The sequence below is a fragment of the Muscardinus avellanarius genome, assembly GCF_963383645.1.
Source record: "Muscardinus avellanarius genome assembly, chromosome: 15".
NCBI lineage: Eukaryota > Metazoa > Chordata > Mammalia > Rodentia > Gliridae > Muscardinus > Muscardinus avellanarius.
The window spans coordinates 68,838,893-68,983,071 of NC_137801.1; the positions used below are offsets into that span (position 1 = coordinate 68,838,893).

The 144,179-nt window shown below is 45.7% G+C and overlaps 2 protein-coding genes across 5 annotated transcripts; one reads left to right on the forward strand and one right to left on the reverse strand.

The window, feature by feature from the left end:
• Window positions 1-8,719: 8,719 nt before the first annotated feature.
• Window positions 8,720-21,023, forward strand: MTHFD2 (methylenetetrahydrofolate dehydrogenase (NADP+ dependent) 2, methenyltetrahydrofolate cyclohydrolase; the record flags this gene model as incomplete). Its single annotated transcript, XM_080711504.1, has 8 exons — window positions 8,720-8,820; window positions 13,610-13,794; window positions 15,116-15,238; window positions 16,087-16,239; window positions 17,299-17,406; window positions 18,622-18,714; window positions 19,279-19,404; window positions 20,860-21,023. The coding sequence occupies 8 exons, from the start codon at window positions 8,720-8,722 to the stop codon at window positions 21,021-21,023; spliced, it is 1,053 nt and encodes a 350-aa protein (XP_080567630.1).
• Window positions 21,024-25,281: 4,258 nt separating this feature from the next.
• SLC4A5 (solute carrier family 4 member 5) lies at window positions 25,282-116,461 on the reverse strand (the record flags this gene model as incomplete). Of its 4 annotated transcripts, none has more annotated exons than XM_080711013.1 (25): window positions 25,282-25,447; window positions 28,371-28,438; window positions 30,713-30,868; window positions 33,934-34,107; window positions 34,553-34,621; window positions 41,274-41,346; window positions 43,139-43,317; window positions 44,034-44,195; window positions 45,638-45,751; window positions 50,564-50,764; window positions 51,728-51,786; window positions 56,764-57,035; window positions 57,753-57,886; window positions 59,354-59,528; window positions 61,755-61,943; window positions 62,731-62,885; window positions 63,771-63,858; window positions 64,993-65,150; window positions 68,538-68,593; window positions 71,392-71,487; window positions 72,603-72,758; window positions 73,570-73,730; window positions 92,079-92,208; window positions 106,644-106,823; window positions 116,389-116,461. In XM_080711013.1, 25 exons carry the CDS (start codon window positions 116,459-116,461, stop codon window positions 25,282-25,284), a joined length of 3,444 nt encoding a protein of 1,147 aa, XP_080567139.1. The 4 variants fall into 4 exon arrangements, with proteins under 4 accessions (XP_080567139.1, XP_080567141.1, XP_080567140.1 ...); XM_080711015.1 differs by lacking the exon at window positions 25,282-25,447 and adding an exon at window positions 29,217-29,301 and having other exon boundaries at window positions 28,404-28,438; XM_080711014.1 differs by lacking the exon at window positions 25,282-25,447 and adding an exon at window positions 29,217-29,301 and having other exon boundaries at window positions 28,404-28,438; window positions 106,644-106,835.
• Between the last annotated feature and the right edge of the window lie 27,718 nt (window positions 116,462-144,179).

A 144,179-nucleotide genomic window follows, 5' to 3' on the forward strand; every position in this document is an offset into this window, starting at 1 on the left:
TTGGTCCTGGGTGTTGAACCCAGGAGTGTTCTACTTCTATGCTCCAACCCTGGCCCTATTTTCTTTTCTTTTATGAAATAGGATCTCACTAGTTTACTGAGGGCTTCACTGTTGCTGAGGCCGGTCTCAAACCTGCCATCCTGCTGTCCCAGCCTCCCAAGAACTGGAATTACAGGTGTAAGCCACCACAACTGGCTTAATTTTTATTTTATTAATTCTTATAGTTTGTATATAATGTGTGTGTGTGTGTGTGTGTGTGTGTGTGTGTGTGTGTGATATTGGGGATTGAACCCACGGTCATTCTACCTCTGAACTATACCCCTAGCCCTATTTTATTTTATTTATTTATTTTTGCAGTACTGGGATGGAACCCAGGAGTATTCTACCTCCAAGCTACACCCCCAGCTCTATTTTGTTTTTTGTTTTTTGTCTTAATTTGAAACAAGTTCTCACTAAATTGCTAAGGATCTTGCTAATAGCAGAGGTTGGCCTCAAACCTGCGATCTACCTGTCTCAGCCTCCCAAGTACTGGGATTACAGCATATACCACCACACCCCTCTGTGTGTAACTTAAAATGTGATTTGCCAAACATGGTGGCGTATACCTGTAACTCCAGTATTTGGGAAATCAAGAAAGGAGGATCACAAGTTCGAGGCCAGTGTGTGATAACTTAGCAAGACCCTGTTTCAAAAAATAAAATAAGCAGGGTGTGGTGACGCACGCTTGTAATCCCAGCATTCGGGAGGCTGAGAAAGGAGGATCCTGGTTCTCTGACAACCTCAGCTACTTAGTAAGGCTCTTTGCAACACAGTGAGACCCTGTTTCAAGATAAAGAATAAAAAAAAATAGGGCTGGGGTTGTAGCTTGGAGGTAGATTGCTTCTGGGCTCCATCCCACTACCGCAAAAAAATTTAATAATAATAATAAATAAAAATAAAATAAAATAGGGCTAGGGGTATAGTTCAGAGGTAGAATGCCCCTGGGTTCAATCCCCATTACCAAAAAAGAAAAAGAAAGAAAGAAAGAAAGAAAACTTTTCAGTATGGTTAGATTTATGGAGAGAGAGAGTTAAGGATTAGGGGAAATCTTGGGTCAATATTTGACCAGGACATCAGTATAGTCTACTTAGGGATCAAAGATAAGATTTCCCGGTGAGAGAAGGCAGTGTGGAAAAGTTACTAATTGCTGGGGGCCATTTGTCCCACCAGACAGGAGCTATACAAAGTCTGGGGAAGTTTTACCCTGTCCTTGGCTCCGCTGGACAGAGGGATCACTGCACACCATCTGTTTACAGCAGATGCTGAAAGCAGAAGTCAAACAGCAAATTATAAGGCCAGCAGTCCCGCCTCTTCTGAACCTCTTACCCAGCCCCCGCCCACCATCACCCAATTCCCCTTTCAAGCTTCCTTGGGGAGGATTTGCAACCTTGCATTTTCGTTCTGTGTACACACTGCCCCATTATTTGCAAAACTCTAGCTGTTTGTTTGTTTGTTTGTGTGTTTGTTAAAAGTATAAACCTTTTCTCTTCCTCGGTCACAGTTTGTACAATTGAATGTTATGGCATTCGGCAGCAATAGTGTTTATTCCTTATTCTTTTTTCCCCCTTTCTTCATGGTGAAAAGAAAAGCAATTGGACCATTTCAATGTCACTTCGGAACAACTTTAAAATGCCCCTTCATAAAGTGACCACGCTATTTTGAGAAGGTTGAGGCTGATAAGTCCGGTAATGACGCTACAATTTGTAGTGTGAACGCAGTAACTTTAAGGTCCACACATTCAGTTGGCTTTGAAAACTAAAGCTATTTTTTAAACTTTATGAAAACATCAATCTGAGGAGTATTTTAGGTCCCTAATCCTGCTTTTAAATTTGTACTCCACAGCCGGGCGTGGTGGCGCACGCTTGTAATCCCCGCACTTGGGAGGCAGAGACAGGAGGATCGCGCAGGTTGGAAGCCAGCCACGCGCACTGGCTTAGGAGACCCTGTTTCCAAATAAAAATGTAAAAATAGGTCTGGGAGTGTAGCCCGGAGGTAGAAGGGCTTCCAGGAACCCCAGTACCACCAAAAAAAAAAAATTTGTACTCCACAAAAAGTAAAATACGTATATAAAAATTTAAACCACAGTCCTGAGAAGATTCCAGCTTTAACCCAGCAGCCTCACGCATGCAGGGCCTCCAACCCCTTTGGTCAGAGGGCGGCTCCTGCCGCTCCCAGCCAGTTGGTGTTCTCACAAGGACTCATGTTTTACCCTTTGTCACAGGTGAGTTAAAAAAGACAGTACAGTTGCTCAGCTTTCCCTGCCCGTTATCTTGGGACTCAGGTTGCAGACTATGAAAGAGAAATTCAATTTATCAGACACAAAAATCTCACTCAAGCAAAGAAGCCATATGGAAATTTCTTTTTTATTATTTTTTATTATTTTGGTGGTACTGGGGTTCCTGGAAGCCCTTCTACCTCCAGGCTACACTCCCAGACCTATTTTTATATTTTTATTTAGAAACAGGGTCTCCTAAGCCAGCGCGCGATGCTGGCTTCGAACCTGCGCGATCCTCCTGTCTCTGCCTCCCAAGCACAGGGATTACAAGCGTGCGCCACCACGCCCGGCTGCCATATGGAAATTTCTACTCTGAAAATGTCTTCAGTCCAAGGCTGGACCTCGACGCTCGCCATATACATCGGTGAACAAAACACACGGCCTCTGTCGTCCTGGAACTTACACTCAGAGAAAATAGATAAGTATACCTGTAAATAATGCATATGTACAAATTTTGGTAACTGCTAGGAGGAACAGCAAAGAATGCATTAAGAGGATTAAAAGAATGTGTCAGGAAGTTGGGCATGGTGGCACAAGCCTGAAGTCTCAGTCTTTGAGAGGCCGAGATGGGAGGATGGCAGGTTTGAGACCAGCTTCGGCAACTTAGCAAGGCCTTGTTTCCAAATAAAAATGGAAAAAGGCTGGGGATAGTGCCCCTGGGTTCAATCCCCAGTACCACAATAAATAAATAAATGAATAAATAAAATGTGATAGGAAAGACCAAAGAGAGAGTGGGTGATTTAGATGTCAGTTAAACTAAGTCCCCAGAAGAAAGATGACTTAGCCACATGAGAGAGAGAGACAGAGAGACAGAGTAAGTTCTGCTCAAAGTCAGTAGGGTGTGCAAAGGCGTTGAAGCAAGCAGAAACCTGCAGTTATCAAGGAACTGAAAGAAGCCAGCGATGAGAACGTGACAAGAGGGGGGAAGTGAAGAGAAATGAAATCAGCCACCAAGAATCTTGACCTATTTAGAGCAAGGTGGCCAGCCAGGGAAAGGTTTTCAGAAGCACAGTGCCATCTCCTTTTTAGAAAGCGGAGGCAGAGCCAGGCCCAGTGGCTTACCCTTGGAATCCCAGTACTTGGGAGGCTGAGACGGGAGGATCGCAAGTTCAAAGCCAGCCTTGACAGGCAACTTAAAGAGGCTCTCCGTAACCTATTGAGACCCTGTTTCCAAATAAGAAATAAAATCGGACTGGGGTGTAGGTTGGAGATAGAATGCCTCTGGGTTCAATCCCCAGTACAAAAAAAAAAAAAAAAAAAAAAAAAGCTGAAGCAGTTAAGAGATTATTTTATTGCATTTGTTTATACAGAGACGGAGTTGACCAGGACTAGGTTGATGGGGAGAGAGGGAGATGCAATCAAGATATACTTTGCAAAGCAGGGCGTGGTGGCGCACGCTTGTAATCCCCGCACTTGGGAGGCTGAGACAGGAGGATCGCACAGGTTCGATGCCAGCCTCAGCTACTTAGTGAGGCTCTCAGCAACTTAGTGAGACCCTGTTTCCAAATAAAGTATAAAATAGGTCTGGAAGTATACCCCGAAGGTAGAAAGCTCCTGGGTTCCACCCCCAGTACCACCAAAAAGAAAGAAAAAAAAGATATACTGTAGAGAAAATTACACCCATCTTAGTGCTAGATGAGGAGGCCTAGAGGTCAGGCTGTTAGGCAGGCAGTCTGGGGGTGCAGCCCTGAGGCATGAGTAGCAGTGGTTCTGGGGAACAGAGGGAGGAATGTAATCAAACACCATGTAGAAGGACAGGATGAGCACTGTGGGAGGCAGAGCAAACAAAGCAGGCAGCAAGACTGATTAGAGCTGGTTATGAAAGGGCGGGAGCCCCTCAGCCCAGAGAATCTGGCCTAAAAATTGGGTCTACAGTCTTTTTTTTTTGGGGGGGGGAGGTCTGGGGATGGAACCCAGGGGCATTCGACCTCCGAGCTACACCCCCTGCCCTATTTTTTTTTATTATTCTTTATTTTGAAACTGGGTCTCACTGAGTTGCAGAGGGGCTCACTAAGTAGCTGAGGCTGTCTGCAAACCGCGATCCTCAGGTCTCAGCCTCCCAAATGCTGGGATTACAAGCGTGCGCCACCACGCCCAGCTGGGTCTACAGTCTTTTTATACAGATAATATTTCAGTATAATACTGTGGAAGTGTAGAAGCAAACCCTTTTGCCAAATATGTTAAAATCTATGATAATGTCCACACATAGTTTCACTCTCGAGAGTTCACATTTTGGGAAAAGAGAATTTCTAAAGTCTTGAGAGGGTAAGGCTTTTCGAAAGCAGGGCATGGTCATCTCCTTCATCACAGTTAGGGTTGCGGGCCCAGGGGAGCAGAGGATGATTCCTACTCACGGCTCGCTGGGCAGGTTCTGGGGACCATCGTGCCTAGTCACAGCCTGTAAACCACGCTCCGTCCTTTAGACCTTTGTCCCTTCCATCTTGCCGCAGCTGGAAGTCAGGGAGCAGAGGTTCTCAGCACCACATTCTTCTTCTTAATCTTTTTTTCCCCCCAACATAGGTCTGCCTTACCTCAAGCCCCGCAAAGACAGAAATGTCACTGTTTGCCTGCCTGTCTCCCTGCCTTCCTTCTTTCCTTCCTTCCTTTCTTTTTGTACTTTCTTTTGTACTTCCTTTTTGTAGTTTCTTTCTGATTGAGCCCAGGGGCATTCCACCTCTGAGCTACACCCCCAGCCCTATTATTTATTTATTTATTTATTTATTTATTTATTTATTATTTATTTGAGGTTCTGGGAATGGAACCCAGGGGCATTCTACTTCCGAGCTATACCCCAGCCCTATTTTTTTTTTTTTTTATTCTTTATTTTGAAACAGGGTCTCGCTGAGTTGCAGAGAGCCTCACTAAGTAGCTGAGGCTGTCCATAAACCGCAGTCCTCCTGTCTCAGCCTCCCAAATGCTGGGATTACAAGCGTGCACCACCATGCTTAGCTTTTTAATTTTTTTTTTTATTGGTACATTGTAGTCATATGTCTTAATGGAGTACAAGATGGTAGAGGCATACATGCACACATCACTCACTTAGCCCTTCCCCATTCCTCCCCATCCCCTCCCCCTCCCTCTTCTCATGTCTGGCTTAGTGATGGACCTTGATATGTTTGTGAATATGCATCATACACATTAGGGAATTTCTCTCTTCCCCCTCCCATCATCCCCAGCTAGGCCTCCTTATTTGCTCCTCTGTGGTTTCTCCTTCATCCAGAGTTCTTCCTATGACCTTTTCCTCCCTAGCTTCCGCTTATTAGGGAGAGCATTTGATTTCTTGCTTTTTGTAACTGACTAATTTCAGTTCTCCAGTTCCATCTATTTCCCTACAAATGACGCAATTTTGTGTTTTTTTTTTTTTAAACAGGGTCTCACTACGTTGCTGAGGTTGTCCTTGATCCTCTGATCCTCCTGTCTCAGCCTCCCAAGTACAAGAACTATAGGCATGTGCTACCATGCCCATGGCAGCTGAAATGTCACTGTTTTAAATTTTTTTGGAATAATATCAGACATAGAGAAAGGTGGCAGAAAAAGCTCAAAAAATACTTGTGTACTTTCAGATTCCCCAACTGCTACCATCTTATATTTACCATTTGCTTGATCAGTTTCTCCTCATGTATTTATGGTGTTGTGAACTGAATTTAGTCCCCACCAAAATTCAGCATTGAACCCCAACTTTAGAGTATAAATGTCATGTGGAAATGAGGCCTTAAAACAATCTTTAAAATGAAGCCATCAGGGTGGGCTCTCATATAGTCTGACTAAGATCCTTATATATAAGAAGAGGAAATTAAAGCTGAGCATGATGGTGCGCACCTGTAATCTTAGTACTTGGGAGGCTAAGACAGGAGGATCATAGGGTCAAGGACAGCCTCAGCAACGTATCAAGGCTCTCAGCAACCTAGAGAACCTATTTTAAAACAAAAAAATACTAAAAAGGGCTGGAGGTGTAGGAGAATGCCCCTGGATTCAATCTGTAGCATATTAAAATAAATAAATAAATAAACACACACCCATACGCAGGGGGGGAGGGAGAAGGAGGGGGAGGGGGGAAATGCATGCGCGCAGAGAAAAAGCCTCCACCTCGAGCAGCCACCGCTGACTACAAGCCAAGCACAGAAGCCTCAGGAGCAACCAAGCCTGCGGCACTTTGGTATTATACTTCTATTCTAGACCAGAACTGTGAGAAAATGAATTTCTGTTGTTTAAGCCATCCCGTGTGTGTTATTTTGTTTTGGTATCCTTAACTAATACTTATGTATCTTTTTTTTTCTTCTGAACCATTTGAAATTGTGTTTCAGACATGATGTCCCTTTATCTCTAAAAGCAAGTAGTGTATGTTCTCTTACACCCACAGTATGATTAACTAAATCAGGAAATGGATGCAATTCTCACAGCTAATTACAAGCTTTTATTAATATTTTTTCAATTGTCCTATAATGTTATTTATAGCAAAAGAAAAAAAGACAAAAAATTGGGGAGGGGGCATAGTACAATCCAGAATCATGCTTTGTATTTAGTCTTCAAAATTAAACTGCAGGCTTGTTGGCACATGTGGGTAATCCCAGTATTTGAGAGGCTGAGACAGGAGGATAGCAGGTTCAAGGACAGTCTCTGTAATATAGCAAGACTCAGCAACCTAGTGACATACTGTTTAAAAAAGCAATAAAATAAAATGGACTGGGGATGTAGCTCAGAAGTACAATACCCCTGGGTTCAATCCCCAGTACCACTAAACACACACACACACACACACACACACACACAGTGCAAAAAACAACTAAACTTAGATCAAATCTTCATTCTCTTTCATGGTCTTGGGATTTTCAAAGAGTACAAGCAGTTTATCTTTTTTAAAAATTAACTAATTAATTAATTTTTAAAATTGGTGCATTGTAGTCATACAGACTTGTGTAGACATACATGCACACATCACCCAATTAGCCCTTACTCGATCCCCACCCCAATTCCTCCCCACCCCTCCTTCCCATGCTTGGCTCAGTGATTGACTTTGATATGTTTATTTAAGTACATCATGTGCTTTAGAGAGTTTCCCTCTTCTCTTCTCCCAGCCCCTCAGTTAGCAGTTTATCTTGTACAGTGTCTTTCAATTTGAGCTTGTCTGATATTCCCCCGTGATTAGATTAAGATGGGGGCTTGAACTCAGGAGTGTTCTACCTCCAAGTTACAACCAAGCCCCATTTTATTTTGTTTTTTAAAACAGGATCTTACTAAGTTGCTGAGGCTAGCTTTGAACCTGCAATCCTCTCTCAGCCTTCCAATTATTGAGATTTCAGATATGTACCACCATGTCTGTTTCTCCTCATTGATAGTCTACATCTTTTTATTTTATTTTATTTTATTTTTTTATTTTATTTTTGTAGTGCTGAGGATTGAACCCAGGAGCATTCTACCTCCGAGCTACATTTCCAGCCCTGTTTTTTTTTTTTTTTACTTCCTCTCTCTCTCTCTCTCTCTCTCTCTCTCTCTCTCTCTCTCTCTCTCTCTCTCTCTCTCTCTCTCTCTTTTGTTTTTTGTTGGTACTGAGGACCCAGAGGCATTCTACTTCTAGGCTACATCACCCCCCTCCAGCCTGATTTTATTTCTTATTTGGAAACAGGGTCTCATTCAGTTGAGGAGAACTTAACTAAGTAGCTGAGGCTTTTTTTTTTTTTTTTTTTTTTTGGACTGGGGAGTGAATCTAGGGGCATTCTACCAGCCCTGTGTTTTATTCTTTATTTTGAAACAGGGTCTCACTAAGTTTCAGAGGGCTTCCCCAAGTAGCTGAGGCTGGCCGTGAACCTGTGTTCCTCCTGTCTCAGCCTCCCAAGTACTGGGATTACAAGCGTGCACCACCACGCCCAACTTCTTAAAATTGTGAAACAGGGTCTCTCTCTGTTGAGGACTCTCACTACTTGCTGAAGCTGTCCTCCAACCTGAGATCCTCCTGTCTCAGTTTCCCAAGAAAGAGGATTACAGACGCCTGCCACCTGCCGGTCTTTTTATGCTCACTATAGGGTGCCTAACAGTGCCTGGCACGCAGTAGGTGCCAAATTTTCAATGAATGAATTAACTGGAGCTCCTGTGGACCCCTGCTGGGGTGACCTCAGCTGCGTCCGGCAAGGGCTTGACTTCCTCAACCAATCAGGACGTGCTACCAAGGAGTAAAGGCCTTCTAGAGCCTCGCAGCTGCCTCTTCTTGCTCCAATCATAGGCAAGGCTTTACTGAACTTCGCTTGCGTTTAATGAAGACAACCGATTGGTTCTCTCATCTCCAGCAGGCCCAACAGACAGCCGGCGGAGTGGGGCAGGGACCAATGGGCGTCGTCGGGAGGCGGGGCCTGCCGCCGGCGCTGGTATAACCGCGCGGTCGGCGCGCGCGTTTCTCTCCCAGCGCGGGCGATGGCGGTAACTTCACTCGCTTCCACGTTGGCCACCCGGCTGCTCCGGCCGACGCGCGGCTGCCACCTCCGCCATCGTCCTTTCCACCTCGCCGCAGTTCGGTAAGTGAGTCGGGGAACGAGTCAGCGGGGCAAAGCGGGCGCGAGGAGGACGGCGGCCGCCCGGGCTCCGGAAGGGTGCCAGGGACGCCCTTCCCGAGCATCTTTCCGGTGGTGGCGGCTGCCTAGAGGGATGTGGCAGGGCAGCGTGGCTCTGGGCGCCCCGATTTACGTGGAAACCTACGAAGGTTAAGGGTCAGAACCTACTGCCCCGATTGTCTCGGGGAAGGGGGAGGACCCTTCGGCCAGCCCCAGGAAGGGTTCTGAAAAAGCAGCCTTCGCCGAGCGGTCCCTTCGCGGGACCCTAGCGGCGGGCAGGGTTGGTGCAGTCTGATGAAATCCTGGAGCCCGCTTGCTAGAGGGGTACCCGCACTTCCCTCCTCCTCCGGGAGGTGGGTGTGGCTCGCCCGCGCAGCTACGCCCCTTCCCTGCGATGAATGAATGTGTTGTGGTCCTCAGGACTTTGACCGCAGCCCACCCCACGCTGGCCAGTGCCAACACCGGTAACTCGAGGTGATAAATAACCGGGGTGAGGGGGCAGGAGAGAGGAATGGGGGAGCTACTGTTTCGTGGATAGAGTTTCAGTTTTTCAAGATGAGTTATGGAGATGGATAGCGGTGATGGTTAAGGTATTTAATACCATATGGGCTGTATGCTTAAAAGTAGTCAAGGTGGTAAACTCCATATTATGTGATTTTTTTTTCCCACAATAAAAATTGGCGAAAGGAATACTAGGGAAGACCCTGTTTGCATTTCCCTTAGAGAGGCAGTTGGTTTTTTTTTTTTTTTTTTTTTTTAACTTTCTGGATCTCAGACTCCCAATCCTAATTCTAGGTCGAAGAGTCATTGGGTTTGGCTGTCATTTCTCTTCCTATTTTTCTGCATCCTCTTTCCCGGCATTCTTTAGCGCATTTGCATTGTTAAGATTCCTGTACCTTTAAAAGCAACCCCCACCCCTGCAGACATGCACAGTGTTCCAGACACTACAAGGCTATGCAAAGGTAAAAGAGACAAGAACTATTCTTAGTGGGACTCATGCTCCTGTCAAGGGGCAGGACAGATGTGTAATTTCCACTCAGTGTAAAAATACTTTTAAAGACATTTCCAAGGTACTTCAAGTTGCGGCACAGATGCGGAGTACAGAATGCGTATCCCCGAGGCTTTGAAGGAGCATATAAAAGACTTACTGGTCCGACCCTGATCTGCTTGTCCAGCCTCATCTTTATTACTGTGTCCCCCCTTCCCTCCTTCCTGAGTGTTGGCCACCTGTGCCCGTGGGCTAGAACTTTTTCGGCTTTTCTAATTGAAAAGATATTTAATAACGACTCTTCAGTTCATCACCTAAGATCTAGACCAAGCCAGGTGCCTGTAATCCCAGAGATACTAGGATTTCAAGTTCAAGACCAACACGTGCAATTTAGTGAGACCCTGTTTCAAAATAAAAGTAATATATATATTTTTAAAGTGCTGGAGATGTAGTAGCTCAGTGCTCCTGGGTTCAATCCCTGGCACCATAAAAAACAAAGATCTAGACCAGTTTGCTTACACTCTAATAACAAATAGTCTCCTTTAACTTGCCTTTCCAAATGTACAGGTAAGTTCCACGTCTTTGAAGACAATATGTATTTATACCACACATTTGGTATTTAAAATGCTTATACTTTGAAGCCGGGCGTGGTGGCACATGCTTGTAATCCCCGCGCTTGGGAGGCTGAGACAGGAGGCTCGCACAGGTTCGAAGCCAGCCTCAGCTACTTAGTGAGGCTCTCAGCAACTTAGTGAGACCCTGTTTCCAAATAAAATATCAAAAATAGGTCTGGGAGTGTATCCTGGCTGTAGAAAGCCCCTGGGTTCCACCCCTAGTACCACCAAAAAAAAAAAAAAAGAAAGAAAGAAAGAAAGAAAGAAAGAAAGAAAGAAAGAAAGAAAATGCTATACTTTGCTGTTCAAGGGTTTCCTAAATATAAACTTCATGGCTAGAGAGAGTAGTGTTATCTTAGGAGATGGTGAGGTGGAGGGGTACATGGGCTTTGGAGGCAGATTTCCGCATTTGAATCTTGTTTCTACTTTTCTGTTTTATAATAGCCCCAGAGTAACTGTGAGCCAAGTCTGTAAAAGTCTTAGCAGAAGACCTACTGTTTAGTAGATATTAGTTCCATTTCCCCTTTGTGTCTTTCATCACTCACTACTGGTTATGTTAGTAGATTACAGAACTCTTCCCAAAGTAACTCCGTTGCGAATTGGAAGATGGCGCTGGTACTAATTTTTAATGGAAAAAGAGTAAACTATTAGTTAAGAGGGAAAGTGTAGATGCTCCGGACTTGGATTTCAGTTTCAAATTTTATTGGAACAGACCACTTGGCTTTTTTTTTTTTTTTTTAACCCATTGACTCACTATTTTTTTGTTTTGTTTTGCTTTTGCAGTACTGGGGATGGAACCCAGTACCTTTAATTTATTTTTATTTTTGAAACAGGTTCTCACTGAGCCTGGAAGGGCCTCACTAAGTAGCCGAGGCTGTTTGAGAACCGCCATCCTCTGGTCTCAGCCTTCTGAATGCTGGGATTACAAGAGTGCTCCACCACACCTGGCTTTGACTAACTTTTTTTTTTTTTTTTTTGCGGGTCTGGGGATGGAACCTAGGGGCATTTGACCTCCGAGCTACACCCCTTACCCAATTTTTTTTATTCTTTTTTTTCTCTGTACCCTATTTTTTATTTTTTATTTTGAAATAGGGTCTCACTATGTTGTAGAAAGCCTCACTAAGTAGCTGAGGCTGTCTGCGAACAACGATCCTCCAGTCTCAGCCTCCCAATGTTGGGATTACAAGCGTGCGCCATCATGCCCGGCTTTGACTCACTATTTTAATGAAAAAAATTCCTAAGTATATCTGTGAAAGCATTGAATTTTTAAATAAGTGTTAGCTAACCAGGCATGGAGTACACCTGTAATCCCAGCACTTGGAAGGCCCAGTACTTAGAATGCCCCTGGGTTCAATCCCTAACCCTCCCACCCCCCAAAAATTGCTAGCTGGTAGAATTCTTAGATTCCTGTGGGACTGAGCTGAGTCTCCTCATTTCCCTGTTTATTTGGGGGTAGCAATGACTTTTTCTGCCTCTGGGCAGGAGAGATAATAGGAGGTTAGTTAATATGTTTCATACTTTGCAGGGTTGTGGGAAGCAGAGGAGGCCTAAAATACAGTCACATCATGAAAGATGCAGTTATATCATTGTGCCTGTGGCTTTGTTTTTAGTTTGCCTTACTCTTTGACTTCTTCCTTTTTTTTTTTTTTTTTTTTTTTTTTTTTAAAGCAACTTGGCATAACACCCAGAACCTGCCTTTGGAAGCAAAGATTGGGACTTGGAACACTGGCTTCTTCCAGAACCCGGTGTCCTTAACTCTAGTATATCATTTTTAGTCCAACTGGGCTGGTACCATTTTCTCTAAGTTTACTGCTTTCAAAAGAAACTTTTCTATGAAGTGCAAGCTAAGTCCTTCTTATTGGAGATAAAATTTCTTATGAGTATGTATAAATATATCCATTATGTGTTAAGGATATATATGTATATATAACCAAGGGGATAGAGTTAGATTGAACATATATGTATGTCTTATATATGTAGATATGTATGATATATGTATATATTGAATGAGGTACATACATGTATTTCATTCAATTCAAATGACTGTTCCAAGCTTTCTCTCTCTCTCTCTCTTTTCTTTTTTTTTATAGTACTAGGAATTGAACCCAGGGGCATTCTACTTCTGAGCTACACCTCCAGCCCTATTTTTTAAATTTTGAAACCAGAGCCGGGCGTGGTGGCGCACGCTTGTAATCCCCGCGCTTGGGAGGCTGAGACAGGAGGATCGCACAGGTTCAAAGCCAGCCTCAGCTACTTAGTGAGGCTCTCAGCAACCTAGTGAGACCCTGTTTCCAAATAAAATATAAAAAAGGTCTGGGAGTATAGCCCGGAGGTAGAAAGCCTGTGGGTTCCACCCCCAGTACCACTAAAAAAAAAAAAAAAAAAAATTGAAACCAGGTCTCACTAAGTTGCAGAGGGCCTCACTAGTTTGCTGAGGCTGGCCACAAACCTGGGATCCTCCTGTCCCAGCCCCCCGCGGACTGGGATTTCAGGCGTGCTCTACCTTGCCCGGCTTAAGCTCTTTTCTTGTGGTCTTTGTAGTTTTTCAGGGTTGAGAATGTATTTCTGGCTGAAGGTGGGTATTCAGATACTAGTACAGATCAGGAATGTTGTGTCAGCACTTAGGGAAAACTGTTCAAGGTTATAGTATAAATGCACACTGAAACAATGAAAACTTTGGGCAATGATCAGGAGGCACCATAGACTCTGGTATGAGACCCTACCTGGCCAAGTACTAACTGTCAGTCACTTAAATTCCCAGAGCTTCAAATTAACCATTTTAGTCAACTTTTATCTGCTCAAATATGTAGCTGGACATAAATTTGCCACTTTAGATCTGTCCAGATTTCATTTGTCCCTCAGATTAGGCACCATATTCATTTCATTTATTATTTTTTTTATATTGGAATTGAACCCAGAGGCACTCTACTAACTCACTAAGTTGCTGAGGTTGACCTTGAACCCCAAATCCTCCTATCTTAGCTTCCCAATACTGGGATCATAGGCATGCACCACCAGGCCCAGCTGATACTATGTATTTTAATCTAAGCATTATGTTTTTGGCGTTTAAATGGCAACTTTTTGTAGTTTCTGAGCTTTGCTTTTGGCAGAAATCCAAGCCATTTGGTTGTGCGACTCTTGCCTTCTGCAGAAATGAAGCCGTGGTCATTTCTGGAAGGAAGCTGGCCAAGCAGATCAAGCAGGAAGTGCGGCAGGAGGTGGAAGAGTGGGTGGCCTTGGGCAACAAGCGGCCCCACCTGAGCGTGGTTCTGGTTGGCGAGAATCCTGCAAGTCACTCCTACGTCCTCAACAAAACCAAGGCGGCTGCGGAAGTGGGTATGTATCGCCGTAGGACCCCGCCGCTGTTCACCTGAGGGTTAGCTGAGGCAAACTCTATGGTAGTTTAGGATTCCTTTTTCTGATTAGAAAACCCAAATGGAGGATACTAACAGAATTGTATCCAAAACTTTGTCATAAAGGAATTCGGTCCTGTCTACTAGGGAGGCTTATAGACCAGGACAGGAGGAACCTGATTGGCGTTCTTGGTGTCTTCTGGAATATAAGCTAAATTCTGCTGGGAGGCTTAACATTCCACGGGTGACCTTGACATATTTTACATTTTCTGTCTCTGATTTGGGTGTTTGCAGTTTAAAGCAGAAGGATATTAGGGGAAAGGTTGAGCAATAGGCTATCAGGGACCTTAGTGACGTGGTGGAACAGTCAAATTTGAAGGAAATGATTCAGAAATTCTGGAAAATGGCTTTGGGTTTCTTCACTGGCGCCAAAGCTAATCATGTGGCTAGAAGTGGTTTGGATCTGAGTGATGGGGGTTTGTAGAGCTCAGGTACCACAGATTGCTGTGTGATTGCTGACAAGAGGCAAGTGGGCGTGGATGCGCCTCTGCCCACCATCAGTGGTCTGAGCGCCAGTGACCTTCCCTTTTGGTGTGGCTGGTGGAGTTACTGGTCCTTGAGCCCTTCTTATACTCTGTTCTTAATCACTGAGGACTGAGGCTTTCTGCTTTTTTAACCGAAAACCTTTAAATCTCCTAAAAGGTTGCAAGCCATGACTTTTTAAAAGTCATTGGGAGATAGCATGGTGCAGCAGAAAAGAACGTGGATGTTACAGTGAGAAATATTGTTTCTATCTGTCAGAGCCTCAGGATTCTTGTCTGTAAAAACGTTAATCAGGATTGCAGAGGGTAATGTATGAAAAGTGTCAAGTCTTCTCAAGAATATATATACTTACACTTCATATATATGAAGTTAGTTTCTTAGGTTCCTTGTGAACCACTTCAGTTTTTCAACTACCAGGGTGGGTGCAGTGACTAAAAAACAAACTCAGCAAAACCCTTGTTAGTTGGGCATGTTGGCGCATACCTGTAATCCCAGGATTTGGAAGGTTGAGACAGGAGGATTGCAGGTTTGAGGACAGCCCCTGCAATTTAGCGGGTATTCAGAAACTTAGCAAGATCCTGTTTCAAAATAAAATAAATAAATAACGGGCTGGGGGAATCAAATCAGCTTGGAGGTAGAATGCCCCTGGGTTCAATTCCCAGTTCCCCCAAACAAAACTTGTGGCAGCAGGGCATGGCTGGTAACACAGCGGTGCTAAGTGCTCCAACATGATTTCTATCTTCCTCATTTTCTGATAATAGGAATCAACAGTGAGACGATTGTGAAACCAGCTTCCATTTCAGAGGAAGAGCTATTGAATTTAATCAATAAACTAAATAACGATGAGCAAGTAGATGGCCTCCTTGTTCAGCTGCCTCTCCCAGGTGAGTTTTGTCTCCACCCGTCAGAATGATTCCTGAGCCACAGACAGACTTGGTAACTTGATACACCCAGCCCTTCATGTGGATGTGACTGAAAGGTGAGATAAACTCACATGAGTGAATATTTCATTAGAAATGAGACAGACCTACTCAAAATGCTGATTGCCACTTGTCTTGATATTGAGATCTTAGTACAAAAGACAGTGGAGGGACGCAGTAGAAAAAAGGACGTAGTTGAACATGGTGGGGCATGCCTGTTAATCCCAGTACTTGGCAGGCTGAGATGTGAGGATCGCAGGTTCGAGACCAGCCTCAGCATCTTAATGAGACTCTCAGCAGCCCAGCAAGACCCTGTTTTATTTTTTATTTTATTTTATTTTATTTTATTTTTTTGGTGGTACTGGGGTTCCTGGAAGCCCTTCTACTTCTGGGCTACACTCCCAGACCTATTTTTACATTTTTATTTGGAAACAGGGTCTCCTAAGCCAGCGCGCGCGGCTGGCTTCGAACCTGCGCGATCCTCCTGTCTCTGCCTCCCAAGCGCGGGGATTACAAGCGTGCGCCACCACGCCCGGCCAAGACCCTGTTTTAAAATAATGAAAAAAAGGGGTGGGGGTGGGAGTGTAGATCAGAGGCAGAGCACCCTGGGTTCAATCCCCTGTATCACAGAAAAAAGAAAATGAAAAGGATGTTGGCTTTGATACTGGCATTTGGCTTTCTGCTCGGATGACCTGTGTCGTGGGAGCTAGTCAGAAGGCGAGTGGATTTGCACGTCAAACCGTGCAAAGCTGGAATCAAGCAGCCCTAACTGCATGATCGTGATGTGAGGCCACTGCTCTAATTTCTTTCAGAGCACATTGATGAGAGGAAGATCTGCAACGCCGTTTCTCCAGACAAGGATGTTGACGGCTTTCACGTCATTAATGTGGGGCGAATGTGCCTGGATCAGTACTCCATGTTACCAGCCACCCCATGGGGGGTGTGGGAAATAATTAAGCGAACTGGTGGGTATATCCTAGAATTATATGTGAATCAGCATGACAAAAAGAGTACGGATGAACTGCTGTCATCCCAAAACCTGAAATCCAAAATATTCTGGGGTATAAACATTTTTTGAGCATTTTCAGTTTTTGGATTAGAAATGCTCAACTGGTGGAGACCATACAAATGTTCTAAAATCTGAAAAACAAATCTGAATACTTCTGGCCCAAGTATTTTAGAATAAGGGTACTCTGCTGGGCGTGGTGGCGCACGTTTGTAATCCCCGCGCTTGGGAGGCGGAGACAGGAGGATCGCGCAGGCTCAAAGCCAGCCGCGCTGGCTTAAGAGACCCTGTTTCCAAATAAAAGTATAAAATAGGTCTGGGAGTGTAGCCCGGAGGTAGAAGGGTTTCCAGGAACCCCAGTACCACCAAAAAAAAAAAACAAAAAAAAAACAGGGTCTTGCAAATGGCAAAAGTTCCTAAAGTACCGAAGAGTGGGACCCCGGTGTCTACCCACTACTTCTGCTTCACAGAGCTACTTCTCTTCACATTTGTCCAGGACAGTTTTTAGTCTTTCATTCAGAAGCCTCAGAAAGGAGACTGAAGATTTCCTAATGGTGATCATGCACATTCATAAGATATTGGGTAGTTTACAGGGAGCTCTCTCCTGTTTTCTTTTAGCCTCTTCTATGTATAGCAAGTGATGGCTCAGATTCACTGATGAAGTAAAAAGCCTAGTGACTTAGTGTCTTCCCTCACTATCAAAACTGCATTCATGCTGGGCGTGGTGGTACAGGCCTGTAATCCCAGCCCCTGGGAGGCTGAGACAGGAGGACTGCAGGCCCTCTGCAACTTTATGAGAACTTGTTTCAAGATATTAAAAAAAAAAAAAAGAAATCGGGGATGAAGGTTTAGCTCAGATGTATATCATTCCTAGGTATATCATTCCTGGGTTCAATCCCTAGTACCACCAAGGAAAGAAAAACAAATTGGATTCATGCCCTAGGTCATTTGGCTTCCCCTGGTACACATTCATAGACGGACCGGCACTACTTTCAATGCAAAAACTATTTTTACATAGGTATTCCAACCCTGGGGAAGAACGTGGTTGTGGCTGGAAGGTCGAAAAATGTTGGCATGCCCATTGCGATGTTGCTACACACAGACGGGGCGCACGAACGGCCTGGAGGTAAGGAAATTGCTTTTGGAGCAGCCTTATCCTCTCCCTTGTGACCTTCAGAGGCCATCAGGTGGATGTGAGAAAGTACTAACTTTGTTGTGCTTTCTATTTGTCGAAATTCTGTTTACAGTTACTCAGAGAGTAGCCTTTGTACAGAAGCTGTACTCAGTGTCTTAAAAGAGTTTCAATTCATTTATTCTGCATTTAACCTCAGAAACTTGAGTTTTGAGTAAAGCAAGGTGTAGCCAGTTAGGAGTGTTCAGTTATGGCTTTGCTAGTTGTAGCTAAGACAGTTCTTATTCATAGTGTCCTGTGTTATGTGGTAGAAAAAAAGCTTGGACCATAGCAAAGGGCTGAACTGATATAACTACAGTGTGTCATGTCAAGTTTTGTTTATCCATCTAAGTAAAAGCCTCATAAATCGCTTATCACATGTTACTATTGTAAGAATGATCTGATGTTATTATGTCAGAAATAATAGCAAAACTTCTATTTTCAGATATCTTTTGTCATACTTTAAAAAAAAAGCCTTGAGTAATTGTAGTGATACTTTGCTTAGAAAAGTTCAAATTCTTCAGAGGCTGTGAATAAGGAAGAAAGTTAATTATATATGACTCTGAAAGGCAGGGCTAGGACGGATGTGTAAAAGTTACAATGAGTATTCATTTTAAGGAGTGACAATTAGCGGTACAGGAAATAGGACAAAAACGTTAAGTCAGTTTTCTTTTTTGTACTGGGTACTGACCCCAGGGACAATCTACATTTTTTTTTCTCCCCAGTACTGAGGATGAAACCCAGGGGCATTCCACCTCTGAGCTACACCCCCAGCCCTATTTTTTATTCTTTGAAACTGGTCTCACTGAGTTGCAAAGGGCCTCACTAAGTAGCTGAGGCTGTCCTTGAACCAAGATCCTCCAGTCTCAGCCTCCCGAATGCTGGGATTACAAGCGTGCGGCACCACGCCTGGCTGACATTCTACCTTTGATCTAAACCCCAGTCCCTTTTTCATTTTTATTTTTAAACAGAATCTGAGTTACTAAGATTGACTTCAAACCTTCAGTCCCCCTGTCTCAGCCTCCCTAGGATTGGGCTTACAGGTGTGCACCACCATGCCCTGCTAAGTCAGTTCTTTTTCAGAGATGCTGAGTTTTTGCAATGACTAGTTGAGACTTAACCCAATCCCAGCTTTGCTTTGGAAATCAAGACATCTACTTTTGCTCTTAGGTGATGCCACTGTTACGATATCTCACCGCTATACTCCCAAAGAGCAGCTGAAGAAGCACACAATTCTTGCAGATATTGTAGTATCTGCTGCAGGTAAGAACTGGAGGCAGGGGCGGAAGGACTTCTCTTGAGAAGAGTGAGGCTGTTCTCTTACCTTAGACGCACCTGCCCACCTGCCATTCATCGTTCCCTAGTAATGAGCCTGAGCTGCCCACATGTGCAGCCCTGTGGCTGGAGGCCTGGTTTCTGGTATTCTACTAAAATACTCTCCTTACTCTATGAAATGGCAGTGGTTCCTGGTTATTATCTTTACCTGGTTTTTATAAAGCGTGTGAAATAGTTCTTTCAGGTCTCTGGAAATTGAAAGACAAGAGTCTGACGGGTGAATTTTTTTTTTTTTTTTTTTTTTTTTTTTTTTTTTGCAGTACTAGGGTTCCTGGAAGCCCTTCTATCTCCGGGCTACACTCCCAGACCTATTTTATATTTTTCATTTGGAAACAGGGTCTCTTAAGCCAACGAGGCTGGCTTCGAACCTGCGCGATCCTCCTGTCTCCACCTCCCAAGCGCGGGGATTACAAGCGTGCGCCACCACGCCCGGCTGGGTGAATCTTTTTTTGTAGAAAGCGCTAAGTTGGTCATTCCTGTCTCTGTTGCCAGGCATTCCAAATCTGATCACCGCAGATATGATCAAGGAAGGAGCAGCAGTCATTGATGTGGGAATAAACAGAATTCAGGATCCTGTAACTGCTAAACCCAAGTTGGTTGGAGATGTGGATTTTGAAGGTGAATGATGTAATTTAAAAAAAATATACAATTAATAAATACTACCTTTTGTGGACATTTAGACATTCTTTAGTTTTTATTTAACCTTTAAACTTGTATTACTCGGGTGATACTATTTAATGCTTTTTATAAGAATCAAAAGAAATCTTTATTTTTTTTTTAATTTTATTTTTCTTTTTGTGGGATTGAACTCAGGGGCATTTTGCCTTCAAGCTACACTCCCAGCCCTATTTCTTATTCTTTATATTTCAAACAGGGTCTTAAGTTATGGAGGGCCTCACTAAGTAACTAGCCTGGCTGCAAACCTGCAATCCTGTCTCAACCTTCCAAATACTGGGATTACAAGCATGGGCCACCATACTCAGCTGAGAGAAATCTTTTTTTAAATGAAAGCCATTCCAGAATTATTTTAGGTATTTGTGTCATAAACCTATGGAGGGAAGGTATAAATAAACTTTCCAGAATTTTTCTCCTAGATTAATATCACAATTAAAACACTTTTATGACTTTTAACAAGTCTGAAAATATAATAAAGTGTTTTTTCTAAACCATTGAGTTTCCCTAAAAAGTGCTACTATTTTATCATTTTCATTGAGGGCAGAGATCACAGACTGGGGATATTAAAATGGTCCAGGAGAAAGCCATTTTCCTATATTTGTGGAATAATACTAGTCAAATTTTTCTTTGAGCTCTTAAGCTTTTTATCTGAATTTTATGCTGATAATCTTATGTGTTGCTTTGTTTTTCTGTTAAAGCAGTCAGACCTAGGTCTAGGTATTTTCCTATTTAAGATTGGGTTAAAAAAACAAAATCTAAGCCAGGCGTGGTGGCGCATACTTGTGATCCCAGCGCCTGGGAGGCTGAGACAGGAGGATCGCACAGGTTTGAAGCCAGCCTCAGCTACTTAGTGAGGCTCTCAGCAACTTAGACCCTGTTTCCAAATACAGTATAAAATAGGTCTGGGGGTATAGCCCAGAGGTAGAAAGCCCCTGGATTTCACCCCCAAGTAACACACACACACACACACACACACACACACAATCTAACTTCACTTTCCAGAAAGGTACTTTGCTTAGTGCTTTGGGCAAGTTATACTTACTTTTTTTTTTTATGTTGTAGGCAGATTAAGTGTTGCCTTAATACTTATTAGAATTACATCCCCTACGACCAACCTATTGAGGTGTTTCTTTTTATTTACTATGGAGGGAAAGTATGGCTGGTAAACTATAGGTGATTAGATGTGCGAATATATATGGAACAGCTGCATATTACGTGCATATTATTTCACTAGTGTGTTCAAAAACATTTACTCAAGTAATGTGGATGTGATTCTTTTAATGAGCATTATTATTGCTTGCTTGCTTTTTTTTTTTTTTTGCATGCTGCTTTTATGATATATTAAAGCCTTTACATGTATTTGACGTAACTGAAGCAGCCCGTCTGGTTTCTCTGTAGGAGTCAAGAAGAAAGCCGGGTACATCACTCCGGTCCCTGGGGGTGTTGGTCCCATGACGGTGGCGATGCTGATGAAGAATTCCATCATTGCTGCAAAGAAAGTGCTGAGGCTCGAAGACAGGGAAGTACCAAAGCCTAAGGAGCTTGGTGTGGCCACCAACTGACTGTGCGTCTGTCACGCCAGAACGCAGTGACAAAGCAGCCCAAGAGAAAGGCAGCGTCCTTAATTTATTCTACTGAAATGGTTTAAAATGATGCTCTGTATTTATTGAAAGCTTAAGTGGGTGGGGGTGCGCACACAGGGCTCCGTGCGGTACCTCACCAGGGAAGGAGCACTCCAGTGTCACGCCGGGGCCTGTGATCTCGCAGAGAGGAGCCATTAACCTCTAGTAATCAGCCTGGGAGACGCTGTCACATTGAGAATGGATACTTTGTCAGGCCACTTCTGTTAAAAAAAATTTTGTGTTTTCTAAGACCGCATTTCCCAAGTGCTATTCCAATGAGTTGATACTCGCTGTAGGTTCCAAGCCTTTCGAGTTCAACTGGTCAAACCAAAGGAAAACTGTTGCTAGACAGAACTAGGGGAAGCGGAAGAAATGGTGGTTATTGATGGGGGGGGTTACCTTAATTTCTGTACATATTGATCAGAAACCAAACTTATCTGAAGAAAACTGAATTGGTTGGGGAAAAAGGAAGACTCCATGTCAGTAGCGATGTTTTCTGGCTCAGCTGTTAGGGAGATGTTCAGGTTGGGTCATCTGCTCTTGCCCTCATTTTACACTTCAGTGAGTTCTCTCCGTTTTAGTTTTCTCTGATTGAAAGGCTTATTTTTTAAGTTATTCGTGCGTGTCGCCATATTTGGCTTTTGCTATATCCTTAAACCTCATTGTTCAACTTTTGTATTGATAACGGTCTGGTATCTGTATGGTTTCTTTGGTATATCTTGAAATCTGTTTTTTTTTTTTTTTAAATACAAAATTTGGGCTTGATAATCATTAGGGCAGCTTGTATAAGTAAGCAACTTACTTTCCCACCAAAGAATTAGCAGCAGCTGCCTGCTTCTCTATTGGCTTTTCTGAAAGTTTTTTTTTTTTTTTAAGAGCTTGAGTTAATAATTGAATTTCTGATTAAAGGGATTTTTGTTTTGTTTTTTAAATAAAACACATCTGTCTGGTGTGGAATGAGTTTCTGAAATACTGTGTGTGTCTTATTTTTAACCTAGCCAGAGTTAATTTTTCTCACTGGATATAATCGAGTTATTTCTATATTTGGTAGTACCCAACCTATGGCCTTAAAAAAAAAAAAATTGGGTTAAAGAGCCATGGAGAAACCAGCCTAGTCCTTTTCTATCTCAAAGAGATAGTTCCAAGCCAGGAGCTTAATTTGTAATATTCATTGACATGAGCATTTTCTAAACTATGCGTTCAATTTACACATTGCTACAAAAGATTTTCTCCTTTCCAAGTTCCCAATGCATACATACAGAGAATACATATCTCTCTGTCCCTTCCCCCAAGGTATATGTGTGTGTATGTGTATGAGTATTTAAAGTATTAATTTGATTTGACAGGTTGGAAGGTGCTTGTGATACTTTTTTTTTTTTTTTGCGGGTCTGGGGGTGGAAACCAGGGGCATTTGACCTCCAAGCTACACCCCCTGCCTTATTTTTTATTCTTTATTTTGAAACTGGGTCTTACTGAGTTTTAGAGGGCCTCCTCTTGGGTCAGACTCCAAATGCTGGGATTACAAGTGTGCGCCACCACACCTGGCTTTGTGATACACATTTGAGGCTGGGATAGGTCCCTGTGCATTCTTATCCAGAACTGTGTATTTGGGCTTTTAGGCGAGAAGTAGCCCCTGCTCTAGGCAGCCTGAGGCAGGAAGAGAAAAAAGCATCTGGAGGTTGACCTGCTCCTTTCTTGTTCCCCTGCCAGCTGGCTTTATTCTTTTGATAGTTTGCTAGAGATGTTTTTTGTTTGTTTGTTTTTGTTTGTTTTTTTTTATTTTTATTTTTGTGGTACTGGGGTTCCTGGAAGCCCTTCTACCTCCGGGCTACACTCCCAGACCAATTTTATATTTTTTATTTATTTGGAAACAGGGTCTCTTAAGCCAGCAAGGCCGGCTATGAACCTGTGCGATCCTCCTGTCTCCGCCTCCCAAGCGTGGGGATTACAAGCGAGTGCCACCATGCCCGGCGATAGAGATGTTTTTATAAGTGAGGTATCACTTATCTATGCCATGCCTGTGTACCTACCTGAATTTTTACACATGGAATAAGAGGAGCAGACAGGGTTAAATTTTATTCAATTTTAGTTACATTAAAAGCAGGTAAAAAAGGACTTACTGCATGAAGAGGTAACAATATGTCAACCTATTAGAGGCTATTGAAATTAAAATGTTCATATATATACAAAATATAAGGGATGCATAAGGACGCAATGGAAAAAAAAAACCACCCAACATTGTAGTTTTCCATTTTGTTTGATGAGCCAAGTACATTGACTCCTGAATCCATACCATTTCTATAATTTAACTTGGACAAAAGCAAACCTTCCAAATCAGCCAGCCTTTATTTTATTTTATTTTTTATTTTTTGGTGGTACTGGGGTTCCTGGAAGCCCTTCTACCTCCGGGCTACACTCCCAGACCTATTTTTTTTTTAAATTTGGAAACAGGGTCTCTTAAGCCAGCGAGGCTGGCTCCGAACCAGCGCGATCCTCCTGTCTCCGCCTCCCAAGTGTGGGGATTACAAGCGTGTGCCACCACGCCCGGCTTCGGCCAGCCTTTAAAACTGAACTGTTAAGGGTAGATTGTTAGCTCTCCCAGGATTGGTACAGATGATGAAGAATTTATACTTTAAACTCAGGTGGGTCTGAATTAACAAATGGCTAAATAATTCTTTCAAAAAGTGGCAGAGGTTTAGAGATTTACCTCTTGGCAGTATCCCTTGGAAGGGAGCTCTGAGATTAAATTTAATGAACACCTACTGAGAACTTTTTATGAACTATACTAGGTTCAGGATTAGAAAGAGACGCAATTACCTGTTTTGGTACTCAAGGTGTTAAGGACCTAGTGTCATTTGTCTAAAAAGGAAGAAAAAAATACTTGTGTTATCTTGAGAGAATGTAACTAACCTAGGTGATGAATTGGTGTTCAGATCCATAGTTGTTTTGGAGAAAGATGCATTGTATTAGGTGTTCATACATATTTGGTGCTTACTCATTAAATGTGTTTTGGAAATAAAATGTCTAATCTTTAGTGGTAAAAGGGTTTGCTTCATTAATAACGTGTTAATCTACCCACTGCTTCTAATCATTCCTTTCAAGTGCTAGTCTGAGTAATGTTGCAAAGTATAATCTCTCAAAATGTTAGCTGCCTAACATTCAATGTTCGTGTGAATAGAGAAGTGTGACTTTGGGAATCAAGCCTTTCAGGAAGGACCTGCCCAAATTCAGAAAGAAATTTGATTTCAAGCGTGAAAAACGAGATACAAATTTAAAGGATCATTTTGCTGATCTACCGCATGGTCTGAGATTTCACTTTAATGTGAACTTTTGTTTATAAAACTTTTGTTTATATAACTCTGTTTTTTCAATCTGGGGAAGCCCCAGTCACGTATACTTCTAGAGCAAGGCCCATAATGCAGAGGGTTCAAACTCAGAAAGTTTAGCGAGCTGGAGAGAAAAGACAGGACCTTTTCAATGTTTTTCAAAATGCAAATTTATAAATCATTCCAACCTTGATCTATTGATGTAAAAAAAAAAAAAGAATATTTTTTATTTGTATTTTTGTATGTATGTGGTACTGGGGATGGAACCCAGGTGCATTCTACCTTTGAGCTATACCCCCAACCCTATTTTTTATTCTTTATTTTGAAACAGGATTTCACTGAGTTGCAAAGGACCTCACTAAGTAGCTGAGGCTAGCCTCGAACCCATATCCTTCTGTCTCAGCCTCCCAAATACTGGAATTATAACCTTGCACCACCACACCCAGCTGTGGATGTAAAAAATATTTTAATGGTTCTCTCAAACCACTTAAATCTCAGTCTAACCTTTAAAATATTTAATTGATAATTGTTTAGATAAAATTGACGGTCCATTTATCTCAGTAATGGTTTGGGGAGACAAGCATTTATTTTTAATTTCAAAAGAAATGTCATTTCTACGCAGAACTGCATTTTAAAATAAAGCATAATGTTTAGGTTTAGATGTTTTAATAACTACAAAGGGAAGGGGAGAGCTTTGCCTCTAAGTAGAACTTTTCTCTGAAAGATCTCCAGTTTTCTATCAGGCAGAAGGACTCCCTCCAGTTGGTAAATAAGGAAACAGGCACAGAGAAGTTAGGTTTGACCCAGACTCGACCCAGACAAGACTAACCCAGGCCCCCACCCTTCCTCAGTCTGGGAGACGCTGCGGCACCCTAGAGGGTGGTCTCACCATCCGCCTCTCTCCCATATTCGTCCAAGTCGCTGAAGTCGTAGTCAGACTCCATCTCTATCTTCACCTGTGGCACCATGAAGACTGGGCTCCTCGCGGAGCCAAAAGCAGGTGAAGCTGGACAGGAGATTTTGAAGTGAAAGGTGATGCTGAACGAGAACGAGCAGGAAAGGCGAATGATTATGTAGTTTTCGGTGCTTTAAACACCACTCCGCAGAGCAGGGCTCTGACGCCAATAGTTCTCTTTGCTTTATGAACTCAGCACATGGCTGGAACAAAGTGTCCTACCTGCTGGGCTTTCACAGCCACTGAACTGGTCTCACCCTGTTTCAGCGTATCTAAAGGGCTGCCAGAGTAAATTTTCTCAATCTCAAATTTGACGGGTTTCCCATCGTTCAAAGATAGAACACTAGCTCCTTAGCAGAGTAAGAGAGGGCTTTCTGTGCTTCAACTCCTGCCTACTAGTCTGCCCATGTGTGTGTGTGTGTGTGTGTGTGTGTGTGTGTGTGTGTGTGTGTGTTGGGGGGGTGGTACTGAGGGTTAAACCTGGGGTATTCTACCTCTGAGGTAATTCCCCCCCACCAGCTCCTTATTTTTTGTTTTGAAACAGAGTCTCACTAGGTTGCGGAGAATCTCGCGACTTAGCCGACACTGTTCGCGAACTCGTGATGGCCTCTCTCAGTCCCCCAAGTCTTGGGATTACAGGTGCGCACCAACACACCTGGCCGGCTCTGTGTGTTTTCAAATGGTGCTTCAAGCCTGTTGCCACTGCCGGAAATGCCTTTCTGCCCCGCCTTCCTCTCCATCTGGCAGGGTCCTATCGATCTGCCCGAGGCTCCCCAGGTAAAGCTCATACCTTCCTTGGGTCACCGGCTTCCATGTGTGCCCCTTATTTTTGTACATGGTGCTCCGTGTCTATGCTCACCAGCCCCTCTGCATCCAGGAAATCAAGCATCATGCCTGGTAGATCTGTGATGCTAATCTTTCTTAAACTAGATCACATTGCTAAGCATTTTTCTTCAGTGTAGCTAAATCCTCCTACCTAGTGGTCTTTTCTTCTATCCATTTTCATAGATTTGGTAAGACACCAGTGTAGCTGGGACGTGCTATCTCTGGTTACCAAATGGTCTGCATGTCTGACATTGTTCCATGGCTTTGTGTAAGTTAACAGGGCTTTGGAAACACTATCCTGGTCCAAATTCTCACACTACTGACTCAAATTGGGGCAGTTAGAGAGCTGACTTAATATAGACCATTTTTATTTATTTATTTTTGCGGGTCTGGGGATGGAACCCAGGGGCATTTGACCTCTGAGCTACACCCCCTGCCCTATTTTTTTTTCTCTCTATTTTGAAACAGGGTCTCACTAAGTTGCGGAGGGCCTCACTAAGTAGCTGAGGCTGTCCGTGAACTGTGATCCTCAGGTCTCAGCCTCCCAAATGCTGGGATTGTGAGCGTGCGCCACCACGCCCGGCTAATATAGACCATTTTAAAAATAAAAGTAAATCAGGATAAACTGCTTTTCAACTAACAGGTATATGTAAAGCTCACTGGCAATAAGGGCATAGGAGCCCTGATTGGGGATGTGGGCTGTGTAATTTGTAATGTAATTATATTAATGTCATGTAATCTGACACAACACTTCTGGGCTGCGGTGCCCTTAGGTTTGCAGCTTGGGAGGTTGGAACTGATACGCATCCTCTACCTGGCCTTGTGATAATAGCTTCATCTCATATTTCAGGAGACCCGATATATGTCTCCTGGAAAACCCTTGAGGGAGCTCCATCTGAGACTGGATTTACCTACTTCTAGATGTGGGGGAGCCTGTGCACCTAATTAATGTTGGGTCCACTACTGAGTGACTCCTTGGGAGAGGTGGGCCTCTTCCTACCAACTTCCCAGAAACAACCGAGGCAAAGACTTTCTTGCCTCTGAATGTCTTTTCATGTTTGAGCCCCCTGTGCAATAAGTAATCCCCCTTTTTCCATTGGTAATTTCTTATCAAGAACACCAAGGAACCATTGCTGGCATAGGGGGTCCTGGCACTGGGGCCCTGAATCCTTTCTTGACTCTTCCTCTTTTTCACTTATTTGATTTTTCTTTTGGACTAGGGATTAGACTCAAAGACATTCTACCTCCAAACTACACCCCCATCTTGTTTTATTTTTATTTTTCAGGGTCTCGCTAAATTGCTGAGGGTCACTAAGCCTCCGAGGCCAGTCTTGAACCTGCAATCCTACTGTCTCAGCCTCCTAAGTGCTGAGATCGCCAGGTGTGTACTACCACACCTGGCTTAATAATTTTTTTTATTTTTTATTTTTTGTGTGTGGTACTGGGGATGGAACCCAGAGGCTTTCTACCTCCAGGCTGCATTCCCAGACCTATTTTATATTTTATTTGGAAACGGTCTCACTAAGTTGCTGAGAGCCTCACTAAGTAGCTCAGGCTGGCTTCGAACCTGTGCAATCCTCCTGTCTCAGCCTCCCAAGTGCGGGGATTACAAGCGTGTGCCACCATGCTGTTTATAATTTATTTTAATCAGCTCTCCTTAATAATCTTTGATCTTCGTGTGTGTGTGTGTGTGTATTGCACTAGGGATTGAACCCAGAGGCATTTTACCTCTGAGCTAAATCCCCAGCCAATTTTATTTCTTATTTGGAATCAGGGTTTCACTAAGTTGCTGAGGTCCTTGCTGAGTTGTTAAGGCTGGCCTTGAACCTGTGATCCTCCTATCTCAGCCTCACAAGTACTGGGATTATAGGCATGCACCACCATGCCAGGCTGTTTTTTAAGTATTTACTCTCACTATTCTAAATTTTCTAAAGTTGCATATCTTTGTATATGTATTATAACCATGTTGATGTCAGTTAGAAGAGTCATTTGTTACTGGACCACCAGTGATCAGGTTGGTCAGCCTTTGGCTTTGAGTGGTGAGCCAGCAAAGGCGTTCTGCTGATATATTGACTCGCCTGGGAAATCTAGAAATGAGATATTGGCTAGACTGGGAAATCTGGAAAGGGTGGTTCCTTGACTTTCTGGCTATTCCCAAGGAATCTACCTAATAGCTCTTACCCTCGATCAAGTTCTGAGCCACCGAAGGAAGAATCAGAGTGAGTAACTCCAACTGGAAGATCTTTTTCCTGGAAGAAAAAGTGAAATGGCAGATATGAAGCAGATCTGAGTACTACACTGGAGAATGCCCTGCTTCTCCAGTACGTCCACACCATTACTTCTCTTCTCTATTCTCTACCCCTGTGGCCAACTCTAGACAGGAGGAATACTGGGGCCTCACAGAGACGAGTGGCTTCGGATTCAATCCTTTGCACAGAGAGTTCTCAGCCAGGTTAAGAGGGAGGAAGGCACGGGGAAGCCTGGGGATGGAGGATGGATGTACACAAAGGGGCGTGATGGGGGAGTGAGGAACTCAAGGATCTTGAGGTACTACGATGGACGGTGGTGCTAGGGTGTCCTCGGGGGCCCCCAAAGGTGCTGTCGAGGTCTCCTGGTGATGCACCCCTACACTCTGTGTTGGAAGACAGTGGCAACCCCTAGCACAGAGCACTAGGGTCAGGACTCAGATTGGGATCTTTTAGAAGACTCCTGGGTCAGGCTGTGTGGTCTTGATAACAGGGCTGTCTGCCAGTTGGAGGGATTGGAAGCAGTGACCGAGTCCCACGGGTCTTCATCGGCAATGCCGACCCCTCCCTGCCTGCCTCCCTTGCAGCACCTGGAGGATGCTTGTGATCCACACAGAATCACAGCCCAACCCCAGGACCTTCAGGCCTGACGTCAGTTCATCTAGATGTTGAGAAGGGGAAAATTCAGCTCTGATTTGAGCTTAGATGGAAGTTCCTTAGGGGAAATAGATGGAGGGCTAATAGAGAGTAAAAAGGGAGCGACACCATGTGTTTTACTTACTTGCAATGCAGTGGATACCGTTTTGGGGATCTGATGGGACACTGTCCATGGGAATCTTTATAACTGAGGGAGGGAGGAACTGGGGCTGGAGAAAAACAGTGGGAAACGCTGATAAACACCAACACAACCACTTTGTCTTTCTTGCCAAGATGGAAATGCATACATCCACACTGTGCAAGCCATCACGCTCTTCAGATCCAGTTAAGGGTGTTGCAGGCACTCGGGGGCCACTGTTCTAGACAGCCAGTGGAGAGGAAGGAACACATCCAGGAATGTCTCTCCTCACAAGGGACCAGTCATTGGGAATGAACCTCATTCAATAGCTGTGTTACTATAAAGACGTGTAAAATGAATGTGTGTAAATTGAACCCCATTTCTCCATTGCGTGTATCATATAATCCAGAGATGTTTTTCCTCCCTTTTTACCCTTGGAATAGTTCCTGCAACATGGGGGCCACTCATACTTATTGGATGAACTAATGAAAATCAGTATGCATCTTAAAAAGACTTGGACCCTGTTTCTTTTCAGAGTCTGTTTGCAAATTGTAACAATCATGTGAATGAATTATGGGACTCTCTCCTTCCTGGCAGAGGACAGTAATTAAGGACCAGGGGAAGTTTGGGCCAATCAGTACCCACAGAGGATGGTTTAATGATCACCCATCAGTCAGCAAGGATTTGCTTGTGAACAGCTTTCAGTTACAAAAGGTGAGAACTTAGGATAAGGGAAATGAAGGGTTCCAAGTTTGAGTAAAAGTGGGAGATTGGGAGCCAGGTATGGAGTTAGAAAATCAAATGAACAGTTCAAACTATTGGAAACCAAGAGTCAAAAGTCAGGAATGATTTTCTGACTTCCCTCTTGGACATTTAGCTGTACAACCATGTTGGATAAGTCACTTCCCTTATGGAGGCAAGGTCATCATTTGTAATGAACCCTTGAACCAGTTAACCTTTCTGCCTAATGTTTTGATACCTACTATACCTTCTGGGCTGACTCCCTGTCTGTTCACTGAGTGTTTGGGGATGGGATGCCAAGAAAGCGTGGGGAACCAGGTGGGGAACCAGGTGGTCCCAGGCAATTGCAAAATGTAACCATTCCCCTTTCAGCAAGAACACATGCCTCTTCCTCTACTTTTATTCCCAATACCATAGGGGGGGAGTCCCAAGAAAGTTGGTCTCCAGCCCCTCCTGCCTGTCTTAACATACAGTCTATGTAAAAGTCCCCATCAGGCCCCGCCCCTAGGCCTGGTGGCCACTCCTTATAACTGCCTTCCATGTTGGGGCCATTTCCTGTCCCATTTCCTCAGGGACCTGTGCCGCTGTTGACTGTGGCTCTGAGAACCCACAGGGCTGGGAAGTGAACACGGCCAGGCAGCTGTTCCTGTGCAGGGAGCTCTGGCCCATTCTGAGGACAGTCACAGGCGCAGATGAGCTGTCCGCCCAGGCTGCAGGCCACTTGAGAAGCCACCCCTCTGCCCAGGCCTCACATGGCCCACCTCCTCATCACCGTCCTCCTGGGCCCCTTTCCTTCTCTTCTTCTTCTTGTCTGTCTCCTTCTTCTCCTTCTCCGGGAGGATGTTGTCAATCCAGGCCAGGTCGTGCTGGGAGAAGACGAAGTCCAGAAGTCTTCGAACGATGATGAGGCCCAGGATCTGTGGTAGGAAGACAGAAACTGCAGTCTTGTGGAAGCTTAGAGAAAACCATGGGTGAAAGGGCTTTTTCTCCCTCAGTCGGGTGAGTTCGGGCACCTCTTGTGATTGTGTCTTTGGGGCCATTCTGAAGTCCCCACAAACCATTGTCCACTTGCCCCACACCCCTGGTTTCTCTCCTTTACCCTTTTCTCAGGTGAGTGACCATGCCTACAGGTAACTGAGAGGGACAGAGCCAGGGCAGAGACCATGGCTGGGGAACCACGGTTGTTCTTTACACCAGTGGCTGCACACTTGAGTGTGCTTCAGGACCACCCGGAGGGCTCCTTAATACCCATTGCTGGGAGCTGCACTAGAGTTTTAGATTCAGCGGGTCGGGGCAGTCTGAGCATCTGTATCCTACCAGTTTCCCAGGTGATGTTACTGCTGCTGGCCTCGGGATCACACACGAGATCTCCCCAACTCTGTCCCTCTGCCCCCATTTCTTTCTTTTTTTTTAAAACAAATTTTTTATTGAACATAAATGGTATATATTTAAACTATATTTGGTGCCCTCTCCCCCCGCCCCCATTTTCCCTTCCCCCCTCCCACCGATGGTTGTCCAGGGTAACCATGTCATATTCATAATTTTACACATATTCAGATGTAGACCCTCATTAAGATCAGCCTTCCTCCTCTCCTATCTTTCCATTCAAACTTTGCTGGTATTTCCCCTCCATTATCTGGAGTCCCACTGGTATCCTCTGTGTTCCCTAGTTTGGGCATATTAGAGGAAACATATGTACCTTCTCCTTCTGTCTCTGCCCCCATTTCTGAGAGCTATCTCTCTGTAAATGAAGGCTGAATAAAGGAGAGTGGGATATCTGGTATTTTTAAAGGAAAGTTTGTTTATGTTCAGGATGAACAAATTATTGAAAAGAGCTGGGAGTTAGCCAGGCATGGTGGTGCATGCCTGTCATCCCAGGACCTTGGAGGCTGAGATAGGAGGTTGACAAGTTATAAGACATCTTCAGCAGCATAGTGAGACTCTCAGCCTCCCAAGTGGGGACGGGTGGGGGGGTTTACAACATGCGCCACCACACTCGGCTCTCACTAAATTTTGAAGGGCCTAAGAAGCTGAGGCTGACCACGAACCTGAGATCCTCCTGTCTCAGCCTCCCAGGTACTGGGATTACAAATGTGCGCCACCACGCCCCGCTCCATACATTTCTTAAAACTATAGAACTGGGTGAATTTTACTGTATTTACAAAAAACAAAAAACAACAACAAAAAAAAACCATCAGGAAGGATGCAGCTCTGTTGCCCTGGTTTTGTCTCTCACTGCAGGTCTCCGAGCCTCATCTTTCTCCACTGGGAAGTGGGGTTACTATTAGTACTTCAGGGGTTAAATGGAACAGCGCTCAGTACATGCTGATCATTACTAGCATTGTCCTCCCCTCCTCGTCCTGAAATGCTGATGGGGAGGATCTAGTTCTCCTTCCAAGAGTGGTTCTCAAACCTGGCTGCATATTTACGTTCACCTGTAGACTTTGGTAAGAAAAAAAAAAAAAAAAAAAAAATATATATATATATATATATATATATATATATATATGAACAAAGACTGGGTTTCCCCCCAAGAAATTCTGGCTTAGCTGGTTTTCATTGATTCTGATGAGCAACCAAGGTGAAGAATCACTGACGAGAGCCCTCCGAGGAGTGCACACCTCAAGTTCCACCTGTGTGCCCCTGTTTTGGCCCCAACCCAGGCCTGCAGATGGCCTGGTGCCGAGCCCCCCTGCTCCAGTGCCCCCCCAGGGGCTGGGCCACTTCTTTCCGGTGGGGACCAGATGCAACATGTTTTTGGCTTTTTTTTCCCTTTTCACCTTTTATTCTGGAATAATTTCAAGCTCCCATAAAACTTGCAAGAATAAAGAACTCTTCTATACTTTCCCCAGAGGCTTAAACTTTATATTGTCATCAAATTTGGGGGGGGGGGCAGTTTGTCTGTCTGTTTGTTATGTTACTGGGGATGGACCCAGCCCCATTTTATTTTATTTTATTTTATTTATTTTATTTTATTTATTTTATTTTATGGTACTGGGGATGGAACCCAGGGGTATTCTACCTCCAAGCTACACCCCCAGCCCTATTATTTAGTCTTTTATTTTTGAAACAGTGTCTCACTGAGCTTGGGAAGGGCCTCACTAAGTAGCTGAGGCTGTCCGTGAATAATCCTCCAGTCTCCGCCTCCCAAACTCTGGGATTACAAGCATGCGCCACCACGCCCAGCTTCCCATTTTATTTTTTATTTTGAAACACTAAATTGCAGAGGGCCTTGCTAAGTGGCTGAGGCTGGTGGCGAACCTGCGATCGGTCCTCGTGTCTCAGCCTCCCAAGTACCAGGGTTACAGCCATTTGCCACTACGCCCAGTTGTCAGTCATTGGCTTTTGAAGTTCCTGGTCTCGGATCCTGGCCCCCATCACTATTTGTCCTTTGAAATTCATTAATTTGGCACACTGAAAATATTTGTACTTTGTACACATCTACTTCTTCTTTTTCTTTTTTGTTTTGGTGGTACTGAGGTTCCTGGAAGCCCTTCTACCTCCAAGCTACACGCCCAGAACTATTTTTATATTTTTATTTGGAAACAGGGTCTCTTAAGCCAGCAAGGCTGGCTTTGAACCTGCGTGATCCTCCTGTCTCCGCTTCCCAAGCGCGGGAATTCCGAGCGTGCGCCCCCACGCCCGGCTTGTATGCATCTACTTCTAAGGTGGACTTGAAGTCTGGCAGCAGAACTGGGTCTCCTGATGGGATTCATCTGGCTCCTCCAACCCCACCTTGACTGGCCCTAAGGTTGGGTAGTTTTTGCCTTGACCAGTGAGTTGTCATTGCACAGTCTGCCGGCCACAATGCCATCCTTTCCTCCTTCCTCCTGTCCACCCCTCCCTGCACACCCTCTGGCCTGGCCTCACAACTCGAAGCTTCTTCTGCACCTGCTCCTGCAACCCAGAAGGAGCCAAGCCACGGTGGGCAGAAGGCGGAGGGCGGTGGAGTGAGGTGCTCGCTGCGCCCAGCCCACCTTACCATGACAGGGAAGATGATAGCGGCCACCGTGGACTTGAGGATCCAGAGCACGGCCAGGCAGAGGATCTGCACCAGGGTGAAGAGGTGGATCCGGCGCAGGGGCACGTGGCGCAGAAAGGCATGGTCCGGCTGGTGCTTGGCCGGCATCAGGAACAGTTTGCAGCGATCCCAGAACTGGCAAAGACAGGTGGGGTCAGCCAGGCAGCTGGGCCATGGGGGTCCATGGGGAAGGGTTGACTTGGTAGGGTCTCAGGGATGCAACCTCTGGTCAGGCATTAATTAAGACACTCTGGAGGTGTCTAGGGGGATATATAATGGTGAGAAGGGGTCCTGAGCCCTAGCTGAAGGGGAATACCCTGTAGGGAAGGGAGAGGACAGCCACAGTGAGATGGACATTGGAGTTAGCTTGAGCTGCGCTTTGAACCCTGAGCCTCATTTTTTTCTACCTGTAAAATGAGGATCAGAAGACTTAATTACGTAGATTCTATGACCCTTGTAAAGTTCCTGGTAGCTATTTTGCCTGGCACTAGTATTGCTATTATTCTTTCATTGACTTGGGAAGGCAAGTGTTTGGAGTCTTGGGGCACGAACATATCACCTCGGGAGGGGAGAGCCATACCTGGATGCCATTCAGAGAGGCCACGCCCATGTAGAGGAAGACTCCGTACAGCACAGGCATGGGGATATACTGAAAGGAGAACAGAGTTTTGGATGGGGCCTCTGACTGAGGTGGGTCCTTGGCCACCCCATCCTGGACAAAGATGTCTGCCAACCACAGGCATCTGGGAGCTGGATATTTGAAGGAACTGAGGGTCTAAGAGATGATCTGGGGCCAGAGTTGAGGTGGGGTGGAAGATGAGGGTCAGAAGCACCGCTGTGCCCTTCTCCAGCTCGGGTAACCTCCCAGCCCTGTGGAAGCCATGTGGTCTGGCTACAACACTGCCCTCTGCTCCTTCCTGTCAGCCCCTTCCTGCTTCCAGTCTCAGCTGAGACCCTAAACCTAACCCTAACCCCCAAAGCTGTGCAAGGGTGCTGAACAAAAGCATACCTCATATACAACAGTGTAAAAAATAAGCAAAGCAGAAGTATATAAAACCTTCACTCTGTACTGTCTACTAAAGTTCCCCCCAGCCCTAATCTTGTTTTCCCTTGAGGATGGGATGTCCGAAGGCCGTGAGTTCCTCTTTAGGTAGGCTAGCCCAAACCGGGCAGATCTAAGATGGTTGCTGGCCCTGGCACAGTCATTCTCCAGTCTATAACTTCATGATAATCTAGTCTGCATGCTGAAGTCACTCACTGGCTGCCATGACGAGAAGCACCAAACCAAAAAAGAAAGGCAAAAGCCAGGCATGGTGGCGCACACTTGTAATCCCAGTACCCGGGAGGCTGAGACAGGAGGATCCGGGGTCGCGGCCAGCCTCAGCTACTTAGTGAGGCCTTCCGCAACTTAGTGAGACCCTGTTTCAGAATAAAGAATAAAGAATTGGGCTGGGGGTATGGCTCGGAGCTAGAATGCCCATGAGTTCAATGTCCAGTACCAACAACAACAGTAGAAGCCAAAAACTCTTAGCTATAATCTCTAGCAACAGAAATTTAAGTTCACTTAGAATTTCCCTTTTTGCCCTCACGAATGCAAAAAACACACCAAACAGAACTAGATTTTGTCTTAGATGTTTTAGAGTTGCCAGTGACTGATCACAAAGACACTTCATCCTCAAGCCAAGGACGTTGTCTCCAGCTCTGCCATTTGCAGTTTCCCCAGCAAATCCCCAAGGCCTATGACGTCACACTCCTACCAGTGACAGGGCTGTATCGAGAATGCTAGATTGCTCAGCACAGATCTTCTTTGAACCTCCAGGAAAGGGCCTTTTTCAAATATTAATGAAACTAAAAAGCAGCAAAAAGGTACCTCTAGGGTCAGCTTTACACCAGCAGTAACAGATGTCAAGGGTCACGGCACGACACAAGGACATCACAGCCTGTCTACATAATTTGAGACTGAGACCATGATAAGAGCATGGAGTTCTCTAGAAAGGGGGCCTTGGGCACCATCAGCAGTTCCTCTGAGGCAGGATGCAGAAATCTGCAGTCTCAAAGAGCTTTCTTGGATAGGTGTGAAAAAACCGACCTCACAGCCTTGGGGTGGACTGGGGATCCTGCAGGGCTGAGGGTGTGAGTCATTTATGCCCCTCCTTACATACATGCCCACTCCATCCTCAGTGCCTTCGTTTGACAAGATAAGCACATATTTCCAAATTGGTCAAGATTGATCACTAATCCTACAATAATAAACATTACTGTCAGCCAGGCATGGTGGCATACTCCTATTATCCCCAGACTTGAGACAGGAGGATCAGAGGTTCAAGGACAGGCTCCGTAAGCAGTGAGAGTCTCATCAACTTAGGGAGATCCTTTTTCAAGAATAAAAATAAAATGGGGTTGGGGGTGTAGCTCAGAGGCAGAATGCTCCTGGATTTAATCCCCTGTACCACAAAAAAAAGAAAAAAAAAAAAAGGAAATTACTGCCTAACACCAGTATACTGTTACTTACAGAGGGAGAGACTGGGGAAAGAGGAAGGAGGTGAACTGGAGAGGAGGAGAGGGAGAGGGTCCTAGATTAATTCTAGGACTTCACCTTTTAATTAATTTATCTTTTACTTGAAATGGCTAAATCAAATTTCTTTTCCTTAATATAAAACCAATCTGGTATTTAGCACTGGTGCCAGCTAGCAATTATTCTTCAATCACTTAACTGTTTCAAAAGTCTAGCTTTACAAAAAGGCATACAATCAAACCAGAAATCTTAAGTCTTATGATCAATAAAAATCTAGATAGGTCTGCCCTACTACAAAATTTATCAAATAGGTTAACTGTTGGTTAAATAAAGTGTATTGCAGACTCCCCCCGCTCCTTATTGTGCAAGAATACCGGTGGGAAGATTTTTCAAATCCCTTCGTGATTGGATGCAAAGACAATATCAGCATTTGGCACCACGTGGACCCTTGAAAACTTGACCTTGACAGAGCAATAATTAACATTTCCTTGTTTCTGGCACCTTACTCTCTTTACACAGCTTATTTTATAAGATGCATATGTAAATTACTATAGAATTATTAACTCTATATAAGTCCATTTATAAATATGGTCCACAGTTTGAAAGAGTTACATTTTGGTCAAGAATTTCAGAAGGGAATATCCATTATTGCACAAAATGTGGAACTATTACATATCACTTGAAAATAAGCAATGTGACCAGATATCATTTAAAAATGATGGGCAAGCCAGGCGTGGTGGCGCACGCTTATAATCCCAGCATTCGGGAGGCTGAGACTAGAGGATCGTGCTTCGCAGACAGCCTCAGCTACTTAGAGAGGTCCTTCGCAACTCAGTGAGACCCTATTTAAAAAAAAAATAGACTAAAAATATAGGGCTGAGGGTGTAGCTCAGAGATACAATGGCCCTGGGTTTCATCCCTCGTACCACACGCGCACACACACACACACACACACAAAACTGGCAAAGGTTATGGTGATGTTAAATCTTATGTGTAGAATTCTTTTCCTCTCTAGCTCTCTTTCTATCCCTCCATCCCTCTCTCCCTCTCTCCCCAGTGCTGGGAATAAAGCCCAGGGCCTCAAGCATGTAAGGCAATTGCTCTGCCTCTGAATGATACCCCCAGCTCTATTTTAATCATGTAAATTATACTACTGAGGGCATGCTACCTATATTAAAAAGATAGACAATATTAGTGTAAAAACAAAAATTGATTAAAATCACACACCAAAAGTTTGAGTGTAAAAGCCTAGAAAATACATATACGGAGTATGATAAATGTGTTCATAAAAGAAACCATCATATTGTAAGCGGAACAAAAGGAGGGAAACTAGTGGACTTTTCTAACTGCTTTGTGTTCTATTCAAATAAGAATAAAAAGCTGGGGTGAAATAGCTGAATCGCTGAACACACTCAACAGCCAGGGCATGGCCTGGGACTGCCAGAGGTCAGAGTTGGCTGAGAGGCAGGAACTGTTAGCTACATAGTGTTTCCAGGAACTTCTGAGTGTCTGTTAGAGTTTTTTTTTACACAAACACTTGTCAGACAATAGTATCAGGACTAACACATGTGATGGTTCTTCGTGATTTTTTTTTTTTTTTTTGGTGGTACTGGGGTTCCTGGAAGCCCTTCTACCTCCAGGCTACACTCCCAGACCTATTTTTTTTTATATATTTTTATTTGGAAACGGTCTCTTAAGCCAGTGCGGCTGGCTTCGAACCTGCGTGATCCTCTTGTCTCAGCCTCCCAAGCGTGGGGATTCCAAGCGTGTGCCACCACGCCCAGCTGTTTTTGTTTTGTTTTGTTTTGTTTTGTTTTTTGTGGTACTGAGGATGAAACCCAGGGTCTTTTCTAACTCTGGGTTATACTTCCAGACCTATTTTATACTTTATTTGGAAACGGTCTCACTACGTGGCTGAGAGCCTCACTCTGTAGCTGAGACTGGCTTAGAACCTATGTGATCCTCCTGTCTCAGCCTCCCAAACGCTGGGATTAAAGCGTGCGCCACCACCACGCCTGGCTGGCTTCTTTGGAGCTCTTTACAAAAAAGCAAATATTGTCTGGCCATTTAAAATATACTTTTAGCCGGGTGTGGTGGCACACGCCTGTAATCCCAGTACTTGGGAGGTTGAGACAGGAGGACCATGGGTTCAAGGACAGCCTCAGCAAGTAGTGATACTCAGCAACCTAGCAAGATCCTGTTTTGAAATAAAAATAAAATTGGGCTGGGGCTGTGTCTCAGAGGTAGAACACCCAGTACCTAAATAAATAAATAAATAAATAAATAAATAAATAAATAAATAAGTAAATATACTTTTAAAGCTAGGAGTGGTGGTGGTACATGCCTGTAATTCCTGTCCTTGAGAGGCTGAGACAGGCAGTTCATAGGTTTGAAGCCAGCCTCAGCAATTTAGCAAGGTTTTCAGAAACTTAGCCAGACCCTGTTTCCAAATAAAAAATAAAAATGGATGGGGGTGTAGCTTGGTGGTGGAATGCCCCTGGATTCAATTCCTAGTAACACACACACACGCGCGCGCACACACACACACACACATGACATTTATTGTGTACACTTTTTTTGTGGTACTGGGGATTTAAGCCTGGGGTATTCTACTTCCAAGCTACACTCCCAGTCCTATTTTTCATTCTTTTTTTTTTTTTTTTAATCAGGGTCTCACTAAGTTGCAGAGGGCCTCACTAAGTACCTGAGGCTGGCCGCGAGCCTGAGATCCTCCTGTCTCAGTCTCCTATGTACTGGGATTACAAGTGTGCACCACCATGCCCGGCTTATACATACATACATACGTACATACGTACATACATACATACATACATACATACATACATTTATTTATTATTTATTTATTTAGCGGTACTAGGGATGGAACCATGGAACCAAGGGGGCATTCTACCTCTGAGCTACACTCCCAGCCCTATTTTTTATTTGTTATTTTGAAACAGGGTATCACTGAGTTGCAAAGGGCCTCAGAAGTAGTACCTGAGGCTGTCCACGAACCGCAATCCTCCTGTGTCAGCCTCCCAAATGCTGGGATTATAAGCGTGCGCCACCACGCCCGGCCCAGTTTACACTTTTTTTTTTGTAGTACTGGGGTTGGAACCCAGGGGCATCCTACCTCCAAGCTACACCCTTAGCCCTATTTTTAATTTTTATTTTGAAACAGAGTCTCACTGAGTTGCAAAGGGCCTCACTAAGTAGTAGGTGAGGCTGTCCGCGAACCCTGATCCTCCTGTCTCAACCTCCCAAATGCTGGGATTACAAGTGTGTGCCATCACACCCAGCCCGGCTTACACTTTTAAATAAACAAAATGCCTGACCACCTGCATATAATTTATTTCCTACATGGTGGGAACATTCCTTTAAAATTACCCAACCTAAACCTCAGGTATGCCCAGCACTTACTCTTGAGCCAGAAATACTTTTCATAGTAAATAAAGCGATAACCATCATAGTTATTTAGTCTTTCTATTTTTTTTTTTATAAAGTCAATCCTAAATAAGCTGTTTGGGATAGCTGAAGAAGAAAAATATCTGGGCATGGTGGCACACATTTGTAATCCCAATACTTGGGAGGCTGAGACAAGAGGATGGCAGGTCCATGGCCAGCCTCAGCAACTTAGTGAGGCCTTCTGCAACTTAGCGAGATCCTGTTTCAAAAAAAAAAAAAAAAAAAGGGGGAGCTGGGCATGGTGGCACACACTTGTAATCCCAGCATTTGGGAGGCTGAGACAGGAGGATCACTGTTTGCAGACAACCTCAGCTACTTAGTGAGGCTGTTTGCAACTCAGTGAGATCCTGTTTCAAAGTAAAGAATAAAAAATAGGGCTGGGGGTGTAGCTCGGAGGTAGAATGCCCATGGATTCCATCCCAGTAACACACACACACACACACACAAAAAAAAAAAAAAAAAAAAAAAAGACTGGAGGTGTAGATCAGAGGTAGAATGTCCTTGGGTTCAATTCCAAGTACCACCAAAAAAGGGGGATAGTCACAAAGGTCAGGGTGATTATAGGTAACTTTCATTCAGAAAGGCTAGAAGGCGGTGGTTCTGGGGGACACCTATCTCAGATGCACCCCTTTAGTTAGTTCCTGCTAGCTGGCCTGGTGGGACATGAGCAAGAGGAGATTGAAACTGGGAAAAGTCACTCAAGGCAGAGGAGCAGAGGACAGTCCTGAAGACAGCTGACAGCTGAGAGGCCCCTCTGCGGCTTCAACTTTAGAAAATGGCCCAGCAAGAAGGCCTGAGTGTTAGGCGGGTGTGGTGGCACATGCCTGTAATCCCAGTACTCGGGAGGCTGAGATAGGAGGATCATGGGTTCATGGCCAACCTCAGCAACTTAGTGAGGCCCTCCGTAACTTAGTGAGACACTGTTTCAAAATAAAAGATAAAATAGGGTTGGAGTGTAGCTTAGAGGTAAGATGTCTCTGAGTTCAATCCTCACACAAGGCCCAAGTGAGCCCCATACCCACACAGACATGCCCAGCTCGGCAAGCTCCTGACCAATGCAGGGTAGACCTTGGCAGGACACTCCAGAAAGACACAAAGGGCCCAGGTGAGTTGAGAGAGCAGAGAATCAGGGATGGTAGCGACAATCCCAAATCACAGAAAACAGCGACAATATTGAAACATCACTTTAGTCTAATAAGATCCTGCCTTTAGGGGCCCTGAGCCAGCAACACCTAGGCTGTGCGGGGACCCCTCCTGTCCCTGGGCCTCGCCTCTGTGCTTTCTCAGACAGTGGGGCCCTGGGTGGTGTGCAGAGGCTCACCTTCAGAATGGGAGCCAGGAAGACGGAGATTCCCGTCAGGATGAAGACGATGAAGCCGGTCACCCTCTGTTCCCTGGCGGAGAAGGGCACAGGTGAGGGGTGACCCAGGAGATACTCCGTGACCCCTCCCAGCCCCCTGCCCCTCTGTAGGCCCTGAAGCTTGTGTCCAAGACCAGAGCCTCAAACAGCTTTCGCATTGAGCTCCATCTTGTAGCCTGAGGCCCAGCTGACCTGCACAGGGAAGATGGAGCCCCTGCCCAAGGCCCGGGCGCTCTGTTGGGGTTGTTGGGGAGGCTGCTCGGTGGCATGCTCAATAGCTGCGGTGCTTGAGCCAGATGGACTGGGGCTGAATCTGGGCTTTGCCACCTGTGTGGCATCAGGCAAGGCCCTGAACACCTTGAGCTGAGTTGAATGGAGATCATAATGGCACACACATCAGGAAGCTGTGTGATATAGTGTTAATTGCCTCTTCTTTTGGTGATAAGACCCCACTTTTGTGGACCATGACTGATGAAAATCTGGGGAAGGGGGCCTGGCTGTTAGCAAAGCAGGCGTCAGGGCTGGGGCAGAGAGGTTGGAGCCCTGGGCTCTGGGGTGGATTGCTTAGGCCCAGAGAGGCCTCCCGTAGGTGGGCCGGGTGGCCCAAGGCAGTTGGGAGAGTGCCAGAATCTGGTGTGGGCCTGGGGCCTGCCGGGAAGATGACATGTTTTCCTGTCTGGAGCAGCTTGGGGTCCTGGCTCGAGGCATACGAGGAGGGAGAAGGGAAAGACAGAAGTGACGGCCAGGGGATGGTGGTGGTCCCTGGTGGGCTTTCTGGAGGAATGGAGGTTGAGTAGGAGCCAAACCCACAGAGGGGTCTTGGGAACAGCAGGAATAGGGATCTGGAGGAAGAGACAAAGGGAAGGATGAGAAGAGGTCCTACTACGGCCTCTGTAGCGTGTGTGTGTGTGTGTGTGTGTGTGTGTGTGTGTGTGTGTGTGAGCGTGTGTGCATGGGCACACACGTGCATTACTTGAAGACTATTAAGAAAAAAGTACCACTTAGAAGTAAATTTCCATCTCCTTTCTCTCTTCCCTCGTAGGTAGGAAGGAAACATAAAGGAAGGACAAGAAAAGTATAACTTGACTCTGAGAAAGCCTCGTGCTAAACTTCCTCTCCTCGTCACATTCCAGCCAGTTCTCCTGCCCCGGCCCAATACTCCCAAATGTCTGGGAAATCTACAGATCTTCAAGTTACTGGAAATTCACTCGCTTGTGACGATTTCCTGTTTATTATCCCTCCAATAAAATACTTAAGCAAGCAAGGAAGAAAAGACATAGGCTGAGAAATCTATAATTTAGGAGACTTTCCAGTTTATCTGTTGATCAGATGAGGGAGGCCACGATCCCCCTAAGGACCGGTGGATGACCAGACCCCATCAACAGGCGAGTGCTCACCACACTGACGTGGTTCTTGTGTGCCTGCCCACGCCCGCCCGCCCTTCGCCAAGCTGCCTTTAAAAGAGCCATGAAAGCTCAGCATGGCATCAGTCCTGAGACGCCCGCATGCTCCCTTGAATATGTGCTCCTTTCTCTCCTAAAACAAACTCTGGCTATGCCTCTGACCGGCTCATGCTGAAACGCCTTCCTGTCACAAACACAAGGGCCCTGCGGGTCCTGAGCTGAGTTCCCCCTCTCTCCCTGGGAACCCCTCAGACCCGAATCAGAATCATCTCTTTTTACCTCAGGAAAATCACTCCTGTCCCTGTGGTCCCTGGATGATTAGAGTGGGGACCTTCCCACCCCAATTTCCTGATGGTAAGAAAAGCTGTTTTTCTCCCTCCCAAGCTGGCCGCTCCTGGTCACGTGATGTAGGCCCCCTCCTACCTGACTCCCAGGAACTGGGGCTGCTCCCCAGGGGCGCTGGTCTCTGTCTCCATCCTCAGGCTGTCGATGTGGGCAATGGAGATGACAGTGGCAGCCACATACCAGGGGAGTCCCGTGAAGGAGCACAGGGCCATGAGGATGCCCACCCAGAACAGGTCCAGATGGTAGCCGGCGGCTTTCTGCAGGAGTGGGAGAAGCTTCTGGGGCCCCATTCCTCTTCAAAGCAGCCATTTCGTGGAATACGGTTCCAGGGCTCCCCGTGCCTTCCAGAGGAGCTGTCACCCTGAGGTGCTCCCTGAGAGAGCTCTAGAGATGCTCAGATCTTGCCACCCTGCCAGGGGCTTTCAATGGCCACCTTGTGTGAGAGGGTGAGCCAGGTAAGGGGCACAGGTGATGTAGGAAAGAGGTGTTCAGGCCTGGAAAGGCCCTGGGTCTGGTTTCCTGGGAACAAAGGCTCCTACCAAGTGGCCATAATATCTCTGTAGTTCTTGAGTGAGGGGCCTCAGATGGGGCAGGCCTAGGTTGGTCCAGACTGGGGGAGAGGTTAGCCCATATCTTCTCAGACCCAGAGGCAGAGAGGTTTCAAAGACCAGGGGGGCTAAGGAAGTCCCTTCATCTCATGACTTCAAGTCTACTCTCTTATCAGTATCTGTTTGGCCCCCTAAACGCCCTGCCAGGAGGTACAGAGCTGGAGAGTCACTTCGGGAGAGAAAAGGGGCTTGTACACAGGAACTGGCCTGGGCTTGGTCCGGGTCCTCAGACCAGCTTATCCTGGCCTTTCTGGAAGCCACATGTTCCCACCCCACCAACTGGAAACTTGTCTTCTGCTCAGAGTATTGAAAGAACTATTTCTTTCTTTTATTCCTTCTAACTTTGCTTCTAGCAACAGCCTTACCCTCAGCCTGTTCTCCTTCCGGTTGACAATGACAGCTGTGATCTGCTGGTCCATGAAGATCAGGATGGTCACCAGTAGGGCGGGCAGGATGCTCGCCAGGTACACCCACCATGGGTTCTTCCCAAAGGGGGCCACAAACCAGCCTCGGTCAGGCCGCGTGGGCTGAGCGGAGCAAAGGAAGAGGGAGGGCCCTTTCCTCTCTCCCCTGTCCCATGCCTTTGCCTGCTGGCCCGCTCCCACCACCCAGGTATTTTTTTCCCCAATTGGGGCACTTCTCAACTGCAATATTTTCCCTTAGACCTAAGGCACCTGCAACTTAGAGTAAAGAGATCACAGAAGCAAGGGAGAGATGGGAAGGAACGAGGACACAGACAGGGTCAGCAGAATTAAGGCTGTAACTGCCCTGGGATCAGCAGGGAAACAGGGTCGTGAAGCTCCAGGGGAAAGCAAGAGGGAGTACGCAGTTACTACTTGCAAAAGAACACAAAGCAGAAATGGGCCTAGAGCCTGATGCTCTTGTCTCTTCTGAGTCACCTGTCTGGGAAGCATTATAGAACTGTCTGTAAAACAGCAAACACCAGGGGCTGGGGATGTGGCAGTGCTTGCCTAGCACGCACAAGGCCCTGGCTTTAATCTCCAGCATCCCCCAAACAAGAGCACAAAACATCAGGTCAGACCTGCATGTTGAGAATAAGGGGTTATCTGTGCAAAAGCTGATATTTATCTTTTTGTTATAATTTAAGAGAAAGAGATACTTTTGAGGCCAACATGTTTCAAAACCCTGAAACGATACCTCGAAGGTCAAGGTCTCAAGGGCAGAGAGAGTAAGACCTGGACTCCCTTCCCTGGGTAGATGGTGCATTTGTGGGGAAACAGAGCCTAAACTCAGAAACAAGCAAGTAGCACCGACTCTGGACTAATAGGTCATGTCTGAAGCAGTGGGTCTCTGCCTTGAACATGTGCAGAATGCCCCGGAGGGCCTAATGCAGATTGGTAGGTTCCAACCCTGGCATTTCAGATTCCCTAGGTCTGAGGTGGGAATGAGAATTTACATGGCTTTCTTACAACTATGTATTCATTTATTTATTTGTTTATGTAAGCCAGGGGCTCGCTATGTTGCCCTGGTTAGTCTTGAACTTCTGAGCTTAAGCAATCCTCCCAACCTCCCAAGGGCTGGGACTATGGGTGAGTGCCGTTAGAATCTGAGTTTCTAACACGTTCCCAGGTAACAATGTGGTACCGGACCACACTCTGAGAATGAGAATCCTCATTCTAAGAGATCATTTTCAACAGATCCCAGCTGGCCCGGCTCGTCAACTGCCATAGGTCCAGGAATTGAAAATCTTTGGATAGAAATCAAAAGGCTTCAGCTGAATTGGAGGGTGATTCCAGCATCTCCCCTGCTCCTGGGCTGCATAGCAGGATTTCATTCTGAATATGTTCGCACCCACCTCTCAAAGGACCGCCCTGGGAGGCTGTGCAGGAAGAGGCAGAGCACACACAAAGAAACCACAGGGTGTTGGTGGGGAGAAGAACGTGTGATGGTGGTAAAGGAGGAAGGGTCTGCAGCCTGTGGATGCCAGGAGCAGGGAAAAGGGGCAAACCTTGATGACATTGGGCACGTGCAGCTTGGGGGTTTCCAGCCCAAAACAGGCGTCAATTCCACAGAACAGCAGGATGGAGAAAATAATGGAAAAGTCAGCCACCAGGGCCCGGACCTGCAGAAAGAAGAGGATCCAGTGAGTCAAGGATCTGCCCTGCTCCCATCCGCCCCGTCCTCAGACAGCAAAGAGGAAACAGGGAAGGCTGGCTCTGAAGCCAGCAGGCCTACACTAAAACCTGAGTTTGGCCCCTTGCTGGTTGGGCGACTTTGAGGAAGCCTCAGTCCTTCTTCTGTGAGATGGAGATGATGGTACCGACCTCAGAGCCGAAAGTGGGCTCTGGTGCCTTTACAGCGCGTGGGATGTGGGGGTCAGAGTGGGAGCTGGTATGATCCCTGTGGGAGCCCTTGCTGAGACCAGTTCTGGTGTGACAGGCTGAACCAGGACACCCAGCAGGTGTCCTGAGGGCAAGGGTTAAACTTGGAAGAAAACGTGACAGGGCTTTGCTCTGCAACTGGCTGGGAGGGAGCCACCTCCCCATCCCACAAAGGACCCGCTACTCGCAAACCTCTGTCCACTAAGAGGCTCCAGCCTCTTGCTCCTGCTTCCAGGAGGCCTGTCGTAGGCCTGGCTCTGGACCTGACCCTGAATCAATATCCTTTCTCCCCTCCAAAGCCACACTGAGACATCTCAGGGCAGAGAGAGGGTCCCCCAGTGTCTACCTGGCACTTTTTTTTTTTAGGTACTGAGGATGGGAGCCAGGGGCATTCGAACTCCGAGCTATACCTCCAGCCCAATTTTTTATTCTTTTTTAAAATTTTTTGGTGGTACTGGGGTTCCTGGAAACCCTTCTACTTTCGGGCTACACTCCCAGACCTATTTTATACTTTTTTATTTGGAAACAGGGTCTCTTAAGCCACCGCGGCTGGCTTCGAAACTGTGCGATCCTCCTGTCTCCACCTCCCAATCATGGGGATTACAAGTGTGTGCCACCACACCCGGCGTCAATTTTTTATTCTTTATTTTGAAACAAGATCTAACTGAGTTGCAGAGGGCCTCGCTAAGTAGCTGAGGCTGGCCACGAACCGTGATCCTCCTGTCTCAGCCTTCTGAATGCTGGGATTACAAGTGTGCGCCACCATGCCCGTCTACCTGCCACCTTTTTTTTTTAAATTTAATTTAATTTAATTTTATTTTTTTAATTGGTGCACTGTATTCATACATCATAGTGGGATACATACTTTTGTAGACATACATGTACACATTGCCCAGTTAGCCCCCACCCGATCCCCACCCCATTCTCTCCCTATCCCTCCCTCCCATGCTTGGCTTAGTGATTGACATCTAGTATACCTGCCACCTTTTAAACATCTTTACAGACAGAGGGCAGAGACAGGCGACACGTGGACTTTGTTCCATGCACCCCTTGATTAAAAGCAGTTTCTACTTCAACTTTCTTCATTTCAGTCCCACCTTCCAGATATACCATTTATATCTGCTTGATTTGGCTGTTCTGGAGGTTTATTCCAGGTCAATTAGTAGGCTTACAGTTTTTAGATTTGGACTGGGGATTGAGCCCAGGGGCATTCTGCCCCTGAACTATAACCCCAGCACTTTTTTTTTTTTCTATTTTGAAACAGGGTCTCACTAAGTTGCCAAGGGCGGCCTCAAACCTGCAATCCTCCTGTCTTAGCCTCCCAAGTACTGGGATTATAGACATGTGCCACCATGCCTGGCTTTATTTTCATTTTTTTCTTTTGGAATCGATGCTTGTGCACATGTGAGAATTTCTCTGGGGTGTATACCTGGGAGTGGAAGCTCCTGAAGACCCCTCCACCTTCAGCTATATCAGAAGGTGCCCATTGCTCTCTTTGGAACGGACCAGCTAAGGCTTCTGTCCACCGCTTTTGACCCCTGCACCTGGTATCCCAGGCCTGCATGTGTTTCCCAACCTCATGAGTGGAAAGCAGTGTGGCTTATTCTTCTCTGCAACACCAAATGCCAGCAGGCAATGGAGTACTTTTTAAAGTACTTTAAGAGGAAAAAAAAAAAGTTGGTGGCACAAGAATTTCATACTATGTGAATGATTTTTTATCCTGCAGGTGACAGACATTCTCAGAGGCAGCCACCACTGTAGTGTATGACGAGACTTAGGAGCCAGGCATCCTGCCGCACACTTGTGATCCCAGGACTTGGGAGGCTGAGACCGGAGGATCGCAGGTTCATGGACAGCATCGGCAACTTAGTGAGGCCCTCTGCAACTTGGTGAGACCCTGTTTCAAAAAATAAAGAAACAGCCGGGCGTGGTGGCGCACGCTTGTAATCCCAGCATTCGGGAGGCTGAGACCGGAGGATCGCGGTTTGCGGACAGCCTCAGCTACTTAGTGAGGCCCTCTGCAACTCAGTGAGACCTGGTTTCAAAATAAGGAATAAAAAAATAGGGCAGGGGGTGTGGCTCGGAGGTAGAATGCCCCTGGGTTCAATTCCCAGTACCACAAAAAACAACAAAAAATAAACAAAATGATAAAAAAATAGGGCTTGGGATGGAGCCTGAAGGTAGAATGTCCCTGGGTTCAACCCCCAGTACCACACGCACAAAAAAGAAAAATTAAAATAGCAGTTAGCATTTATAATGGCATAAAAATCAGGTGCCCAGAAATAAATGTAAAGAAAATATTTAAGACCTCAAAGCCTATAAACATTAAGAGGAGAAAGAAAACCAAATTAAATGAAGTATACTAGAAATCTGAGTGTAGTGAGTGGTGCACGCTTGTAATCCCAGCACTTAGGAGGCTGAGACAGGAGCATCACAGGTTTTTGACCAGCCTCAGCCACTTAGTTAGGTCCTCTGCAACTTAGTTATACCCTGTTTCAAAATAAATGATAAAAAAAAAAATAGGGCTGGGGGTATAGCTCAGAGGTAGCATGCCCCTGGGTTCAATCCCCAGTACCGTAAAAATAAAAAAGTATACTACATTCAAGGTGAAAAATGAAAAATGAAAAATTCTTCCCAAACTGACATACTGAATCAAGATAATCATATAAAAAATTCTAACAAGTTTTTTTTTTATTTTGGTGAAATTTAAGGTGATTCTAAAATTCACACAGAAATGCAAAAGCCTAAATAATGCTATCAAAAAAGGACAAGCTGGGTATGGTGGCATATGCCTGTAATCCTAGAACTGGAGAGGCTGAGACAGGATTGCAGGTTCTAGACCAGCTTCAGACTCTCAGCAATCTAGAGAGATCCTGTTTCAAAACAAAATATAAAAAAGGGCAGGGGTGTAGCTCAGAGGTGTGATGCCACTGGGTTCAATCCCCACTACCACAAAAAGGGGAAAATTTGATGTGTAAGATATAAAAACCTTATCACAAGTTATCAAAATGAAGACCGTGACACTGGTATATAAATAAACCAGTGAAACAGAATAAACAACCCAGAAATGGACCTTCTCATATAAGAATATTTGTTATATGGCAAAGGAAGCTTTGCAAATCGGTGAAGACACTTTTTTAAAAAAAAAATCCTGGAACAATTGGCTATTTATATAAAAATACAAAGGAACATTATCTCATGGTATACATCACAATCAGTTCTGATGAATTGTAGATCTAGCATGAAAAGAAAAACAAAGAAGCTTTTGGAAGTTAACACAGGAAGCTATCCCTGCCTAATATTTTACTTGAGGAAAACTACTGTATTTGATTACAGTACAACTTAGAATTCCTGTGAATCAAAAGATTCCACTAAGGAAGTAAAAAGGCCTTTCACAGAGTGGGAAAAGATACTGCAACCTTATGATCACAAAAGTTTTTTTTTTTTTTCTACTCAGAATATATAAAGAACTCTTGCAGCTGGGCGTGGTGGCACACGCTTGTAATCCCTGTGCTTGGGAGGCGGAGACAGGAGGATGGGGTAGGTTCATAGTCAGCCTCTCTGGCTTAAGAGACCCTGTTTCCAAATAAATAAAAAATATAAAATAGGTCTGAGAGTGTATCCCGGAGGTAGAAGGCCTTCCAGGAACCCCAGTACCACCAAAAAATAAATAAATAAATAAATAAATAAATAAATAAATAACTCTTGCAAATAAGAAAAAGCAACCCAATATAAATGTGCGATGTATGTGTGTGTGTGTGTGTGTGTGTGTGTGTGTGTGTGTGTTTGGGGATGGAACCCAGGGGCATTCTACCTCTGAGCTCCAACCCTACCCTTCTTTTTTTTTTTTAATTATTATTCTTTATTTTGAAACAGGGTCTCGCTGAGTTGCAAAGCACCTCACTAAGTAGCTGAGGCTGTCTGCGAACCACCATCCTCCTATCACAAGCCTCCCAAATGCTGGGATTACACGCGGGTGCCACCATGCCCGGCTGTGTAAGAGATTTAGGAAAACACAAAAAGAAAGTCTCGAATGGCTATACAGCAAAAAACCAGGAAAAGTGTTCAACTTCATTAGTCATTAGGGCACTGGAAGCTTTAAAAAACACAGCAAGTAGCCGGGCGTGGTGGCGCACGCTTGTAATCCCCGCGCTTGGGAGGTGGAGACAGGAGGATCGCGCAGGTTCGAGGCCAGCCGCGCTGGCGTAAGAGACCCTGTTTCAAAAATATAAAATAGGTCTGGGAGTGTAGCCCGGAGGTAGAAGGGCTTCCAGGAACCCCAGTACCACCAAAAAAAAAAAAAAAAAAAAAAACCAAAAAAAAAAAACACAGCAAGTTACTAGTACACAGAAAGGCTAAAGTTAAAGTTGAAAATGCCAAGTGTTGTCCTGGGGCTGGAGCCCAAGGGAAGCCAGTCCTCCCTGACTCCAAAATCTATGCTCTTAATGTGAAAAGCCCCCATGGGCCAGAGTCCATGTGGTGGCCCTGCTTTAAGGGCCTTCCTTTAGCCCAGGTCTGACTGTAGGTCCCTCCCAACTGCAGGGCAAACTTACCTTGGTAGGGAAATAGCGGCTGAATTTGAACTTCTTCAGAGTAAAGGTCATGGAGTAAGTCCCAAAGAAAAGGATGAAGGACATGAGTGCCAGGTCTGGGATGAACTGGCAGGAGCTCCCAAGCAGGCGCCCGCCATAGCTCAAGCACTCCTTCTTGCTCAGCAGGGACCAGTCCAGCGCTGTGAGGTTAAGGGGGTTGTACTTGGAGAGCAAGCACGGGAGAGAAAAGGTCAGGACTCTCCTGGAAGATTGGCCACATCCTTCCCCCTGTGGTCCCAGGCAGCTGCACACCCGCCCACCCACTGAGGGGCCACAGTGGTCTCAGCAGTGGTGCTCCTGAGGACAGGTTGTGTCAAGGAATAAGCCAGCAGCTCCCTGGGGAGTCAGGAGCTGATGCGTGCTTTCTAGGATGCCAGGCTTTGCTAGCAAGGAGGAACAGGCTGGGGTGGGGAGGAGGCACTCCTTGGTAGGCTTCGGCCCTGCCCCAGTCCGTCAACTACAGAACTACTGACATCTTCCTCTAGTTGAGTGTATGTGTGTGTGTGTGTGTGTGTGTGTGTGTGTGTGTGTGCCCACGTGCACTCGTGTGTGCTGCGGGGAGGGTAATGGGGATTGAACCCAGACACATTCTACCTCAGAGGTACAGTAGACCTATTTTTTTTTTTTGTGTGTGTGTGTGTGTGTGTGTGTGTGTGTGTGTGTGTGTGTGTGGTATTATTAGGGATTGAACTCAGGGGCATTCTACCTCCAAGCTACACCCCAGCCCCATTTTTTATTCTTTACCTTTGAAACAGGGTCTCACTAAATTGCAGAGGGCCTCACTAAGTAGCTGAGGCTGGCCACAAACCTGTGATCTTCCCGTCTCAGCCTCCCAAGTGCTGGGATTACAGGTGTGCGCCACCAGGCCCGGCTATGTGCACATCATATTAATGTATATCCACTTAATAACATGGGACATGTTTTAAAATCGGATGTTTACAGTATATACTTAAAAGTATTCATCTGCAAAGCTCTGCGGGTACCCCGGGGTCGATCTCTGAGTTACCATGAGTTGGTTACCATCTCTGTGTCTGGGTTACCATGAGTTGGTCTCAGTTTCCCAATTCTCTTCTCACCCCATCTCCGAAACAAAAGCACTTGACGGACCTAAGGGAAGGGACTCACCAGAGAAGCGTTGATGTTGGGTGCTGGCGAGGCTGAGGCATTGAACACGGTTGTATTCACTGTAGGTAAGCACAGGACACGGGGACGGGTCAGAGGCTTCTGAGTGGGCAGCCTGCAGCCCCCGCTGGCCCTCGCCCTTCTCCTCTCCCTCCAGTTCCTTCCACTGCGAGGACATCATACCTGGCCCTTCCTCACCTGCCTGTCTCGTGCCTCCCATGAGGGATGGTGGTGGGAGGGAGCCGCAGGCCACCACTCAGACAACAGCTGGGCCAGTGTAGGACAACTCCTGCCCCACAATGAACAGCTGTCTTTTTTTTTTTTTTTTTTTTTTTTTTTGTGTGTGTGTGTGTGTGTGGTGGTACTGGGCTTCCTGGAAACCCTTCTACCTTTGGGCTACACTCCCAGACCTATTTTTACATTTTTATTTGGAAACAGGGTCTCTTAAGCCTTCCTGTTTCTGTCTCCCAAGTGTGGGGATCACAAGCGTGCACCACCATGCCTGGCTGAACAGCTGGTTTTAAAAACTAAAATAATAAATCTGGTGCTAAGACATGTTAGCGAATATTGTGCCTTGTGAACCCCTACTGGACACTAGGCCTGTTTCTGTGCTGTTAAAGACATTTTTATTTTTTATTATATTTATTTATTTATTTATTTGTTTATTTGGGTATTGGGGATTGAACCCAGAGGCATTCTACCACCAAGCTATACCTCCAGCCTAATTTTATTTCTTATTTGGAAACAGGATCTCACTACACTGCTGAGAGCCTCACTAAGTTGCTGAGGCTGGCTTTGAACCTGTGATCCTCCTGACTCAGCTTCCCAAGTACTGAGATTATGAGCATGCGCCACCACACCTGGTTTAAGGACATTTTTAAAGAACTAACTCCATGCCATGCACTATGCAAAATTCATACATATTCATCTCCTAAATCCCCAAATCTCCATAAACTGTCCCCATTTTGCAGATGAGGCAACTGAGGCCCAGAGAGACTAAGCAGGTTTGGGGAGAGCGAGGAACACCAGCCATGTCCTAACTTGCATAGAAACCCAGAAAGAAGTGTTTCATCTGAGGCTGCCTCCAACCTCCAGCAGGCTGCTCCAGGGTTGGATATGGCCTAAGTTGCTCGTTACCTGGGCAGGTGGGCTGAGTGGCTAAGAAACTCAGTCTTGACTCAGAGAAGAATATTCCTAGAAATTCTACAGACCTAGAAGTATGTTAAGATTGTTCTGAAGAAAGCTACACTTCTACCAGGCGTGGTGGTATGCACTTGTAATCCCAGTACTTGGGAGACTGAGACAGGAGGATCACAAGTTCCCAGCCAGCCTCAGCAGCTTAGTGAGGCCTTCCGCAATTTAGTGAGACCCTGTTTCAAAATAATGAACTAAAAAAAATAGGGCTGGAGTTGTAGCTCAGAGGTAGAATGCCCCTGGGTTCAATCCTCAATACTGGGGAAAAAAAAAAAAAAAAAAGCTACACTAACTAGAAATCAGAGATATCTGTTACTTTTCCTCTCATCACTGACCAAGAGAACAGGACGTACAGTTTTCATCAGAGAGAGAAGCTGGGCAAGACTGACTTGGGGCTGCCATTCAAATGCTACAGAATGGCTGGGCGTGGTGGCGCACGCTTGGAATTCCCCGCGCTTGGGAGGCTGGGACAGGAGAATCGCGCAGGTTCGAAGCCAGCCTCGGCTACTTAGTGAGGCTCTCAGCAACTTAGTGATACCCTGTTTCCAAATAAAATATAAAATAGGTCTGGGAGTGCAGCCTGGAGGTAGAAAAGCCTCTGGGTTCCACCCCCAGTACCAAAAAAATAAAAAGCTACAGAATGTTAGTGCTTATGCCCGAGGACTTCAGACACTTCCCCACTACCCTCACTACCCAGTGTTTTCAGGCCAGGCATCCTCTTGATGTCTTCTGCTTAGGTTATCTGTCTGTCTGTCTGTCTATCATCTATCTATACTGAGGACTGAGCCCAGGGGCATTCCGTCTCTGAGCTATACACCCAGCCCTATTTTATTTTCCATTTTGAAATAGGACCTTGCTAAGCTGCTCAGGATGGCCTTGAACCTGCAATCCTGTCTCTGTCTCCCTAAGTACTGGGGTTACAGACATGTGCCACTGTGCCTGGCTTCTTTTCTTTTCTGTCGAGAACTTTGTAGAGTTTGTGTGAAAACCACCTGAGATAAAGATGGAAGAGATACAACATGGAACATTCCAGAAAGGGTCCCAAAACACTCTAAAATTCTAGCGTGCGAAAAGTGGTACTCACTTGGGATTGGAAGCAGCCAAATCAGTGTTTGCAGCATCCGTAAACAGAATACAAATCAGTTACAATGGAAATGAAATGCAATATGAAGAGAGTGCCCCTGGACAAGCGTTTATAAAGAGCAACAAAGAATGCTGGCCTGTCACAGTTAGACTGGCTTTTGCAGTAAAACTAGGGGTATGGAACAATTAGCAGGAAGGTGGCCCGTGAGCTGGAAAAAACCCAGAGTTGGTTCTCAACTCCCTAGTCTCCTCCATGCCTAGAACTTTCCTTTCCATATCCTCCTAAACAAAATGGACTCTCTGCAAAGAAACTAAGGATATAATCTTCTTGGTATTAGTAGCTGGTAATGGTGTTAGTAGCTAATAATGGCTCACTACTACTAAATAATAGTCCGATAAAGCCGAAGTTCTCAAACTCGAGAGTGTGTCCAGAGCGCCTGGAAGGCCCATTAACCCCCAGAGGCTCGGGCCTTACCCCAGAGTTTCTGATTCAGCAGGTCCTGGGTGGGGCCTAAAATCTGCAATTCTGACAAGTTCTCAGATGGTGATGGTGATGGTGATGCTGTCTGGGGACTGCACTTTGAGAACCAGGACAATAGTATGGCCCAAAAGAATGAGGTGATACCAAACACCTGGGCCAGGCCAGAGGGGACGCTATCTGTAAACAAAGAGGCTTCATGATGCCCCTTGAGTCCCGTCTCATGTGCTCCCACATCCCGTTCCTAGGCTACTCCCAGGTTTGATTTCTCCTGTGGACAGATGACTCTCAGAATAGACAAAGCTTCTTATATGAATGTGGACTGTTTCTAAAAAGAGCTCAAGGACATGTGATTCTAAAAGTCATGTTTCTGAGAAATGTGTGCTTAATGGAATGAATCCAGCCTCATTCATGCCAGGAAAGCTATCTACCACTGAGATACATCCATAGATCCATAGCCATTTTTTTTTTTTCCTGGTACTGGGGATGGAACTCAGGGGCATTCTACCTACAAGCTATGCCCCCAGCCCTATTTTTTTAGTCTTTTTATTTTAAAAACAAGGTCTCACTGAGTTGCGAAGGGCCTCGCTACGAGGCCGAGGCTGTCCATGAACTGCAATCCTATGGTCTCCACCTCCCGAATGCTGGGATTACAAGCGTTCACTACCATGCCTGGCTGCACAGCCATTTTATAATTTTTTTTTTTAGACAGGACTTCACTAAGTTGCCTAGGTTGGCCTTGGACTTGCCATCCTTTGCCTCAGCCTTCCAAGCAGCTGGGATTATAGGCATGCACCACTGTGCCTGGATCATAATAATATATTAAGGAACTGAACAATCTAATATTTACTTATTTCCTCTAACCCAATCTGGGCATAGATATAAAACCCCCCAAAGAGTTCCATAAAATAGTCAGGGCCAACATTCCTCTTTTATAGCTAGGGAAACTGAAGTCTGGCATGCCCTTGGGCGGCCTCTGGGCCTCAGCTTTCTCTCTCTGAGTTCAGCCTGGTGGTGCTTGGAGAAGGGCGGGTGCATCTTCTGCCCCAGCTCTGCAGCACAGGGGCACTCTGGGTACATCCCACTGAAGACTTATGACCTTGAAGTGGGACAGGAGGTTAGACTCTATGTGGAACCTTGACCTTTTGGTTGATTTAGACTCTCAAACCAGTGTGAGGATCCTACTTTTTTTTTTTTTCTTCTTTTGGTGTGGTGCTGGGGATTGAACCCAGGGCATTCTACCTCCAAGCTATGCCCAGCCCGATTTTTTAGTCTTTATTTTGAAACAGGGTCTCATTACGTTGCGAAGGGCCTAAGTAGCTGACGCTGGATGCAAACCCATATCCTCCTTTCTCAGCCTCCCGAGTATTGGGATTACAAGTGTGCACCACCATGCCTGGTTTCCATCTATTTTAAGGTAAAGAAGGCAGGGACATTCTACCTCAGTACTATACACCAGTTCTTTTCATATTTTTAAAAAAATTTGAAACAGGGTCTCCCTAAATTGTTGAAGTTGGCCTCAAACCTGCAATCCTGCTATCTCAGCTTCCCAAGTACTGGATTTACAGGGGTACACCACTGCACCCAGCTGGAGATCCTTTTTACAACACTCTTGGCACATGGGCCTGCAGAGTCTAAGTAACTGGCTACCGACCAAGATGACCGATATCTCCCATGATGCCAGCTCAACCACTGTTAAATTCGTCCCTAAACTCAGCCAGCGTCTGGCTCCCTGGATCTTCTGCTTACCATTCACCTGGATTGAGGAGGGCTCTCACACCTGACATATCCTCGTGAGGCTAAATGCCCCCAGGCTCTCCAGCTGCTCCTTAGACGCCCATCACTTTGGCCTGGTCTCACCTTATAAGGTATGTGACCACCCTGGAGCAATGTGTTGGGGAGAGGTGTCATGTACTGATGGGACTGAGAGGGATTCTAGGCACCATCTGGTCTACCTCTGGCTTGAACAGGATCCCAATAGGTGTGGCCTCCACATCACCCCCATCTCCTATGGAGGCAAATCACGCCTTAATTCTTCCTAAGGTATCTCCACACCCTCTTGATTATAACCCTGGGTGCTGATACTGTGACTCTTGTTAGGGTTGCTGTCTCCTTGGTTTCTTTCAAAAAACTGAGTTTGATGCCCCATTTTCCCCCTTGGGACGCCAGGCTGAACAGCCCTTCTCAGAGGCTCACTCTGTGTTCGATGGGGAGCTGTGGTGATAGGGGAGAGTGGGAGGGCGGGCGAGTGGGGGCCCAGAGCACACGTGGGGTTACCGGTCACCTGTGTCGGGGGCGACGCACTCGCACTTGTAGGTGGTGATGTAGTCGGGCTTGAAGTCCATGTTGATGGGGTAGTTCCTGAAGGCACCGATCATCTTCTTAATGGCATCGTAGATGAAGATGAAGCTGATGAGGGTGGAGAAGCCCTCCTCCGTGAAGCGGGTGATATACTTGATGATAAAGCTGGCGTCTGTGGCCACCAGGATAAGGCACTGGATGGCTGAGTGAAGGCCAATCCAGAGGCGGAACTCCATGTAGTCCAGCCCATTGCCTCTGGAAGGCAGAGGGAAAGCGAGGGGCCTCCAGCCCCGGGCTCCTGCCTGTGCTCAGTTCCCCAAACCCTCCCAGACCAGCTCATCCTCCCCTCCTCTGGCACAGATGCTCTTCTAAGAAGAACAAGAAAACCGGGCCCAGGGATAGTTCCTAGGTGGGGTTGCCTGATCTTTGAGAATTCTAGGAAAAGATCTCATGTGGTGTTGGGAAGGTGCTAAGACACCATAGTGCTCACATAGCTGGTAAGAGCACTCAGATTGAGGAGAACACAAGCAATTTCAGGTGAACAGGGCTCAGGTGAACAGGGCTGGAGTGAGCTTTAGAAAGAGTGGAATCTAAACCCTTGTGTTGTAGATAAGGCGCTGAGCCTGGAGTGATAGGAGGTGCTCGGGTCTGTGTGCAACCTTCTGATCTCCAGCCCAAGACTTTTCTTTCATACACAATACACCGACTCTTGAGTCTTGACTGCTTGTGAGCAGAGTGGTAAGAATTTTTTCCTCCTCTCTTGCCTGGGTTGCTCCCTATGGGCTGTGCTAATATGCACTGAGATGACTTAAAGGCAGGTGGCTGGCGGGAGTCAGGAGGAGCCATCTGACAGCCCTCCCATAGTGACGGCTTTGGCACCTCCTTACCCCTGCTGGGCGCAGTCCTCTGCTGGCCTGGGCTAAGCACCCCGAGAACAAGTGCAGGCACGGGGCACCACCAGGGGGCACCTACTTGCTGAAGTCGAAGAGGAGCTTCTCAAAGATGAGGATGGGCCCGGTGCTGCTGAGGATGATCAGAGGCTGTCCCGAGAAGAGGCAGAACAAGGAGCCGGCCATGGCAGTGCCCAGGAAGCTCTCCATCACTCCCTGAGGACACAAGAAGTGGAAGACGCTAATAGCCATCCTCCTCCCAATTGTGATGACTGAAACTATCTCTGGACAATGCCCAATGTCTCCTCGGGTCAAAATTACCCCTGGTTGAGAGCCAATGCCAAGGAGTATGGTAAGCTGGGATGGACCCTGGGTGCCACAGGAGAGAAGGGGAGTCAGAAAGGCCCCCTAGATGTAGATATGGAGGCTGAGACTGAAGGATGAATAGAGATTGTCCAGGAGAACAGGGTTAAGTGGAGGAAAGAGAAAGAGTGTCCCCAACAAGGCAGCAGTGTGTGTATACAAAAGCTGAAAGGGAGCGTGTGTTTGAAGAACTTGAAGATGATCAGGACTGATAGAAGATGGCTGTAGTGTGGGTGAGTGAGCCAGGAGAGCCGAGAACGAGCATGCTGGAGCATGAGGCTTGAGAGGGAAGCATGAGCATGCCCTGACGCCACGAGGGCCACGAGGGGAAGCTGGGGTTTAGGAGTTAAGGATGAGGCCTAGTTCTGGTGCGGTCAGCTAGGTGAACCAGAGTGTCACCTGTTATGCTGGGAGAGGACCATGAATAGCAAGCAGGTCAGGAGAGGAGATAAGGGATGTGGTGTCACCTGTGTGAGTTGGGGGAATCTCAAGGGGCAGGCATACAGACGTGCCCAAGACACGGGACTGGACCTCCAGGAAGAGGTATGAGCTGGCAATAGGTGTTCATCACAACCTGTCCACGAAAACGGGTATTTTCAATGATTCTACCCCCGGTGGCATCCACTGGAGAGGACCCTTGCCCAGGAAACAGGTGGGCATCTCTGTGAAGCTATTTTTCCCAGGGAGCTCTGCATTGTTGTCATGGTCACAACTTACGAGTCTTCTATAAATATTCTTAATTCCAAACTAAGAAATCAGAGTTGGTTAAAACAAAAATGTAGGGGAGCCAGGGTCTGTGGCACAGGCCTGAATTCCTAATGCTTAGGGGAGCTGATCTCAGGTTCAAGGCCAATCTGAAGCAACTAGGCAAGAAAGTCAGCAAAATAAAAAGGGCTGGGGGTATAGCTCAGAGGTAGAATGGTCCTGGGTTTAATCTCTTGTATTCCTTCAAAAAAATGTAGGGAGAAGGCCACAATTAGAAACTCAACTAAATGTGATAATTAAGTTCAGTCAAGTATCAGTGAGAAAAGTTACAAGCAAGGTAGATGATTCTCCCTTAAAAGCCTATTTATATTATCTTTAAAATTGGTCATTAGTTTGTATTATTATGTTATGTCTTGTCAATATATTTTAAATTACCAATATATTTCACATTACTTATTATATTTAAATATTATTATTATTTTGCAAAAAGTGATGCCCCAAATCTGGGTGGTGGGTGAAAACCTGCTGTTGGGCTCATGGGATGAATTTCCTTATCGCCACCAGGTGGCAGCAGATTCTACTGACCTTACAATCCTGGCCCCAGCTCACACACACCTGATAGTTGTCGGTGGCGTCACCCAGGAGCCCACCGAAGGTGATTGCGTTGGTGATACAGCCGAGGTAGATGAATAGGATGGTAGAAATGGACTGGATGTGGAAGCCATCGTAGAAGTCACTTGGGAACCAGGGCAGCTTTCTCTTCACATCCAGATACAGTCCTCCAAAGAACCTGCTTGAGACAGGCCCGGGGCTGTTTTCTCACCAAAGACATGAGTCAGGGGGCAGGGATGTTTTTAGGGTCTTACGGAATCTGGGGTAATGAAGGGAACTTGACCAGGGTGGATGAGGACAAGGATCTTTCTGCCAGAACATTTAGAACCAGTGATGAATTCTTGCAGGACCAAAAGTTTTGTAGTCAGCACCATCCATACTGGGAAGAGTAGACATAGCCTGTCTGGGAGAGGGAAGGTCTGAATATTTGACAGTGAATGAGCATCCTAGAGTCCACAGATGATGTTCCTCCTCACAGCCCTGACCACCCACAGGGCTCCTGTGCTTGGTAAACATGGGTATGTCCAACTATAGGAGACAGGTTACAACAGAGATTCATTAAAGGCAGGCACAAACGCTTATAATTGGTCTCTTTGATTTCTGCAACAGCAGAGCTGGAAATTTTAGGTTTGGGAACAGTGTTTACTGTGAATCCCTGTTTCTCAACCTCAGTACTACTGATATTTTGGAGGGGATAATCCTTTGCTGGGGAGCTGTCTTATGCCTAGTGGGGTATTTAGCAGCCTCCCTGACCCCCATACTCTAGGCGTCAGTGGCATTTCCCCTCCAGTTGTGACAAATGAAAGTGTCTGGGCATTGCCGAATCTCCTGAGCCAGGCCGTAGAAAGCGAGGTGGGGATTAAGGGAAGGAAAAGTTGTTTTCAGCTGAGAACCATTGATATAAAACCAAGTGCATATAAAACATGACTTCATTCTCAAAGTCATCATTTGTACATAGCTGTACAGAATCATGTCCTTCCTGAAGTCTAGATCAACCTGAGTGATTCCAAGAGCCAGGAGAATTGTCTTGTTCTCTTGAAAGAAAGAAAGAAAGAAAGGAAGAAAGAAAGAAAGAAAGAAAGAGGCTGGGTGTGATGCACATGTCTGTAATTCTAGTACTTGGTATGAGACAGAAGAATCTCAGGCTCAAGGCCTGTCTCAGCAATTTAACAAAGCACCGCAACTTAGCAAGATTCTCAGCAACTTATCGAGGCCTTGTTTCAAAATAAAATAAAAAATGAAATAAGGGTGGGGATGTAGCGTGGAGGTAGAAGGGCTCTTGGTTTAATTCCCAGAACAAAAAGTTTTTTTTTTTTAAAAAAAAACTGTCCATTACTATGATTACTTAGAAATAAGGTCTTTGCAGAGGTAATACATTTACAATGAAATTATTAATGTGGGCTCACCTCCAATATGACAGGTGTCCTTATAAAAAGAGGACAATGTAGCCAGGTGTGGTGGCACATAGCTGTAATCTTAGTACTTGGGAGGCTGAGATAGGAGGATGATAGGTTCAAAGCCAGCCTCAGTACTTAGCAAGACACTGTTTCAAAATAAAAAGGGCTGGGGGTATAGCTCAGAGGTCGATTGTCCCTGGGTCCAATCCCAAGTACCAGAAAAAAATAATAATAATAGAATGCTATCTAAAGACAGAGCCCCTGAGCTAGGCATGGTGGCACACATTTGTAAACCCAGTATTTAGGAGGCCGAAACAAGAGGATCACAAGTTCAAAGCCAGCCTCAACAACTTAGTGAGGCTCTCAGCAATCTAGTGAGACCCTGTTTTCAAATGAGAAAAGAAAATATAGGGCTGGGGCGTAGCTTGAAGGTAGAATGCCTCTGGGTTCAATCTTCAGTACCAAAAATTAAAAAAAATAAAAAATAAAATAAAATAATGACAGAGCCTTACAGGGAAAAGCCCACATACTGACATGGAAGCTGGAGTGCTGCAGCCGCAAGTCGAGGAATGCAAGGATAGTTGGCTCCCATAAGGAATTAGGAAGAGGGAAGGAAGAAAACTCAGAGGGAGCAGGGCTCTGTTCACATCTTGATTTGGAACTTCTGGCCTCCAGATTGGTGTGAGAATACCTTCCTGCTGTTTTGCACCTCCTGGTTCATGGTATTTTGTTTGATAGCCTTAGGAAATGAATACAGGTACCAAAGGGTGTCCAATGAAAAGTTTGGGTTCCCTTCCCCAATCCTGTGCAGGCCTCCCATTCTCCTCCCCTGAGGAAAACCTTTCCCGATCCAAGATGGGCTTGGAGGGCACAAGGAGGGAAAGACTACGGTGGTCTACTCGATGGCCCAGAGTGGACACTACACACCATGGTGGGGAAGGACTCTAAAGAGTGCAAAAGAGAGAAGTGGAAAGGACAGCAGGGTGGGTCAGTTCTTGGGTGGGCACCTTCCTGTCCAGATAAGCTCCTCCCCGATTTCGTGCATGGCTGGCATCTCAGCTTCATCCCCGCTGCCTGCTGGGCCAGCCCCGCTGCCACCAGCCCCGCCGCCTCCACCTCCTCCTCCAGCTGAGGTGCCGCCTCCTCCCACGGAGCCATTCATTTGGCCCAGCTCGGCCAGGGAGAACACGGATTTCCTGGAAGAGAAAGGGGATGGGAAGACAGTGGGGCTGCTGATGTTGGGGGCCCCCCCAGACTGTCCCCCTCCCCGGACTGTCCCCCTCCCCAGACTGTCCCTGGAGCACTGCTCTTCTCCTCAGTAAAAATAACTTAAAAGACAGAGAAGCCAGGCGTGGTGGCGCACGCTTGTAATCCCAGCGCTTGGGAGGCTGAGACAGGAGGATCGCGCAGGTTCAAAGCCAGCCTCAGCTACTTAGTGAGGCTCTCAGCAACTTAGTGAGACCCTGTTTCCAAATAAAGTCTAAAAAAGGTCTGGGAGGTAGAAAAGCCCCTGGGTTCTACCCTCAGTAACACACACACACACATACACACACACGACAGTGAAAAGTAATCTAACAATACACTTGCTTTTACAGACATTTACTTTTAGCCATATTTGCTTCTGTTTTTTTTTTTTTTTTTTGTGTGTGTGTGTGTGTGTGTGTGTGGTACTGGGGATGGAACCCAGGGGCATTGTACCTCTGAAGTACAAACCCAGCCCTATTTTTTAGTCCTTTCAATTTTGTAACAGGGTTTCACTGAGATGCTAGAGCCTCTCTAAGTAGCTGAAGCTGTCCACGCGAACTGTGATCCTCCGGTCTCAGCCTCTCCAATGCTGGTATCACAAGCGTGTGCCACCATGCCCGGCTTGCTTCTGATTTTGTTTTTTTACAAAGAAAAATACAATGATACTAAATTGTTCCCCTAACCTCCTATCCTCCTCCCCACCACTCCACTCTCTCTCTCTCTCTCACACACACACACCTCTTGTCAGCAGAGGGCACCTTCTTGGGGGGCTCAATTCGGATATTCGGGTCCCATTCTCCCGGAGGAAGGACAATGACCTCATCCAGAAACTCATCAATGCCTGCGATCAGGTCTTCCCGATTGCGGGCTTTATAGGCCACGTCACTGAAGAGCTGGAGAGGAAGGAGAGAAGGGTCAGCTCTCCTGTGACATCCCTTCCTTATCCGGCTCTGGGAACACATCGCAGCAGGCTGCACAAGACTCGCTTTCAGCCTCTGCTCCCACCGCCAGCTCCTCCAGTGTGGTGTGAGAACATAGCACACTGGGAAACCAGGCCTTATTGGGCAGCAGCTCCAGGGGAAGACAGGCCATCGTGGACCCGAGACAGCTCTCCAAAGTTCTCCTGCCAGGCTTTGATGGAGTTACCTGACCTTACTGGTTTCAGTTTTCTACAGAGCAATCTTATTAGACTGTAAGGCCCAGTCTAAGAAACTCAGATACCTCCAATCCATTCATTACTCCCCAGCTCTTCACCCTTAGAGGCAGTGTGCACGCTGTCTCTGCAGCACGCTTTCTGACTTACAGATTGGATCAGGTCATGCTTGTGTTTAAAGCCCTCGAGATGACAGAGTGTGCACTCTAGGCTCTGCTCACAGACTTTCTGTCATCTCCGGCTCACTTCTCTGGCTTCACTTCCCGTCCTCAAAGCGCTCACACTGAGTCTACCTTGGACCACCTCCACCCAGCCTTTGCCTCCTAGGCTCGTGCTGGGCTCACCTACTCCCTGCTCATCCTTAGCTTAAGGCGTCCTCACCTGGGAGGCTCTCCTCAATTCCTGAGGCAGTGGGTGCATGGGTAGCTTTATTATTATAGATCTGTCCCTCCCACTTGATCGGCGCTCCTTAAGGACAGTAGCCACCTTCACTACCCTGCACAGGCCCTCACACACACTAGGTGCTCGAATGTGCCTGTTGGATAACTCAGCGAGCGAGCGAAGGTGCAGTGCTTGGTGCAGGCGCCATGACACGCAGGAGCACGGGCTTCCCGTTACCACTTACGTCATCTACCATGAGGGTCGCGATGGCGCGGCCAATTTCATTGTAGGATTTTGCTCTCCCAGAAGGTCCCAGCAGTATGAACAGAAATCTGCCAAGAAGATGAAGGAGAATGGTGAGAAAGAAAAATAGAAGCAGGTAGAGTGAGGAACTCTTTGGCCTCCAACAGTATCCACTGTGAACTTTTTAGCTCCCTCCCTGTGAATCTGACATTTGTGGTAGAAGCTTTTCAGCTCCCACTGGAGCATCTCCACCTTTGCTGCCCACGCCCGCCCAGCAGCTTCTCTCCCTGATATTGTCTCCTTTTCTTTTATGATTATTTTACTTTTACTTTTATTTATTTTAATATGCATTTATTGGTGCATTTGTTTGTTTGTTTGTTTGTTTTGCGGGTCTGGGGATAGAACCCAGGGGCATTCGAACTCCGAGCTACACCCCCTGCCCTCTTTTTTATTCTTTATTTTGAGACAGGGTCTCACTGAGTTGCAGAGGGCCTCACTAAGTAGCTGAGGCTATCTGTGAACCATGATTCTCTAGTCTCAGCCTCCCAAATGCTGGAATTACAATGGGGTGCATTTATTTTTATTTTATTTATTTATTTTTTGTGATACTTGGGGGTTGAATTCAGGGGCATTCCACCTCTGAACTACACCCCCAGCCCTTTTTATTGTGAAAGAGGGTTGGGTCTCAATAGATTGCTAAGAGTCTCTCTAAATTACTGAGACTGGTTTCAAATCAGTGATCCTCCTGTCTCAGCCTCCCAAGTACTGAGATTATAGAAATACCTTGCCAATGCCTGGTTTATGCCTGATTATTATTATTATTATTATTATTGTTATTGTTATTTTGGTGGTACTGGGGGTGGAACCCAGGGCCTTTTCTACCTCTGGGCTATACTCCCAGACCTATTTTATACTTTATTTGGAAACAGGGTCTCACTAAGTTATGAGAGCCTCACTAAGTAGCTGGGGCTGGCTTTGAACCTGTGAGATCCTCCTGTCTCAGCCTCCCAAGCTCTGGGATTACAAGTGTGCAGCACCATGCCCAGCTATGCCTGATGTTTTTTTTGTTTTGTTTTGTTTTGTTTTGGTGTGCCTGATTATTTTAAATAAACTCTAAAACTTTTTTCCAGCAAATCTCTAGCCTTAGGGGTGTCCCTAACAGTTCTATTGCTAACCGCATGGACTTTGAGAACAGGCACAGCGGCGGTGTCAGTGGCTCTCACCTGGTGGGGACAGGCACCTCGGTCACCCCGCCTAGCATGGCCGACTGGATAAGACGCACAAACGCGATAAATGGCTGGTCCAGAAAGTCCACCTCACCCACGAGCACATTGGAGGCTTCCGAGTCCTTGGGGATCTTCTTCATGAACTTATTTTTCCGCTGTTTGGAGAGGAGGAAATGAGATACCCGAGAATATTCCACATGTTCTTCCTTCCTTCCTCCCATTCAGACAGCACTAGAGGCCTAACTTTAAAAATTTCTCCCAGCACTTCCCAAGACACTGAAAGAAATAACCAAATGCTCTCCCTGAGTCCACAGATGAAGAGATGATGTCGCCTAACCCCGGAGACCAAATAGGCCCTTGTCGATGGGAAAGAACTGGCTGTGACTAGATCCCTGAAGCCATCCTCGATGGGGGAACTGCTCCACTGTGTGGGCTGAGGGGTCGGCCCCAGGTCTCACCCATAGCCTCCTGTACTGAGCCGACAGGGACTGCAATGCTGCCCCTTGGTGGCAGAAGGAAGGACAGGCCTGCTCTGATGGTTAGGGTGGATGGGCTTTGTTTTCTCTTTATCACGCTTCCTGGCTCATAGAAACCCCAGGATCAGTCTCCAAGCCTGAAGAAGACTCTGTGCCCCCAGCGCACCCCGAGGGGACCTCCTGAAAAACCCATAACTTCTAAGGCTTTCTAGCTGACAATATCAAGGTGGTCCTTGCAGTTCTGCTGACTACTGTCTGTCTAGGGCAGGAAGACCACACAGAGTAACAGGGTCAAGCGATGTGACAAGCCCTCTGCCCAAACTCATTCCCACCCTCTGTGTTTATGACTTCATTTTCTGTGTCCTCTTTTATGATGAAAAGACCCCAGGTATGGACACAAGCTCTTCTTAGTCCTTAACATCTTAGAATAAATTGCTTTTTCAGATTGCTTTCCATTTGGGCAGTGAGGGGATGGACAAGGGACAGAGATGACCTTAAAGGAGAAAGGAGGCCGGGCGTGGTGGCACACGCTTGTAATCCCCGTGCTTGGGAGGCAGAGACAGGAGGATCGCGCAGGTTAGAAGCCAGCCGCGCGCATTGGCTTAGGAGACCCTGTTTCCAAACAAAAATGTAAAAATAGGTCTGGGAGTGTAGCCCGGAGGTAGAAGGGCTTCCAGGAATCCCAGTACCACCACCAAAAAAAAAAAAAAAAAAAAAAAAAGGAGGAAGGAGCGGGAATGCTTGAGGGCAGGGTTGGTTTCCGTCTCTAGTGGCAGACACGGGAAGGGGAAGGCCAGTTCTGAAGGGAACGCCTGTGGATGCCACAATTTCCCCTCCAAATTCTCATCGGATGGAATCTTTCCTTAGGCATAGAAATGTCTATTTCTTGTAGACTCAGTGGAGACACAGCTCCCTTGCATCTCTTCCTGTCCCTGGGAAGGGATCTGATTGGGCATGGGCATGAACCAACAGGTCCTTCCCCTCTGTGCCCACAGCTGTTTCCCAACTTGGCTCTTGAGGGGTATAACACATACTGGAAGCTCATGTGAGCAAGGGCTACCCCTTGTTATTTATTTATTGATTGATTGATTTAGTGGTACTGAGGATGGAACCCAGGGGCTTTCTACCTCCGGGCTATACTCCCAGACCTATTTTATATTTTATTTGGAAACAGGGTCTCCCTATATTGCTGAGAGCCTCACTAAGTAGCTGAGGCTGGCTTCAAACCTGCGTGATCCTCCTGTCTCAGCCTCCCAAGTACTGGGATCACAAGCGTGCGCCACCACGCCCGGCTCCCCTTAGCATTTTAAATCCAATAGGGAAACCCAAAACTCCACAACTATCCAGGCAACCAGAAACAGCCCCAAGGATCCTAAGACAACGAGAAGAAGCAGGGCCAGAAGTTGATGGGAAGGCCAGAGCCCCCAAATTCAAAAGTCCTTTTGCTCCAGGCATGGCTAGCTGATTAATAAGCAGTGTTCTTTAGGATGGAGGGCTGGGTATACCAGGGTAACCACTGTCCCCATGCTCCATGCCCCTAAGCATTAGTCTGGGGCTAAGGCTCATGGGGAGGAAAGGAGAGGAGGGCAGGAGCACCCTAGAAAATGAGGCTTTGAAAGCAACACCTTTGGAGTTATCCAGGAGAAAAGAGGAAATAAAACAGAGCCTTGGTCCTTCCTGGAAGGTTGTGACATATTTGGTCAGTAGGTCAGGGTGGTGACATCACAGAAATGGGGTCATGAGAGAGTGTTCTGATCATCCTGGGCTGGTCACAGCCTGACCTTTGTCTTGTCCAACCAGGGACCCCACTGACTCCACAGGGATTCTGACCCGGGGAGGGGGGAGGCTGAGAATCCACCAGCTTGGGATGGTTATGAAGTTTAGCTTTGCACAAAACAAGAATGGAGAAAGAGGACAGGCTTATGCCTCTGGGCTTACACATAAGAGTACCCATGGGCATACAGTCCACAGATGCCACAAATGGACAGTGGCACCAGGTGTTGGATTTCAATCCCTACATCAAGAAAGCATTGACTGGTAAAAGCAATAGACAGTATTACTATCTCCTCTTATACCGTCATTAAAATAGGTTATGAAGGTCTGGGTAATCCTTTCTTCTCAGGGCTTTACCACAGAATGAGTGTTCCTCTCCAAATATTTCAATATACTGACTTGTTTCAAAATACTCCTTATAAGGGCTCCTGAGTCAGGATGCCTGGATCAAATAACGGTTCTGCTACCTCTCAGCAGTGTAGACTTGGGCATGTTATTTAACTACATTTGGCCTCCCTGGGTTCAGCCTCCATGTTCTTTTAGTAAAATGAGAAAGAAAATAGCACCTTCATGATGCATAGAAAACTTTTGGCATGGCATAGCATGTGCAGTGCTTAGACCTTCGGTGTTGGTTGCCGTTATTATTGTTAGGGGCTGACTTTTGTTTTTGCCTTGCATGAAACTTGAGGATGCCTTGAAAGCCTGGAAGACGCCCAAGCTCCTGTGGACTCCTCACTAAGTTTCAGGTTTCTTTAGTTATCTTTTCTCCTTTCTCCTTGGGGCACAGGTGAGGGGACCAGAAAATATCAAGGTTCCTGGATGTGGGCCTGAGGAATCTGATCTCCTAGAGGGAGATGAGGGCTGATGTTCTGTCCTAGCCAAGGAAGAAGATGAACTACTGGGCAGTCTGATTAACTCTCCTTGTTCTCTCCATGGGAGGCCCCACTTCTTCCTCTCTGCCAGCCTCAGCCCCATCCCATCTTTAATAGTGCTTATGGATCATGGGGTCCCAACAAATCCCAAGCTCAGGGACAGCTGGCACCACATCAGATAATGTCACCCAATCTTAGGGCCTGACACAGAGCCAGCCCCTGGGATGCAGTCAGTACCTGAATAGTGAGTTCAGCAGAGTCATCAAGGCAGCCCAGTACCCCCAACAGGGTTGTTTCAGGGGACCACCACTCCCTGTAGGAGTAGAGTTTTGCCCACAGCGGCTCTCTTCCCTGGGAAGAAACTCAAAGGTTTCTTTCTGCCCTGGTCCCCCACTGCAGCCAAGTGCAGGGACTTCGCTACCTGGTCTGTGTTTGGGGTGCGAGAGATGTCATTCATGCTTCTGCTTTGGGCGTGACCTAGGAGAGAAGGAAAAAGAGTCTATCAGGGAAGCCGGGCTCCCATGGGTCCTTTTCCCTTGGCCCCTACTCATGCCTCTCCCGTGTTCAAACACTAAAGCAAGACCTTCTCTCCCTTAATCAAGAATCTCCATAAGTTAGCATCTGCTCACTCCTTCCCTTCAATGGAAACTTTCTTGAAAGAGTAGCTAGACTCCAGGTTCCACTCTTCTGCCTCACGTCTCAATCGACTGCACCCTGCTCTCTGCCAGTTGGCCCCAGCACCATCTTGGACTTTACTAAGATGTCTTCTTCAGGTACAGGCTTTGTGCCAGGTGAGGGCGAGAAGGGGGGCAGAGATTCATATTCAGATGAGGTGCCAGTTGTCACAAAGCTTGGAATTTGTTGGCAAGAGAGACCAGTTTTGCCTCTGTCCTCCATGAGAGTCTTTAGAGATGGGCTGAGGGTACAGGCTGGCAGGGGAAGGGAGATGGGCTCCCTATGGGGACCACAACAACAGTGCATTCTCTGAACTGTCAAGAGTTCCTTCTCCTAGGAATCAGCTTTTACTTCCCACAGCAGCCCAAGCCAGTGGACACACTCAGACTATACTTTCTTGGGATGGGGCCCATGGCCACCCTTGCTTCCAGAACAGCGTTATCCTTGGCTCTTCTCTTGTTCCATCCCAGGGTCCTCTCCTGCTTGGCTCTCCCCGGGGTCTTGAATCTGTCCTCATGCCCTCAGAGGCTCCCCTCTCCCTCTCTGGTCAGTCATATGCACTCCCATTGTTCCCAGTGCGCCCAGGCTGGATCTCCAGTTCCATCTCTCCTCTGAGCTCCAGACCTGTTGGAGCAGCCTCACCTGGTGTCTTAAACTCAGCTCAATTTCTTCCACCAAATCGTTTTCCCCACAGACACAATTCCAGTCGGCATCCCTGATCCTACCACCAGCCACTCAGAGGAACCTGGGAGTCAGCTCTGGCTCCTCCCTATTCCACAGACCAAACTTCCCACTAGCCTGTATGTCCCACCCGTCTTTCCTCTCTTGGGTCTTTCCCCCTTCTAGTTTATTTGTTCTCAGATAAAAGTGCGATCGATCATGGCATGCTCCTGCTTCAAGCTTTTCCTGGGTCCCCTGAAGGTGACTTCAGGATGACATTTGGTTTCTTTTGTGAGGCACACGGGCCCTTTGATTTGACCCTCTCTTCCCCTTAACCCTTGTCCTCCTAGTGAACTGAGCCAGTGGGCTTCCCTTGACAGCTCCTTCCCTTCGCCTGCTGTGTGTGTCCTTTGTTTAGAACACCTTCTTCTGTTGGAAGCCTTGTTGATCATCAGCTTGGAGGTCACCTCGGTCCAGCTTGGGAGGGGCACAAGTGAGCACAAGTGCCCACTGGGGAGGGGCATGCAGACAAATCCCAAGGACCAAATGAGACAGTACGCAAAGACCCGAACTTCCTTGTTTACCCTTTCCTTCCCTGATTCATCTTGATGTTTTTCCCTGACTCATTCCATGGCTACTTTGCTGTCTCCTGTGATTACAATGTTTTGGTTAAAACTCTCATAAAAGCAAGATGTTGGTAGAAGGACAAGTAGGAGACACCTCTCTCTCTCTCTCTCTCTCTCTTTCTCTCTCTCTCTCTCTCTCTCTTCTCCCCCAGCCCCCTCTGCTGTCTTGTTTCTCTAATAATAATTAAAAAAAAATCATTATGACTTCATTGTCGTTCATAAATGAGACTTCTAATCAATCAATCAACATCAACGCCATCTGCAACATTCTTCCTCCTTCCTTTTTCTGGAAAACTCCTGTCTATTCTCCAAGACTCAGTGACAGGTCTCCTCCTCTCTGAGGCGTCCCCATCTGCGGTCCGTGCACTGGGCCACCTCAGGGTGGGGTGCACAGCTTGGCCACGACCCAGTTCACACAGGGCTGTAGTCACCTGTTCACACCTCTTGTCCAGGCTCCCAGGAAGAAGCAGCGTCAGGCACAGAGGCACCTGGTACAAGATGGTGACTGAGTGAAAGTCTTCCCCACCCCATGTCCGATCACTGACCGCTAGTCCCTGCAGCATCACATAGAATAACAAAGCTAAGAGACTGCAGGACTAGGAGAAAAGCCTGGAGCAGACGCCTTCTGTGGCAGAGGTCGTGGCCAGGGGCCACGTTCCCCCCAGGCATTCCTCTGGCCTGGGCTACAGCATAGCTCCAGGCTGCATCTGTTCCTATGTCAGCACTTTAATAAAAGTATTCAAAGGAAAATAGCCCATGTCACCTTTTCTCTTCATTTTCCAAGTTCTTTCTTTTCTTTCCCCACAGCTGTTTACCCCTGATGAACCACCTGAGGAGGGCCGACGGTGACCTTTCACCTCACAAGCCCCCTAATCCATTCCGAGCAAACTCTGCCCACATCTGTTGTTGGGGGTGATGAGTCTCCCCAGTGATGGGAACACCATCTGCCTGGCTTGGGAAGGAACCTCGCTTCTTTTAATTTTGTTTCTAGGAAGAGTTCTCATGAGAGAACAGGGGAAATGATTGGTTTAATGAAAACAAAGTTGTAGACTAAGATAAGCACACCTAGAACCTAGGATCGCTATTGATTAGGCCAGGAATTGTTTTAGAGCTCCATTTTCCAGAGGAATTCTTTGGGCGATGATGGGTGTTAATCAGGCCCCGAGAGTAGCCCAGGTTAGGTGTCTCCTGGTGCATGTCCTGAGAACGCTAGACAGATCCCGGACCCCGCCTCCTCCATCTGTGAACATGTGGAATTCCACACCCGTAACAGCCAGAACAAAGCTGTCACTGCACAGCAGGGCGCACACTCACACAGGTGTCCGTAGTTGGCACTTTGCCGCACCCTCAGGTCCTCCGTGGAGCGGCGCAGGCTCGGACCAGCCGCAGGGCTCCGGGCAGGGCTGCGATCTGGGAGGAGGAACAGACAGTGCTTGGCTCAGGCAGCCTCGCTGCAGCGCGGGCTCTCATCAGCCTGGTACAGTCGCTTGAACTAAATAAAGCCAGCCTGCAAGGTATGACTCTTCTCCTTCCAGGAAGAACTTGTTGGAATTGAGTTAATAATCTGAATAAGATTATAGACAAAATATTTGTACTGTTGGACGTGAGCTAGGTACACAATTGATTAAGCTGGGGCCGGGCGTAGGAAACTGCTGTGCTCATTTGTGGTTCCACCACTTCCCGGCTGTGTGACCTTAGGCCAGTGTTTTAGCCTCTCTGTGCCTCGGGCAGCTCATCTGGGGATGAGGACAGCAGCTGCCCCATAGGTCATGGTGAGGATGAAGGGAGCTTGCACAGGAAGAGCACTCCCAACACTGCCTGGACGTGGCGGGCGTGAGCGGGTATCTGCTATCACCCTGCTATGCCGAACACTTGCCCATTTTCACAAAATTCATTTTCAGAGATTCCTTAAGGGTCTTAGCAACTTCCTAACTTGGCAACCCTGTCAACTTGGTTCTGGTTCCTGCTTCTATCTGGTGGTTTCAGCAGGCTCAGAGTCTCAGGTACCAAGAGGAGGGCCAGAGATGGACAATCCACTCTCGCTTAACAACCCCGACTCTGCTACTCAGAAGACCCGCTGCACCCTAGATAAGCAGGCTTAGGGGGACCCGGCCTCTCCCGCCACCTCCATGTGCTCCACGTTCTGCTGAGGCTCTTGGCCCCAGTGGAAAACTCTCGGGCCCTCCTAAGCATGCCGTCCTGCCGGCACCCCCCAAGTGTGTGAGATTTCCAACCTGCCCTCTCTCCCTGGCAGACTCCAGTCCTCTAGGGCAGGGCCTTGGAGCCCCCACATGATTATAATGTGCAAAGCAGGCTGAGAACCAACTCTCTCCTAGGAATTATTCTGCTCTGGGGGGTGCAATATTGGGGTGCAACTGGGGTCCCCATAAGCCTGCCAGAGAAGGAGGCTGAAGGATCCCCAGCACCTCAGAATTGCTCCAGGTCATGAAGTCAGACACTCCTAGCTACTAAGGTGAGGTCACCTGGGCACTGGCCCAACGCCCACCCATGGACAGCACGCTCACTCGCGGTGGAGGAGACCGACTTCCCGATGTCCACTAAGGAGCGGTGGATGGGCTTCTTGGTCTGGTGGCGGTGCTTCCTCAGGAGGACGTAGCTGACCCTTTCCCGGAGCTCCGGCCGCAGCAGCCCGTCCTCGATCTGCTTCTCAATGACATCATCTGGTAGGGAAACAAACACACCTGGTCCCTAGGGCAGAATGAACACGAGGCGTGGGGCCTTCAGTCTCACCAGTTACGAAGGGACTGAGAGTGAGCTACAGGTGACAGGGGATATGGAACAGTCCTGGCCCTGCCACCAACTATGGAAACCGGCAGTTTACGAACCCGAAGTCCCTGCGTGTACCAGGGCGTGTGCATAGCCCTGTGTGCATAGACGTCTGCTCCTTTTATCGACATTGTGAAAAGTAAACAAAAGACCATGTGTGCAAGTGCCCCCCAAAGCACAAAAGAACTGTGTTAAATGGTTTTAGTCCTACAATGAATTCTTTTCAGAAAAGTATTTTGGGCAAAATCCTTCTGTGGAACAAAATTCCTAGAAATTTTCAGGGACAATAAAAGAAGCTGTCTCTTCCTTCTGATATCCCACTAAGTGGGATTATTCATCCTACAGATGAATAATGATCAGCCATTTTTGCCCTGAAAGGAGCGTGTTATCATGGCAACAGGTGTCTTCGGAGACAAGGTGGAAAAGCCCCTCTCCCTCTTTGCTGCATGGTTGGGCAGCGTTTCAGAGAGTGATCGATCTTTCCTTGGATATAGAAGCAAACAAAACACAGAACTGGAACTTGGCGTGGTGGGGTCACCGCATGGGGAACATCAGAACCAAAGCGGAGAACATCAGAGCTCTGAAGAGTCAGGTGGGGTTCAGAGCCACAAGTCAGTCACGCAAACCTGCAGGTGGGCACGAGGCAGGGGGAGCGCCCTGGTTTACAGGCACCACGGGAGAGATGCCACAGCGGCCCCGTCTCACCTATGATCTGTGGCAAGGAGCCGCCGTCCAGATCCAGCAGCACCGTCCCCGTCTGCAGGCAGGTGCGGAGCTCAAAGAGGCTGTGCAGGGACAGCGTGGACACGTGGGGCTTGCTCCAGCGCTCGCCTCCTTCCTCTACCTTTTCTTCAAACTTTATCCACCTGGAAGAGGTGAGAATGGGGCTCCGCATGGCCCGTCCTCTCAGGAGGCCCTACCAGGCTCTCCTCCGCAGCAAATAGGCCCATGGGCTCCTGTTGTTGGCGGCACTGGTTGTCAACTCACATGTAGAGGATCTCTGGGGGTGCCTGCGCTGTCCCCCATCCTCCTCATGCCACCATACTAGGGACAAGTTGGCATCCAGAGGCTGGCCATGAATGGGCATGAAGGAGCCTATGGATCAGTACAAATGTCTTAAAATTGGAATATGGTAGCCGGGCGTGGTGGCGCAAGTTTGTAATCCCTGCGCTCGGGAGGCTGAGACAGGAGGATCGCACGGGTTCGAAGCCAGCCTCAGCTACTTAGTGAAGCTCTCAGCAACTTAGTGAGACCCTGTTTCCAAATAAAGTATAAAATAGGTCTGGGAGTGTAGCCCGGAGGTAGAAAAGCCCCTGGGTTCCACCCCCAGTACCACCAAAAAAAAAAAAAGACTAAAAAATGGGACTGGGGGTGTAGCTCAGAGGTACAATCCCTGGGTTCCATCCCCAGTATTGCAAAAATAAATAAACAAATAAAAATAAATAAATCTATAAGCAAAAGTATAAGTGTATGAACAGTCAATGTTAGGAGAATATTACATTGTTGGAGAACATTGTGGAGAAAGACATTCTAAACACTACAGAAAACTGCAAAGGAAAAAATTGACAGATTTGGTTACATTAAAATGAAATAAATGATAACTTCTGTATAAGAAATAAGGTATTTTATCAAGTTAAAAGAAAAATAATATGTTAGGGAAAACATTTGCTACACACAGAGCCTCAAAAGACTAATATTTATAACAAAGCACCTTTAAATTAATAAGAAAAACTCAAATTGTCCAATAGAAAGTGAATAATTCTGAGAAGAAATGAAGGTGACCAATAAACAGATTAAAAGATGCTCAACTTTACTAAACTGAGAGTTTCTAAATTACTACAAATGAGCCGGGCATGATGGCACAGCTTGTAACCCCAGCATCTGGGAGGCTGAGACAGGAGGATCGCGGTTACAGCTTCAGCTACTTATCTGAACATCCTTGGCTTTTGGCTAATAACTTCTTTAGCACAAATTCTCAAAGTGTGCCTTTTTATATTTATAATATATTACATTTAATGCAATATATAGTATATGACATAATTTTATATAAATAGTACATAAAATACATAATTTATTACATATATTTATTATACAAATGTAATATATTACATTTATGAAATATATCACTAAACTGTAGACACGTACTTTCTCCTGGAAGCTCATGTCAACGTGCACATAAAGTGTCTCCAACTCAAGTATTTTTATTTTTTTCATCATTGATCATTTAGTAATTGGAAAATTATATGACATTTGCATTCTTTTATTTATTAATAGTGAGGATAAACATTTTCTCATAGGTTTCATAATTATGTGAGTACTTTCCATAATCGATGTTTACCTTTTATTTTTGTTTTGGTTTTGGTTTTTGGATCTGGGGATGGAACCCAGGAGCATTTGACCTCTGAGCTACACCCCCTGCCCTAATTTTCATTCTTTATTTTGAAACAGGGTCTCACTATGTTGCGGAGGGCCTCAATAAGTAGCTGAGGCTGGCCGCACGAACCGCGATCCTCCTGTCTCAGCCTCCCAAATGCTGGGATTACAAGTGCGCGCCACCACGCCCGGCTCGATGTTTGCCTTTTGATTAAATATTTCTCTTTGAGAAAACCAAGCAGCTAGCAAGCTCTGGAGGGATTAGATGGACACAGGATGGGAGATTTGATTGGGGAAGGCGAAGACCTAAAAACCTAAGTTAAAGATCTAAAACCTGGGGGCTGGAACCAGAGAAAAGACACTTGCTGACTTACCAATTTGCAGCTAACTTTTCTCATGGGGGAAATCTGTCTTGGGGACTATCATTAAAATTAGAGCCAACTTTGTATGATTTAAAAAGTTGTTCTAAAAAACTAGCATAAGGGTTTTCAAGGAAATGATCAGTGGCTAAGTTCAAACGTTTTGGTGGAGATGTTCAACTGCTTTCCCTGAGCTTTTTTCTCTTATTCAGATTGCACCCTCCATTTTTTGCTAAAAAATATACAAATATTTGTTAATATTCCCACGCCTTAGGCATATAATAAATTTTGTGTGTTCTTTATCCTGTTAAAAATGCATAAGATAAATTGTACTGTCACGCTGTTGCTGAAGACCCTTCCTCTATTCTGTGGCCTTAAGCATCCACTTACTCCATGGTGTGACATGGACCACTGCATGGAAGCACTTGGGCTGGTTACTTTCTTTACTGTCTCACAACTGTCCTGTGCTGGGTGCTCTCAGCAGCTCTCCCCCTGGCATTCCATGCTCGGGATTCTGCCTATAAAGCGCAACTCTACCTGCATGCCCTATTTCTTGTTTCCCATTGCCCAGTGAGAGCCACATCCCCCAAAAGGCCTTTCCTAGGTATTCTGCTTATTTCTCATATAACACCCTAGGACGGTGGTTCTCAATCTGCAGCACACAACGGAATCATCAGGAAGGCCTGGGAAAGTACAGAAGGCTCGGCTCACCCTGGAGTTTCTGATTCAATGGGTCTGGGGCAGGGGAAAGTTGTCAAGATTTTGAACATTTCTAACAAGTTGCCAGGCGCTGCTGCTGTTGCTACTCTAGGGACCGCTCTTTGAAAACCACTTTCCAAGCATGATAATTCTTAAACTGGGTTTCACATAGAACACCCTACATGCTTTTTAAAATCGTCACGTCCAGGTCATAGTGGGGACCAATTTACATCGGGGTGTCTGGGGTGGGACCCAGGCAACTCTGTAGAATGGACTGTTCTAGGTAAAGTTCCAGAATCCTTAGGCTTAGAGCCTAAAAGAACAATTAGTTGTATACAATCCTGCCTTCTGATTGTTTAGGCACATCACAAATGTCAAATGGACACTCAGCTTCTTGAGGACAAGGGCTGCTGTTTTCTTCTCTGGCGCCTCCTTACACACCCTTGTCCCGATCAGCTTTCCCTCCATAGTCCCCCTCTTGCCCGAGGGTAGAGAGACCTCATTAATGACACTGGATAAAAAAAAAATAGAGATGAGGTGTAGCTCAGAGGTAGAATGCACCTGGGATTAATTCTCAGTAACACACACACACACACACACACACACACACACACACACGCTGGGTGTGGTGGCACACACTTGTAATCCCAGGACTTGGGAGGCTAAGACAGGAGGATCCCAGGGTCACAGCCAGCCTCAGCTTCTTAGTGAGGTACTCCCCAGCTTAGTGAGACCCTGTTTCAAAATTAAGAATAAATAATAGGGCTGGAGATGTAGCTCAGAGGTAGAATGCTCTGGGGTTTCATGAGAGAGAGAGAGAGAGAAAGAGAGAGGGAGAGAGGGAGAGAGAGAGAGAGAGAGAGAGAGAGAGAGAGAGAGAGAGAGAGATCTTGTATTTTATTTTATTTTTTATTTATTTATTTATTTTTTTATTTTTATGGTGGTACTGGGGTTTCTGGAAGCCCTTCTACCTCCGGGCTACACTCCCAGACCTATTTTTACATTTTTTTATTTGGAAACAGGGTCTCCTACGGCTGGCTTCGAACCTGCGTGATCCTCCTGTTTCTGCCTCCCAAGCGCGGGGATTACAAGCGTGCGCCACCACGCCCGGCAAGATCTTGTATTTTAGAGAAGGGCTTGAAACCTACGTGGTTAGTATAATCTAAAATACTCAAAATGGTTGCCAGGCGTGGTGGCGTACGCTTGTAATCCCCACGCTTGGGAGGTGAAGACAGGAGGATCGCGCAGGTTCGAAGCCAGCTGTGCTGGCTTAAGAGACCCTGTTTCCAAATAAAAATATAAAATAGGTCTGGGAGTGTAGCCTGGAGGTAGAAGGCTTTCCAGGAACCCCAGTACCACCAAAAAAAAAAAAAAAAAAAAAGTCATTGGAAGACTGAAAAAAAAATGGTTAATGTAATCTCAAACAACTCATTGAAAAGTTAACTTGATACCACAGTTGGTTTCAAAAAGTGGAGAATTAGAGTTGGAGAGAAACAGGTCAAGTGGAAAGAAACTTTCTGGGTTGGAAAAAGACTTTCAGGGATTTGCCCAGGCTAGGCAGTAGCCTGGCCCCCATCTTGGTATGTGCCAAGGGCGGCGCCAGGTGCCCCTTTCTCAGCCAAGATGGAGCTGAACAGACCCTGAAAAAGTCACATGTCACAGAAAGCAGCTCTCCGTCACTCAGAGGGGTTCCAGAACTGAGGCCTTTTCTGTGCTTAATGACTCGGTCACAGATGTGATTAGAGGTCGCTGCTGTTCCATTAATAACAAGAGCAGGAGAAAACATCACACGGTAGCCACCAGGTATAGCCAGACCTTCCAACACCCAAACCACGGGACTGGGAGAGAGCTCTCCTGTAAGGGGAATGGCGAAAGGGCTGGACATTCACCGAGGGATCTGAATTCCAGCTCCTTCTTCAGGTACAGACTTAAATGATAACCTGCCCTGAACCTGCCCTGCCTGGGGTATCAGGTAGATTTTAACCCTGGTTACATGAGAATCATCCGAGAGCATTTTACGAATTCCCAAATCCAGGCTGGACCTTGGACTGATTATATCAGAATCTCAGAGGAGTGAGAATTAGACATCAGTATTTCTTAAGAGAAAGACACACTAACTTTATAGAAATTTGAATTGGGCAAATGTATTCAACCCTGAGTTTCCCAACAGAAACTGAAAAACAGATCTTTGAGAAAGGGGTGGGGGAAGAGCTAGCAGTATGTGTGGTCAGATAAGAGTAAAACCTGAAGATGATATGTAAACATTATGCTTGGAGGGAAACCCCCTTCATTTTATATTTATTTTGCTTATCATTATCATTAAATTGTGTCCTGGTTACTTTGCCTGCTTAAAAGAAAAAAAGAAAAGAAAAATATTTTAGGACATCCTAATTTAGAGATGTTTTCAAAATGTAATCTCCCATCCAGACACAGTGGCACATGTCTATAATTCTAGTACTTGGGAAGTTGTGAGGAGGATCACAGGTTCAAGATCAGCCTTAGCAACTTGGTGAGATCCTGTCTCAAAAAAAAGAAAAAAGAAAAAGAAAGAGAAAGAAAAGAAAGGAAAAAAGGGGGCTGGAGATATACCATAGAATGCAGTTTTTAATGTTACGGCTGTGTTGCCTCTAAATTTTTTTCTTTTTCTTTTTTTTTTTTTGTGGCACTGGGGGTGGAATTCGGGAGCTTTATCTACCTCCAGGCTACACTCCCAGACATATTTTATACTTTGTTTGTAAACAGGGTCTCACTAAGTTGCTGAGAGCCTCACTCCGTAGCTGAGGCTGGCTTTGAAACTGTGCGATCTTCCTGTCTCGGCCTCCCAAGTGCTGGAATTATAAGTGTCCACCACCCTTCTCGGTTTAACCATTTCTTTTAAGAATTATATTTGAAGCCAGGTGTGGTGGTGCATGCTTGTAATCCCAGTACTTGGGAGGCTGAGAGAGGAGGATCACAGGTTCACAGCCAGCCTTAGCTACTTAGTGAGACACTCCACAACTTAGTGAGACCCTGTTTCAAAATAAAGAATAAAAAATAGGACTGGGGGTATAGTTTAGAGGTAGAATGCCCCTGAGTTCAATCCCCAGAACTGAAAATATATATGTATTTGAGCCAGTTGTGGTAGCACACCCCTGTAATCTCAATACTTGGGAGGAGGCTGAGACAGGCAGATCGCAGGTTTGAAGTCTGCCTCAGCAACTTAGCCAGGCTCTCAGTAACTTTGTAAGACCCTGTTTCTGAATAAAAGATAAAATGGGATTAGCAGTGTAGCTCGGAGGTAGGATGCTCCTAGGTTCCATCCCTAGCACCACACACACAAAAATTATATTTGTGTGAATTTATTTCTTATATTAAGATTGTCCATCTAAAATTTATAAAGTGACGCTGGGCGTGGTGGTGCACACTTGTAATCCCAGCATTCGGGAGGCTGAGACAGGAGAATCATAGGTTCACAGCTAGCCTCAGCTACTTAGTGAGGTCCTTTGCAACTCAGTGAGACCCTGTTTCAAAATAAGGAATAAAAAATAGGGCTGGGGGTGTCGCTCGGGGGTAGAATGCCCCTGGGTTTCATTCCCAGTACTGCAAAAAAAAAATTTATAAAGTGAAAAAAATGAATTTTATTCCTTGAATTTACATATGATGAGGTCTTTAAAAGTAAAAAATTTGCCATCTCCCTGATTGTTAGTGATGTCAAACATATTTTCATATATTTATTGGCCCTTTGTATTTCTCTTTTGTGAAGTGTCTATTTAGTTCAATTGCCCATCTGATTAGTTTATTTTAAAAGTGTTCTTTTTTTTTTTCCTGCACTGGGTTGAGCCCAGGGGCATTTTGCATTTTCCCTCTAAGCTACACCCTTAGCCCTATTTTTTTTTTTTTTATTTTGAAACAAGTTCTCACTAAGTTGCAGAAGGCCTCACTAAGTATCTGAGGCTGGTGGTGAACCCGCAATCCTCCTGTCTCAGCTTCCCAAGTACTGGGATTACAAGAGCGCACCACCACGCCCGGCCTTAACAGTGCTTTTTTTTTTTTTAAAGCCAAAAGTTATTATAGAGTTTCAGGCTTAAAGTGAAAAGGACATTGAAGCATCTTACAGATTTTTATGTCTAAACAAGTAAACTTCAGTCTTCATATCCCATGAAAGAAAAAAGCTTCTGGACTCTTTATTCTTATTAAAGTAGGAAAAGTCCTGAGGCCCGAAAATGAGATGGCCACAGCGGGCCACGCCCAGCCATGACCCGGCCATTTCTTGCTGTGACCTCACAAGAAGCCATTGTGAGGAGCCTCAGGCACCGGCTGTGTAAGGCCCTGGCCGCTGCTGGGTTTGTCTTGGTGGTGACTCGTTGGGCTTACGGTTAGTTGGCTCAGTTGGTGGTTCGGTGCCTTTGAATCTGACTTGTGGGTTAGGATTTTTGGCTTTGCTATTGTGTGTGTGTGCTGGTTTGGGTTATTTTGTTGTACTTGTGGTGTTTGGTTTGTTGTTTTGTTTTGCAGCTAGCATCATTAGCTGCTGTTGTGGCTCCTAATGGACAGCACTAGAAAAGAGTAGGCCAGCTCTCCCTGTGAGGATGCCCTCAAGGGCCATTACAAGATCCTGAGAAACATCGGCCAGGCCATCTTTGTCCAGGTCAAACTGGCCCCCCCATATCCTCACCAGGACCGAGGTGGCCGTGAAGGTCCTGATTAAGAACAGGTATCTACTCCCCATTGTTCCATCTGAAATGGATACAATGAGGACCGCGGAGCTCCCAAAGGTGGTCCAGCCTTTTCAGATTATGGATTCCACCACCGACTATGTCTACGATGATGGAGAATGTGTGCGGAGGGCACTGGCTCGCTGGCCACCAACTACGACCGCCTGGTGTCAGAGCATGTGTGCAGAGGGCGCTGGCTCGCTGTGACCCATAGTATATGTGTTGCTGCTGTTTGCTGGTCTCGAAGATTCTCCTCGGGTCCAACCCAGTAGCTCCAGTGAAAGGGGAGCAAAGGTGTCAAGGATTATTTAACATCAAGGTGTCTCCAGTGAAAGTAGACCTATAAGAGGGGTAATACCAACTCCCTGGACCCTGACATTGGCCAGCCCAGTGTGGACTCCGAAGCTGCAAGAGGGACGTGCAAGCTGCCTGGGGCTTCTCCGCAGAGACTGCAGTCGTGAGGCCATGTGGGGCCTCCTGGAGAGGAAAAGGCCCCTCCGCCCCCACCTGGGAAAAACCTCAGACTTTTTCCTGGGAAACTTCCTCCGCCCTGAGGAAGTTCTTAACAAATTTGTTTCTTATGAATCTTATAATAAAGTTGATGATCCTGAAAGATGAAAGAAATAAAATATACAAAGCACACACCCGCACTGTAGTCACTGTGTCCTCAGACTTTGTTCTGTACAGACTATTCTGTCTCTCCCTTGCCCTATCTCATTGCCCATCACAAAATCTTGCCCATGTATTGGTTACAAAGCTTCAAGACATATTTTTTTTCATTCTGCCTAAGGTCTGTGCACTATATATTTTATGACTTTACCAGAGTTATTTTTAAAAGTAATTATGTGTGAGTTTTCCTCCATTATCCAGCAAAGCTATTTAACTTCACATATTAGGACCCTGAGTTTCACAGCAGAAACTCAAAACCAGCATTACTTCACTTATGAGCCAATTAAAAATTTTCCTAGAGATTCTTAGGAAATGTCAGATACTCCCTAGGTTTTGTCTTTGACAGAGGCACCAAAAAATGATCCATGGAAGGAATTTTTCAAAAGAGAAACACCCAAGCAAATTCTGGCCCATTTAGTTACCAAATTCATACTACATTAAAGCACATGCATGAAAACATGTATGTGAAATAATGTAATGAGTTGTTTCTACAACTGATTTAAGCTACACATATAATGTGTATATTCACAAACCAAATCTGATAACCTAAAAGTTATAGTCTAAAAGACTGAATGGCCTAGGCATGGTGGCACACACTTATAATCTCAGTACAAGTTTCAAACATCCTGGCTAAGACAGGAGGATCACAGTTTGAAACCATCCTCAGCAACTTAGCAAGCCATTCATCAATTTAGTGAGACTCTCTAAATAAAAAATAAAATAGGGCTGGGGTTGCAGCTCAGAGGGAGAATGCCTCTGGGTTCAATTCCCAGCAACACACATAAACACACACACACACACACACACACACACACACACACACACACGTTGGCCAGCCCTGGGCCAAGTATCAACACACAGCTACAAGAAGCTACCAGGAGGGACTAATGCATATCATAGACTCGGTGTCTCCACTTCATTCCAGACTCAGAAACTTGTCTTTTTGGTATCCTAGAGATGATCAGGTTCCGAGATGATGACTAATGGTAACCAAATTCCCAAGGGCTGATGCATTAACCTAAAAGCCAATTTATTTTCATTTACAATGAGATTTACAACAATTACAGAGGCCAGTTACTCGCATCCTCTAGCCCCAGCATTCTCTCCTTACAGGCAGATGCACAGGGAAAGATAAACTATCATCAGAACCTAGTATCAGAATGAGAAATATTAGCCAAATGATTCAAAGTTTAAGATGCAGGATAAGTTGTCTGGAAGCCTCCATCTCAGCTGAGACAGTGACATCTCTCTCCTCCTCGGGCATCAGGGACTGTGGGAGCTGGAGCCGCACATACCAGGTGGGAGCACTTGACTTCAGTATAAAGGACTGTTGCCAAATATTTCTTTTTTCTTTTGCGGTGCTGGGGATTGAACCCAGGGGTATTCTACCCCCAAGCTACACCCCCCAGCATGAATTTTTATTATTAATTTTGAAACAGGGTCTCACTGACTTGCAGAAGACTTCACTAAGTAGCTGAGGCTGGCCACGAACCCTGATCCTCCCGTTTCAGCATCCCAAGTATTAGGGTTACAAGCGTGTGCCACCACGCCTGGCTTGCCAAATAATTTTCACAGAGACTGTTTTTCGTGCCTCTGTGGTGTCTGACGTCTCTGACCCCCAAAAGAGGGATAACATAGCCACCCAAATCAATGTGCTGACATTGCTTTGATTCTCAGTTGTAAAAACTAGCAGCAAAAAGATATTTTTGAGGCAGCATGGGAAAGATTCCAGTCTAGACATCCAACCATATCAAGGAACTAGTCAATTTTGTTAGGAAATATAATGACACTGTAATTATATTTACAACAGAGGTCTGAATTCATGGAGATGCATGTGAAATGTTCATGACATCTGGGATTATCTTTAAAACACTCCAGCAAAAGGAAACACATACACAAACAAAAATCTCTACAAGGAAATAAAAAAGTAATGGTGAGCCAGGCATGGTGGTTCATGCTTGTAATCCCAGTCCTCAGAAGGCTGAGACAGGAGGATTTCAGGTTCACCACCAGCCTCAGCTACTTAGTGAGGCCCTCTGCAATTTAGTGAGACTCTGTTTCAAAATAAAGAATAAAAGAAAGCCGGGCATGGTGGCGCACGCTTGTAATCCCCGCACTTGGGAGGCTGAGACAGGAGGATCGTGCAGGGTTACTAGTAGCCTCAGCTACTTAGTGAGGCTCTCAGCAACTTAGTGAGACCCTGTTTCCAAATAAAATAGAAAAAAAAAAGGTCTGGGAGTATAGTCCAGAGGTAGAAAGCCTCTGGTTTCCACCCCCAGTACCACCAAAATAAAGAATAAAAGAGCCAGGCATGGTGGTGCATGCTTGTAATCCCAGCATTTGGGAGTCTGAGACCAGAGGATTGCAGTTCACGGACAGCCTCAGCTACTTAGTGAGGCCCTCTGCAACTTAGTGAGATCCTGTTTCAAAATAAAAAAATTTTAAAAAGAATGTGTGTGTGTGTGTGTGTGTGTGTGTGTGTGTGTGTGTGTGTGTTACTGTAGCTTGGAGGTAGACTGCCCCTGGGTTCAATCCCCAGTACTGAAAAAAAAAAAAAAGTAATGGCAATAGATAATCATTGCTGAAGCTGAGTGGTAGGTACATGAGGATTTATTACACTATTCTCTCTACTATTTGTTTGAAAATTCCATAGAAAAAGTTTACATATAGATATGGCTATAGATACAGATAGGTGGATATATAAATGTGGGTAATAAGTTAAATGGAAGCCTTGGCTTGAAAGCAGTCTGATGGAGGAGTTCCTTCCTTCCTGACACCTGCAACATGGCCAATTAAGAATGCCTTTGGTTGGCAGGAGGTCCCTCCAGGGTTTCCGAAGTGCAGCCAGCCAGTCATGTCTCATCGGGGAAGCTATGGGAATGCAACAATCCCTGCCATCCCTCTCCATTTACCTAGACTTCCTATAGCACTTACTGGCCAATGGATCCAGTCTTACCACTCTAAGTGGACCGCGTTGCCACCGCACACCACTGCTGGTCTTTCAGCATGGGTGTGGCCTGCACTTTCCCACTCTGCCTGCTGGTCCTTTGAAGGTCTCTCATACAGCTCCGCCTAGGGCTCAGCTAACTTGAAGTGATCACTAAGTCCTGGGGAAACAAGAGCTGTAGTGTGATGCTTGTTCTGTGTTCACACAGCTAGCAAGAGGGAACCCTGGGTGGGACTCAGGGCCTCAAGAAATCTTACCTTTTTTTTTTTTTTTTAATCTGAGACTTGATCTACATTTAGATTCATTTTTTAAAAGTCTTTTTATCCTGCTGTCCCAGCATAAACCTCAGGTATCAGTGTTTGACTAGTATGGTAGTTCAGATTAGTCCATTGGCGGAAAGTAGAAACCAAACAACCTCCAAAAACCTTCATCTGACCATAAATAACCTTGCATGACTCCCCTGCAGTGAAACAGAACAGCCAGGGCCATGGGGCCTAGACCAGCTTCCCTGGCTCAGGGACGAAAGCCTCCCACAGCTCCTCTTCCACTTCTCAGACCAGAAACAGGGTCTCACTAAATTGCTGAGGGCCTCACTAAGTTGCTAAGGCTGGCCTCGAACCTACGATCCTCCTGTCTCAGCATCCCAAGTACTAGGGTTACAGGCATGTGCCACCACAGCTGGCTCATGTTCTTCTTGAGAGACTTCCTTAGCTCCTGCCCTTTGCAGACAAGCATCTTGGCAGAACTGGCCAGCTGAACAGCCTTCTCCTTTTGACTCTCTACCTACTTTTCTCTGGCTCCCTACCCTCGCCGCAACTGCTTCCCATGATCTCTGTATATTCTTGAATTCCTCTCCTACTTATGGACCACTACGTCCATCTTGAATATCCCTTTGCCCCTGGTTTCCAGGACAAAACCCTCTTCCCTTTCCCCTACTAGCACCCAGATTTCCCCTTTTTAGTCTTCATCATGAGTTCCTATTCCTCTACCTATCCCCGAAAGTGCGTGCTATGTCCTGAACTCTCTTGTCACACACAGACCTTGGAATAGGCACCCCTATCCTTTTCTGTGGTTTGATTTCCATCTGGATCTGATGCTTCTCAGTTCTTTGTCTCTCTGCTGAACTCCAGACCTTGGCGTCCACATGATACGTGCTGAATATCTCCACTTGGGGTTCCCCCAAACATGACCTGTCTTAAATGGAACTCATCATCAATCACTCCCAAAATAAAGCAAAATCACACAACACAGTAAGACCTTACTGCTTCTTTTGTGATTCCTAGCTGGATACCATAAGATCCCCACTTGCTCAAGTTGGACATCTAGGCATCTCTTTGATCATTCTCCCCCATACACCACCAAGTCCTGTCAATACTACCTTTTAGACCATGTCCCAAGTGCATCTCTCTTTCCTCTTCTCACTGCCAACATCTTGGGCCAGGATTCCATCATCTTCTTCCTGGACCAGCCCCCTAAATGGCAGAGTCTTGGTTCCTTTTATCATTTTCCATACTAAAACCAGATGATTCCTCTCACACATATTGACAATTCCTTCCCTTTCCCACTTAAAACTTATTAGCGGTCCTCTGATGCTCTTATCATCAGTTTCAAACTCCACCGCATGGAGTGCGTGGGACTCCAGCACTCAGCCCCTGCCCCTGCTTTACTGTCTGTTCCTCTATGTGTCTGTTTATCGTGGTCCAGGAGCTCTTCCCCCTTGCCCACTCTCTGCTGGCTAACTCTGATCCACCCTCAAGTTCTCATCTTCCTGGAAGCTTTCTTTAACCCCTCCTGAGTCAGATGCACCTGTGCTGTGCATTTACAACACCCATTAACAAAAGCCTACCTAACTGCCTCCACACCCCTAAGAGGCTGAGAACCTCTGCATCCCTAGAGACTGAGGGCTCAACTAAGCAAGTATGCCATTGTCATGCCCCATTTTTCCACCTCTAGCAACTGGCTCAGGGCTTGCAGAGAGCAAGCACTTAGTAACTATTAGCTGAATGAATGAACAAAGAACAAAGTTAGTCGACTTCCACCCTGGGAAGTCTGCCCTCTGCTGTATATAAGGTGCTCAGCTCTGGCCCCATAAGATTGATTCCAGATGAGCAATGACACCAGAGGACCAGGGATGCATTCTGCCCTACACCAAGAGGGGGAATGATTCTTTTTTTTTTTTTTTTTTTTTTTTTGGTGGTACTGGGGTCCCTGGAAGCCCGTCTACCTCTGAGCTATACTCCCAGACCTATTTTATATTTTTGAAACAGGGTCTCTTATGCCAGCGCGGCTGGCTTCGAACCTGCGCGATCCTCCTGTCTCCGCCTCCCAAGCGCGGGGATTACAAGCGTGCGCAACCACGCCCGGCTGAGGGGGAATGATTCTAAGAGGGCATCATACAAGGCCTTAAATGGGAACTGGCTTGGGGTTAAGGTAGAGAGTTCAGGCTTTAGTGAACAAGCAGCCCTGCGTAGGTGTGGAGAACCACTCAGGGCTTTGGAGTAATGATCAGGTTTGGTCCAATTAAGCTGACTGACTTCTCATGCACTTCTTCCTGTCCTCTTCTTTGCCGTTGCCAGACTGTTCTCAGAGCATATGTGTCTCATAAGTGATAGGTTGGGTCCCTTCCTTCCCCGATGGGACTCCGCAGCAGGGACAAAAGATGAAACCCCAGAAGCCAAAGTGGAGATGTCATGAGACTCCAGACATCGCGAGACAGACTCCAGATGCCGTGAGACGCTGGATGTCCCAAGAGAATCAGCATTCTGATGCTCCTAGCCCCACCCCCAAGACTGTCGCTATAAATATATAAGTGCTTCTTCTCTGAGGCTGACTCTGCCAACCTCAGGGCCCATCAGTCCCTTCCCCCATGGTTGGCAGATATTGCCCAAAGGTGCCAGTATTTGATTAAAAGGAGCCTTTAATAACTTGGCTGGTGTTTGCCTCCTTCGCCATCCCCAAATCAATTTCAACTTTACAATAAGAAACGTCTGGCAAGTGCATGCTCTCAGTCTGCTCTGAGCTGAGGCCAGAGCAACTTGGATTTGGACTTGACTTTGGGAGCTCTTGGAACCTTCAGAGGTTCCTCTACACTCGGGTGGGTTCCAGTCCTGCTCATTCTCCCCACCCTCTCCCCTACAGTCAGGCAGAGTTGGGCTTGAGAGAGAACGGAATTCTGAGCAAATTCTCTGCTCAGAGTGAGGGGGTCACGCCCTCCTCACCTGCTCCCCAGCTCCCTTCAGGCAAGGTCACCGGCGGCAGCTGCCTTTCACTCATGGGAATGCTAAAGAGAGAGTTAATACAAATCTATCTTATTAACAGCCTGACCTACCAGCATTGATCACATTAGAAATGACAGGCGCACACAGTCCCCATTATGCGCCCGGAGCCAGGCTCAGCAGAGCTCAGCAAGCCACTTAAACCCATGCAGGAGTGACTCCTCCAAGGGCCTGAACATCCCCCAAACTAATAACCCCACAAAGCACCGCCAGGGAAAATTCCTTGAGGATTTGAGATTTTCACTCTCTTAATCTCCTAACTCAATAAAGCAAACACTCCCTGCCATAAATTAAATACTTTTATTAAAGGGTCCCCTCCCCATTCTCTTTGATGTGGGAATTGAGGGACCTATGAACTCCCAGGGATTGAGTTGTCCGCATGAGGGGATGTACCCCACTCCCTGTCATAACTTTCCGTTACTGCAAGGAGGTCCAGTACCCACTCAGATTTGCTGATTCTTAGATTCTAGAAACTTCTGAAACCTCTGGCTTGCCTGAGGTGGGGTTTACAGCCTATTAGCTGAAGGAAATGCTTCCTTTTTTTTCCTCTTGGTACTGGGGATTGAACCCAGGGGCATTCTACCTCTTGGCTATACCCCCCAGCCCTAGTTTAATTTTTATTTTGAAACTGGTTCTCACTATGTTGTTGAGGGTCTCGCTAAGTTGCTGAGGCTGGAAAAGAACCGGCTATTCTTCTGACTCAGCCTCCCAAGTTCTGGGATGACAGGTTTACACCAGCATGCCTGACTGCTTTCGTGTGTGTGTGTGTGTGTGTGTGTGTGTGTGTGTGTGTGTGTGTTACTAGGAATGGAACCCAGGAGCATTATACTCCCAGTCCTATTCTTTTATTTTATTTATTTATTTATTTATTTATTTATTTATTATTATTATTTTTTTGGTCGTACTGGGGTTCCTGGAAGCACTTCTACTTCTGGGCTACACTCCCTACACTCCCAGACCTATTTTATTTTTGGAAACAGGGTCTCTTAAGCCAGTGCGGCTGGCTTCGAACCTGCGCGATCCTCCTGTCTCTGCCTCCCAAGTGCGGGGATTACAAGCGTGCGCCACCGCGCCCGGCACGTCCCAAGCCCTATTCTATTTTTTTTTTTTTTTTTGCACAGGGTCTCACTAAGTTGCTGAGTCTGGTCTCAAACCTGCGATCTCCCCTCTTAGCCTCCCAATTACTGGGATTATGGGTGTGCACCACCATGCTTGGCTGTTCCTATTCTTTTGATGGGGACCAAATAGGCCTTGACCAGGTCTGGCCCAAGCACCTCTGCTCTTGCGGTTTCCATGGAGGAGGACCCAGTGCAGGTGTCCTGAGCATCGTGCACTTTTTGGTTAAGAGTCAAACTCTTCTAATTTCACTGGGGGTTTGCTGGTCATACTTTGAAAGGTTATATGGAAATGAGGTTAGCTAGAAAGATTACAGGAGGGTAGAAACAAAGCAAAGAAAGGGGTGTCGAGGGAGAGAGGCCCCTCAGCACAATCTTCCATTGCCTGCTGTGCCCAGATTGGCCCTTAGCCAATCCCTCTCTGGGATCTGCCTGGAAATGGGTTCAGCCATTTGGACTCCTAGTTACCACTTTTTCCCCCTTTGTACTGGGGATTGAACCCAGGGGCATTCTATCTCCAACTCCAGCTGAATTGCCTCCCTATCTCTGTCTTTTCTAGAAGCCAAACAGAGTCCCTAGAAGTCGGAGGGGACAGAGAAGTGGCTGAGCAAAAGGAGAAACCATGACAAAGAGCATGAGTTCTCAAGCTGCAGAGTCCGACAGGCCCAGGCTGGGATTTAGACTCAGCTACCTGTATACTCTGACCATCAGCAAACTACTTGTCCTTTAACAGTCTAGAATCCTCCATAAAGTAGGATAATAAGCCCGTTCCAAGAGGTCCCAAGGCTTGTACTCAGGACCGGCCAGCTGTGGGGCTGGGGACTCATTCCTCCCCAAGGCCTGCGGAGACTTGCTAGTCCATCCAGTGGCCGGCCTTCCAGATGCCCGGAGTGTAGACTTCTCACTCTAGGCAGCAACTGCCCAGGCCAGTGAGCATGTGGGTGGGGGAAGAGCCCAGGCCACGGGTGTAGAGAGCTCTCTGGCTGTGGCTGTCGGGGTGGCCACACACAGCCAGCCTTGGGCACAGCTGGGAGCTGGTCCATGCATTCCCAAGTGGGGCACTGCTGTCTCTGAGGACAAAAACTGGTTCTTAGGGGAGAAAAAAAAAAAAAAGAAAAAAAAAAGTTAACTGGTGCAAAGCTCAGTTCTATCTGACAGATCTTTTCTCATTATATCTGACAGTATTTTTCTCATTAGAAAATAAGTCAGGCGAGATGGTGCATGCCTGTATGGGGAAGATCGCAGATTCAAGACCGGCCTCAGCAAATTAGTGAGGCCCTCAAAAATTTAGCGAGATTTAAAATTTAAAATTAAATTTAGCCAGGCGTGGTGGCGCACACTTGTAATCCCCGCTCTTGGGAGGCGGAGACAGGAGGATTGTGCAGGTTCCAAGCCAGCCGCACTGGCTTAAGATACCCTGTTTCCAAATAAAAAGTATAAAATAGATCTGGAGTATAGCCCAGAGGTAGAAGGGTTTCCAGGAACCCCAGTACCACCAAAAAAAAAAAATTAAATTTAGCAATTTAATTTTTCAGTATTAAAAAAATTGGCAGGCGTGGTGGCATACACTTATAATCCCAGTGCGTGGGAGGCTGAGACAGGAGAATTGCAGGTTTGAGGGTAGTCTCAACAAGTGGTAAGACTCTCATTAGCCTAGCGAAATAAAAATAAAATTGGACTGGAGGTATAGTTCAGATTTAGAATGCTCCTGGGTTCAACTCCCAGTGCCACCAAAACATAATAATACTAAAAAAAAATAAAATAGGGTTGGGGGTGTACTTCGGTGTTAGATTTCCTTGGTTCAATCTCTAATACCAAAACAACAACAGCAACAGCAACAATAATAATATTAAGTAATTCATGTAATTAATAATATTAATTTAATTAAAATAATTAATTTAATAAAGTTAACTAACCCGTCAAGTCACAAGTTTTCAACTCCACGAACATAATAAATACTAACATTTTTTTAGTTTTTATAATGGCCTATTTGTTGCTCAACTTAAGCTTTTATACATGTCTGGGACATGGGATAAAATGGGTTAATATTGGTCTTTCTCCTGGGAAGAAGGGGTATAATAAAAAACAAAAAAGGATGAGAAACATCAGGGCAGACTCTACCAGACCGTCCACATCACCCCCGCCAGGGCCCTCCTGCTCTTGCCGTTCCTTGGGCTCTCTGGGGCATGTGGCATGGGTGACCAGCATAGCTCAGCTCAGAGGCTACTCTGTCCTACCACTGGGGACAGGGGCAGCACCAACCACTCTTTACCCTGACCCTGACCCTCCCTCAGCTCCTGTGACTTCACCACGAGGAAACCCACCTCTGCCTTCTGCGTCTCCTATTCCTTCTCCTGTCCCGGTGTCCAGAGCTTCTCTCCTCTCTGTGCTTTCCCCAGGGCCACACCCTAAAGCTCGCTCTGCTTCTCCAGCCCCATACGCTGCCAAGTCCCTTCTCCTCAGTGGCCTGCTAGACCTTTCCATCTGGATTCTCCCTGCCACTGATTCGGTGCACCTGACACACATTCTCCTTCTTCCAGGAAGCCCTCCTGTCTACTGCAGCCTGCTTGCTGGGTACTGTCCCTGTAGAGTTCAAATCACTTGAAATTAAAGAACATATGCCTTTGTGGTAACCTAGCAAGACTCTGTTTCAAAATAAAAAGGACTGGGAGGTAGCTCAGAGGCAAAACACTCCTAGATTCAATCGCCAATAACATGTCTGCACGTGCACACGTACACACACACACACACACACACACACACACACACGAAAGAGAGAGAGAGAGGAGAGAGAGAGAGAGAGAGAGAGAGAGAGAGAGAGAATGCATAAACATACTTATTCTTTCAGGATCTCAGATTTTCATTTGTTTGAGGATAAAGACAAAGTCATACGTTTCCTGTTTGATCCTTAGTGTTCAACATAGTTCTGGACACCAAGAAAGGCAGGTGAGAGGGTCTTTGTGGCCCAGCAAGCTCCCTGGCAGAACTCAGTATGCAAAGTCCTCCCAGGAGGGTCCTCCTAGCCTGGCCCCAGGGACACGGCGGTGAGAGGCCCCTCCACCTGGGGCCGGGCTCCGTCTCACCTGGCAGATTCCTTCCATTCCATCTGGTCTCCATCGTGCTGCAGCGTGTCCATCTCTGTGAAGAGGGTGGGGTTGGGAGCCTCATCTTCCTCCCCCAGGATGTCCTGGAGCTGCTCAGCAGCTGGAGACCCTGCAAAGAGAGGGCGGGACAGTGTCAAGCGCCCTGTGGAAGGCAGCAGACCAAAGAAATGGAGCAGGAGCCAAGGGGAGGGGAAAGTATTTCCTATTTCAATAAAGCAAAGCCCAGCTTCTGGTGACGCTGGATGCACATAACTTGGGGTTGGATGTGGGTGAGATATTCTTCAAGATATAAGAGATGGAAGGATCTGAGCCGTACGTAGACTCAAGGTCTTGTAGCTGACAGCATAGAAAGATGGAAGATGGCCAAAGCCAGGGAACAGCAATAACCAGGAAGAGAGTAGAAAAGGGAAATGAGAACCATTCTGAGCCGACTCCGGCATAACAAACCCCCTTTTCCCACTGGGCCACAAACCTGTCAATTCTCAAAGGTGGTCATGAAGAGGCAGTCAGCCACTAGAAAGGACACGATGCACCAATGTGTGCGAGGGCCCAGCTCCTTCACTGGCGGGGTGGGCCTGTCTCCTGAACACCAATGGAAGTAGCTTCCTGGGTGTCTCTCTAGAAGCTCAGAGCTCAGCATCGCAGCTCTGAACATGAACCATTCCCCAAACTCACTTCCTTCCTTCCTTCCTACCTTCCTTCCTTCCTACCTTCCTTCCTTCCTTCCTTGTCCTTCTTAGTCCTTCCTTCCTATGTACCAGACATTGATCTAGGTGTTGAAAAACAAAGCTGTAAAGAAGACCCAAGTAGCCAGTTGTGACAGCACAGGCTTGTAATCCCTGTATTCGGGAGGCTGAGACAGGAGGATCGCGGTTCGCGGACAGCCTCAGCTACTCAGTGAGGCCCTTTGCAACTCAGTGAGACCCTGTTTCAAAGTAAAGAATAAAAAATAGGGCTGGGAGTGTAGCTTGGAGGTAGAATGCCCCTGGGTTCCATCCCCAATAGAAAGAAAGAAAGAAAGAAAGAAAGAAAGAAAGAAACCCAAGTGTTCTAGCTCTTACGCTTCCGTTCCATGGCAGACAGAGAGTAAACAAGTGAGCAAACCCATAAACAACCGTTTCAGGTAACAATAAGTCCTCTGAACCACACAGTGTAACAGGAAAACTACAGGAGAGAGGATGGTCACAAAGGGACTCTCTGAGGAGGGCCGTGGCTTGGGAGATGAGAACGAGTGTCCTCACATCTGCAAGAAGAGTGCTCCAAGTGTTCCAGATACCCCGTGGTGGGAATGTGCTGGCCAGCTGGGTTGGACCATGTGTGCAGAGCAGAGAGAAGGATTACGTGATGTCAAAGTGGTGACCAGAGCCTTGGCTAAAGGCATCCCTGTCCACCACCGCACAGGCTGGCGCCCCGAGGCGGGCATCACCTCACCTGCCGTTCTCTCTCCTCCACCTCCATGTCACGCCCCCTCCTCGCCAACCCCATTGCCTGAACCTGATTCCATCCCCCATCAACTGGGCCTCATCAGGTCTTCCCGCTCCTCCCACTCTCTGTGGCCTCAGTGTATCATTCCCTTTGTCTTCTTTCTTTTCTTTCTCTCTTTCTTTCTTTCTTTCTTTCTTTCTTTCTTTCTTTCTTTCTTTCTTTCCCTTCCTTCCTTCCTTCCTTCCTTCCTTCCTCCCTTCCTTTTTTCTTTCACACTAAGGATTGAAGCCAGAACCATATACCTCTGAGCTACACCCCTAGACCTGTTTTATTTTTTATTTTGAAACAGCATCTCACTAAATTACTGAGGCTGGTCTTGAACCTACGGTCCTCCTGTCTCAGCCTCCCAAGTACTGGGATTTCAGGCCTGTGCCGCCATGCTTGGCTTGTCTGCCCATATTTCTCAATGGGCCCCCAATGGTTGATAATTTTACATACCCTGTCATTACACCTCCCACTCTCTTCCCCTTTTATTTCCCATTAAAAGCAGACAGCAAACATCCAAACAAGAATTCACTGGCCCAGTCTTCATCTCTGCAAGGGTGGTTAGGAGTTGCCGGAGGACGCAGGATGTGTAATGGACTTATAATCCATCTGGACATGAGTACGAACCCCAGAGTTGCCACTACTCATGAATAAACTCAGAGTGAACAGGGTTGCTAGGAGGAATAAATCATGTAAGGAGAATAAAACCCCTGACAGGTCTTAGGAGGCAGCAGGAGCTTAGCTCCCCTCGTCACCAAGCCCAGCACCCAGGCACACAAGCCCTGCTTAGAAAACCACTCGGCTGGGCAAGTGGAGGGCTTCTACCCTCAGCAGGGCTCGAGGGCAGCAGCCTCCCACTCCTCCTCGTCAGCTCCTGGCCCGCGGCCCCCCACGCCATGCACTCTTCTCTTTAAGCTTCTCAATCCATCTCCTCCCCCACTTCACCAAGAAAATAAAGGCTCCCAGGCGTGAAATCTACCATATTTCTCTCTTTGTCCTCACCCCTGTTGCCATCCATTTTGAAAGAAAAGGAGTCCTTCCCCCTGCCTAACCCCAGGCCCATATGCTTCTCTCTGCTCTTACCGTCTCCTCCCCATCACAACAGCCTACAGTCCCCACTGTCTCACGATAGCCCAGCCATCCCCATACCCTGGGTGGCAGGAGAGATTGCTTTTAAAGCATTTCAAACATGTTCCTGTAGTGGACTCCTGTGAATCGCCATGCTCTCTGGGCAGCCCCATAAAATATTGTACAAATGAAGTTGGAAATAATTGTATTAGCAGAAAATACCATTAACTTATCTGTATATAGGTCAGTGGACCTCATTTATTTAAATTGGTTTTATTTCCAAAATTTTCTATTGTTTTTGATTCATTTCTTTTTTGTTGACTTACTGATTACTGACACTTATTAGCAGTCACTAAAGGTTTAAGAAAATTTTATAGAGAAAACCAACAATTGGAAAACCTCTATTTTTTCTTCAAATTGAAAGAAGACTATGGCTACTTAATTCTGAGGGGCCACATCAATTCTCCATGAGATCAGAGTTCAATAATAATTATTATTTTATTATTATTTTTGCTTAGCTAGCAATGGGACCCAGGGTCTAATGCATGCAAGGAGGTATTCTACCACTGAGCCACACCCCTAGCCCTGGATAACTACTTATTTTTAATGTTGATTCAATCTACTATCCAGGTGAAAAAACCTTCAATGGCTCTCCATTGCCTAAAGCCTAGGGTTGCTGCTGACAGGGCTTAGAAACATCTCTTGATATCTGGCCCTAACCTGTTTCTCCAAGGTTTTGGAGTCCCTCACCAAAAGCTGGTAGTTCCCAGCAACCCTGAGCACCAGCTGCCTCTGACTCCAGCCACATCAGACCATGGTTCTGAGAAGAAGGAGGAGGAGGAGGAGGAGGAGGAGGAGGAGGAGGAGGAGGAGGAGGAGGAGGACAAGCCACCCCTTGGGCCTCTGGGCCTTCCACTCCACAAGTCTGGAATCCCCTTTCCCTTTCAAGGCCAGGAAGAAGGCAAATAAATACAGTGACCGTGGAGAGATGAGACAGGGCAGAGGGCACCGTGCCTGGACCAGCCCCGCCGGGGGCCAGGCATTACCTGCTCCCTGGAGCGGTGGAGTGCTGGGGTCTCCGGCTGGTGGTGCTGCCTCAGGCCCCAGCCTGTTCCTGCTGCTGCCACCCTGGCCACTGGCTGCCTCCACGGCTCTTACACAAACAAACTCACTTTTGTTTCCAGTTAAGCTTCAAGGGAGGTGTAGAGGGGGGAGGAGGAAAAGAGGAAAGGAGGGAGGGAGGGAGGGAGAGAGAGAGAGAGAGAGAGAGAGAGAGAGAGAGAGAGAGAGAGAGAGAGAGGAAGCTCTCAGGTCCTGGAGAGAAGGGCTCAGTGGTCACTCAAGCAGGAAGCTGTGGGGGGGGGTGGCAGGTGAGGACCTGTGAGAAGACTGACAGAGCCGCCCTCCCCTTCCCCAGAAGCCGTTCCTCCCAAGTCTGGAAGCTGCAGGAGAGTCCAGGCACCTCTGCGCAGGCTCCTTTATAAAGGCAGAGGTAGGATTTGCCTTGAGATTCCCCAGGGCCTCCTTAAGAGGCGAGCTGGCTGGAGAGCAACCTCGCAGGGCCCCTTCTCTCAGCCAAGCAGTCAAGCAACCAAGAGGTGGGTTTTTGGAGGGGTCCTTGGTGGGAGCTCAAGGCAAGCCGTGTCTGGTCAGTCGTGTTCCATGTAGCTGGTTTCTCTCCTTTTCCAACTCTAAACACAAACTCCTGGTCTTCTTCCTGTTCTCCCACCTCCAAGACAAAGGGCCAAGCGGTATCACGCAGTCGGTGTGTTTTCTGAGACGTCAGCAGGAACTGGTCACTTCAGGGCGTTTGGAGAACCCCACTGGGAAATTATTTTGCTCCTCCGGAGAAACTCCTAATCTCCTGAGTTTGGTTCAGCAAGTGCTTACTGAATACTTAGAATGTGCCAAGGTTGATTAGAGGTCACCAAGAGGCAGCTGCTCAGAGGCGCTACAAACCCCTAATTCACCAGGTCTTAGAGCTGGAAGGGAGCTTAGTGATGGTGATGTCCAAGCACTTCATTTCATGGATGAGAAAACAGACCTAGTTTACACCGTAACAGGCTTCTCAGACCCCAGTGCAGGTTAGTGAGGTCTGGGGAGGAAAGAGGGCCAACTCCTCCCCATGTCCTCTACACCCACACTTTCATACCCAAGACTCAAGGATCAAGCATGCCCATTTTAAAGCTGGAGAAATTGAAGCAGAGGGTCAGGGTCACATGTGGAATACTTGGCTCCAAGCAAAGCCGCCACTTCATAGACCCCCATCACAGGTGTCCCAGGAGTTGCCTTCGTAGACAGTGAGGGGCTGGGCTCCTCCAGGGTCCTGGGATCTACAGCTTGTCCCGCACTGTGGCTGAGGTTGGTCCAGGCCCCTCCTGCGTGCTACGGATCAGCCACTGTGGGCTACGCCTAGTCAGGGGCCGTGGGTAATATCAACACCCAAAGAAACAGGAGCAAAGATGCAAAATGACTCTCTGTGAATGTGAGCTCAGGCCTGGGTTCAGCTCCTGGCGCTGCTAGTTACTAACAGTAGGACCTTGGCACGGCATTAAGCTCTCAGAGCCCTAGCATCTATAAAGCGGGACTAAGCATGCCTGCTCCTCTGGATGATGGTGGGGATTAAAGGAGATGGTATATGGAATGGGGCCGGCACAGAGCTTGGCATGCAACAGTCACTTAGTACAGGAGATTGCTACGCTTGTTGTGGCCAATTCCAGGGGTTCAATCCTTTTCAGTTTCTAAATGCCCCAGCTACTCCCAGGCTACCCCTGCCATTCCACCTGCTGCCCTGCCCCTCCCCCCATGCCTCCCCTCCTGTCCACACAAGCTTTTTAGCTCACCACATGCTGACTCTAATGCACTGTAAGTACCGCATGTCACACGCTAATCCGCTAATGATAAACGCCACAGGTAACAGTCGCTCTGTTCCAGAACTAACAGCAAAAGTCACATCTGGTGGGCCCAACCGTAGGAATGGACTTAACCAGCAGTTGCTGGGAGAAACATAAACCCATATACACGCTTCAGGAAGCATGCTAAAAGAAATGCACCGAACGGTGTTATTATACTGGGTGGGGACTGACTAGTTATTACATGAGCAGGTCACAGAATGATCTAGTGAACCAGTAAAGCCAAGTAGACTTCAACTCCTAGGAAAGATTCAGGCGGACCTTATGACCACAGGAAATCCTTACAGAATCCCCTCTCTTGGGTCCCATGTTGAATCACTCACTAGACCATCCGCGTAGGAGGTCAGGGGCCGCCTTGTTTCCATCACACTGCCGGCCACTGACACAGGGCTTGTAGCAAGGACGCTCAATAAATAGTTGCTGGGTGAGTGAACCTGACGGGTGAACGCTCGTGAGCACATCAGCTGGAATTGGCCAGGGCAAGAAGAGAACCAAGGACAAGGAAGCCGAGCTGGGGTTGCACAGCAGGAACTGCTGTGAGGGCTCAAGGAAACAGAACTGGAGCGGGAGACAGACCTTGAGGGTGCGGAGTCATTCTTGCCGATCAATCGATCAATCGTGTCAAGAGGGCCTGGGGTTTGAAGCCAGGGGCACTTTACCACTGAGCTCCATTCCCAGTCCTTCAATTGTTTTTGTCTTCCTTCCTTCCTTTTCCTTTCTTCCTTCCTTCCTTCCTTCCTTCCTTCCTTCCTTCCTTCCTTCCTTCCTTTCTTTCTGAGATAGGGTCTTCAACCTTGTGATTCTCCTACCCCAGACTCCTGAATTGTGGGGATTACAGGCATGCACTACCATGCCAGGCATGAAGTGGGCCATTGAGAGAGGTCTCGGAAGACCCAAGTCCTACTTTCAGGTCTTTTTCTCTGAAGCTGTACATGAACTACAAATGTGCTCTCTGAGGGAGGAAGAGGTGAGACTCTGCCCACTTGTGTTTATGGGCATCCCTCCCCTGGTAGGGAGCTTTGAGGATGTCTGCCCAGCCATCCTCAAAATGATGACCTGCTGGAGGCAGTCTTTGGGTAAGACGTGACCTATGGCCCTGGCCACAGTTAACTGGATCAGAGGCTGTTAATTTGATACCTGACCCAATCCTGGAAATTCTGAATTGGGGCTCTGAGTTAGTTAGACTTTTCCTGATGGTTTCTAGAAAAGAGCGCATATATACTGGAAGCTTAGGCCATAGACAGGCAGAAAGGGCATGGTGGTGCCCAGCTTGTTGGTGCTCACCCATTCCTGGAGAGCCCAGATGATAAAAGGTGATTGATCGTACCGCATCTGTTATTCATAATTTAAGATGCATAAAATGTTACCAAGAGTCTTTCATTTCCCCTTGTCCTTATTGTTTTGTTTTAGTGAATATCAATGCAGTAAAGATATGATCCCTGAAAGCACAAATAGGAGGTTGCTGCTTCTCCTTTCTAAACCAAGGGGGAGCTCAGGAACCAAGCCACACACAGCCAGAGGAGACCCTAAGGGCAGTGCTGGTGAGTCAGGATGCGCCAAAAGTACGCTAGGAGGCCAAGACTCAGAGAAAGGTGGCCAAAGGGAAATTTCCAGTGGCCAAAGATGTTTAAGCATAGGAATATATAGTAGCTCTTTTTTTTTGTGGTACTGGGGATTGAACCCAGGTACATTCTACCTCCAAGATATACCCCAGCCCTATTTTTTTATTCTTTATTTTGAACCAGGGTCTCAATAAGTTGCAGAGGGCCTCAGTAGCAGGGGCTAGCCATGAACCTGTGATCCTCCTGTCTCATCCTTCTGTCTCAGTACCCCAAGTCCTGATTACAGGAGCGTATCACCATGCCCACCAACCTTTTGGGGAATTTTTTTTTTTTTTTTGGTGGTACTGAGGTTCCTGGGAGCCCTTCTACCTCTGGGCTACACTCCCGGACCTATTTTATATTTTTGAAACAGGGTCTCTTACACCAGCACGGCTGGCTTCGAACCTGCGCGATCCTCCTGTCTCCGCCTCCCAAGCGCGGGGATTACAAGCGTGCGCCACCACGCCCGGCCCTTTTGGGGAATTTTAATTTGCTTTTCTACTCCCTTCTTCCACTAGAAATGCATAAAAGGTCTAAGATAATTGTCATCCTTTCTTTTTTTTCTTTATTCCCCTCTTTAACAGTCTCTCCAAGATTTTTTTTTTTGGGGGGGTATATGTGTGTACTGAGGATTGAATCCAGAAGCATTCTACTTTCAAGCTACACCCCCCCAGCCTGATTTGATCTCTTATTTGGAAACAGGGTCTTGCTAGGTTGATGAGAGTTTCATCAGAGGGTTTTCATCAGCTGAGGCTCTTTTAGAACCTGTGATCCTCCTATCTCAGCCTCCCAAGTGCTGAGATTATAAATGTGTGCCACCACGCTGGGACCTCCAAGATTTAAATTGTAAGCAAAGGTAAGGAAGCCACCCCATTTTAAATCTAAAAAGAATCAAATCATCTCTGTTCTGTGTTTAAAACACAGCCAACCTCAGAAACTCATTAGTGAGCCGGGTGTGGTGGCACACGCTTGTAATCCCAGCATTTGGGAGGCTGAGACAGAAGGATCGTGGTTTGTGGCTAGCCTCAGCTACTTAGGGAGGTCCTTTGCAACTCAGTTAGACCTTGTTTCAAAATAAAGAACAAAACATAGGGCTGGGGGTATAACTCAGAGGTAGAATGTCCCTGGGTTTCATCCCCAGTACTACAGAAAGAAAGAAAGAAAGAAAGAAAGAAAGAAAGAAAGAAAGAAAGAAAGAAAGAAAGAAAGAAAGTCCTTAGTGGAAGAGATGTTTTAGAGAGGAATTGGTCTTCAGTCCCAACCCTTGGTCCTTCCCATCAGCAATGGGGAAAGAAAAAAACATCCCTTTAGTTCAGAAGCCTTGGAACCAGATAAGGCTTCAATGTCTGGAGAGAAAACAGCCTTTCTCTCCTTAGTAACTGATTTTGTGGTGGTCTTAATCTTTAGTGACCCTAGTGTAGTTCAGCTCCTAACAAGAAGCAGCAGCTGTTCACATGTCTTTATGCCCCTCCCATCAGAAGGATTTTATAAACTCAGCTCCAAAGAGGACAGCCAGACTAAACAAACGACCATTTATAGAGAAAAAAGACTTGGGGCCTATGCTCTTGGATTGGCTTAATGTGTATAAAGTAAAACAACTATATGTTAAGTGCCTCCCAGGCAACAGGCACCATATAACGTATTTAACACCTGTTTATATTTTGTTTAGTGACACGTGGCAGTCTGGCATGATCAGCCATCAGTGTGCCTGGATTGGGTTGGTTTTAGCACAGAAAGGTCTATCTCCCGCATCCTGAGAAACACCTCGGTCCTGAGGAGACAGAGACAGTTGGCCGCCCCCATGGTCTTTCACCCTGCGGATGAGGATACTGAGGGTCAAGTCTGCCCACCCAGGTTGGGCTTGGCAGACCTTGTTGGGTCTTGGCTCCAATTCTTGTTAGCTTGGAAAAGCAGGGAAAGAGACAGACAATATGCTGCGTTTGCGGTGTTATTCCCTACCTATCTCTTTCACCATCAGGTAATTTGGCTACTTGGAAGGATGTAATTCTTTGCTGGTTTCTGCCAAAGACCAATGATGTCTTATAAAGGAAAGCAGCGATGGTGGAGAGGGCACACAGGCTTTTGAGTCAATACACCTGCTTTAATGTCCCAGTTGCACTGATTGTCAGCGGCATCCGGCTCCATTGCTTTAATCTGAAGACAGGAGGATATCTCCCTTTTAGTGTTGGCATGAGGATTAATGGAGAATATGTATATTACCTGATTTCAAACTATATTACATACCTATCATAATCCAAACAGCATGGTACACCAGCATAAAAACAGAAGACACATAGACCAATGGAACAGAATAGAGAAATAAACCCATGCATATGTGGTCAATTAATATTTGACAAAAGTGGCAAGAATACACCTTTGGAGTGCATCCTTAGGGAAAGGATAGTTACTTTAATAATTGGTGCCTGGAAAACCTTATGCATAAGAATGAAACTAGACTATTATCTTATACCACTCCAAAAAAAACTCACTCAAAATGGATTAAAGACTTAAATATAAGACCTAAAACCATAAAAGTCCTAAAAGAAATCAGGGAACAAGCCCCTGCGTGTTAGTCTTGGCAATGATGTGTGTGTGTGTGTGTGTGTGTGTGTGTGTGTGTGTGCGCGCGCGTGCGTGTGTGTTACTGGGAGTGGAAACCAGAGGCTTTTCTACCTCCAGGCTATACTCACAGGCCTATTTTATACTTTTATTTGGAAATAGGGTCTCACTAAGTTGCTGAGAGTCTGAGTAGCCAAGGCTGGCTTCGAACCTGTGCATCCTCCTGTCTCGGCCTCCCAAGCACTGGGATTACAAGTGTGTGCCACCAAGCCCGGCTTGGCAATGATTCTTTGAGTATGATAGCAAAAACAAAAACAAACAAGCAGAATTTCACCAAACTAAAAAGCTTCTGCGAAGCAAAAGAAAGCAATTAAAAAAAAAACAAAAAACAAGAAGCTAGGCACGGTGGCCCACATTTGTAATCCCAGTAGTTGGGAGGCTGAGACAGGAGGATCACAGGTTTGCAGCCAACCTCAGCAATTTAGCAAAGCCCTTTGCAACTTAGTGGTTCCCTGTTTCAAAAACAACAAAACAAATAAAAATTAGGGCTGAGGTGTAGCTCAGAGGTAGAATATTCCTGGGTTCAATCCCCAGTACTACAGAAAGAAAGAAAGAAAGAAAGAAAGAAAGAAAGAAAGAAAGAAAGAAAGAAAGAAAGAAAGAAAGAAAGAAAGAGAGAAAGAAAGGGAGAGAGAAAGAGAGAAAGAAAGAACTGAGAGAGGAAAAAAAAGAAAAGAAAAGACAACCTACATATACAAAATTACCAATTCCAGTTTCCAAGATTTGCTGGGTGAAGGTGGGGGATTACCCAGTGGAGAAAGAAAAAAGAGTTGTGTGCATGTATATTTCTGGCACTCTGAACCCCAATATTATGTAAAATCATTACCAAATTAAAAAAGACAACCTACAGAATAGGAGAAAAGTGGTTGCAAACCATATATCTTTCCCTGGCTTTGATTCTCCCAGTCACCTTCTCTAGATAATCTTTATTTAATCTGTTAAGACTCACCAGTGTCACCAAGACGCCAGTGCTGTCCCCACCCCACTCCACTCCCCACCTGGGTCTGCGTGAGCCTCCTGTAACTCCCTGTGTGGGTTGCCAGCCCTGAATCTGACACTAATTTACACTTATCTCTTTGTGGGCCTGTCTTCCCCAGGTGCAGTGGGTTTCCTCCTTGTGTCTCCAGTGTGATCCAAAGAGAAGCTGGGAGGCAAGGGGCCAGCTTCCACGCACAGGATGTGAGAAGAGCCCGGAGGCCTGGGCCGGCCTCTTCCCTGCCCCAGACCTGTCGAGGGATCCTGGGCCAGCAGTTGCCTGTGCCTTGACTTCAGTAAGAGCAGGGACGTCACGAGGCTCTCTAGGTTTGTATGTGGCCCAAGAAAACATCAGATTTCTTTAGGACAGCGGCCCTTTAACCAGGTGCACTTTGGATCCTGATAGAAAAGTTTAGACACCCAGGTTCATCTGACATGTCAGACAGCTGGATTGTGTATTTCAAAACCATTTGGTAGCTGGGCGTGGTGGCGCACGCTTGTAATCCCCGCCCTTGGGAGGCTGAGACAGGAGGATCGTGCAGGTTTGAAGCCAGCCTCTGCTGGCTTAAGAGACCCTGTTTCCAAGTAAAATAAAAAATAGGCCTGGGAGTGTAGCCTGGAGGTAGAAGGCCCCTGGGTTCCATCCCCAGTACCACCAAAAAAAACCAAAAAACATTCGGTGGTTAGGAACCATAAAGCCTATATTAAAGATGCCATGAGCCGGGCGTGGTGGCGCACGCTTGTAATCCCCGCGCTTGGGAGGCAGAGACAGGAGGATCGCGCAGGTTCGAAGCTAGCCCCGCACACTGGCTTAGGAGACCCTGTTTCCAAATAAAAATGCAAAAATAGGTCTGGGAGTGTAGCCCGGAGGTAGAAGGGCTTCCAGGAACCCCAGTACCACCAAAAAAAAATAAATAAATAAAATTTAAAAAAAATAAATAAAGATGCCATGGGAGAGTCTCTGAAGGGAATAAAAGTGAGTTACCTGGTGTTTTTCAACTCTATAGTTGTGATTATTAATACCGTTAGTTATGATTGTAATACATATAGTTAATGGATATTTAGTGAACTATCATCGGCAGAATACCTTTTCAGATACCAGGCCTCAGCTCGCACATGATCCTGTTGGATCCTTCCCATTATTCTCCTCTGTATCCTTCTGCACAGCCTGCCTGATGCTCAGGCCCGGCCACATCTAGCTACCCTTCCCACCCAGCCCTACATTCTGCAGGACCCGCCTCCTCTGAGGTGGGAGTTCCCACTTGGCCCATGTGGCCAGCCCAGCTGGACCCCCTGCGTTGGCTGTCTGGATGGAGTCACAGAAGACACTCAAAGAAGAAAAGTATACCTGGTCAGAAAAGGTCTGTGCGGTGGGGGAGGGGAGAGTCAGGCAGACATCCAGATGGTGCAAGTAAAACTATTCTGCATTATAGCCGGGCGTGGTGGCGCACGCTTGTAATCCCAGCATTCGGGAGGCTGAGGCAGGAGGATCGCAGTTCGCAGGCAGCCTCAGCTACTTAGTGAGGCCCTCTGCAACTCAGTGAGACTCTGCTTCAAAATAAAGAATAAAAAATAGGGCTGGGGGTGTAGCTCGGAGGTAGAATGCCCCTGGGTTCCATACCCAGTATCGAAAAAAAAAAAAAAGGATTCTTCAGTGCTTCATTTCCCCTTCATGGAGCATTGGCATTGGCCTTATAATATGGCAAGAGCAGGGTTTACATCTGCGTCACACATCCGACACCCTTCTGCTCAGAAGTGAATGAATGCGGAGAGGGGCTTGAGTCTTTTACTGCCCCACGAAGTCCACTTGGCTCCCTGAGCTACAGAAAAAGCACTGTGGCTGCTGACTTTTGTTGTTGTTGTTGTTGTTGTTTTTAGAGGCTTTGTGGCTCCCTGAAACCAGCATGTCTGAAACTGGGGTCTGGAATATATTCTTTAGGAAAAGATGGGTTCTACCTGAATTTTTTTTTAATTTAATTAAAAAAAAATTTTGTGTGTGTGGTACTGGGGGTGGAACCCAGAGGCTTTCTACCTCCGGGCTATACTCCCAGACCTTTTTTTAATATTTTATTTGGAGACAGGGTCTCACTAAGTTTCTGAGAGCCTCACTAAGTAGCTGAGGCTGGCTTCGAACCCGTGTGATCCTCCTGTCTCAGACTCCCAAGCGCGGGGATTACAAGGGTGCGCCACCACGCCCGGCTTCTACCTGAATTTTTAAATTTTGTGTTTTCCATTTGAGTATATTAGATACGAAGGTAAAGTCTTTCTTTGGTAATAATTCATAATTGCGCATTCACAAGTGCATATGCGTGTGTGTTTGTATGTGTATGTGTGTGTACTTTAGTCGGAGCCCATCTCTTACATTGGACTCCCCGCTACTCTGCCTCTCACACAGACATATTTACTCTAGAAGGGCTACAGCCCCTGGCGGAGGCGGCACGGGGGGGGGCTCTGCAGGCTGGGAGGGGCTCCAGTGGCCTTCAGGGGACAGTGCAGTCACTGATCTGACACCCCTTTGAAGGTGTGGATGGTAAACTCATGTTGCTAGGCTGTCCACTGTGTTAAGTACATAGTAGAAACCAATTAAATACATTTTTTAAGCCAGGCTGGTGGTGCACACTTGTTATCCCATTACTTGGGAGGCTAAGACAGGAGGATCACAGGTTCTCAGCCAGACTCAGCTTCTTAGTGGGGCTCTCTGCAATTTAGTGAGACACTGTTTCAAAATAAAGAATAAAGCCAGGCATGGTAGTGGAGTTTGTAATCCCAGCATTCAGGAAGCTGAGACTGGAGGATCGCAGTTTGAAAACAGCCTCAGCTACTAAGGGAGACCCTTCCCAACTGAGTGAGACCCTGTTTCAAAATTAGAAAGAATAAAAAAAAAATAGGGCTGGGGGGTGTCACTCGGAGGTAGAATGCCCCTCAGTTACATCCCCAGTACTGCAAAAAATAAAAAAATAAAAAATAAAAACTAGGACTGGGGGTGTACCTTAGAGGTATAATGGTCCCTGGGTTCCATCCCCAGATCCACACACACATAAATTTTAGATTATAAAGTTCAGAGGTGGAATCATGTCCCTTCCAACATTAACGAGTCCTAGAAAGAGTAAGTGGCACAGTTGTTCTCTAAGGATTTTCTTTCCACTGGAAGGAGCAAGATACTGATGTTTAATTAGCCCACAACTTATTTCTGCAAGAACAGAGAGACCTGGGGGGCTGTGTGGTCCTGGGATAAAGCTTCCTGGGGCTCCCTATAATCCAGGGTGACTAGACGATTTTCTTGAAGCTCTGGGGAGGAGAGTGGAGCCGTGTAATAAGGAATTCAGTTTACAGGCAGGATGCCTCAGGCCAAGCATTACTGGTTCTTAGAGCAGCCATGTAGCCCCCAGGAATTTAGAAATGAGGAAAATCATTCTGAGGCTTTTTTTTTTTTTTTTTTTGCAGGTCTAGGGATGGAACCCAGGGACATTCAACCTCCAAGCTACAACCCCTGCCCTGTTTTTTATTCTTTATTTTGAAACAGGGTCTCACCAAGTTGCGGAGAGCCTCACTAAGTAGCTGAGGCTGTCCGCGAACCGCGATCCTCCGGTCTCAGCCTCCCGAATGCTGGGATTACAAGCGTGCGCCACCACGCCCGGCTTCTGGTACTTTTTTTTAGCCATGACAGCCACATGCAACAGATCTGAGTGGAGGTTTCAAAGCTCACACAGAGGGATGGAGGGCTTCAGGCCAGCCACAAGCGAGCCGGGAGGCTGGTCAGCAATGAAAGCAGATCACAGGATCCCTGAGAGGCAAGGCTGAGCCGATGGGACCTTATCCTCCTCCTCCAGGGAATCTGCCTGCCCATCTGGACCCCTCCGCAGCATGACTCCCCAGAAAGTGCCCCTCCAGGAACTCACGAGTCCTGCAGATAAGGTCCCGGCTGCTTGCTCCTCTTCCCGGGCTGGTCAGCTCGCGCTGCGGCTTTTCTGGCCGCAGGCCCCAGTGGACTTTTTGCAGGCCTGAAAGATGTCCCTTCTGGTCAGTTTTTCTCTGAGTGTAACTGGGGACTGGAAGCCCAATATGGATGGAAGGGCAGTCTGTGGGCACAGCACAAAAGAGGGGCGAGCAGAGTTACTAAGCGTTGACATTTCTCTGCAGTATTCACTAATTACGAACAGTGGACCCACAGAAGCAAAATGGAATACTGGGATCAAAGCCCCAGGATGGGGCTTGGCAGAATTCCATCTGTGAACGGCTCAACTGTGGCGGGAAGGGATGCGCTCGGTGGTAGTTAGAACTCTTTTAGAAGGAGCAGCGCACCATCTCCTCATTCCTGATTGTTGCAGGATTGATGAACAGACACGGCTTTGACACGTGGTCCAGGAGCAGCCCTCACTGGGTCACAGTTGTCCAAACTTCCAAGTCCCCTCTTCGGTTGCTATGGGGAAGTCATTCCATTAAGTGCCATTGAGTGGGGGTCAGGGGGAGCACTGGAAATTGAACCCAATGGTGTTCTACCACTGAGCTACATTCCCAGCTCTATTTTAGTTTTTATTTTGAAATAAAGTCTTGCTAGGTTTCTGAGAGTCTTGTGTGTGTGTGTGTGTGTGTGTGTGTGTGTGTGTGTGTGTGGTATTGGGGAATGAACCCAGGGGCATTCTACCTCTAAGCTACACCCCCAGCCCTATTTTTTTATCCTTTTATTTTTTTAATTAATTAATTATTGGTGGTACTGGGGGTGGAACCTAGAGGCTTTCTACCTCCGGGCTATACTCCCAGACCTTTTTTTAATATTTTATTTGGAAACAGGGTCTCACTAAGTTGCTGAGAGCCTCATTAAGTAGCTGAGGCTGGCTTTGAACCTGTGCAATCCTCCTGTCAGCCTCCCAAGCACGGGGATTAAAAGCGTGAGCCACCAGCATTCGGGAGGCTGAGACCTGGAGGATCACGGTTCGTGGACAGCCTCAGCTACTTAGTGAGTCCCTCTGCAACTCAGTGAGACTCGGTTTCAAAATAAAGAATAAAAATTAGGGCGGGGGGTATAGCTCGGAGGTCAAATGCCCCTGGGTTCCATCCCCAGGCCCGCAAAAAAAAAAAAAAAAAAAAAAAGCGTGACTTCCGGGAAGATGGCGACCGAGAAAAGCTGGGCTTAAGAGCCCTGCTAACAACCAATCTCCATTACCACAAAATCAGCGCCTTTCATAGCCAGAAAACAGCATCACCAGAGAAACAAAAAAATCACCAGGCTCCAGAGAGAAAGCGGACTGAGAACAGAGCTCAGAGCCACAGAGGAGATACACCGGCCTCACGCCCGAGGACGCGGCAGCAGCGCTTTACTGCCGGCGGCAGCGGCGAGTTCACCGGACGGCTATAGCAAGCCGAGGTGAGCCGCTGTGGGACAGCCAGGCGGGATTTTTCAGCACAGGGAGCATCTAAAGTTCCCAGTGGCTGAGCTCAGCACACGCTGCAGGCACTCAGAGTGGAACACAAAACCAAGAAGAAATGAGCAGCCTCACGGCCAAGGGCGTAGCAGCGGCGCCATATTGCCACCGGCGGCAGCAGCAGCGAATTCAGCGAGGCCAGTACAGCTACATCTGCGAACTCAAGAACAGTGAGTCAAATTGCAGGCCCCAGAGGAGAAATCCCAGTACTGTACTCCCTGGGACTTGACCCAGTGGGGGAGTGGCGGTGGCAGAGATATCACACCATAGGAGAACGTGCAACCTGGCACCCCCCAAAGTTTAAAGCAGCCTCTATCGACTCCCTGGGTCGGAAACTCTGTGATACAACCCAGTAAAGGAGTAGTGGGGTCTGAGATACTACAGACTCGAGATCCAGAGCACCTTAAGTGAAGTCATAGTGACCCAAGGGAAGAACCCAGAGAAGACACAAACTTCCGAAATCATGGGAAAGAGGAATAACACTGGAGCAATGAATGCCCACAACCCCACAACATCAGAACCCGATAAAACAGAAAATCAGAGATTTCTAGAAGATCAAATCAGGAAAATAATAGAGGTGCTTCGAAAAGAATTCAGAGAGAGCCAAAAAGAGATAAAGATGCAATTAATGAAGTAAAGGCCTCAATTCAAAGCACAAACAACCGATTAGACCACATGGAGAACAGAATCTCGCTCTTAGAAGATGATCATTCCAAAAATGAACGCATAGTTTCTAATCTAGAAAAAAATATCCAACAGCAGGAATCTGACATTGAAGAAATATGGGCCCATTTTAAGAGATCTAACCTAAGAATAATTGGAATAGAAGAGGGAAAAGAAAGTGAAACCAAAGGGATCAACAATCTCTTCAAGGAAGTAATAGCAGAAAATTTTCCAAACATAGAGCAAGAGGTTGATACACAGATCCAGGAAACTTATAGAACTCCCTTTAGACAGGATCGGAGAAGAGGATCCCCACGCCACATAATTGTCAAAATGACCAATGTGGAAGCCAAGCAGAGAATCTTAAAGGCAACAAAAACAAAGGGCCAAGTGACATTCAGAGGCAAACCAATTAGAATCACTCCAGACTTCCCAAACCAAGTCATGAGAGCCAGAAGGGCTTAGAGTAACATATTCCAAACTCTGAAAGAAAACAACTTCCAGCCAAAAATTTCCTACTCAGCAAAACTTTCTATCAAATTAGATGGAAAAATAAGAAGCTTCCATGACAAACAGAAACTGAAGGAATTTATGTCTTCAAAACCAGCGCTAGAGAAAATACTCAAAGAGATGAACTACAAAGAAGAAATAGGTAACACACACCAGAACCAGAGAAACAAGAGTTTCCATCCAACAGACAACTAAGATTGGTTATCTGTGGAGATTCATTATTTATATTAGTCTTTTACCTATCTCTAAATTGTATTGTTTGCCTTTATCGTTGTTAATTTTTAGGATTTCTAGTTGGAATATTAATATACCTTCAGATATAGCATTTGGAAATATTTTATCCAATTCTATTAGTAACTTTTAACTCTGTTTACATTGTCTTTGGATATACAATTTTTTTTTTATTTTTTAGGGAGTTTGTATACTCTTCTGTTGCCTGTGCCATTGAAATCATATCCAAGAAATCACTGCCAATTTCAATGTTGTGAGGTTGTATGACCCAGATTTTCTTCTAAAAGTTTATAGTCTTAAGATTTATATTTAGGTCTTTTATCTATTTTGAGTTAATATTTGTATATGGGATTAGGTAAGGGTCCAATTTTATTCTTTTCCATGTAATTATTATTTTTCAACAATATTTAGTTAAAAGATTATTTTTTCCACCACCAAATGTTCGTGGAAACCTTGTCAAAAATAACTTGACAATATAGGGAAGAATTTAGCTCTTGGCTTGTATTTAACTCCAATGGTTTATATATCTGCCTTTAGAACAGTACTACACTGTTTCAATTATTGTAGCTTTATATGGTTTGAAATCAGAAAATATACATCTTCTAGCTTTGTTCTTTTTCAAGATCGTTTTGGGTATCTAGAATCCATATTCCATATTAGGATAGATTTTTTTCTGAAAAATAAATATATAAATATATGATAGTTTCACCTAAAAAAATAGAAAAAAAATATTCTCTGGTAAGAAAGAAAGCAAAAAGAAATATTGAAATGTTATCTTTAAGTCATCAAAAGCTTGGAATCAGACAAATGAAACTGTTATGAGATTATCATTTTTAATTTTGGATAAATTGCTATAATACTAGATGTCAACCACTAAGCCAAGCATGGGAAGGAGGGATGGGGAGGGAATGGGGTGGGGATCGGGTGGGGGCTGACTGGGCGATGTGTGCATGTATGTCTACAAAAGTTTGTATCCCACTATGATGTATGAATACAGTGCACCAATAAAAAATTAAAAAAAAAAAAGCGTGTGCCACCACGCCCGGCTATCCTTTTTATTTTAAAACAGGGTCTCACTAAGTTGCAGAAGGCCTCACTAAGTAGCTGTGGCTGGTCATGAACCCGGATCCTCCTGTCTCAGCCTTCCAAATTCTGGGATTATACGCGTGCGCCACCACACCAGCTGCTGAGAGTCTAAGTTGCTGAGAATGGCCTTGAACCTGCAATTGTCCTGTCTCAGCCTCTCAAGTGCTTAGGATTACTAGGATCACTACAGCTGCCTAAGTGCCGTATTTACCAACAGCCAAGGACTATGTGGACTACTTATCTGAGGACTATTTACCAGAAGAGGGTGTTATGGCCGGGCGTGGTGGCGCTTGTAATCCCCGTGCTTGGGAGGCGGAGACAGGAGGATCCCGCTGGTTTGAGGCTGGCTTAAGGGAGCCTGTTTCCAATATATATATATATATATTAGGTCTGGGAGTGTAGCCCGGAGGTAGAAGGGTTTCCAGGAACCCCAGTACCACCAAAAAAAAAAAAAAGAGGGTGTTATGAAGGTTTTCTCGAAGGTGACTGTGAAGTAAAAATTTTTAAAAACTAGAGTTGCCAAGAAACCTGATCCAGAATTTCACCAAGAAGCCCAACTGCCGCGTGACCCTGGACAACAACATGCGGAGCCCCAGCATGCGCCACCACACCCGGCTTATTATTTGTGTTCGTGATGACTGCCATTCCAACTGGAGTGAAATGAAATCTCAGTGTGAACTTGAGAAGAATGTGATTTCAACTGTGGCTGAAATATTCTAGAAATGTCGATTAAATCCAGTTGATTCATGGTGCTGTGCAGTGCAGGCATATTTTACTGATGTTCTGCTTGCTGCATCTGTCACTTACTGATGCAGGGCTTCCAAAGACCACAGCAACAGCAGCTGCGCCGTCTGCTTCTCCTGCAGCGCTGTCAGCTTTGGCCTCATGTATTTTGCTGCCCTGCTGCGAGGTGTGTCTGTGGTGAGGACTCTCATGTGTTCCTAGCATTTATCATTGTGCGATGCTCCCCTTTATCCTTGGTAGAGAGATTTTCTTTGCTCTGAAGTTGGCTTTGTCAGAAATTAGGATAACTATTCCTGCTCGCTCTCTCTCTCTCTCTCTCTCTCTCTCTCTCTCTCTCTCTCTCTCTCTTCTTTCTGTGGTACTGGGCATGGGACCTAGGGGCATTCTACCTCCAAGCTATACCCCCAGTCCTATTTTTATTCTTTATTTTTGAAACAGGTCTCACTAAGTTGCAGAGGGCCTCACTAAGTAGCTGAGGTTGTCCACGAACCCCAATCTTCCTGTCTCGGCCTCCCAAGTACAGGAATTATAAGCGTACACCACACCCAGCTTCCTGCTTTCTTTTGACCAGCATCCACATGGGATATCTTTCTCCATCTCTTTACTTTTAATCTACCTGTATATTTATTTTAATGTGGGGTTCTTGTCCAATAGATGGGTCTTGTTTTCTGATTTTTCTCTGACATTTCATTTATTGACATATTTATACTAATCATATCTAAACTGATTATTCATATAATTGGATTAATGTCCACCATGCTTGTAACTGTTTTGTGTTCATGACATTTATACTTTGCTTATTTTTATTTTTATTTATTTATTTATTTATTTATTTATTTATTGGTGGTACTGGGGGTGGAACCCAGAGGCCTTCTACCTCCGGGGTATACTCCCAGACCTATTTTATTTGGAAACAGGGTCTCACTAAGTTGCTGAGAGCCTCACTAAGTAGCTGAGGCTGGCTTCGAACCTGCCTGATCCTCCTGTCTCAACCTCCCAAGCGCGGGGATTACAAGCATGCGCCACCACGCCTGGCTATACTTTGCTTATTTTTAAATCTTCCCCCATTATTTTTGCCTCCTCTGACTTTAATTGAAGATCCATAAGTTCTATCTTTTCTCCTCTCAGCATATCAGTGTGTGTGTGTGTGTGTGTGTGTGTGTATGTGTTACTGGGAACTGAACCCAGGGGCATTCTACCTCTGAGCTACATCCCCAGCCCTATTTTTATTTTTATTTTGAAACAGGGTCTCACTAGGTTGATGAGAGAGTCTCCCTATTTGCTAAGGCTGTCCTCGAACCTGTGCTCCTCCTGTCTCAGACTCCCAGGAACTGGGATTACAAGTGTGCGCCCACCACGCCTGGCTCAGTTACACTTCTTTAAAAACAATGTTGGGCCACAGGATGTAGTTCAGTGGTACAGTGCTTGTTAGATATCCACAAGACCCTGGGTATTGAAATATAGTCCCCAGTATTGAAAAAAACAAATCCTACTGGTTGCCCTAAAGTTTGCAATATACACTTAAAACTACTCTAATTTCATTTTCAAATAACACTGTACTGTTCCTTGGATATTCTTATTCTTATTCTTAATTTTTCCCTCCTATCCCTTATAAGATTTACTTTCTTCATCTGACATATCTCCGTGTTATAATCATCCAATACATTGTTGCTATTACTACTTTGAACAACCAGTTATTTGCTAAATTAGATAGAAATTCTATAATAAGAATAAATATTTTAACCTTTGATTATTCCTTCTCTGATGTTATTCCTTTCTTTTTTGTAAATTTGAAAGTCTGATCTATATGTTTTCTTCTTTCTGAAAAATGTCAACATTACTTGCAAAGCGGGTCTACTGAAAACAAATTCTCTCAGTTTTTGTTTGACTAAGAAGATCCTTTGCTTTTGAAGAATAATTTCACTGAATACAAAATTCTAGCTTCGTGGCCTTCCCCCTCCTTCAGTTTTGTAAACATTTCACTCCATTTTGTTTGCACAATTTCTGACAAGAAGTCTAATATAAATTCTTATCCTAGGGCCAGGCGTGGTGGCGCAGCCTTGTAATCCCAGCATTTGGGAGGCTGAGACAGGAGGATGAGGCCCTCTGCAAATTAGTGAGACCCTGTTTTAAAATAAAGAATTAAAAAAATAGGGCTGGGGGTATAGCTTGGAGGTAGACTGCCCCTGGGTTCCATCCCCGGTACTACAAAAAAAAAAAAAAAAAAAAAAAAAAAAAAATCTTATCCTTATTCTTCCATAAAGATGGTGATCCCCCCCCACCCCTGCCCAGTACTGGGGATGGAGCCCAGGAGCATTCTACCTCCAAGCCATACCCCCAGCCCTATTTTTTATTCTTTTTTTTTTTTTTTTTTTTTTTTTTTTGGTGGTACTGGGGTTCCTGGAAGCCCTTCTACTTCCGGACTACACTCCCAGACCTATTTTTTATACTTTTTTATTTGGAAACAGGGTCTCCTAAGCCAGCGCACACGGCTGGCTTCGAACCTGCGCGATCCTCCTGTCTCTGCCTCCCAAGCACGGGGATTACAAGTGTGTGTCACCACACTCGGCCCCCTCTGACTTTTTACAAGACTTTAGTTTTGGTTTTCTGCTATTTGACTATGATAATGCTTAGTTTATTTAGCATTTATACTGCTTGGTGTTTGCTGAGCTGACGCAGATCTGTGGCTTAGTTTCTGTCTTTAATTTGGAAAATCTTTTTATTTTTGTTCTGTTTTATTGGTATTGGAGATCGAACCCAGAGTCATTCTACCTCAAAGCTACACTCCCAGCCTGATTTATTTCTTATTTAGAAACCAGGTCTCACTAGGTTGCGGAGAGCCTCTCTCTAAATAGGTAAGGGGGAAATCTTTAACTATTATTAGTTTTGACAATTTGTTCTGTTCCTTCCTTTTTTCTTCTCTTTCTGGTGTATGTTCTACTTTTGTAACAGTCTCACAGGTTTTAGATATTTTGTTTAATTTCTTCTTCCCCTACATTTCTCTCTCTCTCTCTCTCTCTCTCTCTCTCTCTCTCTCTCTCTTTCTCTCTCTTTCTCTTTCTCCCTCCCTCCCTCCCTCCCTCCCCCCCCTCTCTTTCTCTCTCTCTCTCTCTCTCCCTCCCTCCCTCCCTCTCTTCTTTTTTCCTCTACACCGGGGGGCCCTCAGATACTATTTTTTATTTTTAGTTTTAATTTTTTTGGTGCTAGAGATTGAACCCAGGGCCTTGGGCATGCTAAGTATGTGTTTTATCAATGAACTATACCCCTACCGCCTACTGCTATATTTCTTAAGCAAGCTGTCATTTTATTTTATTTTTTATTTTTTTATTTATTGTTGTGGTACTGGGGTTCCTGGAAGCCCTTCTACCTCCAGGCTACACTCCCAGACCTATTTTTTATATTTTTATTTGGAAACGGGGTCTCTTAAGCTAGTGCGCTGGCTTCGAACCTGCGTGATCTTCCTGTCTCCGCCTCCCAAGCGCGGGGAGTACAAGCGTGAGCCACCATGCCCTGCACAAGTTGTAATTTTAGATTAGCCACAGATTCCAGAGATAGAAGTAAGTAGCTTCACTCCCAAGCGAGCGCTGGGGTATAGCTTGAAGGTAGAATGCCCCTGGGTTCAATCCCAAATGTCAAAAACAAACAACAAACAAACAAAAAATCACAGAGGAGTTGGCCATTAAGGAACTATTTTACTGTCTGCCCTGTATCTAACTTGTCCATCACTTCCTGGCTCCCATCATGGTCATCAGAGCATGGCTGTGTTGCTGGTGAACTGTGTAGAGAGATGTGCCCTCCCCCAAAGGTCCAATTCTCCTTCCTGGCTCTGCAGCCCTTTTGTGTCACTGTGAGCATGGAGCATCGTGCAGAGTTTGGCTCAGGACACATGCCAGGCTCTCCCAGCAGCTCCACACTGCATTCCTCCCGATCCATCAACAGCCTCAGTGGCCTGACATTCTGCAGCTCAGCAGGCATCCCGCTGGGCAGCAAGGTGAATGCTTCGTTCCGGGTGGGGCTGGAGTAATGGAGGGGACTGCAGGCCGCCTGGATGCCTCTTCTTAAGCCCTGCGCTGCTTCCCTTAAACTGCAGTTGCTTCTCAGCTTACAATGGGGTGTGTGCAGATAAAGCCCTTGGAAACTGAAAATATCACAAGTTGAAAATTCACTTTATGCACCTAACCTTCGGAGCATCCTAGCTTAGCAAGGTAGCACACTAGACAATCTCTGGTTTCCCCAGGGTCGCGGGGCTGGCTGGGAGCTGCGGCTTGATGCTGCTGCCTCGTATCAGGAGAGAATATTGCAAGACATGTTGCTAGCCCAGGAAGAGATCAAATTAAAACCTTGGTTTCTACAGAATGTCCCTGCTTTCACACAGTAACAAGATAAGAAATTAAAAATCACATTAAATCATTGTTTGATCAGGCTGTGGGTCTGTTCTGGAGACTCAGAGCCTCTGGCTCAGCAATTCTACAGCAACGGCAGTTCCCTTCTCAAAACCCTCTTGGGCTGGCTTTGAGCTGCCATTTTCAGAATCTACCGAATGTTGACATTTGGTCTTAATGATGATTTGCAAATCTGGTAAAATCCGGTGACTTTGTGTTGGGGAAGCTATGCCCTAATCAGTGCAAGGAAAGAGCCAGTTTTCTATCTCCTGCCCAATCATGGAGTTGCTTTACAATATGTAAAGGTTGGCCCTACCAGCTTCAAGGAGACTCGGTGGTCAGTCAAGCAGAGGGGCCAACATCCTTGAGTCTCCAACTGGAAGTGCTATTACAACCTGCGAGGAATTCAACTGTGTGTGTGTGTGTGTGTGTGTGTGTGTGTGTGTGTGTGTGTGCACGCATGTGTGTTACTGGGGATCAAAGCCAGGCCCTTGCACACGTTAAGCACATGCTTTACCGCTTTACCACTGAGGCATCCCCAGCCTGATATCCAAGGAAATTCAAAGCCTTTTGGGATTTGCACCAAATTTCCAAAATGTCTTTACCTTGATTCAAACATCTCCCGTAGTACTTTGGGTCCAGCTTTCCTATTCCTGCTCTCTCTTCTTCTACCTTCATGACTGTAAAGCAAAAGATGAACACGGCTTCAAAAATGTATGCAACAAAAAAGGGCCTGACTTCAAGGATAAATAGCTAAATCCATATTCATACTGGAAAACCTCAATACACAAGAAAAAATTTAAGCAAAAGAAAAATCTTAAATATATGCAAATAATACTTTTTTCTTTCTCTACACACACACATATATACTCTATATACATATACATATGCATGCATTCCCAACAAACACAGATATACTGTTTTTCAAGTACAAGTGGAACATTTATGAAAACAGTATACAAGTGAGAGCCCCCACCAGTTGCCGACTGTAAGTTCTTCATCCTCAGGTCTAGCCTATCTACGTGGACTTGACAGCACCACCCCAAAATATGAACGGGTAGATGGGACTCAACAGAATGATGGAGCCCAAAGCTAGCCGGGTGGGGAAGTCCAAGGAGACAGGGGCAGCCAGGCAGGGAAAGAAGCTATTTTTAAAACTACATAATTAGCCAGGCATGGTGATGGCGCATGCTTGTAATCCCCGTGCTTGGGAGGCGGAGACAGGATTGTGCAGGTTCAAAGCCAGCCTTGCTGGCTTAAGAGACCCTGTTTCCAAATAAAAATATATTTTAAAAAAATAGGTCTGGGAGTGTAGCCCAGAAGGGCTTCCAGGAACCCCAGTACCACCTAAATAAATAAATAAATAAACTACATAATTAACATTTCTAGGGAGACAAGAAAAGACATTGTATCCATGACAAAAAGGAAAGTAGAATATTATAAATTGGAAACCTTCAAAGAATAGAAAAGAAGTCTTGGCAAATGGAAATGTTAGAGCCAGGCAGAGTGGCGCAGGACTGTGATCCCAGCACTTGAGAGGCTGAGACAGGAGGATCACAGGTTTGAAGCCAGACTCTGTCATTTATTAAGACCCTGTTTCAAAGTTTTTTAAAAAAGGGTTAGGGATATGGCTCAGAGGCAGAATTCCCCTGGGTTCAGTCCTTAGTACCAAAAGAAAAAAGAAAAAATGTTAGAAGAAAAAAATTTAGTAGAAAAGTTGTAACGTAAAATGGAGGAATTTGTCAGGTAACAGAATACAACTATAAAGAGATAAAAATAGTAAGCCAGGGTTGGTGAAGCACACCTGTAATCCTCATACTTGGGAGGCTGAGACAAGAGGATTGAAAGTTTAAGGCCAGCCTCAGCAACTTAGTAAGACCCTGTTTCAAAATAGAAAAATAAAAGGGCAGGGGATTTCACTTGGAGGTAAAATGCCCCTGGATTCAATTCCCAATACTCAACTCCCCCTGCCCCCCAAAAATAAAAAAATGTAAAACAAGTCAAGGAAGTCAGAGAATCAATCCAGGAGGCCCAGACATTAAAGAAAAAAAATTCTCAAAGACAGATCAGAAGAAACAGTGGAAAGGAAATTATTAAGGGAATAACATGAGAACATTTCCTAGAACTGAAGGATTTGCATTTCTTTATTGAATGGAACTGTTGACAGCCCAGAAAAATGAATTTAAAAAATCCACTCCAAGTCACATCATCATAAAGTGTTAGAACATCATGGACAAAGAGATCTTAAAAGCTGTCAGAGAAAGAAAGCGAGTCACCTACTAAGAATAAGACACAACAGCATTGGGCAGCTGAGACAGGAGGATCACGGTTCAAGGACAGCCTCAGCGACTTAGTGAGGCCCTTTGCAACTCAGTGAGACCCTGTTTCAAATTAAAGAATAAAAAATAAGGCTGGAGGTATAGCTCAGAGATAGAATGGCCCTGAGTTCCATCCCAGTACTGCAAAAAAAAAAAAAAGACACAAGAATTAGCATAATCTCAATAATTACAGCATAAGCTATGTGACATGGGATTCATGCCTGGAAAAGTGAGAAAAAAGTGTTTCCAACCTAGAATTCCAGTCCCAACTTAGCTCTCAATCCAATGTGAAAGGAGAATAAGGGCACTTTCTGACCATAAAGTGTCTCAAAAATGGAAGTGATTGAAGGAAGAACTTGGGTTAAGTGAAGAAACACCAAGAAAAGAACGTAGGTCTGGGAGATGAGGCTCATCACAGAACACTGGCAACGAGAGTGGCTTAGGAGAGCCCTGCAGCAGCCCAGAGAGTGATGTGAGCATCTCAGAGCAGCCTCTGGACATGAGTTTTTTTTTTCTAGAAAAAAAAACCTGGATCTGAACATTTATCTTCATATGTTTGACTGATGGATTTGAGAGAACATATATATTTTTTAAAAATCTGTCAGGAATAAAGAAAAGTAAACATGGCACCCTATACTCAACTGAGATCAATATATACTCCTAATAAACAAAAAGTAGTTTACCAAAAATTGTTTCCTTAGCAGGGTTGCTGTTCACCAATACGACTTGTGTGACCACTATTCTGGGAGAGTGTCTATTCTTTGTGGTCAGCTATCCACTCTGACCGGTCAGTGTCAATGCCATGTTGGTTGTTAAATATTTTGAATATTGACACTGGATATAAATATTTTAGAGGATGAAGAGTGTTACAGTTAGATATAGAATTTCCCCTAAAGAGCTTTATGTATTAATGTTCAGAGGTGAAGTAACTGAGTTATGAGGCTTGTAATTTTATCAGTAGGTAAGTCCATTGTAATGGATTCACTGGCTGGTAACCTAAGCAGGTGGGGTGTGGCTGGGGAAGGCGCATCCCTGCCGGTGTGGCCTCAGGGTCTGTGCTTGTGTCTCTGAATCCTCTTGCTGGCACTCTTTCTTGCTTCTGACCTCCATGATATGAGAGTAGAGCCTTGCTCTCTCCCCTCCTCTGATCCCCACCACTAAGCCCTGAGACCTGTACACCTTAGCCTCACAAGGACTGAACCTGGAATCTCCAAGAAACTGTGAGTAAATACATCTTCCTTCCTCTCAGTTGTGTGGTCAGGTCTTTTGGATTATAGCAGCAAGAATGTTGATAGAGACAGGAAGATAGGGAGCGGCATAAGATGTATGTGAGGATGCTGCCAGCTCTCTGCCTAATGCCTACCCCACTTTCTGCTCTGATTTAATTCAGGGCAGTACTGTGACTAGCTAAAAATAATAATTTCCCCCAGATGCCCTTCACCTATTTTTAGCTAAAGAAATAGGAAAAAGAACCTGGGGAGAGAGTCCCTTCCTGGATAAAGCCACTGCAGAAGAAAGTCCCTTTACTTTCTCTTTGTCTTCCTTCCCAGATAGGGTATATAGGTTTAGCAAATAAAAAGATAGTTTGTCCAGTTAAATGTGACTTTCAGATAAATGACAAGGAATTTTTAGTAGAAGTTATGGCCCATGTAGTTTCTAGGACATTGCTAGCTGAAATTCAAATTTAACTAGGCAAACTGTACTTCATCTGGAAGTCCTATTCCTGGAGCCCAAATGTGATGCCTAGAAGTAGAACAGCCATATTGTCATCGTGGGGACAAAGGCCACATGCTAACTATGGATAGAAGGGGAGGAAGGAGCCTAGGTCCTTAACGTCTTCGTGCTAACAGTGCTAAGCATCTTGTTATGAGGAACAACAAAGCCACTAACTTGTTGAAACTATTATCACTAACTTCTGTTATTCTACCACTCCCGGATCATACATATAACAAAAGCAAAAGGAAAAAAGGACATTGGGAGAAAGGACATTGTGTGGTCATCTAGAAGAGTCTGCTTCGCTGTCCAACATCCATTTGCTCCTCTGCTGACCTGTTTATAGATTCAGATAGAGACACAGGCCCTGGATCCTTAGTAGTGTTCCTGGGGATGGAAGCCAGGAGCATTCCACCTCTGGGTTACACCTCCAGCCCTATTTTATTTTGAAACTGGTTCTCACTAAGTTGTGAAGGGTCTCACTAAGTTGCTGAGGCTGGCCATGAACCTGTGATCCTCCTGTCTGAGCTTCCAAGTACTGGGATTACAAGAGTGCGCCACCACACCTGGCTTCCCAGGATATTTCTCCTTGATCCACCCCAAAACATTGCTTACTCTGGCATTGCTAAACTAATACGCTTGGGCTACTAATGTGCCTGTCACATGGGAGGTAAGCATTCAAGAAAGAAAGAAAAATAGAGTGCTGATCACGCGGTGACTCCCTGAGTCAGTTAATTCTGAGCTGGCCTACTAAGTTATGTCAAGCTGCTATGTTTAATTTTTCTTCTATTTAATTTGGGTTTCTGATATTTGCAATCAAGAGTTCCTAAAACAAACGAAATAGAATTTTCCTGCATGATTTTAAAATGTGTCTTTTTTCTTTTCTTTTCTTTTCTTTTTTTTTTTTGGTGGTACTGGGGTTCCTGGAAGCCCTTCTACCTCCGGGCTACACTCCCAGACCTATTTTTACATTTTTATTTGGAAACAGGGTCTCCTAAGCCAGCACGCGCGGCTGGCTTCGAACCTGCGCAATCCTCCTGTCTCTGCCTCCCAAGTGCGGGGATTACAAGCGTGCGCCACCACGCCCGGCTAAAAATGTGTCTTTTTTTTTTTTTTTTTTTTTTTTTTGCGGGTTTGGGGATAGAACCCAGGGGCATTTGACCTCCGAGCTACACCCCCTGCCCTATTTTTTATTCTTTATTTTGAAACCGGGTCTCACTGAGTTGCAGAGGGCCTCACTAAGTAGCTGAGGCTGTTCGCGAACCGCGATCCTCCAGGTCTCAGCCTCTCAAATGCTGGGATTACAAGCGTGCGCCACCACGCCCGGCTAAAAATGTGTCTTTTTTCTATTTGAAGTACTATTGGTTCTCAGATTGGAAAACAAACCAGAGCAAATACAAAAGGATGATAAAGATACAAACGGGGATGAGACCTCCACAGAACTGTGAAGGTGTGGAAATACCATGCAGGTAATATTCAGGTAGACACATGCCTCCCAGTCCTGCTCTAGCTGAGGCCATCGCCCCCTCACCTGCTGTCTAGTGCCCACCTTCCCATAGCTTGAGAAGAACTAGGAGAAGAACCCAGGCTGCCCCAAAACATCTTCAAAGGACACTGGCCATGTGGAAACTGTTAGCTGTATAGAAATTGTTTGGTTCAGCTGCCTCTCTGATTGGCAGCTGCACTGCCCGCCGTAAGAATCCCGACCTAACTTAAGCAGAATTCTGTCCCCAGAAATGTATATATCTATTGAATGTTGGATAGTTTGCTTTCATAATCAATCTCTCTCTCTCTCTCTCTCTCTCTCTCTCTCTCTGTACTGGGAATTGAACCCAGGAATGTTCTGCCTCTGAGCTCTACCCCCAGCCCTATTTTATTTTTTGAAACAGGATCTAAGTTACTGAGGGCCTCACTAAATTGAGGAGGCTGGCCTTGAACCTGTGATTCATCCCACATACCGGGATTATAGGTGTGCACTACCATGCCCAGCTTCATAATCTAATTTAATTTTCAATATAATTCCTTGAAACATAATTTTCACCCCCACTTGCAGATGAATAAGTGGAGAAAAAGAGAATTTATGAATTTACCTACGTTGTAGAGCCAGTCATGATAAAGCAAATATCAAATCGGATTCTTTCTTTTCTTTTTCTTCTTTGCTGTACTAGGGATGGAACCCAGGGGGGTATACTACCTCTGAGCTACACCACCAGCCCCCGCCCTTTTTTTTCTCTTTCAGTACTAGGGATTGAACCCAGAAGGATTCTACCATTGAGCTACACCTCCAGCCCTATTTTTATATTCCTTATCTTGAAACAGGGTCTCAGTAAGTTGCAGAGAGCCTCACTAAGTAGCTGAGGCTGGCCACAAACCATGATCCTCCTGTCTCAGCCTCCCAAATGCTGGGATTACAAGCATGTGCCACCATGCCTCAATTGCCAGCCCTATTTTTAATTCTTTATTTTGAAACAGGGTCTCACTAAGTTGCGGAGGGCCTCACTAAGTAGCTGAAAGCTGGCTGCAAACCAGCGATCCTCCTGTCTCAGCCTCCAAAGTACTGGGATTACAAGTGTGTGCCACTACACCTGGCTCAGCTATAGTTTCAGACAGCCTTCCGTTTCTGGGTTCCAGGATCCTCCTGAGATCTGGCTGAATTCCTGCACACAAGACCCTCCTGTGGCCTTATATTACAACCCACTTTTCTCTTCTTATAGCTTCAGTCCACCTGAGTTATTTGCATCCAAGGAGTACTAACCAGTATGACCATCCACTACAACATGTTGTCAAGGGAACCATGGTGACGGCCCCAGCATGGAGCAAAGGGAAGAGCTTGCAGGGGCAGCTTCTCCTACCACAGTCCCTCCATCCATCTTACATCCTACATCACCCTGGCCTTGAGTAGGGCTCCCCAGCAAGGGACCAGACTGAATCCCCTTCTGCCCTGAGTCATTCAAAGGCCCCTTTTCATTCTGTTGCTCCTCCTACTAGCCTGGAATCACATCTGGACTCCCTGAGAATCTAAGATCCTACTGACAAAATCAACACCCTAAGCCTGAAAGGCTAGAGTGCCACCCTACTCAAGCAACCTTTGTGTGCAGCGCAGGTAAGGAGGTGGAGATACAGCCAGCCTTAAAGATGCACTGCACATTTTAGCCATCAGAATGCTGGGAATGGAATCACCTGCCAGCTAAGCATCCACTCCCGCCCCGTCCACAAGGGCACATCAATTCAACCCAACAAATCCTTATTGAGCATCAGCTTTGCTCCAGATCTCTGCACTAGATGCTGAAAACAAACAGAACGAAACACCTTATTATTAGGGAAGAAAAGCAAAATATGGTAATATATCCTCAAGACTAGGCATCCATGTCTCTGGAAGAAAACTAACTAGAAAAAAACGTTTGTGTCATATTCATTAATCATCCCTTTGGGAACTTTTCCTTCCACCCTATCAATGAAACCACTTGACCTCTATAGCCAAGAACTGTTGGCTATGTGGTCAACATGATGTCTGGTGAGCTGCCCTGCCTGCTCAGTTTTCAGAAAAGGGCTCCCCCAAGAGTTTACCTGAGATTATTTTGAGAACTAAATGGACCAAAAATAGCACAGGATCATACTGGGCTTTAGGAAGCAGAGCTAGAAACCAGGAAATGCCACCTTCCAACTGGTGGCTTGTCCATTGCCTCAGGGTCTGCAGAGCAAACACCCAAGCACACTCCAGGAGAGAAAGCACAGAACAAGCAAACAAAATATCCATAAGCAAACTATCAATAACATCACTTACCTCATTCAAAACCTAAAAAACAAGCCAGGCATGGTGGTACACACCTATAATCCCAATATATTGGGAGGCTGAGACAGAAGGATCACAGATTTGAGGCCAGCTTTATCAATTTAGCAGGATCCTGTTTCAAAATATAAAGGGCCAGGAGTGTAACTCTGAGGCAGAATACCCTTGATGTCAATCCCCAGTACCAAAAATAAAAAATAGAAATAAAGAAATAAGGGAAGAAGGAAGGAAGGACACCTAAAACCAAAACCGTGTACTGAAATGAGGTGAGCCGTTATTCTGTGTCTACCCTGAGCTGTTGTACTAACAGGTCTAATCCCATAGTTCCCTGGGGAAGAGGCAGGTTTCAGGCTTTTCACATACTTCATAAATATTTCAGCCAGTCTCGCAAATTTGGCAAAGACAACAGAAATTTACATGCCTGGAAGAGAAAGATTCTCAGTTCCATCAGATAAAAACAAGATGGGATGTCAGGCCACCAAAGTCTCCTGTTCATTTGGCGTGAGGATTGTGCCCAAAGCCAGTGAACCCAAGGCACCAGGCCGACAAATACAGCATAAGTTTTAAAAGAAAGGCAAGTAGCCAATGTTTGTTTGGAGAATTTATCCAGCTTTCCTGATAGTCTCCTGCTCGGGGGTATGCAAAGCGCGCTCTTGAACACTCTGTTCACACTAGGCAGTGCATTTCCCCCACTGCATAGCTTTGTCTACTGTCTCTGAAGCTTCAAGCTGCAAACTTACCTTCCTTTTCTTAGCGCTGGACACCAGGATCCAGACCCCAGGAAGGCCAGAGCCACTCAGTCTGTCCTGTTGGGTGGAAGGAAGGGCTCTCTGTGGTTTCCAGGCTGAACAGTATTTGGGGCATTGGAGATTGACTTCTGGGGCTTGGTGGCAGCCAGCCATGTGACCAGGATGGGGGAAGGGACACTCCTGCAGGGTCAGGGACAGATGCCTGGTTGGCTGAAGGACTAGGTAGAGCAGAGTCTGATTAGGGCTGGCTGCAGTCATAGGCACCAAATCTCTTCTTGGAACTGAACTTGGTAGTCTGTCTATGGCAGTGGTATAGGCCAGCCTAGCTTGTCAATGAGAGTTTATCTCTTACTGTAGTTTTTATCTCAGATCTTTTTGGGATTTCATCTTGAAGAAATGTTAGAACTGGAAAGGGGAAAAAAAACTTGGATGCGATCTAGCCCTACCCTAAAGTTTCCCACCTGTACTAGGGGAAACTGAGGCCCAGACAGAGGCAGCCAAATTCCCAGGAGCCTCCAGAGGCCCGGGCTTATTGTAATCTACTGGAGTGACCCCAATTTAATCAAAACTAAAGCTCACATGAAGGTCTTCAACTTTTAGTGGTTAGAGCTTCAAGGTCAGCTAAGATGCAGATGGCAGATCCCATCACATTGCAGGTACCGAAAAGTGCAGCTGTTAGGCTTAGAAATGGGGCAGCCAGGACTCTGGTCAATGAATTTGTACACTCGTATGTATTTATGTTTAGATATTCCTATTTTGAGCATTTATTGTGTGCGTATGGGACTGGGGATAGAGCCCAGTCTCTTCTACCTCTGGGCTACACTCCCAGACCTATTTTATACTTTATTTGGAAACAGGGTCTCACTAAGTTGCTGAGAAGCAGCTGAGGCTGGCTTCGAACCCATGCGATCCCCCTGTCTCAGCCTCCCAAGCGCGGGGATCACAAGCGTGCGCCACCACGCCTGGCTACTATTTCAATCTTCATAAAATGCTCCAAGATGATTTTTGTGGAGGGACCAAGCGACACCAAAAACTGAAGATACTTTTGATCTCAAAGACCTTGGAGGCTTCTCTGGACTCGAGCCATGGTCACAGCCTTGCGGTTCACTGCTGGCTCAGCACCTGTAGAGGGTGGCTTCTGGCTGCTTCCTGACAAGAGAGGAGGTGAGAATAGCCAGGGAGGAAATGACAGAGGGAAGATGCTGCCTGCTAAGCGGCGGGATGGTGGAGGTAGAGGGAGGCGGTGGAAGCGGATGGCGGTGGGAGTTGTAGACAGAGGCGGAGGTATACAGTGAGGAGGTAGAGGCAGTGCTGGTGATGGAGGAAGGAGTTAGAAGTCCTGAGCCAGATGTGGGGGTGCACGCCTGTAATCGCAGTACTCGGGAGGCTGAGACAGCAGGATTGCAGGTTCGAGGCCAGCCTCCGCAACTTAGCGAGGCCCTCAGCCACTTCACTGAATCTCTGTTCCAAAATAAAAAGTAAAATAGCCGGGCGTGGTGGCACATGCTTGAAATCCCCACGCTTGGGAGGCGGAGACAGGAGGATCACGCAGGCTCAAAGCCAGCCTTGCTCGCTTAAGAGACCCTGTTTCCAAATAAAAAAATATAAAATAGGTCTGGGAGTGTATCCCGGAGGTAGAAGGGCTTCCAGGAACCCCAGTACCACACACACACACAAAAAGTAAAATAGGGCTGGGGGTGTAACTCAGAGGTGAAACACCTGGATTCAATCCCCAGCACCACACACACACACACACACACACACACACACACACACACACACACACACTGGTCAAAATAGTAATATCTAAACCTAAATACATATGATTGTACAAACTCACTGACCACAGTGCTGGCCGCCCAGTTTCAAAGCCTGACAGCTGCACTTTTAGGTTCCTGCAATGTGATAGTGCTTCTCATAACACACACACACACACACACACACACACACACACACACACACACACACGCACGCGCTCTCTCTCTCTCTCTCTCTCTCTCTCTCTCTCTCTCTCTCTCTCCTCCTAAATGATGGGAGACTTTTGTTACTATTGTGCTGATTAGCATAGATAAACCCGACCTGCTGTCATTATACATGAGAACTGCAATTAGGAATCTGGCAAATCTTATCCTGTCCCCTAGAACTGTGTGATCTTTGTGGAACCAAGCTCTCTCTCTCTCTCTCTCTCTCTCTCTCTCTCTCTCTCTCTCTCTCAGTGTTCCTACAACAGACTTTGCATGTATTAATTAGTGGCTATTAGAAGGGAAACCTAGAGCCAGGTGTGGTGGCACACACTTGTAATCCCAGCATTTGGGAGGTTGAGACAGGGGGATGGCGGTTCACAGCCAGCCTCGGCTACTTAGTGAGGTCCTCTGCAACCTAGTGAGACCCTGTTTCCAAATAAAGAATAAAAAATAACATAGGGCTGGGGGTATAGACTGGAGGTAGAAAAGCCCCTGGGGTCCACCCCCAGTACGACACACAAAAAAGGGCTGGGAGTGTGGCTCAGAGGTAGAAGCCCCTAGAGTCAATCTCCAGTACCTTAAAAAAAGAAGCATTTTTAGTATCAGTGAATTAAAGAGACTACATGGAGAGATCGGCCTCCATGATTTCCAGATTTCCTTCCATCTCCACTATCCTACGATCCTATAAGTCTAAGCGGGTTTGTCTCTGGGCCAGAACAAACATATATTGGTGGAACTGGGTCAGATGTGGGAGGCTCAGTGAACAATTCCCTAATCTCCTTCTTTTCCTGTTTTCAACCCAGTGAAGACCTCTCGTCTCCAAGCATCTCCTTTCTCTTCTCGCCCATGCCAGTCCCTCTTGGCTTCCTCCACTTCCCCTTCTAGCTCGGACCTCCTGATGCGCCCCTTCATCTCTTCCCTCATCCATACGCAGAATCTCTTATTCTTGCCCTGCTGACCTCTCGGTCTAAATCAGCTCCTCCACTAACTTTCTCCTCGTGCACTAAGCTCTCGTTCATTTCTGGAGAAAGCCAGTCTTCAGTGTGAGTGGACACAGCCACAACACAGTCGGTACACTGAGCTACAGAGGGTGTGTGCGTGTGTGTGTGTGTGTGTGTGTGTGTGTGTGCGCGTGCACGCGTGCATGTGTGTGTGCTTGTGTGTGTGTGTTGGAGAGAAGGAGAGGGAGAAGTCTAGTCCCAGGATGTCTGTGGCCAGCTCCATTCCTTCCCTTCCTTGTGGTTTAGTTTTGTGAACCAAAAGAATGCTGAGGGAAGCCCTGGCCACTCCCCTCTCCTTCCCCCCGTCCTCTGGCCATGTTACTGCCAAGGAGGCTGCTTGACCAGCTGGTTCTGGCAGGGCAGTAAACGCTCAGGGTGATTTTATTTTATTTTATTTTATTTTATTTTATTTATTTTATTTTATTTTGTGGTACTGGGGTTCCTGGAAGCCCTTCTACCTCCGGGCTACACTCCCAGACCTATTTTTTACATTTTTTTATTTGGAAACAGGGTCTCCTAAGCCAGCACGTGCAGCTGGCTTCGAACCTGCGTGATCCTCCTGTCTCTGCCTCCCAAGCGCGGGGATTACAAGCGTGCGCCGCCACGCCCGGCTCAGGGTGATTTTAACCCTCCCTCACCACCAGACTGGTAACAACTGAGACTCCTGCACTGGCTTGGAGATAAGAAAAAGATTGCCCCAGTGGTCCCCAGCCACAGGTGTTTTCTTCTCCTGGAGATACTGGGCAATGTCTGAAGATATTTGGGGTCGCAGTGGGGATAGGGTCCCTATTGGAGGAAGGGGACAGATAGGCCAAGTATGCTGCTAACAGCCTACAATGCACAGGTAGATCTTCAAACAGAGAATTATTGGAGCCCAACTGTCAACAGTGCCATGGTCAAGAAATCCTGGATTAGACCATTCAGGCTCCTCCAGCCCTAGCTCTAACCCAGGCAAAGGAATAGAACATGGGCCCCCTCCCCCGTGCCCATTAGGATGCTACCAAGAGGGGAAGCCAAAGATTTAGTAATCTGTACCATCTGTCCTCTGCCTCGGTTTCCTTTGCAGACCATGCACACAGGGACAGGCTCCCTTCCATCTCCTGGCTGCATGCCACCTGAATCCCACCCAGGTTCAACAGCCGGCCGGGCTTGGGCAGGTTTGATCAGGACCCTGGGATGGGGGGCGAAGTTCCTTGAAGACAGAAGACACGTTCTACCCTGGAGAGGCCTGCAGTATGCAGCCCTTGTTAGTGGGACGGACCGAGGAGTCATTTCAGGGGCCCTGGCAGACTTTTCTAGAAGCTTTACCTATGTGAAAGGGGTCCCACTCGCCCCAAGTTGGACAAGACTTGCTCAAGTGTGTACGATCATTTTTGAGCTTCCAGATTACTGGTGCCAGCTTTGGCAGGTGGTACAGTGACTGGCCGCCCTAGATTCTTGCCGGCTTTCGCTGCTTTTGAACCGTATCCAGACACCGTGATGGTGTCAGAATGCCACGGGAAGGCAGAACAAGATGGGATATGGGAGACAGAAGCTAAGAAAGCTCACGAGGCCGCGCCAGGTTAGGCTGCGGACGGGTGTCCTCCCGCCTCATCTCTGTCTACGCCCTCACTGCTGCTGCGGCCCGTGGCTGTGGCTCACTCTGCACCAGCCACGGTTCTGCGGCTCCTTGAACACCCCAGCTCCTTCTCCAGCCCCCAGCATGGCCTGCGCCCTTATTATATTCAACTTTCTGGTCAAATGCCATCTATTCAAAAGCACCTTCCCTGACCAGTCCACCTAAATCGTTCCTCTCTGTCCTTAACTCTGGGTTCTGTGTATATATAACACTTCTATCCCAAACCACATCCTATGCTTATTTGTTTGTCTATTGGCTGCTCCTCTGATTGAGCAAGGCCTCTGTTGAGTTCACTGATGTAGCTTTGATACCAAAATAGAAACAGAGACTGGCTCATAAGTGGTTGGGTTCAAATGCCAGCTCTACAACCTGTGGGGATCTTGAGCAAGTTACTTTTGTCTGTTTGTTTGGTTTTACTTTAATTTTATTAACTGAAAAAAAATGGGAGCGATAATCATATCCACCTTTATCTGATTGAATCAATGTATGTGAAACTCCAGATGGGTGTCTGACCCACAGGGAATCATGAGTATTGACTAAACATTATTATAATCATTATGCTCTCAGGAAGCTGACATGTGAACTCTGAGGAGGTGCGGAGGGGGATAAATAGTATTTTAGCAGCTTGCAGAAGTAGAGCGGTCTCTGTTGCCTCTCTGGGAACCCACAGCCCCTGCAAGCCCTGACCTGAGTCCTGGTCTCACCTCACCCCTGCTCTCTGCTGCCCCCTGGAGGTCTACAACAGCGGCCAACTGAGCGCCCGTAGTGGTAGGGACTTCACAGGTTATGACTTCCACAGAGAAATCGGAGGCTTTGCTGGATGACAGCCCCTCTTTGTAAGCAAGCCAGAACCTTGGGGTGACAAGGTTGGTCCATGGCAAAGCCGCCACTGGGGTCATGGTTTGGCAAACGTGATTGGAACTCAGTAAGGCCATAGAGGAAGGGGGAGTGCCTGGGAACTCCTCCTGGACACAAACTCAGAGAAAGCCGCCTCTCTGGAGGCATCTGGGGGCAGGTGCATAAATGAGAAACTGGGGGAACCAATATTGCCTGATTAAAAGATATTGTGGGGATGCTGGGCATGGGGGCACACGCCTGTAATCCCAGTACTTGGGAGGTTGAGACAGGAGGATCACAGGTTGTAAGACAGCCTCAGCAATATAGCAAGACTCTCAGCAACCCAGAAAGACCTTCTTTTTAAACAAAAACATAAAAAGGGCTGGGGTGTAGCTAAGAGGTAGACTGCCCCTGGGTTCCATCCCTAGTAACACACACACACACACACACACACACACACACACACACACACACACTATCATGGGGGAAAATATTTCATTTTCAACAGTTACAGAACCACAAAAACACCTAGAAATAAACTTGCCTAGAAATGGGTGTCTTATATGGGGCTCTATGAAAAACTTTTTAAGAAGTGTGGAAGGGCCGGGCATGGTGGCGCACGTTTGTAATCCCCGTGCTTGAGAGGCGGAGACAGGAGGATCCCACAGGTTTGAAGCCAGCTGCGCTGGCTTAAGAGACCCTGTTTCCAAAAATAAAATAAAAAAGTATAAAATAGGTCTGGGAGTGTAGCCCAGAGGTAGAAGGGCTTCCAGGAACCCCAGTACCACCAAGAAAGAAAGAAAGAAAGAAAGAAAGAAAGAAAGAAAGAAAGAAAGAAAGAAAGAGAAAGAAAGAAAGAAAGAAAGAAAGAAAGAAAGTGTGGAAGGAGGTGCCATATTCTTAGATAGGGAAGCTGAGTAGGGCAAATGTGTTAAATATTCAGAAATTTATACACATTTTAAATATAATCCCAATGGCGCTAGAGGAGGATAACCAAAACAAACAAACAAAAAAGGCTAAAACATCATCTTAGAACTTACTGAGCATTTACCATACGCCAGCCTTGGCTGAGAGCTCTGTGTACTCTACCTCAGTTAATGCTCACAGAACCCTCTGAGGGCACCATTCCTAGTCATGAAGGGCAGGTTTCAGCAGTGGTTACGAGCAGCAGGTTGCCCAGCGTGTGGCGCACACTCGACTGGTGGGAACTATTATTCTTCCCATTTGTAGATGAGGGAGCTAAACCTTAGGATAAGTTCACATAGCTGATAAACGGCTGAACTGGCCTGAAGGAAGGCGGTAGGGAGATCTAAGAAATCACAAAGTTAATGCAGGAAGCACATCTTAGAACACAGCACTTGTTTACGCCTTGTGGAATCGTGTTCTGAAATATTATCCAATGCTTCCCCAAGCCTGGTATTTCCTTTACCTCCTCCTTTCTCCCATTCAAATAGTCAAGGTCATTCTGAGCTCAGTGCCTCGGGAAGGAGTGTGGAAATGCTAAGAGGTAAAGGAGCCTCTTCCCTTAAATGAATAGGAAAGACCTAAGTCTAAAGTACTGAGAAATTGTCATAAAAAAGATGAAGGCCATCCCACTCCCTCGCTCAAGAGGGTCCCCAGGGCAAAGACGAGAGTGGGAGAGGGCTCACTGGGTGTGGTGGCACACACTTGCAATCTCAGTACTTGGGAGGCTGAGACAGGAAGAATGTAGGTTTGAGGACATTCTCAGTAATTTAATGAGGCAGTCAGCAACCTAGTGATAGCCTGTTTACAAATAAGAAATAAAATCGGTCTGGGGGATAGCTCAGAGGTAGAATTCCTCTAGGTTCAATTTCCAATACCCCCCCCCCACACACACACAGAGTTGGAGGGGGCTGAGACGTCAGGGCTGGTCCTGGGGACCGGGCTCTTGGTCCCTGGGCTGACCTCAGAGGCAGCATCCTTTGTGGATCTGTGGGTCTGAGAGGAAAGAGAGGGTATGTCTTACTTCCAGGGAGAAGGAGAATGGCTGCTGGGTGTATCTGGGCCAAGAGGGCCCCAGGAAGCTCATGAAACAGCATGAAGAGGTGGAAAGAAATGTTGATCCCATCATGACCTGCAAGGCACCAAGGACCACGAACCAAAATGGGATAAGGACAAAGGGCACTAAGAAGAGGGGCCTTTGTAGGTCCCAAGGGTCTAAAACCCTAAAGTCTACCCTGACCCAGCCCCAAGATGGAAACTGCAAAGGAAACTCAGAACCAGCCAGGATTTTTAAATGGGGGCTCACAATACAGGTGAAGGAGAGTTTTAGAAATAAACTGCATACTTGAGTTTAAGGTCTGAAACTGGTATTCTAAAGAATAGATTTTAATTTATTTATTATTATTTTTCTCAAAAAAAATAAAACGGTAGTGTTGAAACCAGCTATGCTGGCACACACCTGTAATCCCAGTGCTTGGGAGGCTGAGACAGGGGGGTCGCAGTTTCAAGACCAGCTTTGGAAATTTAGTGAAACTCCCCTGCAACCTAGTGAGACCCTATATCAAAATAAAAAATAAAAAGCGGGTGTGGTGGCGCACGCTTGTAATCCCAGCATTCGGGAGGCTGAAACAAGAGGATCGCTCTTTGTGGACAGCCTCAGCTACCTAGTGAGGTCCTTTGCAACTCAGTGAGACCCTGTTTCAAAATAAAGAATAAAAAATAGGGCTGGGGATATAGCTTGGAGGTAGAATGCCCCTGGGTTCCATCTCCAGTGCTACAAAAAAAAATTAAAAAATTTAAATTTAATTTAAAAAAGGTCTAGGGGTGCAGCCTGGAGGTAGAATGCCCCTGGGCTCAATCCCTGATACTACAAAAAAGGACAACTTGCATGTGATTTGTCTTGGACAGTCAGCATCGACTCCTGTTATCTGGATCTCCCTTCCTTCCTTCCTTCCTTCCTTCCTTCCTTCCTTCCTTCCTTCCCTGTGTGCAATTCTGGGGATTAAACCACCCAGGAGTATCCTACCTCTGAACTACACCCCAGCCCTATTTTATTTGGAAACAGGGTCTCTCTAAGTTACTCAGCACCTCGTTAAGTTGCTGAGGCTGACCTCAAACCTGCAATCCTCTTGTCTCAGCCTCCTAAGTAGTAGGATTATAGGCGGGCACAACCAGGCCCAGCCCATCTGGGTTTCATTCTCAAGAAGGTTCTAGTTTGGGCAATAAATTATGTGGATGATATTTACAATTTTAAAGACGAGAGTGGTCCTGAGGGTGCGCCAGCTCTGATGTAGCCCCACACAACTGAAGGCTTTCCACCCAGGTGTGGCTGGAGGCCAGCGGGGCCAGGAAGCTGAGCCTCTGCAAGGACCAGGAACCTCGGCTGAGTGGGAACAGAGGTCAGATAAGGACGGAGCAGGTGGTGGGAGCCAGAAGGGGTTACGATGAGGTCAAAGGTCAGATTTTTTAAGAAGATGGGGGGGTCGGAGTAAGATGTTAGAGTTTATCATTTCCGAGATGGAGCAGCTGAGGTTGGCAGCACAGCTTGGGTTATGACCACGAGAACAGGTAGGAGAAATGGAGGCCAGGTTCCTATCTTGGAACAGAAATTGGGGGAAGATACAGAAAGAGGTAGGATTTATCTCTCTTACTTTTTAAATTTTGTGACTATTTTGTTCCTATTTTAAAAATCTGTAAGTAAACCAGGCGTGGTGGTACACACTTATATTCCCAGCTATCAGGAGGCTGAGGCAAGAGGATTGCAAGTTCGAGGCAAGCTTGGGCAACTTGGTGAGGTCTGTCTCAAAATAAAAGAGAGAAGGCTAGGGGTGTAGCTGAAGATGTGGCTCTGTGGCAGAGTGTTTACCTAGCACGCAGGAGGCCCTGGGTTCCAACCCTAGGACCACAAAGTGAATGAATAAATGAATGAAAAAGAAAAAAATCTGTAGATACAATTCAAATTTAAGGGCCACCTTAAATTTGGAAAAGGACAAGGGAAACCTAGCCACCTTGTCCATAGCTTCTTCTACACAGAGTATGGAATCATTTTATCAAGTCTTAAAAACCCCATTAGTAAAACAAACGGCCCTTAAGCATTTGAAAAGAAGATAGAACTAGCTCATTTAAAGAAATCAAGAGGGTTGTCAACAGCAACCGTGGAGGGAGTGGGCCCTCAACACGCAACACACACATACACACACATACACACACACACACACACACACACACACACACACACACACACACTTGCCAGTGAGCCCGCACAGGGACGTGTCCTCAAAAGGACCACGTGGGTGGTGTTTATATGACCTTAAAATGCACATATCTTTGGGTAGCAAAATCTCTCTGTCTAGGAAGTTATCTCACAGACACACTCCCACCTGTAGGGATGGGAAGTCACTGTTTGTCGGGGGCAGAGCTTCAGCTGATGAAAAGGTTAATGGATGGGGGTGATAGTTGTTTGTGAATGTACTTAATGCCATTGATGTATACACTTAAAAATGGTTAGAGTGGTAGATTTTATGTTAGCCTTACTTTAGAAGGAACAAAATATTTCTTTATATGCCAAGACATCCTGCTGCCTCGGCATCTATGTGTTGAAGACCCCCACTCCACATAGGTAATCTGGCAAGAACGCCCCGAGAAAGAGGTATCGTCTCTGGCAAAAAAATATCCCCCACTTTTAGATATCCTTCATAACTATTATTCTCTTGGTATTCTTTTAACTCTCTACACGAATTGCTCTGATGATGTGAGATCAGAAATTGAGTCCGTGGAAATAAATCTCTAATAATTTGTCTAAAACGTTCTTGGCTTTGCTCAAAAGTAATGAAAAAACTGGCCAGAACTCAGATGCTGTAATAAGCATTCCAGCTGCAGCAATTACAAAGGGTCTCTGACCCTCACTATCACTAACTTAGGTTAAGCTATTAACTCAGGTAAGGTAGTTCAGTTTAAGGAAACTTTGTTTACCCTTGAGATCCTGCCTAGAGACAGAGAAGATAAAAAACCTTGTGTGTGACCTTAAAGCAACTTAGTTGATAAACAACTTAGTTGCCCAAATACAATAGACTCAAGGAAAAAGATTGGTGACTTTTACGCCCAGTGTAAATATTCCTGAAGACAGAGAGGCTGACCGCATGGTTAATGAATATGACAAAATAAAGGACAGACGTTCTAAATATATATGTATGAAGGAAAGGAAATACCGTGTAAGAGTAAGAAAAGCATTTTTGCATGAAGAAGAGCTTATCATAAGAAAGTCCCAACCGGGAGAGAAAGGAATTAGAAAGTTAGAAGCAAGTTGCAGAGGGTTTGTGACAGAGAAATGGGTTATTAAAGATGGTTAGACTTTTAATAGGCTTATTGTCTAAAGAAGAGTGTTCAGCAGTCAAGGAAATATATCTGACAATTAAAACCAAGAACTTTGTGGTGTTGTTTGTGGTATTTTGTCTGCAAAACTGTGTTGTGAGTTTGCTTAAGCTTTCAGATTTAGGAGATAAAATGCCAACACCTGGAGAAACTTTATCACATCCACCTGAATCACCACATCTCCCCACACTTGCTATATGAACTGAGCCCAAAAGATGGAAAGTTCCAGGAAAGTTAAAGAAGATTCCCCAAGAAACCGCCAAGCCTTGGGCATGCCTGTTTGGAACTGCTTATCTGCAAAACCTGAGAAAGAATCCGAAGGGAGTTAATCTCTCGAAGATCAACAGCCAGCTGAAGGACTAGTTTTATTACCTTTGTTTACATGTCATTCATTATCATTTCACAGTGATTGCATTCACCCCCCTTTTCTCTTATTATTAACCTTACTGGTGAAGGGTATAAATTTCTTGGAGTTTTTGTAATAAAGTGTCATTGGCTCAAGAAGCCTTTGTCCACCTCAAATTCCTTCCCAAACGTCGTACCCCAAAACTTAGGGAATTCATAGAGGGGAAGGAATTGCTGCAGATAAGTTTCTGCAGAAATCCACCTGCCTTTTGCCCCATCTTTCTGAGGCTCCCGGTCGCGAGTGGACTTGCCCCCACAAGAACTGAGCTAGTCGGTAACAATTGGCGATCAACGTGGATAGATATCAGGCCGGACCCAGAAAGGTAAGCTATCTCTCCTCTTTATTTCTTTAAAAAATTTCAGGCAAAAGGATAGGTCCTCGTCAGAGTGGTGCAGACTCGCCGATAAAGGACATCGGTTAAGTGCGAGTAGAAAAAGACTAGAAAGTTAGAGAAAAAATTATGGGGCATTCACAATCTAAAAATAAGGAATTTTTTGTGTCAGTGCTTAGTCACATGCTTGAGTCTCGAGGACTCAAAGTTTCAAAGAAAAATCTCATGGAATTTTATGATTTTATTTTAACTGTGAGCTCTTGGTTCCCTGAGGAAGGCAGCCTTTCTTTACGGGATTGGAAAAAGGTGGGAAAAGATATAAGAAAACATTATGAACAAAAAGGTCCTAATGGAGTACCTGTACAAGCTTTTAGTTTGTGGTCTCAGATTAGAGACATCCTGAGTGAAAAATCAGAATTGGAGTGTCTTATAGAAGAGACACCTTCAGAGAATGGCAGAGATGAATCTGAGCCGTTAACAAAGCTCTCTCAGGATGAGCAAGGATGTAGCTCAGATAAATCTTCAGGAAACAAACAGAGAAAAATTAGAAATTCTGATGATTGTGACTCAGAAGAACTGGCATGGGAGACAGATAACAAAGAGACAAACGAAGATCATGAGAATGATCCCGGTGGAAGGATTTATCCTGTAGTTCCCTCAGCTCCTCCCTTGCCAATTTGTCAAAACAAATCTTTGCCTGAACCAGGCTTTCTGGGTGCTATGAAAGAGGCCAGACAAACAGGAGACAGTTCCTTTGCTTTTCCTGTAATGCGCATTAATGAACAGGAAGCTAACTGGGAACCTTTAACATTGAAAACTTTGAAAGAATTACAAACAGCTGTTAAAACTATGGGGCCAACTTCCCCGTATACCTTACAGATAGTAGAGATGTTAGCAAATATGTGGCTCACACCTTTTGATTGGCATCAAACGGCAAAAGCAGTCTTGAGCCCTGGACAATATGTCCTATGGAAAATAGATTATGAGGATCGAGCAAATGCTCAAGTACAATTAGGTTCACCAAGGAGGGCAACTAAACCCACCATGGCCATGTTTATGGGGAGAGATGAATATTCATCACCCCGATCACAAGTGAAAATTCCTAAAGATGTGTTACAAGACATCTCAAAGATAGCTGTGCAGGCCTGGAGTAAGCTTCCTTCTAAGGAAGGCAAACCTACAGCGCTAGCAGGAATTCATCAAAAGCAGGATGAACCGTATGAAGATTTTGTAGCTAGATTACAGGAGGTTCTGGAAAAGATGATGCCTCCCTCAGAGGCTAGTGACATTTTGCTCAAACAATTGGCATGGGAAAATGCTAACAAATATTGTCAGGAACTTATACGACCAATCAAAAAGACAGGCAGTATACAAGATTACATTAAGGCATGCTTAGACGCCTCACCGGCAGTCATTCAAGGGATGGCGTATGCTGCTGCCATGCAGGGAAAAACATTTGATTCATTTATAAAGCGTATTCATAAGGGGACTCCTCGGACTGAAAAAGGAGCGTGTTTTTCGTGTGGCCAGATAGGACATATGCGTAAGGACTGTGAAGTAACTCATAAGACATTTTATAATAGCAATGCTAAGAAACCACCAGGGTTGTGTCCTCGTTGTAAAAAGGGATATCATTGGAAAAGTGACTGTAAATCGAAGTTTCATAAAGACGGATCTCCTCTAGAGCAGAAATCAAAAAACGAGCTGAGGGGCACACACTCAGCCCCGTAAAAGAAAGAGGGATGTATAACAATAATTCAGAACAAAAAAGGCCAACAATATTCAATATTCCTCGAGCCACTCCTGACAGCGCAGGATTAGATTTAGCTGCAGGAGGAGATTATATTTTATCAAACATTGATGGAGTGCAACTAGTAAACACCTTAGTGAAAGGCCCTTTACCTCCAGGGACCTTTGGCCTTATAATAGGTAGAAGTTCTAATTATAAGAAAAATTTTGAAGTGCTTCCAGGAGTTATAGATGCAGATTATGAAGGTGAAATTAAAATAATGGTCAGACCTTTAAAAGAAACAATTCAAATACATAAGAACCAGCGAATAGCTCAATTGTTGCTTATGAAATATGTTAACACTCCAAATCCTGTATTAAAGTTGAAGAGAGGCACGGAAGGCTTTGGCTCCACTGATGTTGTGGCCTGGTATCAGGAAATCACCCATGACAGGCCGCTTAAAAAATTATTAATCCAAGGCAGAGAATTTGAAGGCCTGCTAGACACAGGCGCTGACCGATCCTGCATAGCAGCTAGGGATTGGCCTTCTTCCTGGCCTGTAAAGCAAACGGCTTCTACCTTGGTAGGATTAGGATCAGCGAATAATGTAAAGCAAAGTTCAGCCCTGCTGAAGTGGAACTGTGAAGACAGAGAGGGAGTGTTTCAACCTTATATAATAGCTTCTCTCCCATTTTCATTATGGGGAAGAGATATTATGGAGGCTATGGGAATGCATTTAACAACTATAGATTCCCTTGAGGAGCAAAATTTTTCATAGGGGCCGCTGATGACTTGTACGCAGAAGCAATATCATGGATATCTGATGAGCCTGTGTGGATTAATCAGTGGCCCCTAACGCAAGAAAAAATACAGGCTGTAGAACAACTAGTGCAAGAGCAATTAGAGAAAGGACATTTGGAAGAATCGAATAGTCCTTGGAATACTCCAGTTTTTGTCATTAAAAAGAAATCAGGAAAATGGAGACTGCTCCAAGACTTGAGAGCTATAAATAAAACAATGCGTGATATGGGCGCCTTACAACTGGGACTCCCATCACCAGCAGCGGTCCCTAGAGGGCACCACATAACTGTTATTGATCTACAGGATTGCTTTTTTACGATAAAGTTGAATCCTAAAGATTCACAGAGGTTTGCGTTTAGCATACCCTCTAGTAATTTTAAAAGGCCTTGGCAAAGATATCAGTGGAAAGTCCTACCACAAGGAATGAAAAATTCTCCTACCTTGTGTCAAAAGTTTGTAGATAAGGCAATTCTAGAAACTAGAACAAAATTTTCAAATGCTTATATAATTCATTATATGGATGACATTTTGTTGGCTCATCCTAAAAAAGAAGTAGTAGAAGAAATTCTTAAGCATTTGCTTCAGCAATTGACTAAATATGGCCTTCAGATAGCACCTGACAAAGTTCAACAAAATAGACCTATAAATTACTTAGGAAAAGTAATATATGATGAGTGCATAATGTCTCAAAAGATGCACATTAGATTGGATAAAATAAAAACATTAAATGATTTGCAGAAATTGCTAGGGAATATAAATTGGGTTAGACCTTACTTGAAAATCACAACAGGTGATTTGCATGTTTTGTATGAAGCTCTTAATGGAGACCCAAACCCTAAATCAAAAAGGAAACTAACTCCAGAAATGTTACAGGCATTGGCCTTGGTAGAAGAGAGGTTGCAGGAAGCTAAAGTCAAGCAAATAAATTATGAAAAGCAATGGGATTTTTTGATATTCCCTACCACTTATACTCCTGCGGGGTGTTTGTGGCAGGAAGGTGTGCTAGAATGGATACATTTGCCTCATACACAAGTAAGAATGGTGGCTTCTTATGTTTTGTTGTGTAGTCAATTAATTATTAAAGCCAGAAATAGATCAAGAGAAATGTTTGGAAGAGAAATGCATAATATTGTGATTCCATATACTAAACAACAGTTTGAAACATTATTGCAGAATGATGATGATTGGGGTATTGCTTTATTAAATTATTTTGGAGAAATTAAATTCAATTTACCAAAGCACCCTTTAGTAAAATTTGCCAGAGAAGTACAATTTATTTTTCCAAACACTATATCTGTGGAACCTTTAAGTGAGGCTGTTACTGTATTTACTGATGGATCTTCAAATGGAAGGTCTGTGGTCTACACACCAGACCACCCACCCATAATTCATTATAGTGCAGAGTTTTCTGCTCAGCAAGCAGAAATTTATGCTGTAATATTAGCTTTAACACATTGGAAACAAAAGATTAATTTGTATACAGATTCAAAGTATGTGGTTTCAATATTTCCTGCTATAGAAACAGCTTTATTGTCTGGACATTCAAAAATTATTACCTTATTGGAACAATTACAAAAAATCATTCAAGGGCGTGAAAATAAAATTTTTATATCGCATATTGCTGGACATTCCAATTTACCTGGGCCATTAGCTCATGGAAATGCTATGGCTGACTTGCTTACCAGGGAAATCTCAGTAAATAATGTCATAGAGCAGGCACAACGAAGCCATGCATTGCATCATCAAAATGCTTTAGCTCTAAAAAGAATGTTTTGTATTACCAGAGAACAGGCTAGACAAATTGTTAAAGTCTGTGAACAATGTCCACTTACTCATAAGGTGCAGAAAATGGGAGTCAACCCAAGGGGCTTAAAGCCTCGAATGGTTTGGCAGATGGATGTAACCCATGTACCTGATTTTGGAAGATTGGCATATGTACATGTAACTGTGGACACTTATTCACATGCTCTCTATGCCACAGCTAGGAGTGGAGAGGCTGTTAAAGACGTCATACAGCATTTGATTGCCTGTTTCTCCTATTTGGGAACTCCTAAGAAAATTAAAACTGATAATGCTCCAGCATATACATCAATTGGTTTCAAAAAATTTTGTGAGAATTGGGAAATTGAGCATGTGACAGGAATACCTTATAATCCTCAAGGGCAAGTAATTATAGAGAGAACTCACCAAATCTTAAAAAATCAATTGTTAAGACAAAAGAAAAATCATTATTTCTCGCCTCATCAGGCTCTACATCATGCTTTATTTGTATTAAATCATTTAAACACCAATGATCAAAATCTCACTCCCATGCAAAGACATTGGGAAGAAATGCCTTTGACTAAACAGCCACAAGTACTTTGGAAGGACCTGCTTAGTGGGGTCTGGAAGGGGCCGGATGTTTTGATAACCTCGGGAAGAGGGTATGCATGTGTGTTTCCACAGGATGCCTCATCACCCATCTGGATCCCAGACCGACTTATCAAGCCTTTCCAGGCGAGAAAGACAGAAAAGGAGGAGACAAAAAAGGAGGATGAAGGAGATGATGCTGGCGTTTAAGCGTTTAAACCCTTCCTCCACACAGGCAGGAGCTACAAGGGAGACAAGTCCCCCCACCTGGAATCAACTTCGTACTCTCACTAAGAGAGCAGAAGAAGCCGTGATTTCGGCAGGGAAGGTTGTTACAGTGGAAAATATGTTTTTAGCAATGTTAACAATAATTTATTTACAGGTACCTAATGTGGAAGGAGTCAGCTACTGGACCTATATACCTGACCCTCCTATCCTACATCCTGTAGGATGGGGAGACAGTGATATTATAAAGGTTACAACTAATAATAGTTATATTTTAGGAGGTGTAGAGGATAATTCTATCCCACTGGTATCAGAAACAATAAATTATGAAGGAATGTCTGATACTACTCCAATTTGTGTCACCATGTCAGGAAGGTCGCCTGCAGGGTGCCTTCCCTTAAATTATAGAACATTTTTGACTGATGCTCCTGATTATGCTAATAAGGAGCGGACAAAGCGTCTAATTTGGGAACTGGAAATGATGACGTTAGGATATCATAACTTTAATGACAAATATTTGGAAAGGAAATCGCACTTGCCCAACTGTGCGCAGACGTATAAAGACCCAGATCAGTTCTGGAATGCTTTTAATACTAAACCAAAATGGCTTCAATGTAGCTTTAATAAGGCCGCCGTTTTCATACCCAGTGAGTCACAAGACCAAATTCTAGATTTCTCAGTGTCAAGTCCATCTTATGATTATACTCAGTACTTAAGGAATAATTCTAAAAAATTCAATAATTATCAGCCACATACTCTAGGGGAGCCACTGCGGAGATGGTTTACTCCAGGCTGGGTGGCACCGGTGTTTATAAGCTACTCTCCCATTTACAATAAGACAGTTATTCAACCTGAATTGTTTCGTCTCTTTGCGGCCTCAAACATGATTCTTTTAAAAAAAAGCCTAAAGAAACTACTTCTACTCCTATTGGAGTCAAAACATGCATAGAATTTCCTATGGGAATTTTAGCCGGTAAACCAGAAAATTTAGCCATAGATAGATTTGGAAGATCTTATCATATTTCATGCAAAAATTGTATATTTACAAATTGTTTAACATCAGATTTAAATAAGCAATACTCTGTGATTATAATTCTTAAAAGACCACAATATGTAATGTTACCAGTGGATTTAAAGGATGATCCTTGGTTTGAGAATCCAGCTTTACAGACACTTAAAGAACTGCAATATTTACTGAGGCCAAAACGTTTTATCTCAACTCTAATCTTAGGAGTGAGTGCTTTGATCATGATTTTAACCTCATTAGCAATGTCAACAGTGGCTTTAGTTCAGGAAGTACAAACTGCCAATTATGTAAATGACTTAAATAAGAATGTCTCTCTAGCCTTAGCACAGCAAGAAATTATTGATAGGAAACTAGAAACAAAAGTCGATGCTCTGGAACAAGTGGTTCTCGGGCTGGGGCAGGAAATACAGAATATAAAAATCTTATTGTCCACACGCTGCCATGCTAGTTTTAAGTATATTTGTGTTACCCCTATGCCATACAATTCTTCGCTTGATTGGAACAATACTAGAAATCATCTGTTAGGTATTTGGAAGGATACAGATATTACACATAATTTGCAGCTTTTACGGTCTGAAATCACTACTATGAGCAAAGCGCATCTGGATGTGAAAAATATTAAAACTTTGGCTGATTCTTTATTGACAGGTTTAAAAGAACTTAATCCTTTCAATTGGACAAATAATATAATTGGCTTTGCAGTCATTGGAGCAATTTTATTTTTCATACTTCTCATATTTCCAATTGTCTTTCGCCTAATCTGTCGTTCTATCTCTACCATTCAAAGTGAAACCTATGCCCTTATTCTAAAAATAAAGAAAGGGGAAATGCCAAGACATCCTGCTGCCTCGGCATCTATGTGTTGAAGACCCCACTCCACATAGGTAATCTGGCAAGAACGCCCCGAGAAAGAGGTATCGTCTCTGGCAAAAAAATATCCCCCACTTTTAGATATCCTTCATAACTATTATTCTCTTGGTATTCTTTTAACTCTCTACACGAATTGCTCTGATGATGTGAGATCAGAAATTGAGTCCGTGGAAATAAATCTCTAATAATTTGTCTAAAACGTCCTTGGCTTTGCTCAAAAGTAATGAAAAAACTGGCCAGAACTCAGATGCTGTAATAAGCATTCCAGCTGCAGCAATTACAAAGGGTCTCTGACCCTCACTATCACTAACTTAGGTTAAGCTATTAACTCAGGTAAGGTAGTTCAGTTTAAGGAAACTTTGTTTACCCTTGAGATCCTGCCTAGAGACAGAGAAGATAAAAAACCTTGTGTGTGACCTTAAAGCAACTTAGTTGATAAACAACTTAGTTGCCCAAATACAATAGACTCAAGGAAAAAGATTGGTGACTTTTACGCCCAGTGTAAATATTCCTGAAGACAGAGAGGCTGACCGCATGGTTAATGAATATGACAAAATAAAGGACAGACGTTCTAAATATATATGTATGAAGGAAAGGAAATACCGTGTAAGAGTAAGAAAAGCATTTTTGCATGAAGAAGAGCTTATCATAAGAAAGTCCCAACCGGGAGAGAAAGGAATTAGAAAGTTAGAAGCAAGTTGCAGAGGGTTTGTGACAGAGAAATGGGTTATTAAAGATGGTTAGACTTTTAATAGGCTTATTGTCTAAAGAAGAGTGTTCAGCAGTCAAGGAAATATATCTGACAATTAAAACCAAGAACTTTGTGGTGTTGTTTGTGGTATTTTGTCTGCAAAACTGTGTTGTGAGTTTGCTTAAGCTTTCAGATTTAGGAGATAAAATGCCAACACCTGGAGAAACTTTATCACATCCACCTGAATCACCACATCTCCCCACACTTGCTATATGAACTGAGCCCAAAAGATGGAAAGTTCCAGGAAAGTTAAAGAAGATTCCCCAAGAAACCGCCAAGCCTTGGGCATGCCTGTTTGGAACTGCTTATCTGCAAAACCTGAGAAAGAATCCGAAGGGAGTTAATCTCTCGAAGATCAACAGCCAGCTGAAGGACTAGTTTTATTACCTTTGTTTACATGTCATTCATTATCATTTCACAGTGATTGCATTCACCCCCCTTTTCTCTTATTATTAACCTTACTGGTGAAGGGTATAAATTTCTTGGAGTTTTTGTAATAAAGTGTCATTGGCTCAAGAAGCCTTTGTCCACCTCAAATTCCTTCCCAAACGTCGTACCCCAAAACTTAGGGAATTCATAGAGG